Source organism: Schistocerca gregaria, chromosome 2 (genome assembly GCF_023897955.1).
Source record: "Schistocerca gregaria isolate iqSchGreg1 chromosome 2, iqSchGreg1.2, whole genome shotgun sequence".
Lineage (NCBI taxonomy): Eukaryota > Metazoa > Arthropoda > Insecta > Orthoptera > Acrididae > Schistocerca > Schistocerca gregaria.
This window is the reverse complement of record NC_064921.1, coordinates 1,053,653,955-1,053,765,099: the sequence shown is the minus strand read 5'-3', so window position 1 is coordinate 1,053,765,099 and position 111,145 is coordinate 1,053,653,955. Positions and strand designations below refer to the sequence as shown.

The 111,145-nt window shown below is 43.7% G+C and overlaps 1 protein-coding gene across 3 annotated transcripts; it reads right to left on the bottom strand.

Moving 5' to 3' along the window:
• Positions 1-35,632: 35,632 nt before the first annotated feature.
• Positions 35,633-92,145, bottom strand: LOC126335593 (uncharacterized). 3 transcript variants are annotated; one of them, XM_049999037.1, is made up of 5 exons: positions 91,986-92,111; positions 83,172-83,387; positions 63,971-64,351; positions 39,815-40,054; positions 35,633-35,975 (listed from the first exon to the last, which is right to left on the bottom strand). In XM_049999037.1, the coding sequence occupies exons 3-5, from the start codon at positions 64,349-64,351 to the stop codon at positions 35,853-35,855; spliced, it is 744 nt and encodes a 247-aa protein (XP_049854994.1). In that variant the 5' UTR covers positions 83,172-83,387; positions 91,986-92,111; the 3' UTR covers positions 35,633-35,852. The 3 variants fall into 3 exon arrangements, with proteins under 3 accessions (XP_049854994.1, XP_049854996.1, XP_049854995.1); XM_049999039.1 differs by lacking the exon at positions 91,986-92,111 and adding an exon at positions 83,493-83,663; XM_049999038.1 differs by lacking the exon at positions 83,172-83,387 and having other exon boundaries at positions 91,986-92,145.
• Between the last annotated feature and the right edge of the window lie 19,000 nt (positions 92,146-111,145).

Below are 111,145 nucleotides of genomic sequence, written 5' to 3'. Positions count from 1 at the left end.
GACATTCTTAGTGAATTTGTGGCGGTACAAACTGCCTTAGACGACACTGCGAACACCTCGTGATTTATGCAAGATGGTGCCCGGCCACATCGCACGGCCGACGTCTTTATTTTCCTGAATGAATATTTCGATGATTGTGTGATTGCTTTGGGCTATCCGAAACATACAGGAGGCGGCGTGGATTGGCCTCCCTATTCGCCAGACATGAACCCCTGTGACTTAACTTGAAAGACCAGGTGTACCGCCAGAATCCAGAAACAATTGAACAGCTGAAGCAGTACATCTCATCTGTCAGACACGTTGTCAAAGGTTTCGGGAAATTTCATTCAGAGACTACGCCATATTATTGTTACGCATGGTGGATATGTGGAAAATATCGTACTATAGAGTTTCCCAGACAGCAGCGCCATCTGTTGTTGACAATTGTAACTACTATAACTTCGAAAGGTTGTCTGGTTGAAAATGTACTGTTGTCCCAAGCATATTGCAACAAACGGGGTATTTCTAACGCTGTTCGTTTAGTTTGTATTGCCGTTTCAAATATACCGGTCATTTTTGAAACACCCTGTAACTACACTCCTGGAAATTGAAATAAGAACACCGTGAATTCATTGTCCCAGGAAGGGGAAACTTTATTGACAAATTCCTGGGGTCAGATACACCACATGATCACACTGACAGAACCACAGGCACATAGACACAGGCAACAGAGCATTCACAATGTCGGCACTAGTACAGTGTATATCCACCTATCGCAGCAATGCAGCCTGCTATTCTCCCATGGAGACGATCGTAGAGATGCTGGATGTAGTCCTGTGGAACGGCTTGCCATGCCATTTCCACCTGGCGCCTCAGTTGGACCAGCGTTAGTGCTGGACGTGCAGACCGCGTGAGACGACGCTTCATCCAGTCCCAAACATGCTCAATGGGGGACAGATCCGGAGATCTTGCTGGCCAGGGTAGTTGACTTACACCTTCTAGAGCACGCTGGGTGGCACGGAATACATGCAGACGTCCATTGTCCTGTTGGAACAGCAAGTTCCCTTGCCGGTCTAGGAATGGTATAACGATGGGTTCAATGACGGTTTGGATGTACCGTGCACTATTCAGTGTCCCCTTGACGATCACCAGAGGTGTACGGCCATTGTGGAAGATCGCTCCCCACACCATGATGCCGGGAATTGGCCCTGTGTGCCTCGGTCGTATGCAGTCCTGATTGTGGCGCTCACCTGCACGGCGCCAAACACGCATACGACCATCATTGGCACCAAGGCACAAGTGACTCTCATCGCTGAAGACGACACGTCGCCATTCGTCCCTCCATTCACGCCTGTCGCGACAGCACTGGAGGCGGGCTGCACGATGTTGGGGCGTGAGCGGAAGACGGCCTAACGGTGTGCGGGACCGTAGCCCAGCTTCATGGAGACGGTTGCGAATGGTCCCCGCCGATACCCCAGGAGCAACAGTGTCCCTAATTTGCTGGGAAGTGGCGGTGCGGTCTCCTACGGCACTGCGTAGGATCCTACGGTCTTGGCGTGCATCCGTGCGTCGCTGCGGTCCGGTCCCAGGTCGATGGGCACGTGCACCTTCCGCCAACCAGTGGCGACAACATCGATGTACTGTGGAGACCTCACGCCCCACGTGTTGAGCAATTCGGCGGTACGTCCACCCGGCCTCCCGCATGCCCACTATACGCCCTCGCTCAAAGTCCGTCAACTGCACATACGGTTCATGTCCACGCTGTCGCGGCATGCTACCAGTGTTAAAGACTGCGATGTAGCTCCGTATGCCACGGCAAACTGGCTGACACTGACGGCGGCGGTGCACAAATGCTGCGCAGCTAGCGCCTTTCGACGGCCACCACCGCGGTTCCTGGTGTGTCCGCTGTGCCGTGCGTATGATCATTGCTTGTACAGCCCTCTCGCAGTGTCCGGAGCAAGTATGGTGGGTCTGACACACCGGTGTCAATGTGTTCTTTTTTCCATTTCCAGGAGTGTATATACATATTCATCGACACTTCATCAATATTTCATCATAACAGATACGTAGCATAATCAAATAACTCATATAGCATCAGCTTATTGATCATAAACATACCGCAACAGCGTAATACACATCGTCATCATCAACATCATAAAACCTCAGCCAAATCTCAAAATCGTCGTAGCTTCCTTCAATAATTTCAAAACCTAAAAAAAATTCTCTGTTCATGTCAAAAGTGTCATCTGCCTCAAACGTACTTTAAAAATCATGATCCCATACCAAATACATCATTCAAAGTTCTCATAGTATCACGAAGTACAGACAAAATACAATTTCATAACATCTACATCTACATCTACATGACTACTCTGCAATTCACTTTTAAGTGCTTGGCAGAGGGTTCATCGAACCGCAATCATACTATCTCTCTACTATTCCACTCCCGAACAGTGAGCGGGAAAAACGAACACCTAAACCTTTCTGTTCGAGATCTGATTTCTCTTATTTTATTTTGATGATCATTCTTACCTATGTAGGTTGGGCTCAACAAAATATTTTCGCATTCGGAAGAGAAAGTTGGTGACTGAAATTTCGTAAAAAGGTCTCGCCGCGACGAAAAACGTCTATGCTGTAATGACTTCCATCCCAACTCGTGTATCATATCTGCCACACTCTCTCCCCTATAACGTGATAATACAAAACGAGCTGCCCTTTTTTGCACCCTTTCGATGTCCTCCGTCAATCCCACCTGGTAAGGATCCCACACCGTGCAGCAATATTCTAACAGAGGACGAACGAGTGTAGTGTAAGCTGTCTCTTTAGTGGACTTGTTGCATCTTCTAAGTGTCCTGCCAATGAAACGCAACCTTTGGCTCGCCTTCCCGACAATATTATCTATGTGGTCCTTCCAACTGAAGTTGTTCGTAATTTTAACACCCAGGTACTTAGTTGAATTGACAGCCTTGAGAATTGTACTATTTATCGAGTAATCGAATTCCAACGGATTTCTTTTGGAACTCATGTGGATCATCTCACACTTTTCGTTATTTAGTGTCAACTGCCACATGACACACCATATAGCAATCTTTTCTAAATCGCTTTGCAACTGATACTGGTCTTCGGATGACCTTACTAGACGGTAAATTACAGCATCATCTGCGAACAATCTAAGAGAACTGCTCAGATTGTCACCCAGGTCATTTATATAGATCAGGAACAGTAGAGGTCCCAGGACGCTTCCCTGGGGAACACCTGATATCACTTCAGTTTTACTCGATGATTTGCCGTCTATTACTACGAACTGCGACCTTCCTGACAAGAAGTTATCCAAGTGCGTAATTGCGTAAACATCTGTCACTGATGTAGTAAAATAAATATTTGTCTCTCTCAGTTAAATTCTCAGATAGCTGTGTAATTCTGTGTTAGAGAAATATGGTACTGATGTGTAAAGTTGTATAAGCAAATACCATATTGGCTAGGGCTCCTTGTGCTTGCCATACACATGGTACACAAAGTAAGCGTGTACCCCCCTGAGGATTAATGTAATTATACCCTCAGGTGTTACAGATTACAGCAATGGAATGAAATGTATCACGAAAAACTTTCATTGTAATTCAACAATCTTGAAAAATAAATGGTTTAAGTACCAAATTAGTCACTCAAGTGCGTGCCCTGTAGTGCTTAATGTGCGTTTTGCTGTAAGATAATTCTGTGGAACTGTTGTAGTTATCGTTCTCTGTAAGCAAAGTTCTGCTGAAGTCAATGTACTTACCTCATTATAAACGAAAGTGAAATGCTTTGCGTATAGATATCGTAGTTATTAACCTTATTCCCGTGATGAAGTAAGTACTGTACTGTAACGTATTGTTGTGCTACAGAAAAGGCTGTCTCATTGTAGCTATACCACAAAGTTACTACTAAAACATGTTTTCCTTCCAGAAGAATTCAGAAAAACTGTGCAGATATAAAACAGATACACCGCAAAAGCACAATGTAAATTGTGTCTCACATTAGCTGCGTTGTGATATAATCGTGTAGAAACCAAATACTAAGTCATCTTTAATCTCACAGAAACTACTTCAAATAAAGAATGTCTCTTCAAGTAAACCAAAATGTTGCATTAAAATCTCATTAGCAGTACTGGTAAATGTTCTAAGTATGTAAGACTTATAGTCGTTACGTAATCGTGCCACTAACAAGCAAGAATGTACACACACATTTTAACACTGTGTCGTCTGTTCACAATAACAATGCATTCGTAATTTCTGTTTAAAAATGTTCCCTAGGTTCTAGACTGGATAGTTAACTTCAAATCATTGTTGCATGTTAACAGTTTCTCAGTGTGACAAATTGTACTAGTGGCGTGAAGTGAAAAGTTTTATGGCAAAGACTAAGTTAAAAAGCACATTATCTTTCAATAAACGGTTTTACATGTGAATTGCGGTGTAAATCTTTACTCTTCCTAGTACGCAGCGTTTCAGCATGAACGCAATTATCATGCTGTATACTTCGGTAAAGAATGCTAAAATTTTTCTCAAGGTTAGCGTCTACGTTATTTTTCTCTCAGCCAGCCGGCGCACGTGCCTGCCTGCGGTGCGAGTCATTGTCTGTCTCTTTGTTGGCGCGCGTCGTTATTGGGATTAGGAGACCTAACTTCAACAAATTCACCTTGACGAGGAGGCCCTGCCCTGTTTGAAGCTCGCCAGTTCTGATGCAATTCAGGTCTGTCGTCATGTCTGTAGATTCCATAGTTTCTTTCTTGTCGGCCACGTGGTGGAGAATTTCTCCCTGAATCGTAACTGCGCGCTGGACCGTTGCGTCTGAAGTTATTCTGTCTCCCGTGATAATAATAGTTCTGTTTGCCATATTGTCTGTTCCTATGATTGTCTCTGTCATGTTCATTACTACGGAAATGCAATCTTTCTCTGTAACTATTACTCTGCCAGTGGTTGTCATACGGGTGGTGTCTGTTTTGGTCACGATTTGTGTTGTGGGAATAGCCTTGTCGTGTCCAGTTGTTATTTCTTTCATTGCGGAATTGCGACGGATATGACCTGTAATTGTTGTGCTTCTGTTTTTGCGTTCCGCGATTGTCAGTGTCAATTTCCAGTTCTTGTAAGAGTCGCTGAAAAGCTTCAGTGTCGTCTTTGCAACGTCCTACAAAAATGTGACGTAAATGTTCAGGCAATTTGATTAAGCACATGCGGATGAGTTCTAAGGGGCTGTATGGGTTTGAAAGATACTGATTCTTATGCAACATGTCTTCAAAATATTTCATAGGACTCGAAAATTCAGATTGTTCGAAATGTTTCATCGTAATGATAAAACTCGGTCTTGTGTAGTTTGAGACCAATATGCTGAGAGAAAGGCATGATAAAATTCTCCTTCACTGTGACAATCGTGAATGACCGATCGCATTCTTACAGCTGGTTCATTCTCTAAGTAGCCACACATAAATTCTAATCTGTGCTCCAGTGACCAGTTAGGAGGAAACCAATGAGAGAATTGATGGAGCCACGCTTGTGGATGAATGTCGTTGCCAGAATTCTTAAATGTTTTGAATTTACGTGTAGTAATGAACAGCTTATAGTCAAAATCATCGTGTCGGCGGGTAGCATATCGGTCATTGTTACGTCGTGACGGCGGTTCCATCTCAAAATTCGGTGCACCTTGCTAATTTCTTTCATAATTTCCGAAATGCCCTGTGTTATTATTTTGTGGCTTTTCCGTATTTCTAAGTCCCTCTTCCAGTGTCCTCTGAAATACGTAATTCTTGTATTACCTGTGTCAGCTGATCTTGTACTTCCCGGATTTCTCTTTGGTGTTGCGTATTAATTTGATTCTGATTTTGTTTGAATTTCCTAATTTGTCCGCACTCTTCTGTATCATTCAGATCATCATCTACCTTTGCAGATAAGTTAATGAACTGATCCGAAAGTTCGGCTACTTTCTCCGATAGTGTACTTATTTCCTCAGTGTGTTTTTCTGAACCAAATTTCAGAGTGTCCATTTGTGTTGAAATCGTATGTACTGTGTCCTTTAAGTTTTCCTGAGTTTTTGCAAGTTGCGTAACCGTATCGGTAGGTGCAACTGAGTCAATTTTAGCTTGCAACGTCTCATGATTTTCATGAACAATAGTTTGCAGTTCTTTTATGGATGATTCGTGATTCTGTAATGTATTTTCATGCCGCGAAAAAATAGGTTGGAAATGCTCACAAATTTGTGTTTTTACGTCATTACAGACTTTTTGACATTTCGATTCGATTTTATGCAACTCAGTAGTTAAATCTTCACGTGTTTGTTCAAGCGTATGTTCCACTGAGTCTAACTTTTGAAGATTTTGTTCCATTGTGTCTAACTGTTGCTGTGTTTGTCTCTGGTGTTGTTCCATTGTGTCTAACTTTTGAAGCTTTTGCTGTGTTTGTCTCTGGTGTTGTTCCATTGTGTCTAACTTTTGAAGATTCTGCTGTGTTTGTCTTTGATTTTGTTCCATTTGTTACATTAATTGCAATAATAATGTATTAGTGTCTGGAATCTGTTCCTCTATGCTTTTCGGCAGTGCATTTGCACCGGCAACATTCATATTTTGACAAGCAGAAAATGCGTCTTGACTTATTTGACAAAACGGTGAGGACGCAAAACCTGAATGTACAGTATTTGCAAGATTGTGTCCTGTCATTTCGGATTTCTGACGCGATCTGTTGCCGACCGATCGATCGATAATGCTTCCCTGTTCACTAACTGTTTCACAGTCTACACCATTGTTTGCAGCCCGCTCCATTTCCCTATGCACAATTACCAAATTACTACTTTGAACATTAGTTAATTCATAACACGGTGGCGCTAACACACTGCTTTCGTCTTCACTGTCATTTCTCAGTTTACTTTGTAGCCTAGTATTACGTTTTTCACACGCCATTATTGTCACAATATTTCACAAGACATCACAGAAAAACACCCGTCTTATGCGGGTTTTCTCAGAGGAAGCCCCCTCCATTGAGCATCTCCTGAAGGAGGGTGCCCTCCTGTTCCACGAGAGATACAAGGTCGACCCCTTCCATTCCCCCCCTCAATCCATCCGCTGCCAGAGGTGTCTGCACTACAACGTACACACAACAGCTGAGTGCCGCAAGGCCCCCACCTGCTGCTGTAAGCAAGCGCACTTCCTCTGGCAGTGGCCTAACCTTCAGTCCCTGCCCTACTGTAATACCTGAAATCTCCCCCAGCCCACCTACTCCCAAAAATATAAAGCCTAACCCCCTCTGACCACTCCTGAACTCACCGTCCCTGTCCGCCCTCTGGACGCCCCCACCCCTCCTGGCAATTCCCTTCGCCCCCCCCCCCCCCATAACCGCCGAGGATATCATCAGGTTCCTCACCATTGTTCTGCAAAATGTCCACCCTTTGCAGCGCCCTCACACCCTCCAACAGATATCCCTCACCACCCGTTCTATCTTTCACCTACTCCCACAACCAGGCCCATTTCACCTTCTCCCGTCTCGACACCCTCGTCGAAATCCCTGTCATGGCGCGACAGCACTGTATCCTGTTCAACAACATCCGTTCCCTTCCCGCCAACAAGAACCTCTTCATGCACATCCTTGCCACCCACTGCGTGGATGCCTTCCTCCTCAATGAAACCTTTATTCAACCCCTCCCCACCCTCCACCCTACCTCCTTCACCGCTCTGATAATCCCTCCCTGATAGCGTGTCGCAGAATTGCCATTGGTCACCACTGCCAGATCCCAATTCGGCTCCAACCTCTCCTTCCCGACCCCACCAAACACCTGATCATTAGTCTCTTCTTCCCTGGCCTTACCATCACCTGCGCCACCATCTATGTCTGCCATAACACCCCTATTCCTTTCGACTTCCTCTCCCACATTGACCATACCTTCTCCTCGTACGTGATCGCCGCCGACCTCAACATTCACAGTCCTTCCGCCACCCAGTTACGGTGGTGGCATCGGTTCGTCTTCTCCCTCCAAGGAGACATCGTCCCCATTCCCCAGCACATGCGTCCCAAATCCAACTCCACTCCTGATGTCGTCCTCTCCTCCCCTAACCTCCTTGGCTGTATAATGGTGGATGTCCTGGACCCTATTGGTAGTGACCATCTCTCTGTCCTCCTCACCATTTCAGACAGTCGTCGCCCCCACCCCAATCCCCATCATGTCTCTCCCCCAAAGTACGTTCATGATATTACCCGTGCCGATTGGAATGCCTACCAGGGTACCTTCTCCACCCAGGTCGATGGACACCCCTGCACCTACCACCACCCTGACGATATTACCCATGCCCCCTCCTTTCTCCAGCAGACCTTGTCGGAGGCCGTGGCGGCCCATGCCCCTTCAGTCGCCATCCACCCCCACCGTCCTACCTTACCCCCACAGGCCCTCCTCCTCCTCCGTGATTCCCGCCGTCCCTACCGTGCCTTCCACCGCACACATGAACTGGACACACTACAACGCCACCGGCAACTCCAGAGACACATCCTTAACTTGCTCGCTGCTAAGAAACGCCGGAACTGGCGACAGACATGCCCCTGCTTAAACGCTACCCTTCCTATCAACTCGTCGAAGTACTGGTCTGCCTTCCGCTGCCTTACTGGATCTAAACCCCTCCCACTATCCCCTCCTTCATGACAACAAACCCTTCCCAGACGCCATTAGTAAGGGCAATCACTTTTCCTCCTATCTCTCCGATGTCTTTACCATCCCTGATGATCCCCAGTTTGATTATTCCCTCTTCCCAGATGTCCATGATCGAACTGACACCTCTGTCCCTCCTCTCACACCTGGTTTCCAGTACTTGGACAACATTGCATTCACAGAACTCAATGCCCCTACCACTACACAGGATCTCATCGCTACAATCCGTACAAAATGCAACACCACTCCTGGTCATGATCATGTCACCTACTGCCACCTCCACGAAGCTCCTGCCTCTTTCCTCTCCACCCTGGCCAGGCTCTACAATGTAGTCCAGTCCACCGGCTACTACCCCAACCTGTGGAAAACCTCCCATATCCTGATATTCCTCAAACCTGGTAAACTGGCATCCGCTGTGTCCTCCTACCGTCCCATCAGCCTTACCTCGGTCTTCAGCAAGGTCCTGGAATCCATCCTTACCTGCCGCATCCATCAGCATCTCCACCAGCACCGCCTCCTTCCTGTTACCCACTGTGGCTTTCGGCCATCCTTCTCTTCTGATGACCTTCTCCTTCACCTCACTCATCTCCTTTCCGAACAGCTTAATTCCCATCGCTCTCCTATCTTCCTCTGCCTGGACCTCGAATGTGCCTATGACCGCACATGGCAATCCGGTCTCCTCTTCAATCTCCAAATCTTCACCCTTCCCATTAACTACGTCCGTCTGATTGCCTCATTTCTCTCCCAACGTCCTTCCTACGTCACCATCCATAACACGGATTCCTACACTTTCCCCCCTCTGCCGGTGTGCCCCAAGGCTCCGTCTCCCCCACCCCCCTTCTGTATCTTTTGTATACGGCGGACATGCCGCCGCCATCACTCCCCCCCCCCCCCCCCCGTCCACCTTCTCCAGTTTGCCAATGACACCGCCTTCCTTGCCCTTCCCCCACCCTGCAGCCTTCCCAACACCTTCTCCAATCCCATCCTGACCAGTTCACCGCTAGTTGCAACCAGCGGTTGCTTAAAGTCAATCCCTCCAAAACCCAGGCGATCATTGTAGGCAAAACCACCCCTTCATTCCTTGTCCTCGATTTCTATCTCACCATCTATGGCCGTCGTATCGCTCTCACCCCCACTCTTAAGTACCTCGAACGTCACCTCGAACGTCACCTCTCCTGGACCCCCATCTCCAGACAATCCAAGGCAAGGCACGCTCCCGACTCCGTCTCCTCTAGCTCCTTTCCGGCCCTAAATGGGGTTTGGACCCCTCCACCATACCCCACACCTTTAAATCCCTCATCTGCCTTATCCTCTGTTACGCCCATCCTGCCTGGATCTCCGGCCCCACTACCTTTTACAAATCCCTTCAGATCCTTGAACGCCATGCTCTCCGCCTTGCCTATCGGATCTGTCTCCCCCCCCCCCCCCCCCGCGCGGATCCAGTACTACCTCATTCCATTCCCCCACCTCCTCCCTCCTTTCTCTCTCCATTTCCCTCCATCCCCCCTTCCTCCACCACTCTTCCCCTGGGCTTTCCCTCCCCCCCTCCTCCCTTCCTTCCTCCCCCTATCTCCCCTGCCCTTGGCATCTCTGCTCTCCCCTCTCCCTCTCCTACGCCCTCCTCCTCTCTTGGCAGGTCCCCGGACTCGCTCAGTGGACATTCGCGCGCCGGAGATCACCACCATCAGTGTCTCGTGTGTGTGCCTTTGTGTTTGTGTTTAGTGTTCTTTCGCTGTCACGCCCCTCCGTTCACCTGTGCCGTCGCAGTCGTCAGTGTTTGTGCGCTGTGTTAACAGGTTTTAGTGTTTGTTCTTGTCCAGTGTGAACGGCTACGTGAATATTGTTTTCTGTGTCTACAGTTTTTTTGCCCGCCATTTGTATTGTAACTACTGTACCTCCATTATGTCTTGTATTGTACCACTCGAGGCTGAAGATCAGAGCACTATGCTCCTGACAGCCCAACTTTGTACAAAGTGTTTAAAATAAGAATACAGAAAAAATTGCGATGTTTATGAGTATTATCACAATGTGTTTACATAAAATTATTTTCCACATATATCCACCAGGATTGTGACCTCTGAAAAACTGGACAGCAGAAAAAGCGGGACACCCCTGAATTCCAGTGTGTAGGCCGCACATGACTGTAAGCAACTAACACAGCATAGCTGTGTCGCAGGTCCTCTAAATCTTCTGCAGTACAGTCGTTTGATTATACACGGTGCATAGCACAAGAGACTACTAGAGCACACTGCTCCTTATGGCAGTTAACCAATATTACAAAACACCTTAGAGGTGAGACAATCCTTAACGCTTGTAAATTAAACTTCATTACGATAAGTGACACGACATAACTCTTATCACACTGACTGAATGACATGGCGAGCTGTTGTTCGTGATCCGAATTTGTTAACCAAATAAAGCTTGAGCGTCTGATCAAGATTCGATCCGCCATAAACAGACGTAAAATAATGAAGTGTTCACCAATACCAGTGTACAAGGCAGACTGTCCGAACCTGAAAATAAATGATGATGCGTTTATCACAGCACCCTAAACCCAATGAAGCTTGTATTGTAACTGAGAAGTAACCACGAAAGGAATGTAGGAAATCGCAACCCTCGAGTGTGAAACGCCAGGAAGTGAAGTTGTGGTGGTGGATGGCAAGTCGAGCCCAGTATCTACACGGATTACTACTGAGCACAACCAGATGTCAGATATTAAATATGTTCGCAAATAGTGTCATATGTGAACCTAAACGACAATACGAATGATTTTTGTCTGGCGGGAATTCGAACCCAGCGCTTTTCACTATTGGCTTGTAGCTACAAAGAGACATGAAATATTTATTGTTTATTCACCAGTGGCATAATGTTCACATGTTCAGCTAAAGGTAACTCAACAAATAGTTCTGTGGTGCCTGGGACTCCAGTACCACGCATATCGTTGTTGTTGGCCCCACACGAAGAGGTGTCAACTATCGAATTCCGTTTCACTACGAGTTAGGATCGAGTCATTCCTAGAAACCTGTACGAGATTGGCATCGTGAGGCAACAACGAAATGATGAAACACTTTCCTCTTGAAGGGTTCAAATCCAGAGAAAAATTGTAATCGAAGCTCGAATCCCAGTCCAGGGCTAATATTTTCAAAATCTGAAGGTCGCTTAAAATAAGAAATAAGGCTCGAATGATCTTACATGATGACTGGACCATGAACTAAAATAACATTACTAGTATAATAAAGCTTACTAATGTGATGTGTGTGATATCTAATGGGACTTAACTGGTAAGGCCATCAGTCCCTCAGCTTACACACTACTTAACCTGAATTATCCTAAGGGCAAACACACACACACCCATGCCCGAGGGAGGAGTCGCACCTCCGTCGGGACCATCCGCACAGTTCATGACTGCAGCGCCTCAGACCGCTCGGCTAAACCCTCGCTGCAAAGCTTACTAGAAACTGTGTTTCTTCAAGCAACTTCCGCCTCTGACAGTCAAAACTAATACAACTCTGTTCCTGTCAATAGCGAATGGATTTTTTTAATGTTGATTTGGAGCTATGGCACAGTTCTGCGTTTCCCCGTTACCTATAATCCATTCTTCATTCTCAAAACACTACTTCCTTTTCTCTCAGCCCTAAGATAAAACGAACCGCTGCATACGTCTAAGTAAGGAATACTCTACAACCTTTGCTCTCTTTTATTTTGCATTTCAGCACTCCTATCCATTCCTAGATCCCTTTCTCCTTCTTGCTACCCCACCCTTGACACCTGCATCCACATCAACATGAATACTCTGCAATTCACGGTTAATTGGTTGGCAGGGGGTTCTTTGAACCACTGCGAAATTATTTCTCTACCGTTCCACTGTCAAAGAGCACGTGAAAGTAATGAACAACTAAACCTTATCGTGCAAACATTGATATCTCTTATCACAATGGGCGTGTCTCCTGTTTATATCAGGATAAAAATAATATCGTGGCATTCAGCGTAGCAGGTTGGCGATTCGAATATAGTGAATATAGTGAAAATACCTCGCCGCCTACCTTTCAATGATTTCCATCCTAAATCGTTTACAATATACGTGACACAGTATCACCCATTTTGTTATAATACGAAACGAACTTGCATTCTTTGAACTTTTTCGATGTCTTCCGTCAGTCCTACCTCATAGGAATCTCATAACGCACATCAATTTTCACGAAGAGGACGGACAAGTGTGTAGCAGGCGGTTACTTTAACTAATTTGTTGCATCTTCTACGTATTCTACCAATAAAACGCAGTCTTTGGGTTTCCTTCCCACAATATGTTCCATATGATAGTTCCAATTTAAGTTTTTCGTAATCGTAGCTCCAAGATATGTAGTTGAATAGAGAACCTTTAAACGCGACCGATCTATTATGTAAGCGAACTCAACGGAATTGTTTTAGTATCCATGTGGAGAACCTCACACATTTTATTGTTTATGGTCAATTATAACGAAGATTTGCACCACGAAGATGTATTTTCAACATTATTTTGCAATTCATTTTGCTCTTCCGAGAAGATCACTACACGCCAAGATTACCTACAGAAATATAAGAGAAATCTTCTGACTGGCTGCCAAATAGTTTACATAGACACAAATAGCAGAAGGTCTACATCATTTTACTTGCGGAATCACATTCATCACTTCCATTTCACTAGGTGATACAGGTATCCCGTTAATTACTGCAAATTATGACCTTTCAGACAGGAAATCACGAATCAGTTGCACAACTGAGATGACAGTTCATAGGAATGTAATGTGGTTGGAAGCCATTTATGAGAAATGACATAAAAGTCTTTTTGAACTCTATAAATACGAAATCAATTTGAGAGCTACTGTACGTAGTACATCGAGAGGATAAAGTGCTAGCTGTGTCTCAGAAGAGTAATGCTTTCAAAACCCACGCTAGTTTGACGTCAGTAGGTGATATATTTTGGGGTATTTGATAAAGTTGGAACAAATTATTTGTTCACATGTCTTGCTACATTCCGACGTCAATGGAATGGATCAGTAACACAGTAGATTACGCTTATTTTCTTTCGTGTGTATTCCTGTGTTCTGTGTAACTTCACATTCTTCTCAATCTCCATAAATACTAGAATACTCCGAATGATGCGGTAAGAAAAGTAATTAAGCCGCTGCATCATTGCTGGTGAGCCTCAAGCAGTTGCAGGTGCAGACAGGACACAACAAACTTTCAGCATCAAATTGAAAAGTAAGAATGTAGGGAAATCAGTAAAGAGAAAGAAAGTGTTGTTGTTAGTAGTTCACATGGAAGAGGTGTTGCCCAAATTTTTCAGGATGAACTAGGGGCACAATATCAGGTCACCAGTTTTTTTAAACCTAGTGCTGGTCTGGAGCAGGTGACAGAGGATTTAGGATCACTTTGCAAAGGTTTCTCTAATGAAGACACTGTGCTTATAATGGGTGGGGCAGGTAATAGTATTGACAGAGATCCTGGGTACTGTATAGAGTATGACCTGGCAAAGATTGCATCAGCATACTAGTGTTGAGTTTGTATCTGTTCTTGGGCGCCATGACCGACCTCATTTGAACTCTTCTGTCAAGAGAGTTAATTTGGAGTTGGAATTGCATGTGTCAGGTGCAGGGTCACACATTGGTGTGGTTCCTGTTGATTCTCTCAATAGGTGGGACTATACTAGGCATGGCCTTCACCTCGACAGGAAGGGGAAGGGTAAACTGGCTGGGAAAACAGCAGGAAAGTTAAAGGGGGAGGCACTGTCATGAGTGGTAAAATACCAGTGTTTATAGGGTTCAGAAAAGACCCTATTTTAGGGAAGCAAGGACAGAGAAATTTTAAGATAGGTTAGGACTGAGACAAACCTTCAGTTTGAGAAAGAAACCGAAAAACATAATTCTAGCTTATTACATCAGCATAAACAAATATTGGTTAAGAATTTTCAACAGTCAGCAGATATTTTAACTCTACCCAATGCTAACTCAGTCAATGTCAAATGTCAGCTATCTTTATTGCATCAAAATATTCGAGGACTGAGAAATAAAATAAATGAATTATCTGCATAGATCAATTAGAGTCTTCAAACCCATCTCACATAATCTGCCTCTCTGAACATCAAGTGACCACTGGTATAGAACTTTTAAGTGTAGATCAGAAATGGACAAAGGAGGAGTTGCCACATTCATCAGGAACTGTCATAAATTTAAGAACACAGACAGTCATAAATTTTGCCTAGAACAGTATATGGAAATATGTGCAACAGAAGTAGAATCTCACAAAAAATCCTTCATAATATTAAGTATATACCGAGCACCTGCAGGTAACTTTAATCTGTTCATAAACCACCTTGAAGCTGTACTGGCCCATTTAACAATAAAAAACCGAGAAATAGTGGTTGCTGGTGATTTCAATGTAGATTTCCTTAAAGACTCTCCCAATAAAAACGTATTTGAGTTAGTAACACTATCATTCAACTTAATTCCCACTGTAAAGTTCCCCACTATGGTAGCCAATTGCTCACAAATAGCCACTGATAATATCTTTATAGAAAAGTCCAATGAACCAAAGGAAAGAGACATGTATCAAGCTATCAGGCATCAGCCAACTGAGAACTAATTACATGTGGGGTCCCGCAAGGTTCCATTTTAGGGCCCTTACTTTTTCTTGTGTATATCAATGACCTTTCATCAGAAACATTACCAGAAACGAAGTTCGTTTTGTTTGCCGATGGTACATACATTGCAATAAATAGCAAATCAAGTGTAGTCTTAGAAAGAAAAAAATAGCACTCCGTCTTCAGGCCACAAGTGGCCCATCGGGACCATCCGACCGCCGTGTCATCCTCAGATAAGGATGCGCATAGGAGGGGCGTGGGGTAGGCACACTGCTCTCCCGGTCGTTATGATGGTTTTCTGTGACCAGAGCCGCTACTGTTCGGTCGAGTAGCTCCTCAATTGGCATCACGAGGCTGAGTGCACCCCGAAAAATGGCAACAATGTTTGGCGGTCTGGGTGGTCACCCATCCAAGTGCCGGCTACGCCCGACAGCGCTTAACCTCGGTGATCTGACGGGAACCGGTGTATCCTCTGCGGCAAGGCCGTTGCCAAGTCTTAGAAAGACCGACTAATAAAAATCACTGGTTCCTAGCCAATTCTTTGCCACTAAACTTTGAAAAAACACACTACATGCAGTTCAGAACTTGTAAGGGGTGTCTCACAAGTATATGCCGAACATACGATGACAAGCAGGTAGAAGAAGTGAACAGTGTTAAATTCTTGAGATTACAGCTTGATAAGAAATTCAACTGGGAGGAGCACAGCACAGAACTGCTGAAGCGTCTTAACAAATCTCTATTTGCAATGCGAATTGTGTCAGACATAGGGGATATAAAAATGAAAAAGCTGGCATACTATGCTTACTTTCATTCCATAATGTCATACGGGATTATTTTTTGGGGCAATTCATCAAGCCAAGCTAAAGTTTTCCGGGCAGAAAAACGAGCAGTAAGAGCTATGTGTAAACTCAAGAACATCCTGCAGAAACCTGTTTAGGGGACTAGGAATACTGCTTCCCAATATATTTATTCCTTAATGAAATTTGTCATTAAAAATATATATTTTTCAAACCTACAGCTCAATTCATGGAATCAATACTAGAAATAAGAATAATCTTCACAAGGATTTAAAATCACTTGTTGTTGTTTTTGTCGCCTCTAGTCCTGAGACTGGTTTGATGCAGCTCTCCAAGCTACTCTATCCTGTGCAAGCTTCTTCATCTCCCAGTACCTACTGCAACGTACATCCTTCGCCGGCCGCGGTGGTCTCGCGGTTCTAGGCCCGCAGTCCGGAACCGTGCGACTGCTACGGTCGCAGGTTCGAATCCTGCCTTGGGCATGGAGGTGTGTGATGTCCTTAGGTTACTTAGGTTTAAGTAGTTCTAAGTTCTAGGGGACTAATGACCACAGCAGTTGAGTCCCATAGTGCTCAGAGCCATTTTACATCCTTCTGAATCTGCTTAGTGTATTCATCTCTTGGTCTCCCTCTACGATTTTTACCCTGCACGCTGCACTCCAATACTAAATTGGTGATCCCTTGATGTCCTACCAACCGATCCCTTCTTCTGGTCAAGTTGTGCCACAAACTTCTCTTCTCCCCAATCCTATTCAATACTTCCTCATTAGTTATGTGAGCTAATCTTAAGCATTCTTCTGTAGCACCACATTTCGAAAGCTTCTATTCTCTTCTTGTCCAAACTATTTATCGTCCATGTTTCACTTCCATACATGGCTACACTCCATACAAATGCTTTCAGAAATGACTTGCTGACACTTAAATCTATACTCGATGTTAACAAATTTCTCTTCTTCAGAAACGCTTTCCTTGCCATTGCCAGTCTACATTTTATATCCTCTCTACTTGGACCATCATCAATTATTTTGCTCCCCAAATAGCAAAACTCCTTTACTACTTTAAGTGTCTCATTTCCTAATCTAATTCCTCAGAATCACCCGACTTAATTCGACTACATTCCATTATCCTCGTTTTGATTTTGTTGATGTTCATCTTATACCCCCCTTGCAAGACACTGTCAATTCCATTCAACTGCTTTTCCAAGTCCTTTGCTGTCTCTGACAGAATTACAATGTCATCGGCGAACCTCAAAGTTTTTATTTCTTCTCCATGGATTTTAATACCTACTCCGAATTTTTCTTTTGTTTCCTTTACTGCTTGCTCAAGATACAGATTGAATAACATCGGGGAGAGGCTACAACCCTGTCTTACTCTCTTCCCAACCACTGCTTCCCTTTCATGTCCCTCGACTCTTATAACTGCCATCTGGTTTCTGTACAAATTGTAAATATCCTTTCGCTCCCTGTATTTTATCCCTGCGACCTTTAGAATTTGATAGAGAGTATTCCAGTCAACATTGTCAAAAGCTTTCTCTAAGTCTACAAATGCTAGAAACGTAGGTTGGCCTTTCCTTAATCTTTCTTCTAAGATAAGTCGTAAGGTCAGTATTGCCTCACGTGTTCCAGTATTTCTACGGAATCCAAACTGATCTTCCCCCATGTCGGCTTCTACTACTTTTTCCATTCGTCACTTAGTCTTATGCAAAAAAGTGTGCATTATTCAGGAACACACATTTTCAATAACTTGCCAGCAGCCATAAGAAGCTTAACAACCAATGAAATTCAGTTTAAGAGAAGCCTAAAGGATTTGTTGGTGGCCAACTCCTTCTACTCCATTGATGAATTTCTCAGTAGAACCAACTGATTTGTATATATATATAACATCTGCACATTTTCAGCGCAGTAACGTGTTCATTGTAAATAAGTGTGTGTGTGTGTGTGTGTGTGTGTGTGTGTGTGTGTGTGTGTGTGTGTGTGTGTATGTATGTGTAAGTACAATGTAACTTCTGCTCCAGTTCAGTGCAGTAATGTGTTCATTGTAAATAAGTATTTAGTAGTTGTATTACACGTTTATTACCTTATAAATAAATAAAAATCTTTTTTATTTAAATTCAATGCATTATTATTTGTAGCATGATTCTTTCATATTGCGTTCAATAAAAAATGACGACCATGCCATTTGGGACCTGTGGAATGGTACATTAGCTTATTTGTTTTAGTTGTAAATATTTGCCATTTATTGTTGTTTTTCTGACATGTTCTGCATCCTGGAGGACCTCCTCACTACTGATCAATTGGAATGAAAGTAAATCTAATCTAATCTAATGTAATATACAACATGCACTCCTAAATTGTTAGCCCACTCAAGACAGATATTGCCTGTAAAGACATAATTGTCCTGCTATGACTATGAAAGGGTCATGACAAAATAGTGGACCACGTCTGGTGAGGATGTGATAGTTTTGTTACTTTATGGAATGACAGAGAATTGTCTTGCAAGATTCGCTTGATGTGTTTGTGGTATACTAATCAAAGATTTTAAGGAACTCCACTTTGGTGTTTCATCGAATTATCAAGTATATGTTTACAGACAGGGGAGATTACTTTCACACAGCAACTGCAACTAATCTCGTTGTCCACATTGCGAATTATCTATATCGAACATCACAAGGGACGTAAGGAGGATATGAACGCCGAAGTTGGTCACTTGCTCCATGAAAATGTCGACGCACTGTAAAGAGTAAGAGGCAGTAGCTCTCAGTTCCAAAATGGGGCGAGAGTAACATTTTACCTCCTCTGTGAAAGAGTTACAAACAGCTATATCGAATCCAGAACGACATCTTCAGAAACTTTATCATCATAAATCATCTCCTACATTCAGTAAACAGCAGATCTAGAGGTAAGAAACATAAAAGATTGCGGAACAGCTACAGAAAATTTATAAATCTATTAATGAAATCATATCACTGAAAACTCTGTTACTCGTGTTTCATCCAGCAACTACACTCACAACCACATTGTCGTATTTACGTTATACTCTGGTAAAGCTACGTGAGTTCGATAAAAGACGTCACATTTAATTAAGACAGCTATTCGTTGTGTGGTATTATGATGAGACACAAGTTGTATTAGCGTAGTGTATATTAATAGCGTTTCCCGTTAGGTCAGTGAACAAAATAGACACAAAAATCAGAGAGATTGTCAGCAAAGTATTCCGCCTCATTATCGAAAACAGTCTGATGTTGCGTAGGTAGTTATTCGATCCTACACGTGCAGAGGCCTGCTGCTTATGAGTTAAGCCACGTTTAAATCACAATCGCCAAAACAAAACAAACAAAAGAAAACGAAAACTGACATTCTTGGTGATTGATCGAAAGGGGCGAGAAGTGTAAACACATGCAGGTCCAAGATCGTAATACATGTGGTGGACATGTTTGCCAATCAATTTCCTTGGTGCTGTCTTCCAGGTCGCATTTGTTACTCTGTGGCTGCAGCGCATCTCATTTGTTGGCAACAAATGTCAACTGCAAAGGACATATCACAGTGAAACAGTTGGTAACACAAAACACCTTTAAAAGCCACCTTATGTATATCAATAACAATATCTTTGTGAAAGTATACAGGCTATCATTTGAGATACTGTTTGTTATGACTTACCCACCACATTCTACCTATGAAGTTACCATACGGTGCTTCAAATAGCCATAGGGTGATCTCCTTAAATCTATTACGGCAAATGCCAGTATCAATCCTTTGAAAGGGCACAGACAACTTCCTTTCCCATCCTTCCTAGTTCGAGACTCTGCTTCAGGTTTAATCGTGTTTTCCACGAGACGTTGCATCGTAATTGTGCCGTAATCCTCCTTCCTTTCTTTTAATCTCAGTATGAGTACTGAAGGTTGACTGGTTGTCGCACTTGCGTGTTATCGGGTACACTGTCATTGACCATAGTAGGAAATCGCAGAAACATCCTTCATCAACGCCTGTTTATCTTCCTGAATGTGGTGATTAACTTATTTCAAAATTATCGTACTTGAAACTATACAACTTGGCTTTCTTGACAGCACTGACCCCACACAGAGCATAAGTTTTTCGAATTGTATCCACTGCTTTTACCCTTTTATTAAACACGAACAGAACACATTGTCACGAATGTTAGACTTTACTCCTTTAGGTTCTAATGCATAAATGACGCTCCTCATAACGTAAAAAATGAGAAATATACAATTTCTCGTGGCATGAGCTACACCACAAACTTGAACAAAATAAGACAATAGTTAAATACACTTACAGGAACATCCCGTATAAAATCGCCTTGGAGCATGCTGAACAATAGTATCATTTCATACGCCACGTCACATAAGGTTACACTTGCTAATTAGAGCGCAGAGAAGTCAACTGGAGACCATAGGATCTGTGCGCAATGCGTCGCGATCACTCGGGCGGACGCTGGTCTGTACCAAGCAGCCTCTGGCTAACGGCGCTGAAATTGGTCTTACCATGAGAGACATACAACAGCCCTTTCACAAACATTTTTCTACAAGATTTTTCTATTGCTCGCTGATTAAAAAATGAACTAAACTGTATCTGACCTTTTGTCAGAGTGATGTTCTTAGTAGACAGACGGAATACCGCTTAAAAAAGAAAGGAAAAGGGTGGGTTTGCACTGCATGACATTGACTGCTGGACCACGAACAGATGACTGACAACAGCAGCTCACGTGGAAGTCAACACTTCTCGTACCATGTGCTGCACACCCCATTACGACAAGAACATGTTAACACAGAAGAAATTCGGTGGTTGGTTGGACTGAGGATAGATTGCAATAGCTAAGGTGCCTGTTCGATTCCCGCTGGGGGTACCAGTTTTTAACAGCCACAATCTTACCGTCTTCACCTCCAGTAACGTTAAGCAAAGAATCCAGGACTGTGTCGTGGCTCCAAATCAACATTAAAAATGTCCACACGCTGCTGACTGGAACAGAGTTGGATTAATTTTGGCTGTCAGATACGGAAGTCGCTGCTTGGAGGAAGTCTGTCTCTGGTAAGCTTTCTTACACTAGTAGCGTTATTTTAGTTTACAAACCATTCGCCATCTAAGGTCAAAGGATCTTCATCTCATATTTTAAGTGACCTTGATATTTTGAAAATATTGGCACTGGACTGGGATTCGAGCTCTCCGATTCCAATTTTTCTCTGAATTTGAACCCTTCGAGATGACACTGTTCCATCATTTCGTCGTTTCCTCAAGATGTCAAACTTCTTCAGGTCTCTATGAACGGCGTGATTCTAAGTACTGGTGAAAGAGAATTTGATAGTTGACACATCTTCGTGAGGGGTCTCAGTCGCGACAGAGCTATTAGACTGATTTTTCTCATTCTGCAGCCAAGATCACGTGATATATTTCTTTATTTAAGAGAGCCGGTTTGAACAGACTATACTGTCATCTTCAGGCCTTAAAATCTTTTGTTGTGATACAAGCTCGTTTTACTCTGAACTTCACGCACAAGATGTCAAGTAGGTGAACATTTTGTAAGTGATGATTTTTATCCAGTTGACATCTTGTGCGTGAGATTCAGAGTAAAATGAGCATAAATAATTTTAAGACCTGAAGATGACATTACAGTCTCTTGAAATTGGTTGTCTTAAAAGAAGAAATATTTTATGCGATCTTGGTTGTTCAATGGTTTTTTACAGAACTATTCGATGCGTTACCTGTGTGAGTTAACGGGTACTACGCTTTCATTTCAATATATCTCCAAAAGAGCCAGCCTACAGGAACTGTGAAACGAACGCTGTCGTTCAGGACCGGATGCCACAAAGGGCGCAGATTCACCACCAGGTGGGGAAACTCACAAGCGTCTGTTGTCTATCGAGGCCTAAGCGCTGTAGTGTGCGAGTGAGACAGACGAGAACGTCACAGGGAAACCCAGTAGAAGTCTTTTGTTGCCAGGGAGACGCAGCACTGTTAAATATGGCGGACCTAAGATCGGCAATAAAGGGAAACATTTATGAAAGCTATTTAATTCTCTAGTAATTCAGGGAATCAAGACACATTAATTTAAATCTACCACCCTGCATAAATTTTCATGGTGATCCCAATAAATTGATTATATCTGTAATAGTTTGGGATTTACTGTTAAAGTGGAATTAACAAGTTTTGTAACAAAGACCTGAATGCTAAAATGTGAACGCTTTGGTCGATCTTAATGATCCACATTTCATTTAGAAACGCATCACTAAAATGATAAATGTTGTAAATATCAACTCTGTAACTTTATTCATTTAAAAGATATAGTATTTTCAGTTAAGCATCAGATCATCATTTCCTCCACACAAAACACATTGAACGATGACAGCATGACACTTTATTGAATCATTGCCTAACAGATTATTTGTTGTAAAGTTTAGTGCATAATAGTTACTTTTGGTCTTTATTTGTTTATCAGAAAGCACACTGGTGCAAGGCTACTGGCCGTGATATTCGACTTTAAGAAGGACATTGTACTGGTTTTATCAAAAAGAATATAACGCAAATTATGTCTTGGATATTGTTGCTATTTTATTTAGAAAGTGAAAGTGGTGAAGCTTTGATTGAATATGTTAAGATGTGCAATACTGTAGAATAAGCTATAGCCAATCAGGAAGGGAACTGCGCTTGTCAGTTGAGCGAAGAGGTTCGGCGCGCGGGAAACGCGGTCGGAGACGGGCAGAGGGTAGTTCTGGTCGAGACACCAAAGGGTGCAGTTCGTATGCAGACGCGAAAGCAGCTAGGTAGCTAGGAAGTGAAACGACTTGGAAAATTTCGCGTTGTGTGGTATCGCGGGACCTAGTCTGAGCGGCGAGCAGCCGCGCGCCTGGTGTGAACTCTAACTCTTCGCATAGTTAACGAGGTGGAGTATTGGACTTCTAATTGGCGATGAGATTGCGAATGATCGATCCGCGATAAAATGGATGTACGCTCGAGTGTAACAGGAGCTCTAAACACGACCACTTTCGCTATTAGTTTGCTTTCTGAATAAACATTATTCTGGCTAAATCGCAACTGTGTGGCCTACGTCATTTGTGGGTCGTTAATTTAGTTCCCGATATTATTATTACTGTTGTTATATGTTATGTTAACTTTGTATTTCTTAAAATTTCCATAAGCCAGACAGTTTAACCAAAGGGTCACGAGTGTCTACTTTAGGGCGTGTAACGCGACACGTGCGGTTCAACTCCCAGGCGAGTTCGAGCAGAGACAGTTCGACGAAGAGGAACCGCATGTGAGCCCGGACATCTTTCGGATGTTAACTCGCACCTGTAGCCAAACATGTGCACATCTCGATATTGGTGGAGAAAGAATAATTCCTTTTGATATCTATAAGCCAATAGTGGAAGATGCCGGGTTCAAAATCCCGTTAGCCAAAAATCGTTTGTATCGTCTTTCAGGTTCCAATATCACGCTGTTTGTGAACAGATTTAACATCTAATATCTGCTTAGTTATCAATTAATATCGATGTTGGATTCTACTCCCCGTCCATCACCAGAAATTTACATCCTGCCGTTTCACTCTTGTGCACTGAACTTTATTACGTACCTTTCGTGGTTACTTCTCAGGAGCAATATAATTTTCATGGGGTTCCTGATGCAGTGCTAAATGTATCGTCATTTATTTCCATGTTCGGACATTCGACCTCGTAAACAGGTACATCTGAAAACTTCGATATTTTACCTTTCTTTATGCCTAGTCGAGTCTCGATCAGACACTCTAGCTTTGTTTGATAATGAACAAAAACTCGCCATGTCATGTAATTGGTGTGATAAGACTTTCATAGCGTCACTTAGTGTGATGAAGTTTAATTTACAAGCGTTAAGGACTGTCGCATCTCTAATATTGTGTTTTGTAATATTTTTTGCATTGCGGTATTAGTTTATACCTGGACTGGCTACTGTAATGAGCAGTATTCCCTAGTGGTCTCCTGCATAACCACTGTGTGTAGTCAAACTACTGCACGCCGCAGGGTTTCGGTGTTCAGAGGACCTGCGACCCAGCTACGTTATGTTGGTTGCATTCAGCAGTGGCCCACATTTGTTGATGCCAAGAGTACATGTGACGAGAGAGGGGAGAGTGAAGTTAATGTATTGAAACGTCCCTTAGAAAAATTAGTGAATTACTGTGCTGGTGAACCCTTTACGTTATGTGATTTTCAAACAGCTGGGCAAAACTGAACGTACTCAGAGATTTGTCTCTTTACTTATTCTGATCATCACTAAACTGACACACAATATTTTTTGCGCAACACAATCTGACTTTCAGTAATCCCTACAAAAGAATGGCCCTGACTAACAATAACGTATATCTTTCATGAATCACTTACCTCACAAAAGTCTTCATTACTTGAACTACTGCAATACAGCGAGCGCCAATACTGCCAGATAAATAAAAGATCCTAACTACTGAAGTCACTAACTACTGATAGGCGTAGTTAGCAAATGAAAGATTTTAATACAGAACAAACAATGTATTTACCTTAATAGTGTTCAAAAGTCATTATATATATATATATATATATATATATATATATATATATATATATATATATATATATATCAGTTCATGACATCCAGTTTTACAAATTTCCTTTTCCTGGCGGACATAAGTCCAGATCGTCCGTTCTCAAAACTGCGCCATCTCTCTCCCCACATTCACCACTGCTGGCGGCTCACCTCCAACTGCGCAACGCTACGCGCTGTTAACAGCCAACTGTCCAACACTACAATAGCGACTATTCCAACAATGCCACCCAGTCACAGACTGCACACAGCACAGTCAGTGATTTTCATACAGAGCGCTACGTGGCGTTACCAATATAAAAACCTAAACAGCTTACTTACATAGCCCCCATGCTCCCCACAAAAAAATTTGCAAATTGTTTTGGCAGTGGCCAATACATATTTGATTTTTTTTATAATTACAGTAACAAAGATATCAAATGCACACACTTATTGATGCACTGTTGGTCAAAAGCAAAGATTTACTCACAGTCCACAAAGACAGTCCTGATTGTTCATCACAGTAAAATTGCAGTGTTTTCCCAAAGTCTGAGCACTAAAAGAAAATGCACACGGAAGTAGTGGATTTACATGCAGTCGTGGAGAAGTAGTGTTGTCCTTCAAACTGAAAGACAGTGCTGACTCTTGGCATGCAGACAGGTAATGGTCCACAACAGCGCAAATCCACAGCAGAGTCAGTCGAATGTTTGAAGAAGATTGGTAGGTAGGTCGTCACAGAGCAGACCCACTGTAGTCCTGGTAGAGATTATAGTATTGGTGGGCCACCACAGGTGCAGATCCACGGCAGTCCTTGTAGAGACGGCCAGCAGCCATCTGTTGCGACTGTGCAGGTGCACAATCACCATCAAAGAGTCTTGCCGACAATATAGCAAGTCCAAGAACCACCACTTGCGCACTCACAAAAATTTTTTTTTTGAAATGTCCTTAGGACCAGCAATGCTGTTAACCAGTCCCTTGCTGAATTATTAACACACATGCAAGCACTAACAGTCCCAACTTCTCACATATTGTGCATATACTATGACCAACAGAAGTGTGTGCAGTGAAATGAAAGCTTACAAGTTACTTAATTTGATGAACTGGTGTCCATTACAATTTTGTAACATGAGAATACAATTACAAAGATACAGGAAACATCATTAAAACATAATAACACAGATAAGATTTGTTGTAATACAGGCTTTACAAAAGAATAGAAATAGACATATACATCAGTGTTACAGGAATTTTGACATAAGTAAATATATAAAATAATGAGATTAGTTTTCGAAACATTAATTTCACACATGAGCATTAAAACAGAACAGAATATAAAAAGGCCTAAACATCTTTACAAAGTAAAATTATATTTGAGGATAACAGTATTCCTCATCACAGTGAATGTAGCTTGCTATGAGAAGAGAAAAAAATGTTCTATGAAACAGTACACAAAAACAGGAAGAACACCAATACACAAGGGTACACAAACACATAGCAGAATAACCCAAAAGGAAAGGACAGGGTCTGGTACTGCAGTCCAACCCAAAACTTCATTCCATAGATCTTTTCTCTTATTTCAACATTTGTTTCCACCAAAAATAAATAAATAAATAAATAAATAAATCCTATCCAAGCATGCTTTCTGTATTCTATTCACATCCTCTTTGAAAATAGTTATTCTCCACTGTACACTACTTCTTTGGGAAAACCTTTTTTTTTATAGCTTCTCAATGCATTTGTTTCAATTCATCACAACTCGTTCTCTTATATGGACTACCGCTTCTTTGTTGTTGTTGTTGTGGTGTTCAAAAAATGGTTCAAATGGCTCTGAGCACTATGGGACTTTACATCTGAGGTCATCAGTCCCCTAGAACTTAGAACTACTTAAACCTAACTAACCTAAGGACATCACACACATCCATGCCCGAGGCAGGATTCAAACCTGCGACCGTAGCGGTCGCGCGGTTCCAGACTGAAGCGCCTAGCACCGCTCTGTCACTTTGACCGGCTGTGGTCTTGAGTCCACAGACTGGTTTGATGCAGCTCTGCATGCTAATCTATCCTGTGCAAGCTCCTTCATTTCCCAGTACCTACTGCAACCCACATCCTACTGAATCTGCTTAGTGTATTCATCTCTTAGTCTGCCTCTACGATTTTTACCCTCCACGCTGCCCTCCAATGCTAAATTTGTGATCCCTTGATGCCTCAAGACATGTCCTACCAATCGATACCTTCTTCTAGTCAAGTAGTGCCACAAACTTCTGTTCTCCCCAATCCTATTTAATACCCCATCTTAAGCTAACTTAAATCTACTGAACTCCGATATATATACTATGGGACGAACACTGAAGCAACACACAACAAATTAACACAAACAGCAATGACAAAAAAATGCAAACTGGCAAAGCAAGCATCAGTATATCTAAATTAGCAAAGCAAATGCAACATTACCACTAATATGAGCCAACGTGCAGCAAAAACAAAAATAAATCAGTAGTAAAACTGGCTTAATACAATCTTAAACTCAGTAGAACTATGCCTGGAAAACAACAGCAGCAAATGCTATAACTTATACCTAAACATGACAAAGCTCAAGCAAAAAAAATATTACAGTAAAGATAGGAAATGTCTGATACCTATGTCACATCTTAACACTAGAGTGATGCATCACCTTGGCTTACTCTACGAAACAAGTTACCCAGTCATTGACAAAAATTATGTATGCAATTCCTGTGAAGGGAAATGTCTATTTGTGCTCTCTTTTCTAAGAAAGTACATCATGAAATTATTCTTTACTGAGTCTGTAGACAGAAAATAGTGAAATTAGTACATCGTCTAAATTTTATTTTAGCTAATGCTGCAGTGCAACCATAAACTAGATATTAAACAAAATGAGCAAATAAATACATAAAGCAAGGCTTTAACGTCGTTCACTAGGCACATGGCGTCTCCAAAGACAGTAAAACAATCTCTCAACTAGAAAGACAATAGACGTAAAATGTTTCTCACCTAATGGGCGACTGTCGCTCAGATGGGCCTCTACAAAAACACTACGTCAAGGTCATCTACCATCTTTACTGAAATATTTATGGCAGCAGTTTCCACTACAGTGACAGTCTCATTCAAAGGTTAGAAATTTACATTAGAAGTGTGTAGAAACAAAATCTCTTATCTAACAGTGCCGAAAAAGTTTTGTCAGCATTGTGGTAACTAACATTCACGTATGTACACACATTTCGTAACTCTTGAAGTACGATTCTGGGTTTCCAACATCCTTTTCGTTCAGGGTCGCCATATGAAACGTCTCCTTAGAAAAATTAGTGAATTACTGTGCTGGTAAACCGATTACGTTATTTGCTTTTCTAACAGCTGAGCAAAACTGAACGTACTCAGACATTTCTCTCTTTACTTATTCTGATCATCACTAAACTGACACACAATATTTTTAGCGCAACGCAATCTGACTTTCAAAAATCCCTACAAAAGAATGGCCCTGACTATCATTAACCTATACCTTCCACAAATCACTTACCTCACAAAAATCTTCATTACTTGAACTACTGCAATACAGCGAGCGCCAATACTGCCAGCTAAATAAAAGATTCTAACTACTGATAGGCATAGTTAGCAAATGAAAGATTTCCATAAAGAAAAAACAATGTATTTACTTTAATAGTGTTCAAAAGTCATTTTATATATATATATCATCCGCTCTTGAAACTCCGCCATCTCTTTTCCCTCATCCACCACTGCTGGCGGCTCACCTCCAACTGCGCAACGCTACGCGCTGCTCACATCCAACTGCCCAACACTACAATAGTGACTATTCCAACAATGCCACCCAGCCACAGAATGCACACAGCACAGTCAGTGATTTTCATACAGAGCGCTACGTGGAGTTACCAATATAAAAATCTAAACAGCCTACTTACAGTATCACTAGAAAAATATAATCAATAGTAGCACTGCATATGAATGGGACCTAGTTGAAGACAAATACAGAAGAAAGTATGTAAGGCTCAAATTAACGCCTCAAAGAATGGAGTGGTTTCTCTGACGCTCTTTATGCCACCCTCTTACTCTGAGGGCGTTTCGCTTCGGTTCTGACAGCGGTGTGTCTGAAATCTTTTCCTCGCCCATATGAGAAAACCGCGTGATTTCAACTCTGGTCATCACCGTTCTGACCTCTATAGCAGAGGCGTCAAAAGAATGGGTGAAATGTGGGTAAGAGGGGCTGTGGCGACTTTACCATCGTGTAACACGTCCACCGTGGCTCTGGGCAGAACTGAGGTGCGGCTTGGTGACGTCATCAACCTACCTTACAAGTCACACGGAATTCTGAGCTGTGGCTCTTTTTCCGCATGCGCCAGCACGTTGCTGTCTGAAGCGCTGGCGAGCCCGAGTGCAACCTTGCCATGTCCTTACACCACTACAGGTGATGGTTGTATGCACCTTTGAGTCAAATTTCAAATTTCTGCGTCGCAGTAGAAGATAGTTACTAGGTCTCGGCAAAGTGATAGTTCAATCTTTTGCGTTCTGTAGTTTCAAGATGTCAATGAACTCAGTTGTCTGGGTAATTCAAATAACCGGATCAATTACGAATTTTAACTAGTGATAAAATGCTGGCAGTATGAAGGAATAGAAGATTTTTTTTTATTTAAAAGAAGCGAGTACGTTGTAGTGCTAAGGGCGTTTCAGGTGTGTTGTTTAAGTGCGAGCATCTATTACTTAAACAATATTCCATGTTCAATCATTGAGTCTTTTAGTCTACAGAACCTTTTTTCGGTCGTAATGTTCCAAAAATTCATTTCTTGAATTTATAAGATATGGTTTTCAGTAGGATAACTGTCCAAGATGTTACCTAATAATCAGTAGCTTGACCTAATGATTTCATAATAGCGTAGTGTTAATTAACATACGTAGCTAAGGCCGTAATGAGTGATTCATGAAATCTACAGTTGAAGAGGATAGGAGAAACAATGAAACAAACACACTAAAAAGATCCGGAAATTAAACAGCAAGGCTACACGTGCCGTCGATTCGTATCGCTGCACTGCAGGAACTGCCGTTTATCTCTGGTTGACGTAATAAGCTGTTACGAGAACGACTTGTTTCTGAATGCGAAATGTCTTGGAAAATGTCCACTCACCACGGAGTCTTACAGCACGCTACGTTACGGCGATTAATGCTCTGTGCCGTGAAAGCACAGAAAGTACCTGCAGACAAGAAAACAGCAACAAGAATGAAAGGCATATCACTAACGCAGAGCACGTGGCAGAAGAAGTTAACGGCGACACGTGCAGTATCACCGGCTTCAGGTCACAAGAGAGAATACATCGACATTCAACACACGAATGTATTACGACTGGTTTCATCTGCGCCACTCACCGAAAATTCCGCGTAATCCAAAGCTCTCCGTCTACACCAGTGGTTCACAGTCTGGGAGTGATTACCGACGGAGTGGCAAAACGTAATTTGCTGAGGGATGAACACAGAAGAGTTGAAATGTTTTCGAGTCACAAAATTATCGCTTGAAACACCGTAGTGGACATAGTGTTACTGTAAGTGATTGTCATGTGCTACGCCTTCCGTCGATACTATTATGCTCCGGTCATACTTCGCCTTCTTTTAAGTGTCCCAATGTGTGGTTTTTTGCGTGCACTACTTTTTACGGTTTTTATCTCCATTTTACAGTCTCCCCCTTTTTGTCTATTATCTTCCATAAAGTTCCCCCTTTTTATATCTACACTACTGGCCATTAAAACTGCTACACCACGAAGATGACGTGCTAAAGATGCGAAGTTTATCCCACAGGAAAGATGCTGTGATATGCAAATGATTAGCTTTTCAGAGCATTCACACAAGGTTGGTGCCGGTAGCGACACCTACAACGTGCTGACATGAGGATAGTTTCCAACCGATTTCTCATACACAAACAGCAGTTGTCCGACGTTGCCTGGTGAAACTTCGTTGTGATGCCTCGTGTAAGGAGGAGAAAAGCGTACCATCACGTTTCCGCCTTTGATAAAGGTCGGATTGTAGCCTATCCGATTGCGGTTTATCGTATCGTGACATTGCTGCTCGCATTGGTCGAGATCCAATGACTGTTAGCAGAATATGGAATCTGTGGGTTCAGGAGGGTAATACGGAACGCCATACTGGATCCCAATGGCCTCATACCACTAACAGTCGAGATGACAGGCATCTTATTCGCATGGCTGTAACGGATCGTGCAGCCATGTCTCGATCCCTGAGTCAGCAGATGGCGATGTTTGCAAGACAGCAACCACGAACAGTTCGACGACGTTTGCAGCAGCATGGATTATCAGCTAGGAGACCATGGCTACGGTTACCCTTGATGCTGCATCACAGACAGGAGCGCCTGCGATGGTGTACTCAACGATGAACCTGGGTGCACGAATGGCAAAACCTCATTTTTTGGGATGAATCCAGCTTTTGTTTACAGCATCACGATGGTCACATTTTGGCGACATTCGAAGCGTGTATTCGTCATCGCCATACTGGCGTATCACCCGGCATGATGGTATGGGGTGCAATTGGTTACATATGTCGGTCACCTCTTGTCACCACTTTGAACAGTGGACGTTACGTTTCAGATGTATTACGACCCGTGGCTCTTCCCTTCATTTGATCCCTGCGAAACCGTACGTTTCAGCAGGATAATGCACGTCCGCATGTTGCAGGTCCTGTACGGGCCTTTCTGGATACAGAAAATGTTCGACTGGTGCACTGGCCAGCACATTCTGCGGTTCTCGCACCAATTGAAAAGTCTGGTCAATGGTGACCGTGCAACTGGCTCGTCACAATACGCCAGTCACTACTCTGCATGAAATGTGGTATCGTATTGAAGGTGCATGGTCAGCTGTACCTGTACACGCCATCCAAGCTCTGTTCGACACAATGTCCAGGCGTATCAAGGCCGTTATTACGGCCAGAGGTAGTTGTTCTGGGTACTGATTTTTCAGGACCTATGCACACAAAGTGCGTGAAAATGTAATCACATGTCAGTTCTAGTATAATATATTTGTCCAATGAATACCCGTTTATCATCTGCATTCCTTCTTGGTGTAGCAATTGTAATGGCTAATAGTGTATGTACACCGTATTTTCTCCTTTATGTTATTTTTAGATGTCTTCTATTGTTTGTTCTTCGGCTGAAGAGCAGCGCATATGCTGCTGTCAGCCCGCCCCGATAAAGAAAAGAAAACTGTTGTGGACATTAACCCCTTGTGAAATGTATGTATGAGCTTCACCTTTCTCACATAGTGCGTCCATTACGCAGATATTTTATGCTTTGTACCCTTCATCTCTTAAGGTAAATTTGAGACGTATACATCTTTGTGAAATGTATGTATGAGCTTCACCTTTCTCACATAGTGCGTCCATTACGCAGATATTTTATGCTTTGTACCCTTCATCTCTTAAGGTAAATTTGAGACGTATACATCACATGTGCTTAAATACCTCACGAAAATGCCTTCTCCGAGTTGTAGCGAGTTCGTTCAATAGACAAGAAATTGCTTTACTGTTCACTTCGCAACAAAAAAGCGCTCTAATACACTGTACAATAGTAATTATGTAATGGACAGTATATTGCTGTAGGATCTACACTGTTTTGTTATTATTATTATTATTATAACTGGTACTGTTACTAGTGTCAGACACAGAGCAGTGGCAGTATAAAGTTTTCCAGTTACTTCCAGTTTAGAAGTGATTTACAAACAGTAGGCCTATGTATAGTTCTCGTATTTTAATTTGGTTGACTTATAACTGGAATGCAGGATGTGAATGAAGCAAGTGTCGCTTGGTAGAGGAGCAGTACAGGGGAAGCTGATACGTGCGTTCCGTGTACATATCGCCCCTATTCACTGGAAGCAGTTAATTCCATAAATTATCTGGGAGTACGCATTAGGAGTGATTTAAAGTGGAATGATCATATAAAGTTGATCGTCGGTAAAGTAGATGCCAGACTGATATTCATTGGAAGAATCCTAAGGAAATGCAATCCGAAAACAAAGAAAGTAGGTTACAGTACGCTTGTTCGCCCACTGCTTGAATACTGCTCAGCATTGTGGGATCCGTACCAGATAGGGTTGATAGAAGAGATAGAGAAGATCCAACGGAGAGCAGCACGCTTCGTTACAGCATCATTTAGTAATCGCGAAAGCGTTACGGAGATGATAGATAAACTCCAGTGGAAGACTCCGCAGGAGAAACGCTCAGTAGCTCGGTACGGACTTTTGTTAAAGTTTCGAGAACGTACCTTCACCGAAGAGTCAAGCAGTATATTGCTCCCTCCTACGTATATCTCGCGAAGAGACCATGAGGATAAAATCAGAGAGATTAGAGCCCACACAGAAGCATACCGACAATCCTTCTTTCCACGAACAATACGAGACCTGAATAGAAGAGAGAACCGATAGAAGAAGTCAGGGTACCCTCCGCCACACACCGTCAGGTGGCTTGCGGAGTATCGATGTAGATGTAGATGTAGATCGTTGGTCAGAGTGTTTACGTCGGGCTGTCATTGGCGAGTGGTCCATTTGGACTTTGGAGAGCGTCGCGGGCCCGAGTGGCAGCAGTGAGTTTAGTTTGGAGCGGCCAGTTGCGATCGGAACGTCTCACAGAAGCAGCGCGTCGTATTGCAGAACTGGTTGTCGCCTGGGCGTTTTGTGCCGTCTTACGGGATTATTTGCAGTATAGAGTCCGTCTGAGCTGCTGTGCTAGCCATTACCCTTCTTGACGAACCCTGTATTTGAACGTTACCGGCCTGGAAGTTGTTCTTCGGTTCTCCCCTTTAGTGGTTACCGTTAAATGATAACATCAAGTTCGTATTACTTGTGATCTGGTATTTTCCGAACTAGCCGCCTGCTAGATAATTATCTTGTCATTTGTTTACTTACCGTTGCTGCACACCGGGCTAAGTTGATTCTGCCTGTATATTTGGTCGGTTACTTCCACAACTTATCTTCCTGTGCCCTCTGAAATTAAGTGCTTGGCTCGCTTTGCTGGTTTACATGTCAACTGTAGATGATTTAATGCATCTGATTTTTTGTCTGTAAATCCAGTATGAGTAAATCTAAGTGACTGTCTAGAAGGGGACTTAAGTGTAATTTTAACCTTAATGTTTTGTTCGGCGTTGCGCTCTAAAGTTCTCTGTATTCAAACTTTAAATTCACCAACATAGTTCCTAATTTCTGTAAACCCTGAAGCACCTTTACTAATTGTGAAGTTTTCACTAACCACCTGTCATTAATTCTGTTACCCCCATATTTGTCGTATGCGGTACTCAAGTTCTGTGGGGCGTACTTCTGTCCACTCAGGTTTTGTAGGTGTTACCCGTGCTAATGGATAAGGCAACACGTTCCTTACTGACAACTGTACGTCAGGTCGTATTACTTGAAATGATTTCGACATGGTAGACACTTAAGCCATTGCAGCGGTTGTTAAATATAGTCAGTTGATGTAACGAGCAATGCCTCAGGCCGGTCAACAGTTTTGTAGCTGCTCAGACCTTGAATTACTTCGTTATTTCATTTTGCCCCTCCAACGTTCGGAGACGTCTGTTGTGTTTAATTATCACCTTACTCTCACGCATTTCAGCGATTGTTTTTAACTACATACCTTTTCATATTATAAAGTTTAGTTTTTTTCAATGACATTCTGATCCAGTACACTTTATTTTCTGGCAGCGTTACCTTTCCACTCCCAACCAGCTCCCTACATCTTCAAATATAATACTTGAAAATTTGTGTTTTATGGACACTTTAATGAAATGAAAGTCCTCTGAACAAAAAGATTCCTGTTAAATGTGTCTGAAGAAAGAAAATCTAAACTTTAAGTTGTGCTCACCAGTCTTCAGATATTTAACGAAAGGTATCTTGCCGCAGAACATTAACAAAGCCTGCTGTTTTAGGATAACGTTTATGTTAGGACTAGTTTAGGTAGACTGACTGACGTTCATCAGACAGATATCCTAATCTAGTGACTTTTTTTTATTTTGTTACTGACTGAAATATAAGATAGTTCTAAAATATCACCTGTGATCGTTTTTGCAGCAAGGAATCATTCATTGTTCTGAACTAATTGGTACCGTTAGACGTTACAGTTTTCAATCGCCGAGTGCTAGGGCACAAAAGTTGATTGCATCTCTCATAAAATGATGCTGTCCCCGTAGCTACAGTTCAGTGGCAGCCTCTTAATTTCTCCAGTTGCTGCTAAAACATAGTGCAGGCTATGAGTCTGATAAGCTTCATTAGTTCGATTTAGAGCCATATACTGCTAAATACCCTTAAAATCTGACCAATTAATTGTACTGAAATTAATAATGCTCATGACAAAGTTTTGGGCAATAGACTGCTGCATGCATTAATGCTACGAAATACGTTCCCAATTTATCGGCAATTGCGACTGTAACTGACAGTGTGACGTATTGAATGGTGCTGTCAAAGTTTTGCGTCAGCTAGAGAGGCCTCCCTGACCTTCCCAAAATTAGCTGTTAGTAATAGAATGTGACTTCTATTTGCTGCTAAACGTATGAATTTTCAGCATTACAGTGTTGCAATTACTAATCTGTGCGACAGTTTAAAGCAACGTTTTAACGATGACGACAATATTTAATATTATTTCAAGCAAACTTTAATATTATTATCTTCATTTTTTGTTGCAGTTGCCAATTTACGTGCTCTCATGTCACGAAGCCGTGGCATCACAATTTCGAGGGTTTGTCAGAAATTACATTCATTCAAGAACATTCTTTATCTTCTACTTGTAGATGACATTTGCCGGTTCAAATTGCAGTGACTCTTTAACACGGGACGCCAACGAACACTACTCGAGTTGTTAAGGAGCCAACTTTGACACACCTACTGGGTTAAAAATGTTGCTCTGGGACTGTAAGTGTATCTGTTCCAGCGAAATGTTTTTCCATCCACTTTTGTCGACAAATTTATGCGTTTCGGCAATATCTTAGCTTGTGATAATAGTTAGGAAAACTGGAGGCAGCAGCATATGTTATTTTTTTATATATACGAGAACAACTCATTTTCCATTTATTTAGACAGTTTCAAAATCTTTGTCAGTTTGTGTCTGACGTGCTTACGCATACAGACTTGAAAAAAAATCTAGAAATGGTATAACATAGCAAGCTACGTGTATGAATACACTGCCCTTGATGCTGTTTCTCAAGTCTCAGCTGTAGTAAGCTGTAAACGCCAGACGTAAACTGAGAACCCAGCCGAGTGTCACATTACGTTATGCGGGCAGCCATGATCTTCATGGTAGGTGTCGTGCTCTTCTTGAAGTCTGGCTCGCCGTACTCCTCGTAGGACACTTCAACCAGGGTCTCAAACCCCACGCGCTCCGCCAGGATCTGCGAGAAAAAAGAAAATTCTATCGTCACATTCTGGTCTAAGGTACTGATACAGCAAGCACTTGAGTAACTCCCTTCACTTGTCATATACAGCGCACTGCAACAAGGATGTACGTAGTACCAAGTACTATGTTGTCAAAATTATCGATCGCTGAGATCTGTTCGGTTATTGGAGGGGATGAATAAATCGACTAGTTTATATTCATTGCCACTAGACGTCGGTTATCTTCTTTTTGCTTTGTTATCGTCACATGTTGCAAAATGGCTACTCCGCAGCAGAAGTCATTTTGTGTTCTCGATTTTGTGTTCCGAAGGGATGGTTCAAGTGGCTCTCAGCACTATGGGACTTAACTTCTGAGGTCATCAGTCCCCTAGAACTTAGAACTACTTAAACCTAACTAACCTAAGGACATCACACACATCCATCCCCGAGGCAGGATTCGAACCTGCGACCGTAGCGGTGGCGCGGATCCAGACTGTCGCGCCTAGAACCGCTTGGCCACCCCGGCCGGCGTTCCGAAGGGATGAACCATTTTTTTTTCTGTATATATGGGGGAGCTCGCGCGCACGTTTGTGTGTGTGTGTGTGTGTGTGTGTGTGTGTGTGTGTGTGTCTGTCTGTCTGTATGTGTGTAAACAAAAGAGTCCTGATTTTCGTGTATCCAACGAAAATGTCACACTGATTCAAACCTTTTTCCAACGTGGGCCTACAAAATCAACTCGTCATGCCATTCGCGAGCTACATATGCCTAGAACAATAATTTGGCGTGGTTTGAGATATCGGTTGGTTATGAAGCATTACAAGCTCCACAACGCTTTCGCACAACGCATCACGTTAAATGTCGAAGCTACTTTTCACTTTAGTGGGAAATTAAACAAATACATTGTTCGAATTTGTGGTCTACAGAACGCATTTGCACACGTTGAACATGTACGAATTCCCCAAAGTCAAAGTGGTTTGTGGAATATTTCAGTCATCTGTTTACGCCTCACTCTTCTTTAATGGTAACACTGATACAGAACTCTTTTCCGAGACTGAACGGGGACGTCATTTTTCAACAAAAAGCCCCCCCCCCCCCCCACCATCTTCCAATCACTGGAGTTTCCAAGTGCGTGAATATCCAAATGAAACTGTACTGAGACGTTGAATTAATCCTGCGAGGCAGCACTTTTCAGCTGGTCTCCACGGTCATCGGATTTGACGTCCTGTGACCTTCCAGTGGGATTGTATTAAGCACACGTTCATGCACCAACGGTACAACAGGGCTTAGAAGATTTGACGAACCAGATTCGTACTGTCATAACGTCAGTGGCGATGGACATCCTCACACGAATATAGGAGGAATCCCAGTATCGATGTGATAATTTTTGTGTCGCTGGTGGAGGACGTATCGAACATGTGTAATCCAAACTTAGGAGATTCGTAAATGTGTGTCCCAAGTTTCATAGTTGTATACATCACAGTTTAATAATTGGAAATTTGTGGTAAGTTCCTATGGGACTAAACTGCTGAGGTCATCGGTCCCTAGGCTTACATTCTATTTAATCTAACTTAAACTAACTTACGCTAAGTACAACACACACACACACACACACACACATGCCCGAGGGAGAACTCGAACCTCCGACGGGGGAAGCTGCGCGGACCGTGGCAAGGGGCAGTTTAATGAATTAGACATTCAAACACTTATTTTCTTTTTCAAACACCCTGAATGATGCAAAAGACACTCATTTTACATATGAGACAGAGGGAAACCTAACTGTGAAACAGACGTATCGGTGCATAATGACCACTGGAAGACTAGCATGGGGACAAAGTGACCGTATAAAACGAATGGTCACTTCAGCATTTTCACAGAACTGATTACGAGATTAAACAGTGCTTAACTTATCTTATTTTACCCAGTGCAGTCGCTGATGAATACAGACTAGCCTCCAGTGAAAGATAATCGCTAAGGAAACCGCTATTGACATTAAGCTTCAAATGTTTTCTCCATCCAAACATTTTATATTAATCTTGCAGAAGGACTTAGTATAAAATTTGTGTGTTGTCTAGTCTCGTAAATTCGTTCATAAATTCTTGGTCAGCACGGAAAAAAATTAAAAAAAGGAAGGATGAAGAATATACACTGAAGAGTAATGTTGCAGTTAATATTAAACTATGGAAGTCACCTATGGAGACTGGACGGTACCCGTCAAAGGCAGCACATTATGGATAAAACCGCAGCAACTAAAGGATTCTGAAAATTTCCATCTATGAAATGATCCTTTCATTAAATAACGACACCGACACTTCAAGCACCTGTAATTGCAATAATACGCAGTCAATTCCGTGGAATTTCATCACTGTCACCAAGGAAATGACGCACATGCAGACTCTGTTGAAAGTCTGAAGCGTCTATTACACGGTATCAGCCGTAAGACAAAATTATATTAGTTCAAGGTTTAACATTTTAATAAGAAGCCCAGAAGAAGGTCACGTCAGGTAGTCATTCGTTACTATACAGAACAAATTGCTTTCACTGTTTACTTTACTGAGGTTGTGTCTTTTGTATTGCTGTTCTCATTTTCCGTAATATCGGCAGGCTTGTTTTAGATATGTTTCCTCACCTCGACTGACACTGTGAGTTAACGAGCATTGCGCTCTCACTTAAATATGTGGCCGGAAGAGTCAGCCTACAGGAACTGTGGAACGACCCTGTCGTCCAGGACTGGATGCCACAAAGGGCGAACATTCACCACGAGACGGGCAAACTCACAGGAGTCTATTGCCTCCTGAGACCTAAGCGCTGTATGTAATGTGCGAGTGAGACAGACGAGAAACTACTAACGCGCCCTTGCGCAGAATTTGTCATGATACCCCACAGGGGCACATTCAACGATTCAATGAATCAATACCTAGTGGAGTAGCTGCTTTTGTAAGCGGCGGGGATTGAACAACGCCTTGTTGACTTGCTCTGTTTCTGAATCTGTTTCTCTTGAAAAATCATGCAGTTTTTCTGAAATTGTCATTATTTGTTTCTCTGCAGATGTACATCACATCCAGCGATTTTCGTCCCTTTAAGGTAGTTCGCTCGTGGTGCGTCGTTTTTTTCTTTCCCTTGGCGTTTAAACAGAAACACTCACTGGAGTGAGAGCGTGCGTGCGGAACGATTTGAAGTGGAATGATCATATAAAATTAATTGTTGGTAAAGCGGGTGCCAGGTTGAGATTCATTGGGAGAGTCCTTAGAAAATGTAGTCCATCAACAAAGGAGGTGGCTTACAAAACACTCGTTCGACCTGTACTTGAGTATTGCTCATCAGTGTGGGGTCCGTACCGGGTCGGGTTGACGGAGGAGATAGAGACGATCCAAAGAAGAGCAGCGCGTTTCGTCACAGGGTTATTTGGCAAGCGTGATAACGTTACGGAGATGTTTAGCAAACTCAAGTGGCAGACCCTGCAAGAGAGGCGCTCTGCATCGCGGTGTAGCTTGCTGTCCAGGTTTCGAGAGGGTGCGTTTCTGGATGAGGTATCGAATATATTGCTTCCCCCTACTTATACCTCCAGAGGAGATCACGAATGTAAAATTAGAGAGATTAGAGCGCGCTCGGAGGCTTTCAGACTGTCGTTCTTCCCGCGAACAATACGCGACTGGAGCAGAAAAGGTAATGACTAAAGTGCCCTCCGCCACACACCATTGGGTTACTCGCGGAGTATAAATGTAGATGTAGATGTAGAGTGATCAAATGTACCTCGACACACAAATTACCTATCTGATACATTCGACAAAACATCCAAACCTAGACGTTTTCCCTTTTTCCTCTCGTCGACTCACACTGTGCACCTGTATGCACTTACCTGCGACGCCCTGGCGGAGAACCAGGTGACGGTGAGCGGTATGCCGAGGGCCCTGCACAGGTCCCAGCGGGCCCTCAGCAGCTGCTCGCCCACGCCCTGCCCCCTGTACTCGGGGTCCACGGAGAGGCCCAGCGCGGTCAGGTAGCAGTCCACGCCGTAGCGCGTGAACACGTCCGGCTGCACCCGCGACATCAGGTACGCGTAGGCATCGAACACTTTGTGGCAGGCCACGCCCTCAACCTGCAGGGAAAAGTACGCCAGGAGAGGCAAGTGTCAGTTGTGACGTCAAACTTTTACAGTTACCTGCTTGTACCCACTACAGGGACTGACGACCTCTGTTGAATATAAAAATTCTGTCTGTTGTTTGCTGTTTCTTAAAACTGAAAGCAAATAAAACTCACTGTGGAGTACTCAGCGTCAATATCTAAAACTCTAATGACTTATGGCTTAGTGCTACAAAAATGAAGCAACGAATAAAAAAATGTGAACTCGCGGAAAAAATTGACACTAAATGATTTGGAGGTCTGGACAAAGCGCTATGTGATTTGACATTAGCCTAACAGATGGAGCTGTAGACTCGGCCATAGACGAGCAAAGTACGGACTTCAGGAGGTAAGATACACATGCATCTGCTTCACATTACTCCACGATGGGGGCGATCTAGAAAATAGAAGGAACAAACTTCAAAATGCCACCATGCTTTTTGTTGAGATATTTATTCCGATAACTGGTTTCGGCAAACTACTTTGCTGTCTTCGGATTTTATGCACTACACTTCACGGAATGTGTACAATAAATTGAGTTACATAACAAAAAGATATTCCAACAACAGGCTGGGCATAATATATCGGCATCTCAGAGATAATAATTTAACTGTACGTGGCTTCTAAGTGAGTATGAGCATGTGTATTCGCTGCACTGTGTACGATATTTTATATAACGGTTGTTTTACTTTTGACACGCCGACGCACTATGCCGTGCATGTTCTTGCAATGTCTTCTTCTTATGTGACACAAATTATTCTACACGTGTACGAGATTCCTTGAAATGTAGTGCATAAAATTCGAAGATGGCAACGTAGTTTCCCGAAAGTTATTATCTGAATAAAAGCTCCAGAAAAGTGATAGTTGCGTTTTGAAGTTAGTTACTTATATTTTCGTAAGTTACACATGTCGTCCCACGGTAAGGCCAATGCGTAACAAGTGTCGCATAGTCAGAAGAGAGCACATGTTGCAGATTTCCTGCAGACACAGTTCCGCTGCGATACGGACAAGTGCGTTACAGTGTGGCAGTGAAAAGACCCAACAAAGTTGAAGTACACAAAAAGTCCGTACTGCGCATAGGTTCACCGTGAAATTCTGGTGGCGTGTGGACCAAAAGCAACGTCGTGCACAGCTGTCGCGAAATGATGCCAACAAACTGATCCGAAGCCGCACGGCCGTGATGTGGATGGTCCCGATCAGCAACACAATGCACACTCTGCGCCTTGCGACTTCCATCTTTTGGGAAAACTGAAGGGACGTCTGGTGAGAAAGAGATTTTCCAACGACGAGGACGTTCAGAAAGAGGATGCCGAATGGCTCCACGATCAACGAACAGATTTCTATCGCCGAGGAGACTCTTGATGATTATGCTGAAAAACTGTCACGTATATGGGTGTTTAGCGAAGGAATTCGTGATTTCAAAATCAAAAATCTCGAATACTAAGATCGATAGACGAGTGCAACAAACAATACGTTTATGTTGAAAGCCTTGAGAATTTTATACAGAAGCTATGTAGAAGTCTCTAAAAGCTGCTAACAGATGCCGCTGTAATCGCACTATGTTGAGTCTATAAACAGTGCATCGCAGTTCAGAGTGATCATTTCCGCTGTTGATACATGAAAGGAAGTTAGCGAATAGAAGGAAGTGCTTGAAATCATGTACTCCAGTCAACAACTCTTGATTTTCTGGTAGTGTAATACCATCACAGCCATACAGCAACAACGAACAATTGCCAAAATCCTGAAATTGACGCCACAGTTTTTCTAGAATTATTCCTCAATTCCAATCAAAAACAATTACCAAGATGAGAAACATACAAATAGATATCCTCGGTGTCGCAAAGCAGCTTACGTCACTTAATAATGGCAAAGCCGGTCCAGATTGTACACCGGTCAGGTTCCTCTCAGAGTATGCTGATACCATAGCTCCATATTTAGCAATTATATACAAACACTCGCTCACAGAAAGATCCGTACCTATAGACTGGAAAATTGAACAGGTCACACCAATACCTAAAAAGGGAAGTAGAAGCAATCCGTTGAATTATAGGCTGATATCACTAACGTCGATTTGCTGTAGGGTTTTACAACATACACTGTATTCGAACATTATGAAGTACCTAGAAGAAAACCCCCATGAAGCATGGATTTTGCCGTTGTTGGGGAGGCTTGCGTGCCTCAGCGATACAGATGGCCGTACCGTAGGTGCAACCACAACGGAGGGGTATCTGTTGAGAGGCCAGACAAACGTGTGGTTCCTGAAGAGGGGCAGCAGCCTCTTCATTATTTGTAGGGGCTACTGTCTGGCCTTGTAACACGAACCAAAATGGCCTTGATGTGCTAGTATCGCGAACGGCTGAAAGCAATGGGAAACTGCAGACGTAATTTTTCCCGAGGGCATGAAGCTTTACTGTATGGTTAAATGATGATGGCGTCTTCTTGGGTAAAATATTCTGGAGGTAAAATAGTCCCCCATTCGGATCTCCGGGCGGGGACTACACAAGAGGACGTCATTATCAGGAGAAAGAAAACTGGCGTTCGACGGATCGGAGCGTGGAATGTCAGATCCCTTAATCGGGCAAGTAGGTTAGAAAATTTAGAAAGGGAAATGGATAGGTTAAAGTTAGATGTATTGGGAATTAGTGACGTCCGGTGGCAGGAGGAACAAGACTTTTGGTCAGGTGACTACAGGGTTATAAATACAAAATCAAATAGGGGTAATGCAGGAGTAGGTTTAATAATGAATAAAAAATTAGGAGTGCGGGTAAGCTACTACAAAGAGCATACTGAACGCATTATTGTGGCCAAGATAGACACGAAGCCCATGCCTACTACGGTAGTTCAAGTTTATATGCCAACTGGATCTGCAGATGATGAAGAAATTGATGAAATGTATGATGAGATAAAAGAAATTGTTCAGGTAGTGAAGGGAGATGAAGATTTAATAGTCATGGGTGACTGGAATTCGAGAGTGGGGAAAGGGAGGGAAGGAAACATATGCGTGAATATGGATTTGGGGGAGAGAAATGAAAGAGGAAACCGTCTGGTAGAATTTTGCACAGAGCATAACTTATTCATAGCTAACACTTGGTTCAAGAATCATAAAAGAAGGCTGTATACATGGAAGAACCCTGGAGATAGTAGAAGGTTGTTGTTGTTGTTGTGGTCTTCAGTCCTGAGACTGGTTTGATGCAGCTCTCCGTGCTACTCTATCCTGTGCAAGCGTCTACACCTCCCAGTACCTACTGCAAACTACATCCTTCTGAATCTGCCTAGTCTAGAAGGTATCAGATAGATTATATAATGGTAAGGCAGAGATTTAGGAACCAGGTTTTAAATTGTAAGACATTTCCAGGGGCAGATTTGGACTCTGACCACAATCTATTGGTTATGAACTGTATTAAAACTGAAGAATCTGCAAAAAGGTGGGAATTTTACGAGATGGGACCTGGAAAAACTGAAGGAAACAGAGGTTGTACAGAGTTTCAGGGAGAGCATAAGGGAACAATTGACAGGAATGGGGGAAAGAAATACAGTAGAAGAAGAATCGGTAGCTCTCAGGGATGAAGTAGTGAAGAGAGCAGAGGATCAAGTAGGTAAAAAGACGAGGGCTAGTACAAATCCTTGGGTAACAAAAGAAATACCGAATTTCATTGATGAAAGCAGAAAATATAAAAATGCAGTAAATGAAGCAGGCAAAAAGGAATACAAACGTCTCAAAAATGAGATCGATAGGATAGTGCAAAATGGCTAAACAGGCATGGATAGAGGACAAATGTAAGGATGTAGAGGCTTATCTCACTAGGGGTAAGATAGATACTGCCTACAGGAAAATTAAAGAGACCTTTGGAGAAAAGAGGACCACTTGTATGAATATCAAGAGCTCAGATGGCAACCCAGTTCTAACCAAAGAAGGGAAAGCAGAAAGGTGAAAGGAGTATATAGAGGGTCTATACAAGGGCAATATACTTGAGGACAATATTATGGAAATGGTAGAGGATGTAGATGAAGATGAAATAGGAGATACTGCGTGAAGAGTTTGACCGAGCATTGAAAGACCTGAGTCGAAACAAGGCCCCGGGAGTAGACAACATTCCATTGGAACTGCTGACGGCCTTGGGAGAGCCAGTCCTGACAAAACTCTACCATCTCGTGAGCAAGATGTATGAGACAGGCGAAATACCCTCAGACTTCAAGAAGAATATAATAATTCCAATGCCAAAGAAAGTAAGTGTTGACAGATGTGAAAATTACCGAACTATCAGTTTAATAAGTCAGAGATCCAAAATACTAACGCGAATTCTTTACAAACGAATGGAAAAACTGGTAGAAGCCGACCTCGGGGAAGATCAGTTTGGATTCCGCAGAAATGTTGGAACACGTGAGGCAATACTGACCCTACGACTTATTTTAGAAGCTAGATTAAGGAAAGGCAAACCTACGTTTCTAGCATTTGTAGGCTTAGAGAAAGCTTTTGACAATGTTGATTGGAAAACTCTCTTTCAAATTCTAAAGATGGCAGGGGTAAAATACAGGGAGCGAAAGGCTATTTACGATTTGATGGCAGTTATAAGTGTCGAGGGGCATGAAAGGGAAGCAGCAGTTGGGAAGGGAGTGAGACAGTGTTGTAGCCTGTCCCCGATGTTATTCAATCTGTATATTGACAAGCAGTAAAGGAAACAAACGAAAAATTCGGAGTAGGTATTAAAACCCATGGAGAAGAAATAAAAACGTTGAAGTTCGCCGATAACATTGTAATTCTGTCAGAGACAGCAAAGGACTTGGAAGAGCAATTGAACATAATGGACACTGTCTTGAAAGGAGGGTATAATATGAACATGAACAAAAGCAAAACAAGGATAATGGAATGTAGTCGAATTAAGTCGTGTGATGCCGAGGGAATTAGATTAGGAAACGAGACACTTAAAGTGGTAAAGGAGTTTTGCTATTTGGGGAGCAAAATAACTGATGATGGTCGAAGTATAGAGGATATAAAATGTAGACTGGCAATGGTAAGGAAAGCGTTTCTGAAGAAGAGAAATTTGTTAACATCGAGTATAGATTTAAGTGTCAGGAAGTCGTTTCTGAAAGTTGATATGGAGTGTAGCCATGTATGGAAGGGAAAAATGGACGATTAATAGTTTAGACAAGTAGAGAATAGAAGCTTTCGAAATGTGGTGCTATAGAAGAATGCTGAAGATTAAATGCGTAGATCACATAACTAATGAGTAGGTATTGAACAGAACTGGGGAGAAGAGGAGGTTGTGGCACAACTTGACAAGAAGAAGGGACCGGTTGGTAGGACATGTTCTGAGGCATCAAGAGATCACAAATTTAGCATTGGAGGGCAGCGTGGAGGGTAAGAATCGTAGAGGGAGAGCAAGAGATGAATACACTAAGCAGATTCAGAAGGATGTAGGTTGTAGTAAGTACTGGGAGATGAAGAAGCTTGCACAGGATAGAGTAGCATGGAGAGCTGCATCAAACCAGTCTCAGGACTGAAGACAACAACAATAGAAGAAAACGATTTATTGACACGTAGCCAGCACGGATTCAGAAAACATCGTTCTTGCGAAATACAAATAGCTCTTTATACTCATCAAATGGTGAGTGCTATCGACAGAGGGTGTCAAATTGATACCATGTTTTTAGATTTCCAGAAGGCTTTCGACACAGTTTCTCACAAGCGACTCCTAACCAAGCTGTGCCTATGGAATATCGCCTCAATTGTGCGACTGCATTTGCGATTTCCTGTCACAAAGGTCACAGTTCGTAGTAATAGACGGAAAGTCAGCGAGTAAAACAGAAGTAATATCCGGCGTTCTCCAAGGAAGTGTTATAGGCCCTGTATCGTTCCTGATCTATATTAACTACGTAGGAGACAATTTCAGTAGCCGTGTTAGATTGGTTGCAGATGATGCTTTCATTTACCGTGTTGTAAAGTCATTAGATGATCAAAACGACATGAAAAATGATTTAAGTAAGATATCTGTATAGTGCGAAAAGTGGCAGTTGACCCTGAATAAAGAAAAGTGCGAAATTACTCACATCAGTATTAAAAGAAATCAACTAAATTTCGATTATGCGATAAGTCACAGAAATATGTGGGCTGTAAATTCAATTAAATACCTAGGGATTACAATTACAAATAACCTAAATTGGAACGATCACATATATAATGGTGTGGGTAGAGCAAACCAAAGACTGCGATTCATTGGCTGAACACTTAGAAGGTGGAACAGGTCTACCAAAGAGACTGCTTACACTACGTTTGTCCGCCCTATTCTGGAGTATTGTTTGCCGTGTGGGGTCCGCATCAGGTGGGACTGACGGATGAAATCGAAAAAGTTCAAAGAAGGCGGCTCGTTTTGTATTATCGCGAAAAAGTGGAGATGGTCCAAAGATATATTACGTGAACTGGAGTGGCAGTCGTTAAAACAAAGGCGTTTTTCGTTGCGACGGGGTCTTCTCATAAAATTGCAATCACCAGTTTTCTACTCCGATTGCGAAAACATTCTGTTGGCACCCACCTACATAGGTAGAAATAATCATCACGATACAATACAGGTATCGCACGGAAAAATTGAAGTGCTCGTTTTTCCCGCGCGCCGTTAGAGAGTGGAACGCTAGAGAGACAGCTTGAAGCTGGTTCATTGAACCCTCTGCCAGGCACTTTATTGTGAACAGCAGAGTAATCACGTAGATGTAGATGTAGATTCACCAAAATCCAAGGAAATCCGTCCCAAGAACTGAATCAAATTCCGGTTTGAAGCGATCCGGCACGGAGAAAACACCGCGACAGCCTACACATGTTTACATTCAAATCCAGAGCCATTACACTATACGTGTACAAACTGTGCGACGGAGGGCTGGCTTTGCGAATGAGATTCTCAAAATGATTGATAAAGAAAGATTTGCTGCTGGCAGCATCTAGTCCAAAAAACTTGCGGCTTTCGGCTACCAGAAGCCTTTATTTGTGCAAAGTGAACCTGTATTCTGCCGCAGTTACTGTTTGGGCTGCACAGAGGCACCACTGGTGCTAGTGGACGCCACGTGCGGAGCAATTTTTCGACGCATAGAGGCTCGACCAGGCACCGAGAGGTCCATGCAACATGGGCCCAGTCCGCATCGCATCGAACAGGTGTTTTGGAATATTGTGAATTTACTGGCAGAGGGATGGATTGGCCTCATATTCGCCAGATATGACTTCTTAAGACTATTTTTTGTGGAGCGCATTGAAAGACCCTGTCTTCCGGAACATTCCACCGCGATGGACGAGTTTGAGTCGGTGATCTGCGCGGTGTGCGACTCATTTTCCGCTGAGACACTAGAGGATGTGATGAAAAATTCCATTGCTCGTTGGTGACACAGCCGTACTGTAAGTGATGGACGTTTGGAGAAACCTGTGACGTGACTGTAAAGCTCGCTTACGGAGGGCGAGTTTAATTACAAATCCTTATACTACACGAGCTGCACAGCGACATTTGTTAGCAGCTTTTCCAACTATTTCGACACTTTTGCATCACTTCTGTAAAACAAAATTCTTACAGCTTCACAATCACACCTCTTGTTGCACTCGTTTATCGTTCTTAGCTTTCGAGATATTTATTTTGTAATCAGGAACTCCTTCGCTGGGCTCCCCGTATCTGTTGTTTACTTTGAAGCGTAGTGCTGCGTTCAATAAAATTTACTTCGGTTCCCATAATACTGTGTAAGTTACTTTTTAAGTTCGCTTGTAATTTGGTCATCTTGATAGCTACAGCCACGTGCCACTTCAAAGCACTGTGCCTTTTTATCTCGCTCAGTAAGCACGGAAAACGATAGCGGAAAATGGCTTCAGTAGCACCCGCGACAGGTTTCTTTTGGAGAGATGAAGGAAAAAGGGATGGCAGTGCTGGCGAAAAAGAATCCACAACGTGCAGGCAAAAAGAAGTTGGGTAAGTATGAAAGTGTAAATTACGGCAGGAAGGACAAGCTACTGAGCTGAGTGGAATAAAATATCTGCCCAAAAGAAGCAACAAAGGAGACACGATAAGTATTATTTCGGAGTTGTTGACAAACTGGCTGCTAGACAGACGTTTCTGTGATATTATATACCCTGCAAAGAAGTGCCAGGTTTGCGAAAACTTCACAGGATTATCTTACTGAACTGCATTTCAACTACAGCAACTAGACTCTGAAAAAAATCTGTTTGTGGGACTTGGTCTTAAACGATGTAAGAATAAACAAATCGGCATATGTAAAGTAGACGACAGGGCGTTAAAAAAGATGTATTACATTAGATTATGAAAGAATTCAGCAAAAGAGTTAAAGGGACAAACGGATTATTCACGGGAGACATAGATTAATACGCAGTTCACCGCGAAAGAATAACGATTTGATTCACGGGTCCAGTTAAATGGCTCCTTCCGTGTATAGCGGATTTACGACTATGACGTGTGAGGCCTGAAGATGGCATCAAGGTAATGCTTCAAATGGCTCTGAGCACTATGAGACTTAACATCTGAGGTCATCAGTCCCCTATAACTTACAACTACTTAAACCTAACTAACCTAAGGACATCACACACACCCATGCCCGAGGCAGGATTCGAACCTGCGACCGTAGCAGTCGCACGGTTCCGAACTGAAGCGCCTAGAACCGCTCGGCCACCGCGGCCGGCATCAATGTAATGCCGAAACTGGTAGCACATAAGAAGTTCATAAAATAAATTTCTATAATACATACGGATGTTGGTAAATTATTGCATCAAGTAGTACAGAGTTGGCCATTAACGGTGCTGTTACGCACATCTCACATTATGAACACATAGGAAATGTTGCGGGGAAGGCTAACCAAAGGCTGCGTTTTATTAGCAGGAGACTTACAAAATGTAACAGGCATACTAAGGTGACTGCCTACAATACGCTTGTCCGTCCTCTTTTAGAATACTGCTGCTTGGTGTGGGATTCTTACCACATAGTTAACGTCGATATGCAGCAGGATTTTAGAACATACATTGTGTTCGAACACTATGAATTACTTTCGAAGAAACAGTCAACATGGGTTTAGTAAACACCGTTCCTGTGAAACACAACTAGCTCTTTATTCACGTGAAGTGTTGAGTGCTATTGACAAGGGATTTCAGATCGATTCCGTATTTCCGGATTTCGGGAAGACTTTTGACGCTGTACCACAGAAGCGGCTCTTAGTGAAATTGCGTGCTTATGGAGTATCGTCTCAGTTATGTTACTGTATTTGTGATTTCCTGTCAGAGAGGTCACAGTTCGTAGTAACTTACGGAAAGTTATCGAGAAAAACAGAAGTGATTTCTGGCGTTCCCCAAGGTAGTGTTATAGGCCATTTGCTCTTCCTTATATAGATAAACGATTTGGGAGATAATCTGAGCAGCCCTCTTTGGTTGTTTGCAAATGACGCTGTCGTTTATCGGCTAATAAGGTCATCAGAAGATGAAAACAAACCGCAAAACGATTTAGAAAAGATATCTGAATGGTGCGAAAAGTGGCAGTTGACCGTAAATAACGAAAAGCGTGAGGTCATCCACATGACTCCCAAAAGGAAATTTTTGAACTTCGGTTACACGATAAATCAGTCTAATCTAAAAGCCGTAAATTCAACTAAATACCTAGGTATTAGAATTACGATAAACTTGAAACGGAAGGAACACATAGAAAATGTTGTGGGAAAGGCTAATCAAAGACTGCGGTTTATTGGCACGACACTTTTAAAATGCAGCGCACCTACCAAGTAGACTGCCTACACTACGCTTGTCCGTCCTCTTTTAGAATACTGCTGCACGGTGTGGGATCCTTATCAGACAGGCCTCACGGAGTACATCGAAAAAGTTCCAAGAAAGGCAGCACGTTTTGTATTATCGCGAAATATGGGAGAGAGTGTCACAAAAATGATACAGGATTTGTGTTGGAAATCATTAAAAGAAAGGCGTTTTTCGTTGCGACGGAATCTTCTCACGAAATTCCAATCACCAACTTTCTCCTCCGAATGCGAAAATATTTTTTTGATACCGACCTACATAGGGTAAAACGATCACCACGATAAAATAAGGGAAATCAGAGCTTGTACGGAAAGAAATAGGTGTTCGTTCTTTCCACGCGTTATGAGATTGGAATAATAGAGAATTGTGAAGGTGGTTGGATGAACCCTCTGCCACGCATTTAAATGTGATTTGCAGAGTATCCATGTAGAGGTAGGTGTAAAAATATTTCATTAGCGCAATTTGGTATTTTTTTAAATTTGTGCGAATGTGGCGTCATTGAAAAAGGTTATGGTTTGTGACATCGTTATGCTGACATGATTTATAAGGGGCATGACTTGTGACATCATGGGGTTGACACTGACCTGCTCACCTTATGTCGAAAATGTAAACAAAGGGTGCCAACAACTCTACAGCTATACTCCGCCCATTATGCGTGTGATCGCTGTAGAAAGCTGCCACTGCCCCGCAGATGTGCTACAGCACTACTTGTCGGGGACTACAAGCAGCAAACAGGGCCATGCCGACCAGGTGCGCCAGGTCTGTGGAAACTGCGCCAGCAGCCTGCCTAAGCCTGAACAAGTGGCACGCAGCCACAGTTAAGCCCGGCGCGCAGCCGGTTTCCAGAGCCCTCTAGCCTCCTCTCGAGCTGCCCTAAGGCCGTCGGCACACGGGCCGTGCATTCGGTAGTTGAGCGTGGAAAAAGCATATTGAGCGATCTTTCCAGACGCGAATAGCAATATGAAGACTGTCACACATTCCGAACGTACACACGAACGTGACCTAATGTGATGGAAGAACGCCACCTACTTCACAGGCAGGCCATTCGTCCATTCAGTGGTATGAGAAATTCAGAAGGAGAGATATGGCCGCTCGAACAGTCGACTAATTGTGCGTGTTGATAGACACGTTCAGAGAAGAGCAGTGTTGACACAACATGAAGGCTAAAAACTATCACGATAAACATTCCCGCTCGGAGGCTCTTTGTACAGTGTTTGAAGGGGTTAACAATGTTGGGCCGCAGTTATGGAACCCAAAGAAGAGCCAAACTAAAGTTTCAAACATGAAGAACATGTTTAACGTTGAGAACAACAAGAGAAGAGAGAGTATGAAAACTGGATTGTACGTATGTACTCTTTACTAGCGAAATAAATAAATCACTGCACATTGTTACTTTTGTATCATTTACAGAGAATTACGTAATTCGCCGAACGTTTCTTGTTTTTTGTTAATAGAATTTACTAGCGATCTAAATAAATCCATGCGTGTTGGTTTTTTTCACTTTTAAGCACCAAGTTTGTGGTATTTTAAGAAAGTGAAATTTTTGGAAGGTCATTATGTGCCACAGAAAACAAAGGCAGTAGAGTTGCCATTCATGGCAGTGGGCCACGATATCCAGGTTGGTGTAACTACTTGTATATGTAACATTTTGGGGTTGAGAAAGTGCTGTTAATTTATTGCAAACAAATTCCTCGTTTCAAAGAAGTTGCAAATATGGAGTAATGTCACCACGTGGAAAAAATTAGTTGCATTTAGAGTATGTATAATTATGCACCTCGCCACCTGCGTGTGGGGATGTGTTGGTTGGCATTAAATATATTATTAAAACTTTGTATGGATACAATTCAAGAATTGTGTGTTATGCCTGTAAGTGTAAAGGCATAGATGGGAATATCAACTATCAAAGAAGTTTCACCCACCCAGTTGTAATGTCTTTGTCTACTCAAGGAAGACTTGACACATGTGTGTAACATGTTTTACATCTAGCAGAGCAATGCGTGCCAATGCATCAGTATCTAGACTGTAAAGCACTACCACTACCACTACAACCACTACTACCTTCCAGTTATTGCATGTGGCGCCGCTGTATGGTACTGAATAAGAGTCCAGACGAAACTACAGTCGAGTTTGAGCAGACAGACATTTTATTCAAAACTTTGTTTTCTGTTTGAGGTAGATGATAGTGGCACATCAAAACATTGTGGTCCAGTTCCAACATACTGCGAACTGGAAGTGGAGCCTGTAAAAATTGATGTGGAGGACGTATATAAAAACAGTAGCAATATATCTATTGTTAATGAAAGTCCAGCAACCTCACAGACAGTTCATCAGTCAGCAGATATTCAGACATCAACTTCTAGGTCCTTCACAAGAAAGAAAAGGAAGGGAAATGAAGACTATGGGTCTACAATTCGTTATATTTTCGGCAGCACAAATCAAAAAATTAAGTACAACAACAAGACAAGAGAGGTAAAATTAGAATTGATGAAAGTATTGTATCTATCACAGGAGGAATAAATTTGATTTTGGGATATAATCTGCTTTTAAACTATGGAACTATATGTACCCACTATCTGTATTTTAATATTACCTTCTGGACGAGAGAAATATGGGGCATACATGTTTCAGGCCATTGTTCCCTCATATGATCAAACTGCCTGCATTTATTTACATGCAGTTGTAAATAATGAAGTGTGTGCAGCAAATATCTCTAAATCGGATCAAATGGAGAGCAGACGGGTTGAATGAGAGTTATATCAGTACTTCCGTGGATTATAACCACAGCTTATTCGGGAAAATGATTAATTATTGTATTCAACCATCTAATGAACCATTCCAGAGGAGTATGTGTAATTTTGCATTATGACATGTCTCACACTATAACCTGCTTTGTGCAGGATTACTAATTTCAATGTTAGTAATAAATACTGTTATCTCACAATTATGCACTTTGGTTTTGAGTTATTGCGTCTAGTATGTGAAGTGTTGTATTATTAAATAACATCTCACGGCACAATGTACTTTGTGTAGAACTGCTAAATTCATTGTTAATAGCAGCATGATATAATACTGTTACACCCCACCTTGATGTACTTTTGGTTTTGTATGATATGCTTTCAGTGAAGTCAAATTTGCCTGCTCTTTTTGAGTGCCTATTTAACTGAGAGACAGTGTGAAATAACCAGTTTGCTAACATGTAGAATTAAAGGATTGCATTTGATGTATTACCATTTAAAGAACATCATTGTCTACGTGAAAGAAAAATGCTGTGTAACTTAGACTGAGGAGCCAAAACGTCATGACCAGTGCCCACCGCGTGGTTCAGTGCGTCCTGGTGGTGTAGCGGGCACATGATACAGTGAGGAAAGAAGGTAAGAGGAAGAGAGACGAATGACCAGTCATTATAACGAAGGTATGGACCACAAATGCGGAAATCTACTGATACAAGTGGCTTTGACATAGAGTACATACTTGTGGTGCAAACGGGTGTAAACGAGAATCTCTGAAACGGCGAAGCTGGTCGCCTGTTGGCGTGCTGCTGTCGTGAGCGCCTACAGAAAGTGGCTGAAGGGTGGTGGAGCAACGAGCAGGCTGTGTGGTACTGGAAGATCGCAGATGTCGGAGGTTCCCTCAATGCAGGCAGCGGTCTGACAACACAGTACAATGCTGACACCGGCACAGTTGCTTCGGAACACACCGCTCAGACACCACTGTTGAACACGGAGCTCCACACCTTACAACCCTGTGTGTTTCTGTGTTGTCCCAACGGCGTCGTCATTTATGGCTGCAGTTGGCACACCATCTCTGAGTTTTCACAGTGGATCAATAGTAACGTGCCGCCTGTCGAATGAATCGCAATTCTTGTTACACCAGGTCGAAGGTTGGGTCCTTACAAGCCTTCATCCAGGCGAATTGCTGCACGAAACGTGAGCTGCACCACAGATGCAGGCCGGTGAGGACGGAATCGTACTATGGGGTAGAAAGAGTTGGTAATCGAAGGCATCACGACAGGAGTGAGCTACGTGAACATCATTGCGCACAAAATCCTTCGCATCACGCTTGATGAATCCCCATACAGCGATCACGCCTTCTATCAAGACTAGGTCATGTTCCTCCTACAGTGGTTTGGGAGGCATTATAGTGAATTCACATTAATGCCTTGGTCACCAAATGTGTCTGAGCTTTACCCGTTGGAACACATATCGGACGCCACCTGCTTGCCCTTAAACTACCATCCCGTAATTTGTGCGAGTTACTTGACGTGTGCGTAGGCACCTGGTGCCACACACTACTGGAACCCTGTCACACGTCAAATAGGATCTCTGTTGTACTGTATTTAAGAACTAGAGCAAGAAACTATTAAACAGGTGACCATAATTTTTGGGCTCATCAGTGTATTTTCGCAGATTTATGGGTTTCTACTCAGCTAAATAACAGGAAATGGCAGTTAGTACTACATACGTATTATATGCCCGAGTGTTGCAGCTTTTTTAAGTGGTAGTATCTCATTGAGCCCTTGTTGTTGTAAACCAGTGAGTAAGGCCACCTGTTGATACTGTATGCTCAAGCCGCGTAGTTTCTGAGCGTTCACCAGCCTGGTGAACTCAGCATGCTCAATGTTCGAAACACCGTCTGCGTGCTAACGGCTTAACCAAGCCCTTGGCCACGGCTCGGTAGTTGTGGTCGCTAACCACACAGATTCACTACCGAAAGATACATTTCAAATAGGAATAGGTAACCTCAGCAATCATCTTTTCTGCCCCATATCAATCGACCAACACACTACGAACATCATCAATAAGGAAATTTCCTTATCACGTTAAAACGAATTAATAAATGTGCTTAATCAGAATGAAACGTCTAACTGGCTACAGCAGGATGAGTTTGACACTCCCTGTCATATGAAACGCAAGTGCAAGCACTAATGGTGGACGCGCCCTTGTCTTCTCATACAGAAATGCAGACTTGACACAGCAGTCCACGAAAGCCTGCTGTTTGCACGACTTCGAAGATAAGATACCTCAACACTCTGGCTCTGATTATTTGAGCACCAGTAACCGCAGTGACAGTAAGTTCCTCCCACCGCACGTAAATCGCAGTGCTTGTTCGAGGCCGTGATAAGTATTGTGCCCCCGCTGATCTCCTACGTTGACACATTCTATACCAAAGCAAATAATTTCTTGTGACTCTCTCTAAGTATTAATGTGATGTTCGTGTTTTTCTGCAAAAGAAATAAACTACGATTATTCATCGGCAATACTGCTAACTAATCACGTAAAATTTACACACGATCAGTCCTTCGCAAGGAACTAATAACCTGTGACTTAAAACTGCTGAAAATTGATCACATGTCACGGAAAAGGTGAGAAACGAGCTTGGGATAGTCACTGTTCATGAATAATTAATAACTAAAGATGTAGTGTTGTACCACGGGTTCTCACAGTTTCCCTTTCTCTGTTAAAACTAACCTTTCCATTCTGTTCTGTCCACAGAACATTTAACAACCATTCACAGGAGAACACAGATTCTTATAGAATTTATGAATCCTAAGCCATTTTCGATGGTTAAAGCCTCTAACTCAGTTCACTGAAGTCTACGTACTTGAAGTTCGCAAGGGTATTAAATATGATCTCATATGGGTGAAAGTTATGAACAAACTATGACTTTCAATTTCAAATAAACTGCATTTCTCGGTTCAGCTTATGAACTGAGTCTACCATTCTGGCACTGCGACGCTAAGTGGTGCAGTCGAGTCGTTGAGGCTGTGGAAGGGTACTGGTTCAACTCACCATTCAGCTGCACAGCTATAAGTTTCTCTGTTCAAAACGCTTCAAATGGCTCTAAGCACTGTGGCACTTAACATCTGAGGTCATCAGTCCCCTAGACTTAAACCTAACTAACCAAAGGACATCACACACATCCATGCCCGAGGCAGTATTCGAACCTGCGACCGTAGCAGCAGCGCGGTTCAGGACTAAAGCGACTAGAACCTCTCGGCCAAAGCGGCCAGCTGTTTCTCCGTGGTTTCCCTGAATGGCTTAAGGCATATGCCAGAACGGTTCCTTTTGACAAAGATATGGTTGATTTTCTTCCTCATCCACCCGCAGTTCGAGACAATGTTCACCATCTCAGATGACATCATTTATGAGACGTTAAGCCTTAATCCTTCTTCGTCGTTTTTCTGATTTCTTATCTCAGTCAGTGAAAACGGAACCCTTATAGGATCATTTGTTACCCGTCTGTCTGTGGGTCCGACTGTTAAATGCCTTTTTCTCATGAACGGTTAGACGTATCAAATTGAAATTTGTCACCTATTGATGTCTATGGCCTCTTAGTGGTGTAATAAATATGAGGTTCTTAGTCAATCAAAAGATACGGCTAATTGTGTCATATATTTTGACACTCGCAAAGTTGCTCACCAAAACCTATAAGCCACTTCCCATTAGCCTAGAATTATGAAATTTTGAAGAAGCAAGGTTTCACTGAACAAGTAAAGGAAAAAATTAGAAAATTTTAATATGTTGTTACATGAAACGAGAAAAATAGTTCTTTTGTTGTGTGTTATCCGACTTCAAACTTGAAATTAAAACATTCTTGGAATTGGACAGATATCTTGCCAGTTACAATGTCAATAACAGGCAAAATCGTTGTAATTCTTGATTGCTGGGGTGGATGAACTACATACATGCAGAATTAAGCTTGTACGGAGCGCTATGAGCGCGAGTCCTACTGGCATCTGGTCACTTTTTACTTCTTTTGCGCGTTAATAAGCGGGAAATGAACTTTTTCTACAATGGTTTCCTATCTTACCGTTTTGAGCACCCCTATTTTCTCCACACGTTGATTAGCAGGACGTTTAAACCATACAAAGGTCGACCTAAAAGTAACTACGGTTCGTTTCCTGTTGACAAAAGTCAGGTAGTGAGTACTGTAGTACTCAGTCGTTTGAATAAGTTGACCCATCATCATCAGAGAAGAAGCGCCAGTTAAGTCTGATAGCTCGTTCTTGTCCAGAAGTAGCAACTGTGGCTCAAAGTCCACAGATCTGATAAACACAGTTTATGAAATATAAATGCGGTCCCACTCCGAAAACAACATGTTGGAACTTTACTGTTCCCCAGTCGCCCAATCTCCATATCGCGTGCGAAAGTGGTTAATTTCATAGGTTCAGTTGTTATTTGTTGTGTAAAGGTGAGTGAAATTTCATTGTAATCTTTGTTTAATTACAATATGGCATAATTTGCGAATAAAAGTGGTGTATAATTGAAGCTTGTACACGAACTGGATCATTTAAAAAAGAGCCAGAGTATTACTCACGCACAGTTCCCCTCACCGTGTTTACAAGTTGATAACAGTCCAGTTTCCCAACTTTTCGGGCCGTGACATTGCTTTCATAATTTACGTTTCTCAACAACACACATCAAAAAACAAAACAAATTTTCGGCATTACTTAATTATTTCTGGTGCGATAAGACATAATTTTTATCTAGTGCAAACTCTCGGCATACGGACAGAAGCACACAGTTTCACAGATTTTTCGCACTGAAGCTGGCACACAATCGTGATTTACATAGTTTCAAAATCGAGAAATACGTCATTTGGAATATTGTACGAGGTTCGCTCAAATGAAACCTGGTCAGTGAATCTACGCTCGAGTTACAAATAAGGTGACTCCACGTAACTGCCGGTATGGTGGCGCCATCTGTGGTAGACAGACTGACACCAGAGCCCCGTTTGTTGCTGTATAGTGCCAGTGTGGTTTCGCGCCTAAGAGAAGGCGGTCACACAAGTTATCGTTACTACCCAACATGCGGCAGGGTAAGCAGAAACATAGGGAGTGATTCGATTTTTGGCGGTGGAAGGAGTTGGAAGCCTTGAAACGTGTCGCCGGATGGAGCCTGTGCACGTCGACTGCAGTCCGAGTCGTTCAATGCTCGTCGTGCACAGGCTCATCGTCCGTGGGAAACGCTGGAACATCCACCGCACAGTCTCCACCTTTCACCGTTGACTTTCATGTATCCAGAATGAGATTTTCACTCTGCAGCGGAGTGTGCGCTGATATGAAACTTCCTGGCACATTAAATCTGTGTGCCCGACCGAGACTCGAACTCGGGACCTTTGCCTTTCGCGGGCAAGTGCTCTACCAACTGAGCTACCGAAGCACGACTCGCGCCCGGTACTCACAGCTTTACTTCTGTCAGTATCCGTCTCCTACCTTCCAAACTGTACAGAAGCTCTCCTGCGAACCTTGCACAACTAGCACTCCTGAAAGAAAGGATATTGCGGAGACATGGCTTAGCCACAGCCTGGGAGATATTTCCAGATTGTAAAGTTTGGAAGGTAGCAGACGGATACTGGCAGAAGTAGCGCTGTGAGTACCGGGCGTCAGTCGTGCTTGGGTAGCTCAGTTGGTAGAGCACTTGCCCGCGAAAGGCAAAGGTCCCGAGTTCGAGTCTCGGTCGGGCACACAGTTTTAATCTGCCAGGAAGTTTCGACTTTCATGTATTTGGACCACTAAAACAAGCTATTCGCGGACATCGATTCGCAACGGACGACGATTTGTGTGACTGGCTCCAGGCCTGGATCCGACAGCAGCCTACTGGCTTCTTCATGGATAGAAGCGACCGGCTAGTGTCGCAATGGGATAAATGTGCCAACAGTTTTGGCGACTATTTCTGGGTACGTGTACTGTGTATAACAGTTACGTTACACTAGTGACCGGATTTCATTTGAATGCTCCTCATAATACTTTTGGGCAACGTACTTGCCGCACTGGTAACACAGGTTCCCGTCAGACCACGGAAGTTAAGCGCTGTCGGGCTGGGTTAGCACTTGGATGGGTGACCTTCCGGTCTGCCGAGTGCTGTTGGCAAGCGGGGCGCACTCAGCCCTTGACAGGCAAACTGAGGAGCTACGTCATTGAGCAGCAGCGGCTCCGGTCTCGTAAACTGACACACGGCCGGGAGAGCTGTGTGCTGACCGCATACCCCTCCATATCCACATTCGGTGAAGCCTGTGGGCTGAGGATGACACGTTGGCTTTTCGGTACCGTTCGACATTACAAGGCCTGTTCGGCCAGAGTTTAGTTTTAGTTATTCCGATAGTCCTTACACCTGAAACCTTACGGATTTTCATCTGTTAATGGGTTATTTAAGAATAATTGACTTGACACCAAATTTATTGAATAACGGAGCTGCGTTTTATCTCTCTAGTGATTTTCATAGCCGCAGTAAGAGTTACTGGGACATCGAAAACACTAACACTGAGCAGCAAAGTTCTCTTCACAGTAAAAAATGAAGTACGGTGCAAGATTTCTTGCAGTCGAATTATTGGCACGATGTTCTTTGGAACCACTGTCAATATACACATATATCTTCAAATTTTCGCGAAGTTCTGCTCTCAATTGAAGGAACATGAAAAGAAGCGCCACTTTTCCCCAGCAATATGGAGGCACGTCCAACACCTCTCGTCATCCACCGTCTCTAATGCATGAATCCTTCTCAGAAGAAAGTACCCTGCTGGACATTAAAATTGCTACACTAAGAAGAAATCCAGATAATAAACGGGTATTCATTTGACAAATATATAAAACTAGAACTGACATGTGACTACATTTTCACGCAATTTGGGTGCATAGATAGTAAGTAATCAGTACCCAGAACAACCACCTCTGGCCGTAATAACGGCCTTGATACGCCTGGGCATTTAGTCAAACAGAGCTTGGATGGCCAATATTGACCAGACATTTTCAATTGGTGCGAGATCCGCAGAATGTGCTGGCCAGGGCAGCAGTCGAATATTTTCTGTACACAGAAAGGCCCGTACAGGACCTGCAACATGCGGTCGTGCATTATCCTGCTGAATTGTAGGGTTTCGCAGGGATCGAATGAAGGGTAGAGCCACGGGTCGTAACACATCTGAAATGTAACGTCCACTGTTCAAAGTGCCGTCAATACCAACAAGAGGTGGCCGAGACGTGTAATCAATGGCACCCCATACCATCAAGCCGGGTGATATGCCAGGATGGCGATGACGAATACACGCTTCCAATGTGCGTTCACCGCGATGTCGCCAGACATGGATACGACCATCGTGATGCTGTAAACAGAAGCTGGATTCATCCGAAAAATTGACGTTTTCCCATTCGTTCACCCAGGTTCGTCGTTGAGTACACCATCGCAGGCGCTCCTGTCTGTGATGCAGCGTCAAGGGTTACCGAAGCCATGGTCTCCGAGCTGATAGTCCATGCTGCTGCAAACGTCGTCGAACTGTTCGTGCAGATGGTTGTTGTCTTGCAAACATCCCCACCGGATGACTCAGGGATTGAGACGTGGCTGCACGATCCGTTACGGCAACGCGGATAAGATGCCTGTCATCTCGACTGCTAGTGATACGAGGCCGTTGGGATCCATATTACCCTCCTGAACCCACCGATTCCATATTCTGCTAACAGTCATTGGATTTCGACCAACGAGAGCAACAATGTCACGATATGATAAACCGCAATCGCGTAAGACTACACTCCGACCTTTATCAAAGTCTGAAACGTGATGGTATGCATTTCCCCTCGTTACACGAGGCATCACAACAACGTTTCGCCAGGCGACGACAGTCAACTGCTGTTTGTGTATGAGAAATCGGTTGGAAACTTTCCTCATGTCAGCACGTTGTAGGTGTCGCCACCGACGCCAACCTTGTGTGAATGCTCTGAAAAGGTAACCATTTGCATATCACAGCAACGTCTTCCTGTCGGTTTAATGGCGAGTAGTGTACAATAAGCAAAAGTCGGTGAGCGCCTCTTTCACCAGACGTTTGTCTTAAATGAAAAGTGTACGAAATAACATCAGAAAGGTAGACCAATTGAAGGAAAAAATACGACGCAGTATTGAAGCAATCGATCGTAGAGTCTTTGCGTAAAATGAGTTTTAATATCTCACTAGCAGTACAACGCCTAAGAGCGCGGGGCGATAATTTCCAGTATAAAAAAGAAAGAGAGATGCACTAAGAAGCGATTATCCGAATAGGACGGATATTGTCAGATGTGATGTACACGTACAGACGAACAAATGACTTCAATTTCAGAAAAACTGGAAGTTTTATTCAATAGAAACAGCTTCACAGTTATAGCAACGCAGTGGCACATTGGTCCACCTCTGGCCCTTATGCAAGTAGTTTTTCGACTTGGCATTGATTGATTGTTGGATGTCCTACTGAGGAATATCGTGCAAAATTGTATCTAATTGAAGAGTTAGATCGTCAGAAACACGAGATGAAGGGCCATAACTACACACATGAAAAAAGGTTTTGCATCACCCCAGTTCCTAAAACACCTGAAGATAGACGTTGACTGTGGATATTGTACACAGACACAGTCCCTTTGATTTTCAAAGATGATAAAGATGTAAACAACCATGTATGAGCAGCGCCTATTAGACGGAGGAGGTCCGACAATCTATCAGTTCCAGTCATTCCTCCAGGAAGGAGGTACATGGCTCGTGTTGTCTGTAGTTCAACCAGGCCTAGACGGACAATACAGGGATTGATAGCGTCCACATTGTTACTTTGTACCACGAAGGGCTGTCAACAAGGGAAGTGTCCAGGCATCTCGGAGTGAACCAAAGCGATGTTGTTTGGACACGAAGGAGATACAGAGAGACAGGAACTGTCGATGACATGCCTCTCTCAGGCCGCCCAAGGGCTACTACTGTAGTGGATGACCGCTACCTACGGATTATGGCTCAGAGGAACCCTGACAGCAACGACACCATGTTGAATAATGCTTTTAGTGCAGCCACAGGACGCCGTGTTACGACTCAAACTGTGCGCAATAGGCTGCACGATGCGCAACTTCACTCCCGACGTCGATGGCAGAGTCCATGCATCGCTGTACAGATGGACCCAACAGCATGCCGAAAGAACCGCTCAGGGTAGACATCAGGTTCTCTTCACCGATGAGTGTCGCATATGACTTCAACCAAACAATCGTCAAAGACGTGTTTAGAGGCAACCCGGTCAGGCTGAACGCCTTAGACACACTGTCCAGCGATTGCAGCAAGGTGGAGGTTCCCTGCTGTTTTGCGGTGGCATTATGTGGGGCCGAAGCACGCCGCTGGTCGTCACGGAAAGCGCGGTAACGGCTGTACGACACGTGAATGGCATCCTCCGACTGATAGTGCAACCATGTCGGCAGCATATTGGCGAGGCATTCCTCTTCATGGACGACATTTCGCGCCCCCTTCGTGCAAATCCTGTGAATGACTTCCATGAGGATAACGACATCGTTCGACTAGAGTGGCCAGCATGTTCTCCAGACACGAACCCTATCGACAATGCATGGGATAGACTGTAAAGTGCTGTTTATGGACAACGTGACCCACCAACCACTCTGAAGGATCAACGCTGAATCGCCGTTGAGGAGTGTGACGATCTGGACAAACAGTGCCTTGATGATCTTGTGGATTGTATGCCACGACGAATACAGGCATCGATCAATGCAAGACAACGTACTAGTAGATATTAGAGGTACCGGTGTGTACTGCAATCTGGATCACCACCTCTGAAGGTCTCGCTATGTGTTGGTACAACATGTAATGTGTGGCTTTAATGAGCAATAAAAAGGGCGGAAATGATGTTTATGTTGATCTCTATTCCAATTTTCTGTACAGTTTCCGGAACTTTCGGAACCGAGGTGATGCAAAACTTTTTTGATGTGTGTTTAATGCTGCGAACGTTCTCAATTGAGGAGAGATCCGGCGGCCATACTGAACAAGATATCGCTTCGCGAGCGCAAAGGGGAGCAGTGGAAGCTCTCGCTGTGTGAGGGCGCTTTACCTTGCTGAAATGTAAGCCCAGGTTGGCTTGCCATGAAGGGCAACAAAGCGGGACGTTTTTGTCGACTTACCGCTATCCTGTAACCGTGCCACGGATGACAACTAAAGGGATCCTGTTATGAAAAGAAGTAGCACCCCAGGTCGTTACTCCTTGCTGTCGGGTCGAGAGTTTGAACTAGCAGTCTTCATGCTTGCTTACCGCTATATTCGTCAGTGAGGTCGCCCGACGTCCCCGAAATCGGAAACGTTTGGAGTGTTATGGAAAGTATCTTCTAACCACCTCGGGGATTTGGTAATCTAGTGAGCCAATTGGACAAAATTTAGTATGGTATCCCTCAGGAGTCCACCCAAGAGCTCTGTCGATCAGTGCCGAATGAAATAACTGTTTGCATAATGGCCAGAAGTTGACAAAAGCATTATTGACTTGCTCAGTTCGTGAAGTTCTTTCTCTTGAATAAATCATGCAATTTTTCTGTAATTCTTATCACATGTAACTGTAATCACATGTACACTACATTTTACGATTTCCGTCTCAGTCGGATAATTCCTTCATCGTTGATTTTTCTTTTTGCCTTCGAGTGTATGCTGTAAGTTTGTTCTGAATTTAAGTAATACTATGTTTAACATAGGGTCTTAGAGCAACAAGGGGTATGCAGCCACTGGAAAAATGCACAGGTCATTCTCATTTGGAAGAAAGGTCGGCAGACAGATGTCGTACGTATCTCGCATCAATCTGTTACAGAGTTGTAGAACATATTGTACACTTGTGCATTATGACATAAGTAGGGACTGAAAATGTCTTCTATAAAAATGAACAAGGATCCTGCGAGCAGAGATCTTGCGGAACATAGTTCGCTATGTACATTCGTGATAGATTGGTGTAGAAGAAGACATGTAGGAACGTACACACCTTCAACAGGAAGAGGCTAAGAGGGCTTGCAGAGTGTAGATGCAGATTTCAGTGAAGCTTATTACAGTTGTTCTATCCACACACCATTCGCTAATAGAAGAGGAAAGATGTACGCCCTACGACACATCGTAAAGTGTTTTGGAAAGGCAAAGGGGAAGTGACACAGCTACATGAAGTACCCTCCGCCACACACCGTGAGGGGTGTTGCAGAGTGTAGATGTAGATGTCAATGACCTTTATCGGCAGTTTTCTACCTACAAACCATTGGTAATGGAACGGGAAAGACGTAGACTCCACCCCACGTTGTATTGCGTCTTGCGGATGTAGATTCAGAGACCCTAAAGACAGCGACCTCGGCTGCCGCCACCCGCTGCCCACCTGCTCCTTCTTGTCCTTGTCCACGAGGCACTCCGGCTTGGTGAGGTTGGCGCCGATGACGCGCCTGGCGACGCCGTCGTCGTCCTCGACGAGCGCGACCAGGGCGGCGCGCTGCCGCAGGTAACCCCGCCAGATGGCGGTGAAGCAGCGCAGCGAGTCTGGCTCGTCGCGCAGCCCAGACAGCGAGCAGACGGGCTCGTCGCGCAGGAAGTGCGTCACCATGTGCTCCATGACGGCGTCATCCAGCTCCGGCGGCACGTCCTGGACCACGAAGCGCGGCTTCTTCCCGTCCGCCATGGGCCTCCGGCCCTCGAAGCGCCGCCACACCGTCGGCACAGGCTTGTCGTCCGGACGCCTCCACGGCCTGCTCTCTGACGACATCTGCGGCAGTGGTGAGAGGGTGTGCAAAATTTCTAAGTTGTTGCCTTTTCTAACTCTGACCTACGGAACTATGTAACAAACTTCGAAGAGGCGTAAGGTGTACTACGAGGGGCATTCAGTACGTAATGCAACAAACGTATTTCTCAGCCAACTTCCGCTGAAAAAATGCGGAATTTGTTGTGGGGCTACAGTTACATCAACTTCCGATATGTAGTGGCGCTATGTGTTACCTTCAAAATTGTGTCTGTAACGGAGCTGAATTCCAAACAGAGAGCTGTCATTGAGTTCTTTTTATCGGAAAACCAGAGCATTAGAGACATTCACAGGAGTTTGCAGACTGTCTAAGGAGACTTGACCCAAACCCCGTCGAGCATACGTCGGACGTGATTACCAGCAACAGCTCTGAAACTGTTGAACAAAATCTGTCAGAAGCCCTCGAAAAGCTTGCCACCTACTTTAAGGGGAATCATCTCAAACCCAACCCAGGGAAAACCCAAACCTGCGCCTTCCACCTAAAGAACAGACAATCTGCAAGAAGACTGCAACTTAACTGGGAAGGAGTGCCCCTGGAACATTCCGAAACACCAAAATACTTAGGCGTCACCTTGGATAGAGCACTCACCTATGAAAAGCACTGCACGAACACTAAACACAAAGTAGCCGAGAGAAACAACATTGTGCGCAAACTAACGGGCACCACGTGGGGGGCACAGCCTGGAACAGTGAGAGCCACACCTCTTGCTATTGAACAGCGGAGTACACGTGCCCAGTGTGGTACAGTTCCAGCCACGCCAAGCAAGTGGGCAGGCCGCTTAATGAATCCTGCCCCTGTCACCACAGGCTGTCCGAGACCAACGCCGACTGATAAATTGTACCGCCTGGCAGGCGTGGCCCCACCAGATATTAGAAGGAAAGTAGCGGCCAGGAAGGAAAAGGCAAAGGCGTCGACCTGACCTGCCCACCCGCTGTACAAACACCAGCCAGCCCGCCGCCGACTAAAATCTAGAAAAAGCTTCCTGCACACAGCAGAAAACATCGTCGGGACACCGCAGCAAGTGAGGCTGGCAATGCGGCGAGAAGAAAACGCGAATCTCGGGGAATGGTTAGCCCCAAACGAAGAACTCCCTCCCGGCCATATGGAAGAATGGACGACATGGAAATCTCTTAATAGGCTGCGCTCTGGTGTCACACGATCCAAAGAGCATACGCGCAAATGGGGCCTCTCAAATGAACCGGCGCTGTGTCACTGTGGACACACTCAAACCACCACCCATCTCACGCAGTGAGCACCTCCACCATCAAGGATTTGATGAATGCCATCCCGGAAGCGCTGGACGTGGCCAGGTTCTGGTCCAAAACTTCATAAAATAAAAAAAAACTATTGGACCCTGCTTATATATCTGTATACTTTTATACTCTTTTTGTATTTGTTCTATACTTGATATGTATGTGTTAATCATTCTGGCTTTATGTACGATGCTTCTGACACGATTAAAGAAATACCAGGCAAGTTTGTGGTCGTCCTGTTCCTACAGACTAACCAACAAGACCCAAGGATGCGGTAGCACTTATCAGTATCGCCCTACCGGCGCCAAAATTGGCAACAGAACTGTGAGTCTCCATGAGACGCCGGCAGCGGCCGCGCGGAATCTGGCGGAGACAGTGCTGCACGCCCACTGAGCGAACCCTCCAGCGCAGCTGGACTACGGATCTCTGCCGCCACTACACAGCTCGGCCAGTGGCAACCAGTCAGCCACTCGCAATTGGAGCGTATTCCTTGTGGACATTGACAACTGGACTCTATTTCTTGCTGCATTATTTGTAACGACTTGTTGTACACTTGGAGAAATACAGGTTCAGTAAGCCTTCTGTGTGTTAATTTGTTCAGTAATCATTACTGCAGCTGCCCAGCTTTTCCCACAGTGACAGCTGCTTCACCACTCCGCCCCTCCTTACCACTGTGTACACAGCAGAGGGCTCTCACTGTAGAACGGGGGCGACTGCCGCGGGGCGGCCTCTGTAACCTTATGCAGAGCGTGCGCGTAGGTGTCAGGTAGACGGAGGGCCTGCACATTCCTGGAGCTCTCGAAGTCCACCTGGGGTGACACGATGAATGACTGCTTCCACTTTGTTTTCGACACGTGTCGGAGATTTCATTTCTTGTTATGTAGATGAATGAGCTCGTAATGACGCTTTCTTGTGTACTTCATTTTTAAAGATAGAGGTGTAACCTGTTAACATACTCAGGTCTCAGTTATTCTTCAGTGTAATATGGAACACACGCAGAGTCACGTTTCTATAATTATTTTGAACGGTGTATAAGGACCTATAACACAACAGATTTATCATCCAAATATAAGTGATATGCCACATGTAAGAAGTGGAAACGACTGCCAGCATTTGTTGTATTTCGACTGAGAGAGAATTATGACCTATCAGCACAGCAGTTATGGTCTGGCGATGTTGCTGCTTGAATCGGTCAGGGTCCCTGAACTATCATACCAAAATCGAATACATGGGTTCAGCAGGGCCATACTCAACACTGTACACATGAATGGAGAAACATATTCGTCTTTCTGGCGCGAAGGCTTAGACATACACACTGCCGGCTTTCACAATTAAATGATGTGGTATGGGGGCCGTTAACTACGTACCCTCTGACTCAACGTTGAAATATTAAAAGTTTTGGCTGGTTTCGTTGTCTAGGGGCTGGGGCACGCAGTTGCTGCACCACAGGGCACATGCTGCTGAGTCTACACTATACGACATGAATACACACATCAATCGAATGGTCGAAGGTTCCTATCACTCGGCAGTTGGGAATTTTGAATTTTATATAAGAATTGTGAATGAAAGATTGCAATGAATTAATTCTGCAGGTACTATTCTAACGACTTTAAATAATGGGTACGATAGCACATGTACCTTTAAGAATGCCCTTTATTACTGTAAAACACTTATTCGTGTCCATGGTCGAGCAATCAAATAAAATATAAGTTGAATAACAGGGAAACAATAGATTAGTTGCGCGCAGCAACACAGCTCGCAAGATACTCACTTCTAAACGCACACTACGTCTTCACTGCGGTACCCACGGAAATCCCACAAGCGCACAAGTCGGCCCTACGGACTACTTGTATCTCCCGCCACCACGCGCAAAATGCTCCACTCTCTCCTGTCCTCTCTCCTACTGTCCCTCCCGCCACTCTCCCATTCAGCCTCTCCACGTGTCCTTTTTGGAACGATTGCAGTGTTTGGCTAGAGCGCCCCCGCCCTGTCTCCAAGCCAACGATCACTCACAAACGTAACGAAAAGCATTCGAAATACTCGATTTGCATTTAAATAACTTGAAATTAAATAAATATTCATACGGATGGACCATAATCACGATCTGACGCACATTATTCAATACATAAACAAATTAAATAATCATATATCAAAGGAATAGAACAGAAGTAAGCCAGCTGCTTTCTAAAACACAATTAATAATTGACCAATTTCTTCATGAATACTATATATTGCATGTAAACAAAGATATAGATGAATAAATATATTTATAAGCATGCTGCTACCGTATTTTGTGTAACTGTGGAGTTCTTTTGGCCTGACGCGATCGATAGTAATGAGCCACTTTAACCCCCAATAACTCATGTACTATTCAAGTTACATGCATGTTATTTATACCAATTTAGGTTTACACTAATAGCTTTCTAAAGACACATTGATCGACAAAATCAGATGAACTGTTTACATTTTGGAAATTCGTTGCTGGTGTTACTTTTATAATTTACTTTAAACTAAGAAAGACATTTAATCGTCGTGCACATAATGGCAATGTACATGTTTTATTTTTTGAAGTATCATGATTCATGTGGCTACTATTAATTTCTACATGAACTGTGAAGTGTCTGCTACTAAGGTTGCACAAAGTCGGCCATCTTTGGCACTCCCGGCACGTCTCCTTCATCGACGCAGCGTCTCCACGGAATTCCCAGCCACGCGGTCCCTGGACGCAGGCTAACGGTCAGCACCCCGCAGCCGCCGACGAGCCGTCGCGCTGTCACGCCGACTTCGAACTTGGAACATTTTCAGGGCGCAACAACTCGACCGTTACCTCACAACACCATCTGCCTTGAGTCATCAAATGAGCTTATTTGGAGTCAGTCAAGTATCACCATATCTGGAACCCCATGTCCTAAGCATGGCGATCATCGTCACATCTCCTCTTGGCACAACAGCTAGAGCAACACTAGCAGTAGTGGACACCAGAAGATCCTGAGGAAGACCCCAGCAGAGGGGTCGAAACGTCGATCATTTCAGAAGAAACATGACGCTGCCTAATAACCCAGAAGAATTTAACTTCAGTTTCAACAGAGAGGTTGGTGCCACCTACAACAACACCGGACACTGGAGTGCCGCCACGTGGTGTTTTCAGACGGTCTGCATGCAGGATTACGACGGATGTATCCGTGTGTGCATACTCCTAGGGCAACAAGAAACTTGTCGGATTCTGTAATCGTTACCATACGGGCCTAGCACCTAGTGTCATTGTGTTGGCCGTCGTTGGGAGCAAACAAGACCACCTCCGGTTGGCATTGTCGGAAATCTGGACAACAACCTTCGCTTTTCTGGTCTGTTAAAGCTGGTACCAGTGCCCTGTTTCCTAGGCCTCTTTATCGTTATGCTGGGCACCTGTAATTAAACTTTCGCTACTTGGGAGGGCTCCCATGAGAAAAGGGTGATCGTAGGAAAATGAAACTTTGTGGAAACATTCGTAAGGACAAGCGGAAGAGAAATAACGAATAAACCATTGAAACAAGCACCTTTTGATTTCCACGTGAGAAGCCAATATTTGTTACCTGCTTGCAATATTTATGTTACAAGTTTCAAATGTTGCCCAATATGATGACAATCTGCACCCATTATGGCCTGGAACCAAACTAGAGGTTCTCTGCTGATGCCTGAAACTACGGTGGACCACGGAATGTGCAGACTTCGTGACAAAGCTCTTGCACAGCTTGACTATCGCATGTTCCATCCAGCATTCTCAACCACGGCAATAGTAACTTCAACAGTTTGTGACGCAATTGGCCGTCGACCTTTCCCAGGAGGAATTCACAAATCACCAATTAATTCCAAGTTCTGTATCATCTTCTTCAACCCCGATGTGGAAAGAGGGCCTCTCCGTATTCCTTTAGTTGGTGGGCACTCGTGAAGAGCAACAGCACTGTTGCAGCTGTGGTGATAAAACAGCTTTACGAACAAAACACCGCTCCCCTTGTCTGGGCCCATGTCGACAGTTTGCTACCGTAATGCGCACGGACGGTTGTGTTTGAGCCCTACTTCGCCGTACCAGTACCGGCACCTGGCGTCAAGTCATGACACGAACACCACTAACAACGAAAATCCAGCAACGAATTGTCTCAACATTATTCCTATAAAGTTTGGTTACCATACGGTAAGTAGTTTTCTGTCTACGCCGACTCAAGTAGAAAAAGTTTAATTACTTCTACATTATATTTCAACAAGATAATACAAGATCGCATGTTGCCAGTACTTTCCTGACATACCGCTGCACAAAGAATTTCGACTGCTTTTCTGGCCAGCATGTTCTTTAGATCTGCAAGCACTGAAAACATGTCATAAATTTTACAGGAAAAAAAAGCCTGTGGTACAAGTTTACTTCGTTCGATACCAAGCCGAGTTAGCGTCATTGTTGCTAGCACATGCTGCAGCTCTGAATACTAAATTTCGCAACCTGTACATTGTCAAATTATTTAGAAATTTAATTGTGTGCTTCTCCTACTTTACTGTTAGATAAGGTAAGTAAAATTTGCTTTCCAAGCTTCCTGGTGTCCCAATTTAAATGGCCGGCAGTGTACTTCTGATTTTAAAGGAAGAATTGTCGGCTTATGATGGCAGGAAATTAATACCAAGTTTGGGCCCTTTACGAAGTGGGTGTATTCAGAACATTAAGAACTTTTTTTATCGATAATCATACGTAACGATCGCATGAGTTGTGTTTGGTACCAGTGTCGGAAGGCTCGATGAAGAAGGACAAGGCCATTTTGGTTCTCCAGTCTTGTCTCCCTGCCTATTAAGCTAATTCCTGTTTTTCTCGTGTTGTCTAAGAACTTCACCCAACCTCACACAAACTGAGAAGGCTGCATGCTGATTCACGACCTCGTGTCTTGTCTGGCTGACCTCGAGCTGGTTGCTACAACGCTTTATTTTCTCTGCATAAACTTGTTCGTGTTGTGTTGTCTGTCGAAACTTGTTTCCTGATGAGCGTGAGACAGCTACAAACTAGTAACTCTTTTTGCAACGTGCGGTGCACGAGTTTGAGCAGCTCAACACTAATGAGTAATCTCTAAAGTAAGAGCCCCGTTCACTTCTCTGCCCACAAAAGCTCAGTGCTGCTGCCGAAATTAAGTTTTGCCGTCACCTGTGAAGCTTCTCATTATGCTAACACTGTTCTTGTTTAAAAATCTAGTGAAGCAATCCTTCAGCAAGCGTATTACCATTAACAGTTAGGCACCGAGTGTGGGGAATTTGCATGTTAGTCCCAAACATCTGTGTTTGGTTTCCTCCCAGTACAGGTCTCACCTGTGCCGACCGTAATTCTGATGCAAGAACAAGGAATCACTCACTCTCTCAGACAAAGGGCACGACAAAAATGAGTAAAGAGAGACTTACGCCCACTCATGTAGAAAGAAAAGTTTGGTATAGTAATGAGTTGTTCACAGACTTCGTATGAGAACAGATACACTGATGAATTTGATACTACATGAGAAGAAGCTAGTGGAGTCAAGTACTCCTCATTATTTAAGAATAAAGTTTATAAAAATATTCGTCTGTTCACTAGTCTCAGATGTTGTACTTGTACACTCTATGTGATACGTTCTTCATTGCCGTGGTAGACACAGAAGTTGTGGTTTAGCGTGCAGTGTTTGACACAAAACCTGGCCTGCTGCCATCCACTGCAGAGAATGTCAGAGTCGTTCACTTTAAAGTGCCAATAAAACCGGCCTCCTCTCAGAATTATTGTTTTGTCTTGCAGACAAAGGCAGAAGCAGATGAGAGAGAGAGAGAGAGAGAGAGAGAGAGAGAGAGAGAGAGAGAGAATGACTGGCTGACGTCCTGATGGCCAGCTGGTGTGTAGCACTGTGCAGATACGCTCTTGGTGGAAAAAACAAACGTGCAAACCTTCAATGAGAATGCTTTCAGCACATTGTTGTTAAGTACTATGAGTCCTGGTTGTAGCGCCTTGTTCTCCTATTGGAAGCCCCTCGACCTTCGCAGAGACGCAGATTCCATCATATGTACAGCATATCTCAGTACCTGCAATCCTGCACCCAGGCGTGAGGTACAGGTACGTGGTATTCAGACCCCATCATCCATGTGTACGCATTATACGGAAGTGTTGCATTAAAGCTAGGGAAGTCAGACGCTGATGAATGTGTGGCTCTAAATTAATTGCTGGAATTCCTTACTCAAAATTTGTTCAACACATACCTCATAAAAGGTGCGCTGAGAAATAAACATGTGCCCGCACCATGAGATGGAGGTGCTTGCCTGCACTACCATCACTTGGAAGGTGTTGGCAGTCGCCATTGCCGGCTGTCGCCGTGGTAAGGCCTGCCAATCGTTACAGCAACGTCTCTGCGGTTGGTGCGACCGTAATTGTTTATGCAGAACGCGGTCGCCATAGGACTGACGTACGCACATACGCTTGAGGTGACAGCACGCGGCATGCCGTAGAGCCGCGGCTGCCGCCGGAGAAGAGTGCACCCATATGCGGATCGTGCGATGAAATGCACTGTTCTGAACACTACTGTTGCTATTATTAGTAGCCGAGCAGCTGGACCCGGCTCTGGCCGGAGTGGCTCAGTGCTCCGAGCACTCCACTGCAAGAGCTGCGGCCAGAGCCGGGTCCAGCTGAACACCTCCTGCGGCCACGCTTCGGTCCCAGAACGTAAACGTCTGAGCAGTGACACCTGGCGATGCCGACTTGCCGCAAATAAAGGCTGGCGGTGAAGAGTAACTGTAATTATTAATCGGCATTGCAATCTAAGACAAAAAAGACGCATCATGAAGGAACTATTTGAATGTGACGGAAATCGGCAGATGTGACGTACATATACAAAGAAACGAATGGTTACAAGTTCAGAAAAAATGGATGATTTATTGAAGAGAAAGAGCTTCACAAACCGACCAGATCAGTGATGCCTTCGTCCGCCTCTGACCTTACGCAAGTAGTTATGCGCCTTATCACTGGTCGTTAGAGTTGTTGGATGCCCCCCTCGGGGACATCGTGCCAAATTCTGTCCAACTGGCGCGTTGGACCATCAAAATCTCGACACGATTGGAGGGCATTGCCCTCAACGCTTCGACCGTTCTCAGCTGGGGACATACACGGCGACTTTGCTGGCCAAGGTATGGTTCGGCAAGAACGAAGATGGTCGGTAGAACCTCTCGCCGGCATTATCTTGCTAAAATGTAAGCCCATGATGGCTTGCAGTGAAAAGAAGTGGCACCCTAGAACAGCACTCCTGGCCGCCACGCCATATGGCCGGCCTCAGCCACGTCGGTGTCCCACCGCCTTCCGAGGAGTCTCGAGCCACGTTTTCACATGTTACTCAGGTTCAGTTCGAAGCGGAACTAAAACCTAATAATATACCTCGATAAAATTGGAACTTTGGACGACGAACTAGCGATGAGACACGGAAAGTTATGTTTGGATGCTGGAATGTGCAAGGTATTTCCACTAAAATAAATTTACTGCCTGCAGAACTTGACATGTTCAACATGGATGTTGTCGTACTCTCTGAAACAAAGAAGAAAGGCCAAGGAGAAGAAGAACTGGATAATTATGTACATATCTGGAGTGGGGTATCAAAAGCAGTAAGAGCCAAAGCAGGAGTCTCCATTATGATAAAGAAATCATGGAAACAAAGAATCACAAATTGGACATTCATCAATCAACGTATTATAACTGTTGAAATGACATTATTTGCTAGGGAAGTTGTGATTATTGGTGTATGTGCACCCACGAACGACACAAAAGATAAGGGCCAACCTCAGGGATACTATTGAAAAAATCCCAAGAAGAAAGGAGCTGATTATCATGGGAGATCTGAATGGAAGGGTAGGAATTAGAGAATCTTGTAGAATAGTGGGAAAACATGGAGAGGACGAATATAATGACAATTGGGAACGATTGAATGCAATTTGTGAACAATTTGATCTAAAAATTACCAACACATTTTTCAAACATAAGGACATTCATAAATATACTTGGCAACAGAACACTAAAGAACTTCGTTCTATAATAGATTATATTATCATTAGGCAAACAAGTAGTTTCAAAGCAGTAGACGTCAGATCTTATAGAGGAGCCCAGTGTGGATCAGACCACTATCGAGTTAAAATGAAGCCTCTCTGGCCATGGAAGAATGCAAGGAGTGATACAAGTAACATAAATAAAACGAACCAGACTGAGAAAGTCGAAAATTTACCTTTTAATATTGACAGCCTGCAAGACGAAAGTATCACAACACTCTTTGCGGCCAGAATGGAAAGAAAACTAATTGAATCATTTGAAGGAAGTACAGAGGAAATATATGACTATATAAAAGCTAATGTAGAAATCATATCAACAGAGGTGTTGGGTAAAAAAGATAGCAACCACGACCGTGCAGCAGAGTGTTGGTCAGAGGAACTAGAGGTCCTCGTTAGAGAAAAACGAAATGCGTTCCTTCAGTTGTTGAATGATAAATCAGAAGAAACAAGATCAATATACAAGGAAAAGAAGAATGAAGTGATGAAAAAAAATTAGGATGGCAAAAAATGAAGCAAGGGAAAGAACATGTGTCAAGGTGAATAGCAAATTAGGATTTGGGAGAGCAAAAGAAGCATGGTCAGTATTGAAAGGGCTTCGACAGGATACAAAAAGCAAAACTAATCTCCAACTCATAACACAAAAGGAATGGGAAGATTATTTCCAAAAATTATTAAATTAAGACAGAGACGAATATCTAGAAGAAGGAAAGGGAAGATGATGAGATCCAGATTTTAGAAAGTGAAGTACTTCAGGCGTTGAGAACAGGAGAGAATGGTATATCACCAGGCAATATCAATCTGGAGTGTCTGAAATATGGTGGTGACAAAATTGTGAAACTGATAACGCAGCTCTTCAACAAAATGATACATGGAGATTCAGTACCCAAGGAGATGAAGCTAGGTTACATTAATACAATATTTAAGAAAGGGGATCGCAAAATGTGTTCAAACTATCGAGGAATTCGTGTTACAAACACATTAATGAGAATTTTTGCGAAATTAATTAAAAAGAAACTGTAAAAAATTTTAGAACCCAGGAAGAACAATGTGGATTCACGGCTGGGAGATCATGTGTAGACCATATTTTCACATTACGACAGATTTTGGAGAAACATAGGGAAAAATCAAAAAAGATAGGATTAATTTTCATAGATCTAGAAAAAGCGTTTGATACTGTTCCAAGAAAATTACTGTGGAGAGCACTGCATATGGCAAACATAAACCCTTCCTTGATTAAAATAATACAACAGATGTATAAAGATAACATTTGCCAAGTGAAAGTTGGTAATAAACTTTCACAGAAATTTAGAACAAGCAAAGGCCTTTTACAGGGCTGTCCCATGTCACCATCATTATTTAAAATCTATATAGATATCAGCCTTAGAACATGGTCTCGTAAATGTAATAGTATGGGATTAGAAATAAGATATGGAGTTTACCTACATCATTTATTGTTTGCTGATGATCAAGTAGTCGTAGCACATGATTGGGAGGATGCTAACTATATGTGCAATCAACTAGCAGTAGCATACAAAACTTGCGGTTTGAAGATTAACTACCAAAAAACAGAATACTTGACTAATGATTCAGATGAGCTATACATTGAAGGAAAGAAAATCAAAAAGATAAACACATTCTGTTATATGGGATCCATTTTAGAAATCGAGGGAAAATCAGAGTCAGAAATCAATAAAAGGATTAGTAGTGGATGGAGGGTCATTGGGATGCTTAACTCAGTCTCATGGAGCAGGAATGTAATGAGCAGAACTAAAAAATTAATATACAAATCCATATTAGAGAGTGTGGTTCTGTATGGAATGGAGACCTGGACAATTAAAATGAAGCACATTAAAAAATTACAAGCTCTAGCGATGGACTTTTGGAGAAGATCGGCAAGAATCTCCAGGAAAGAAAAGATAAGGAACACCGAAGTAATAAGGAGAATGGAAATAAAAGAAAGAATATATGACGTAATGGATAGGAAGAACTTACAGTGGTACGGGCATGTACGACGAATGGAGAAAAGCAGAATACCAAAATTGATACTGGAGTGGGAACCTGAGGGGAGAAGAAGAAGAGGACGCCCTATGACCACCTGGCTCCAAAACGTACAGCACACAATGAGGAGAATGGGCACACAGGAAGAGGACACACAAGATCGAAACACCTGGAGGAATATTTTGAGATTATAGTTTAAGAACGTTTATTGTTTGTATTGTAATTTCCAAGTAAATTATTATGTAGGAGATAAGCCTCTGTAATGAGGAAAAGCTCAAAATAATAATAATAAAAATTTTCACTCCCCTAGTGTGCAATTATCGTTAATTGGGAGTGTGGCAGCATATCCAGAAACCAGTTATTAGCTCTGTTTTATCCTTTCAGTCTCACAATGAGAAGTTGATGGGAGCGGGCATTCATCAATCATTCTTTTGTATTCGTATTCACCAACCAATAGGAAATTGCCCAGGTGGCCTAGAGTATCCAGGACGCAATTGAGATTAATGGCATTGAGGTAGGAGTGGGTGGGTGATAAATCCTTGTCTTATACTCATATCCGCAACCAAGAGGACAATGTATGGTGATACGTTGGAAGCGGGAGTAATATATCAAACTGCGCCAGAACCTGCAAAACCTTACATCCTAGACCAACAAATGTGGTGATGATGTTAACAGTTTCAGCACTCAGCGAGATAAATTAGCAGGAGTTCCCTGTGGTTTCCTTAATTCTCAAACAAGTTTCTTCATTATTTACGTTAATATAAATGGATTTTCCCTTCAAATCATATAGAAAACAGAACCTCACTACCTCTCAAAGCCGTTATATCATAACAGCAAATATCCCCGTCCAAAGCGTTAGGTCGTTCACTGTCAAAAAGAAACACGAATTTGAAGGTTATCTTTTTACCAAACTCATCCATTACAGAATTAGACAATTTACTCACAGTCTATCATCTATATCAGACTGGCAGCCGGCGTATTTTGCTGCAACGAGCAGCAAGCTGGTACTCACATCTACTCACCACCACATCCACGAAGGAAAAGTCACTCCACCATGAGCAGTTTCAGCACTGCAATAGGTCGGGCACAAGGCAACACTTTTTGGCAGCCTACAGTGTTGCAGATTGGGCAGATCGCCTGACTTAGAATTCTGAGGAGCGGCTAGTTTTATTGTCATCCTAAATGAACGCCTTGGATTTAGTGTGGATGTCGAATACGGTTCTTTAATATTGTTACAGACTGAAAATTAGTTCGGATTGAATGAAAGAAATGGACAGGGGTCCTGAACACTCTCCCCCTTCCCCCCGCTCCCAAAATGAAGTCTCTCAGTGTGGCAGAAGCTCATCATTGTGTTGGTCTTTAGAACTTCTCGTGTACACGTATAATATCTTATCTTGCATTACTGCAGGAAGATATTATATGCAATATAATGCTTACATGTGTAACAAATATGAGCAGTCGACTGCAGAGCACAATGTGACCACACTATGCGAGACATTATTTGCAAGGCCATCATGGTAAAACCTTTGAATCCATAGAAATATCATTGTGCTTAAATTCAGATAATCAGTCCTTATGTGCGAGCAACAGAGAAAAATAGCAAATTATTGAGATGTGAAACAATAGCGTGAAGAAACATTTTCGAAAAATTACGCAAAATTAATATTATTCGTCGCGCAACTTCACAATTTTATTTCTTGCTGAAGAGCAGATCCTCTAGGAGAACCATGAATATCAAGTCAAGATAGTAGTGCGCGAATTAAGTCAAAGTGCTTTTAAAACGTGACATGAAAATTTCCGTTGATGAAATCGGACAGTAAAGCCTAAGAATCCAAATTTACAACGTCATATAGCCAAGGTAATTAAACTGTCTGCAGTATCAGAATTTCACGGATCCGGAGGCTTATGGAAATTCTAGTTTTCTACGTTTTTGCAGCATGGGTGAATGAGAATCTAAACGAAGCCATATATTCAGTCTGTGACCTGTCCTTATTTCGCTAAAAATAAGTAACATTTTACTGTTTCTCATTCATTGGAAGATTATCAGAGGAGCTAAAGAAAACAGCTTTCATATGTTGTAAGATACACAGTAAAGTGCAGTGATTTTTAACGATTCTATGCAGCCTCTACTTTGCTCACAATTCGCCATACACGGTGTTTGAGAATTTTATGGTTTTGTGCAGATTAATCTGACTTTCTGTCTAGTGGACTGCAAACCGTTTCGTAGGCTGATTATTATCTTTAAATGCTGATATTTTTTTATAAATTTTAAGTTGGTTACTTTATAGAGCTTTTAACAACGCCCAATTGCTTCCTAACCACATTTGTGCTATTTTCACACTGTAAGCTTTCTTTTCAAAAGAGGCTGAAGCTGTCGCTAAACTCTGGTCATGATTTGTGCAGCTGTTGTGCTTCCCTCATTTATTCGTGCATGCGTTCGTTTCTCAGGGTTAGCAGTACTAGCAAAGGGTCAAATTAAGCTTTATAGAACCACAAAATTCTCTAACATCGTGTGTGGTGTACTATAGAGAACAACAGCCTGTGTAGGTAGCTGATTCAGCACTTATTACCCTCTAGTATTGACATGCTTTCTTTGAATCACAAATGGACAGCCGGCCGATGTGGCCGAGCGGTTCTAGGCGCTTCAGTCTGGAACCGCGAGACCGCTACGGTCGCAGTTTCCAATCCTGCCTCGGGCATGGATGTGTGTGATGTCGTTAGGTTAGTTACGCTTAAGTAGTTCTAAGTTCTAGGGGACTGATGACCTCAGACGTTAAGCCCGACAGTGCTGAGAGCCATTTGAACCATTTGAACAAATGGACACTGACTGTAGTCCTCAAACACTGAATGCACGTAATGTAACAGGATGATAAAACTGAGTTACAATGAATAAATCCCTGCGTTGCGACAAAACTGCTAATGCTATGCAAAGTGACAATTAATCTTTGCAATGTAGCTTCAAAGAAAAGCGATGCATATATACAAAGATGTAATCAATGATAATTTTTGGGCGTGAAATACTTAATGTGGGTAAGTTATATGGACATTAGTTGGTTATGTTAGATTTGCTATAGTCAGTTTTAGTTATTTATTTGCTTTTAGTAAGATTTAGGTACTTAGTTTTTTTCAGCTAGTTTCAGTTAGTTGCATGTTCCAGGACCCATAAATCATCTGTATCTACATTGTGGAACTTAACAGTCCACAAATATATGGCATTTTCTTGTAACTGTCTTTTTATTTCATCTAGATTTAATTTTACCAATCCCACGTCCGGCCATCCTGATTTAGGTTTCCCGTCATTTCCGTAAATCAATGTAGGCAAAAGCCGGGACGGTTCCTTTGAAAGGGCACGCCCGACTTCCTTCCCCGTCGTTTCCTAATCCGCTGAGACCCATGACCTCGCTGCCTGGTCTCCTCCCCCAAACTATCCAACCCTCAATACAGTCAGCTGTCACTCGCATAAAAAGTCCTCTCAGGAAAGAATCCTTCTGATATATAAAAATAAGGCGCTTCAGACTGCTTTCAACCAGCCAAAAATAAATTGGAGGAGAAATTACTAAGAAAAAGTCTGAATAATACATCTTACAATTAGAGAACAACCAGTGGGAAGGTGTATTTGACTTGAGATTAGTTACGATTTCCCTTATTCCCTTCCAGGACTGCTACATAATTTTAATTATATTTTGCTTGCCTGAGAGATGATATTTATGTATTCGGCCAACTGTCTGCGCATACGCTGCATATCTGACCTGGCTGTATCATCATCAAAAGAATGAGGTACTTCCCTCAGAAGTGGATTGCGTAGGGGTAAGAAACAGCCTGTACGTGCCACATGCAGTCGTAGACTTCAACAGCGTTCGGCAGCTCTGGAATGCGTGCCCCGTCACTACCAACTACTGCCCTCAACTGATCCCACTGACGGCAAAGTTCTAAAACAGAAACGGCAAAGTGGAGTGTCACAGTTAACCTAAAATTATCGTAACTGTAGCCATCAAAATTTAAGTTCGAATAAACCAAGAAATATGTCATTACACTAATTTACAGAAGATTACCCCAAATCGAATTTCAAGATGCTGAAGGTTGATTTAGAAACAAGCGTGAAAAGAATGAAATCGGTGTTTCAGTCAATGTGTTCTACTAACAAAATCAGGACTGTATGCTTCTATGGTGGCTGCATTTATATCTCACACAGCCATATAGATACATGGGTAAATACAAGAAAACGTGAGTCCACGCTCTTAGGTCAAGTGATGCACTGAAAATGTTTTAGACAAGACTTTTCAAAGTGATTCTCTCTTCTGACGAGAAAGGAAACAATTTTTGTTTTACATAAGACTGAAGGCTTCCGTGGCCGTTGTCACTGATGATAAAATCTTCCGAGTCATGTTATGACACGACCTAACCACTCAGATTTTATCATCAACCTTCGTGTCTTTTATCTCCGTTTCTCGTGACAGGCGCTGTCCCGGCCAAGAAGGTCAATCGGTGACAATACTTTCTGAAGATATGGAGCAAGGTGAGCGGGTGCCTGTAGTAGATCTCGACGTTGCGAAAGCATTTGACTCGGTACCACGTTAACGCTTCCTAACGAAAGCACGATCGCATGAGGGATCAGATAAAATTTGTGACTGGGTTGACGATTACTTGGTAGGGAAGGCGCTGTATGTTGTCTTGGAGGAGAGTTATTAACGTGCTGTATAGAAATAACTTCAAGAATGGCCGATGGAAATTAATTGGTTCTTTGCCGTTTATGTTATACAACAATGTAATATGTTATTAATGGCAACCTTCTACTTTTTGCAAACTATGGAGTTATCTGTAAAGATGTATATCTGGAGAAAACAGCTCAAATTTTCATTCAGTTATTGATTAAGTTTCAAAGTGGTGCAAAGACTGGACACCTACCTTCAATTTTCGCAAATGCAAAATAGTGAGTGTAACAAAACGGCAATGAAATGGAACGATGACATAGGCTGATATATAGATACAGTACACTGACCGATAAAAAATGTGAAGCACACGATGGAGGAGGAGGAAATTTAAAGAAAATTTCTTGAATTGAGAGAGTATTTGACGATATTTCAGTGATTGCAATAGCGAGTCAAATTTGCCAATAACTTTTGAGTATGAGCTCAGTTATCAGTATGACGTTGCAACCGTTCTGGCCTGCATCCATGCACTGATTTGGTTGGCGAGGCCAGTGAATGCACTCCTGAGCCGAACTGGCCCACAGCTGTTCTGACTGGTCCTTGAGATTCCGGACACTTGCACTTGCTGGTCCCACAGGTGTTCTCTCGGAGACACATCTGTGATCTTTCTGGCCTGAGAGCATCAACATCACGCAGACAGTTTACAGAGACCGATACAAGTGTAGATGGGCGTTATCCTGTTGAAAAATTGCATCACTACACTGCCTCATGAGAGGTAAAACATAAGGAAGCAGGATGCCTGTGATTTTTGTGCCACCACAGTTCCTTCGTTTGATCTCAGTCATTGCCCGAAGTCAAATTCGATGGCTTCCCACACCATGAACCCTCAGTGCGGCTCCAAAACACTGGAAGGCAGCCGCCACACTCGCCGACGGTGGTCATCCAGGGTGGCACAGAACCGTAATCCATCTCTGAGCACATTGGACCCGCTCCACCAGCAGCCGACGCTTCCTCGTCACGGCATCCCTCCTGGCGCAGCCACTGGTGTTCTGGCGTTGACAGCAGAGCCTACACGTGCGACGGTGGTCCCCTAGTTAGGTTGATGCTAGTCTCCGACCAATAGTCCGGGATGACACACACTACTGCAGGGAGTCCCTCACTTACTCTCAGTTGAAACGCACAGTTTTGAAGGGGCTACGGTGTGCCTGGTACAAAATTGGGCGATTCTCCTTTGTGGTGGTCAGACATAGTCGACCAGACTCTTGATGACGAATATATCTGCCTTCATCTTCCCATGCAGTCCAACATCCGGCCATTGCCACATCCAAATGTCCCAAAAATTTGGACGGCACAGTTCAACGAGCTGACCAAATGGAGGCCCAAAATGAAATCCCGGTTCTAATGACAGATGTTGGTGACGCTGTCTCCGAGGAGCATGGGGCATCTTCGTGCTCTTCACAGGGATTACCCAACATTTGAGCACTCACACTGCTCGTATACCTTATCAGCGCTTGTAACGACGACAGACGTCAGCTGCACTAATGGACTGTGTTGGTCATTATACCTGTCACAGAGAACTGTCACTCTGATCATATAGATAGCCACCGATATGTACATTTACGGAGTTACATCGACGTCTGAGCAAGTCAGGTTGATGCTTCACCTTTTTGTTTTGTCAGGCATTGAAGGTGACAGGGTTTGATTCACTGCTAGAATAGAGAGAAAATGTTATGTCTGCATAAGGAGACTCCATACAAAATACCCTTTAGAACCATCCCAGATTGTCGCTCGAATGTATGGGACCAACACCACTGGAAGGAGAGACCTGTGAGAGGGGAGGGGGCAGCTGGAGACTGCGTGATTTGAATAAGCCAGTATTCGAAGCGAGCCACCACACCCAAGTGACAGCACACAAAAGTGTTACACAGAGATTTGCAAACGCGAATTTATTTTTTGGCCCTTATGGAAGGCTACTTGTTCAAATGTGTGTGATCGAATGGGAGTTAACTGCTAAGGTCATCAGTCCCTAAGCTTAGACACTACTTAATCTAAATTATGCTAAGGACAAACACACACACACCCATGCCCGAGGCAGGACTCGAACCTCCGCCGGGAGTGTGGCCGAGCGGTTCTAGGCGCTTCAGTCTGGAACCGCGCGACAGCTACGGTCGCAGATTCGAATCCTGCCTCGGGCATGGATGTGTGTGATGTCCTTAGGATAGTTAGGCTTAAGTAGTTCTACGTTCTAGGGGATTGATGACCTCAGATGTTAAGTCCCATGGTGCTCAGAGCCGTTTTGAACCTCCGCCGCTATCAGCCGCACAGTCCAGCAAAGGCCACTTGAGTTGAGTCAACTTGACATAAATAATTTTTAGAAAAGTTAATTGACATCCCTAAGACTTCTGATCAAGGAACAGGTATGGAATCTACGTATGTTTCACTACCGAAATTGCTTAAGGTCTTGATGTCATAATATTTGAAATAAACACGTCCATGTGAATAGTGATTAAGTACGATTATTAGATGAACATTAGTCATAAACATCAATTACAAGTGAAATCTTAGACTGTATGGTCGGAAACATTGGCCACGGATCCTAATTGGTCTCCTTGAAGCTATTTGGAAGGTAGTGTGTAGCGGAGCGGAACGTGATCAGACATGAATCGGAATACTGTGCACCCGTGATTGATGACTCGGGAAAGACGGATATGTAGCATGCACAACTGATTCGTACTGCGCCGTCTGTACCGTAGAGTCTAATAGACAGGAGCGTTTGGACAATTGCCTAAATACTGGATCTGCATATACTACCACTACTGCTGTCGCCATACCTGAGGGTCACAGCTGCGTCGGGTTGTCCATCGTCGGTGCTGTGATCAGGGCGGAGTGCACCAGGTCGATGGAAGGAATCCGGAGCGAAGTCCACGAAAAAATTTGTGAAATTTCTAAGATTTGCGCCCGTCGCTCCGGATAATGGCCGGTCCGGGGAAGGAGTGCCCCTCGTACCCCGCGGCAACCACCAAAACCCAGGGCGTTGAGTCCGCCCGCTGAAAGCACATAGTTGTCAGCCCGGCTGCGTCGCAAGCTCCGCACCAGTTACCTCCAAAAGTAGTGGTTTGGACTCGCACCACACATTTAGTTGATCATCTTACAATGGGTCAGATTGCTGCCAGAGTAAGCGGCGCCTGCAATCAAGAACTGCGATGACGGCCAGGCCAGCAACCACCGAGCTCGCAGATTACACGTGGGCCCAGAGGCTCCAGGGAGACCAGCAGACAGAGCCTGCCGTACGTCCGTCAGACACCCCGCCACCCCGCTCTAAGGATGTCGGCGGCCATCAGCTGCAGCCGCCGCTCCTCCGACCGTCGACCGGCCCAGTCCCTCCCCCACCCCGCCCGCTGCTGTCCGGTCCTCCCATGGAGGTAAAAGTAAGGCCAGTTGTCATGACGTCACAAACTTGAAGCCGACCCAAGTCAAGATCTGCCGTGTTAGCTATCCCAAAACATTCACTTCTGGTGCTTTGATTCCGTGTAGCCGTCAAATGTTTTGGTAAAAAATGCCAGCTTGTGTCGCTTACGGGTGTACTACTCGTTCTGATTGTAGCCTAAAGTTTAAACAAGTCACATTTCATTCGTAAGTGGATTCCTTTAAGCGCTATGTCCTTATATATACTTGAAATTCTGATGCGCTGTAAAATTTTGCAGTATGGTTTTATTTCTGTGATTCGACTTTACATTTCCAAGCAATCCAACGTGAAGAGCTCTCTGGAGGTGAACAATACACTTGGTTTTCATTGTTTGGTTATTCCCAAGTAACTGAAAAGTCATGGCAAGAAATATCGTGTAAATGGGGACTAATATTTTAAAATGCCATAATTTAATATAAAACTAATATAACTACATGTAGACAATTAAATCTTCAGCAAAATGTGTGGAACACCTGTTACAGTGGTTAAATTACAAGTACTTAATTTTTGTAAAAGCAGAGTTCCCTATGTAAGTCCAGGCTATTTAGATCATTACATTAATCGCTGTGTTGTTGTGTTACCCTGTAAATTGCTTTTATTTGCCACACTAAATGTCATTTGGTAGGTACAATTTAAAAACAAAACAGATGAGTAAACTACAATTGGCCTGACAATCTTAAATTCCGTTCTTTTGCTTCGTAATTTAACGAGTCTTTCGCTTTGTTGACAGGACAGCTGGCTTGTCTATATCGTCCCTGCACACATCGATCGGACACCAAACGCAATAAGGAAAGTTTCTTGCGAACCTGAACATTTAAAATTTGCATCTCACTTGAAAATGCAATCAATACAAATCGGTGCCTCTAAACTATCAATAATTTTGGAGTTCTGGCTTTATCAATTACCGACGCAAACACAAGTCAATGAAAGTGAATAGGAATGGATTACGGAAGCACGCTTTTCATAACAAATATTTGTCTTCTCGGTTATTCGAAGTGTATAAACAAAAAGGAATTACAGTACTGAGGCCAGAAGCGCCATATTTTCGTGTCGTATTACTGTATCGAATACGCATTTAAGACAGAAAAACGTTTAAAGTTGCGTTCCTTATGCTGTGCTGTTCACTAAAATAGTGTAACATTTACTATATAAAATAACTATCGCGTGCACACGACAGAAATAACGAACAAGAAGCAATTGTAAACACTGGTCTGCTAATGTTTTGGGGGATCCAAGATCGCGGCAGGCCCCTCACACTGGCTTCAAAACAAGCTTCAGCGTAAGTCTGTAGCGCCATCTCCCCTTATTCTACCTCCGTGGTTCCTTCCGCACTTCCAAGAACTCTTCCGATGGCCTCAAGTCTCTAACGCACCCCCCAGCTGCACCAAGTGGCCACGAAACAGAAGTCAGAAAAAAACAGGGGGGGGGGGGGGGGGGGAACAGAGGTCCACAGCGCAAAGTAATTGAAATATCACGTCACTGGAGTACACAGTGCTCAATCCCTGCATCTTCATATAAAAAGTTGGCACACAGACGTTAAACAAACTTTGTGTAATCATTGAAATGAGCGTGAGGAGCCATCCATCGGAGACATGGACGGGTCAGAAGGGTCTGCCGTCTTTCGCTATCAACGACTAACACAGGGTATTGAACGCATACAAACAAGGGCAGCGCAAATAGTAACTAGTTCGTTTCACTCGTGGGAGGTATAATAGAAATGCTGAAAGTATCTGAAATCCTACACGCTTCAAGTTAGACAACTACTCTGCCAAAGTCCAGTTTCAGGAACCAGAAATCTAGGAACGTACTACAACCTCCTAGTATGTCTCCTGTAGGACCAACAACACAACATTAGACGTACTTTAGCGCGCACGGAAGCATTGAAACAGGCAATAGCCCCGTAATGCCTACGCCACTGCAACGGAATGGAAGCCTAACACGTGATACAATTCGAAGCACCTTCCTCGAATCACACCATAGTACCTTTCAGGGTAAATATGTAGATATAGGTTCAGAGCTCTGTGGTCACAGCTCAGAAACAGGGGATTGTTTCGCAGGAATCTTTGCGTACAGTAAGCCTTCCTTTTCTACAATTTTTCACATGAGCAGCCATTTTTACGCAGCTTAACTTTTATTTTGACGACACATGCATATAAAATGAGAACACGCATAATGGTTTATGTGATTGATTCAGACACCTTTGAAGTATCGGCACAAGGCAATGACACATTTAAAACTACGGCCACACCTCACGCAGGATTAGACCGAGCTCTCTGTCACATGAGTCACGCACCCGAGAAAGGGAGAACGACACGTAGTCAACGAAGAGCATACGGGACCAAAAATTGCCCAACGACAACCCAAATGACTTTCTGAACTAGAGCGCAGAAGATGGGAGAAAGGAAATGAAAGAGAATAGCCTCGTGTGCGCATTTTATTTGAAAGTAAAATTGCCAGAAGGTGCACTCAGTTTGGAAGGAAACATTGGCAGTGTCCGCGTCTGCATGACGTTCATAGTTGCTGCACTTTGAGCGAGAGCGAGTTAACTGTTGACGGTTTCTATATCCCACATCAAACCAAAACGACGCACTACGTAACACATCGGAGTTCACAAGTTTCATCGAAGGGCATGCCGACGTGTGAATTTTGGGGTTTAGCTTAGTTCAGATGAATAACCTGAACACCCATTAATATGGCGGCACACTGAAAAGAAAATCTCACAATTTATGTGAAACTCTTAAAGCTCTTTTCATGAAACACACTTTATTAACATTCTACCTCTTTATTCTTCATGTCTACTTATTTATCTGTCGACACATTTCTGAACACATTTCTGCCAATGCGGGACCACTTCGTTATAACGGCATTGCAGAGAGCTTGACTCTGTTGAAGGAACCACAGCCTCACCATTGTTTGAACCGCTTCATCACTAGAAAAGTGTAGTCACCGATGGTATCCTTTAAGTTCTGGAAAAGGATGAAAATCGGATGAGGCCATATCGGTACTACATGGAGGATAAATCGATGACAGTGAACCGAAGGCGTCAGATTGTTGCAGACGTATGGTTTGGTATTGTCATGCTGAAGGAAAGGATACTTGAGGGTTCTCTGTGTGGGGGAACTCTTCTGCGCTTACAAACTAGGTTACAAGTCTCTTGTTCCTCACGCATCTACACGGTTACGTTAGACACCGGCATGTTATGCGCTACAATTCGGAGTCCCCGAGCGACAGAGTATTCAACATGTCTCAGCGAAGGGAGAAAGTCGACCGATTAATGTGCATGGCATGTGATGCCTCAACAGGTACTGAAAACAGGATAAAAATGCGAAGGTATTACTTTTCGGCACGCCTTCGTACTTACATGACTGAAGGTATCCAAGATACCTAACAAGTACGCGTCGTGTAAAGTATTCTGTTGAATGATTAATTTACAACCTCAATGTCTCTGGAGAGTTTGAAGGAGCTCTTAAATAAACTATTCATACTTTCAAATGTTATCCAGTACCTCTCAAGGAATGTGATGATAATTTTCTACGTCTGGAGTGAAATATGGCATAGAAATAGCCAGCAGCTGTATTAAAACCTAATGGTAATTCTGTCGCTACAGTGCAGTTTCACTCCCATGGCCACGAACATCACGAAAAGTGTCGACGTTTTGTGTAGCACTTTTACTGGCATTGCTTACAACACCGCTTCAGTGTCGGAGTTAAAAGTCCTTAACACCTGAGCACCCATCACAAGGGCAATGGGATGCAATTCACAAAGAACAAGTCGTCGCTCCCCATCTAAACTTTATGGTTGTTTCAGTACTTCGCATAAGCTTCGATAGTTAACCACATTCAATTTTTTTTTCTTTTGCCACAGTTGCAAAATACACTGTGCTGATGATCAATTTCAAACGTTGTTCATCCGCTTACAAGTGGCAGCAGATGAAATTATTACAAGAAGAGTTCTTCACTTTCACTTATTCGTATGTCGTTTTCCTTTAAACTCATCATGAAGGATAAACTATAGGGAGGTAGACCGAGTCAAATAGTAAAGTGACTGCTGTGAACAGCCATTCCAGGCTATTTCTGTAAAATATACTAATAACTAATTGAATTAGAACTAATTTGCTCGCATTGATAATTTACGTTTTTTTCTATATTATTAACATAATTAACAGTAGAAAAGCTGCTGCTTTGAATAAAGGCACTGCTTTAACGATTTTAATTCTCAACTAATGTTTCCATCTAGTACCTCACATTGAGCATTTGTGTATTGGTAGATGTTCCCAGGCACGTTTTGCTGTGGTTCAGTCTGGTTAAATGGGAAACAAAGAAAGGAGAAAGAACACGTTTATAATATGTATATGGGAACTGGGTATACTTCCTGATCTCATTCTCCCCCTGTCTCTGTCTGTGTCCTCCTCCTTCTCTCTGTGCTCATCTTCTTCTACCCCCTCTGTGCCTTCATCACCTCCTGCGTTCTCTCTTCCTCTCTGTCACCTCCTCCCCCTTTCTATGTTCTTCTTATCCTCCCACCTCTCTCTGTTTCCTCCTGTGTAAGTACTACGGTTTTAATAAACGGTTTTTTAAATCTCCTTCTACATCTACATCTTCATGGATACTCTGCAAATGGCATTTAAGTGCGTGCCAGAGGATTCATCGAACCACCTTTACAATTCTCTACTATTCCGATCTCGTATAGCGCGCGGAAAGAATGAACAGCTGTATCTTTCCGCAAAAGCTCTGATTTCCCGTATTTTATCGTGATGATCGTTCCTCCCATTGTAGTTCGGTGTCAACAAAATATTTTCGCATTCAGAGGAGAAAGTTGGTGATTGAAATATCGTGAGAACAATCCGTCGCAACGAAAAATGCCTTTCTTTTAATAATTTCCAGCCCAAATCCTGTATCATTTCTGTGACACTCTCTCCCATATTTTGGGATAATACAAAACTTGCTGCCTTTCTTTGAACATTTTAGATGTACTGCGTCAGGCCTGTCTGGTAAGGATCCCACACCGAGCAACAGTATTCTAAAAGTGGCCGGACAAGCGTAGTGTAGGTAGTTTACTTGGTTGGTCTGTTACGTTTTATGTGTCGTGCCACTAAAACGCAGTCTTTGGTTAGCCTTTCCCACAACATTTTCTATGTGTTCCTTCCGATTTAAGTTGATCGTAATTCTAATACCTTGGTATTTCGTTGAATTTACGGCTTTTAGATTAGAATGGTTTATCGTGTAACGGAAGTTTAACGAGTTCCTTTTACCACTCAAGTCTATGACCTCACACTTTTCGTTATTTAGGGTCAACTGCCACTTTTCGCATCATTCAGATATCTATTCTAAACGGTTTTGCCAGTTTGTTTTGATCTTCTGATTACTTTATTAGTCGATAAACGACAGCGTCTTTTGCAAACAACCAAAGACGGCTACTCAGATTGTCTCCTAGATCGTTTATTTAGTTAAGGAACAGCAATGGGCCTATAACACTACCTTGAGGAACGCCAGAAATCTCTTCTGTTTTTCTCGATGACCTTCCGTCAATTACTACGAACTGTGACCTCTCTGACAGGAAATCACAAATACAATCAATAGTGACACGATATTCCACAAGTATGCAATTTCACTACGAGCCGCTTGTGTGGTACAGTGTCAAAAGCCTTCCGGAAATCCAGACATACCGAATAGATCTGAAACCCCTTTTCGTGTGAACAAAGAACTAATTGTGTTTCACAGGAACGATGTTTTGTAAGCCCATGTTGACTGTGTGTCAATAGACCGTTTTCTTTGAGGTAATTCATAATGTTCGAACACAGTATATGTTCCAAAATCCTGCTGAATATCGAAATTAACGACGCGGGCCCCCCGTTCTATATTTTGCCTGTATAAATTTACATTCGTCTTTTTTTCGTACCTTATAGTTTTCCCCTCTGAAGATGGCAGTTATAACTGAAGCCGGTAGATAATACACAGTTGTACAGTTAATGATGCAGCTATACATTTTTCAAAATGTGTAACAGCCGTAGACGGTCTCCTAAGAAAACTTTTTCTTAAAATGTGTATTTGTAAAATAAAGGTTCAAACTGGTTTCCGTGAACCAGTTTTAAACTCGTTCCATTATTCTCCTCCCTTTGTTTGTTACGGATGTCTTTGGATTCTTTATCGGATTACCTGTGTCTCAATTAACACAATAGGATATCAGGTATTCTGCAATGTGCCCGATGAATTATGAACGTTGGTCAAGAACAGGAATCGGCAAAGTGCTGAACCTTGCTGGGCACCATGTCTAATGTTTCTACTCCGAATTTAGTTTTATTTCTGTAGTATAATTTTTTAATGTGACCCTGCGCTTTCTAGTGTTAAGTTATGAATGTGTCTGTGCAAGGGAAAGGGTTTGATGCCTTATTTTCATATTTTTACTACAAAGAAGTACATAAAGTCCAGTGCTGGTAAACACGTCACACAGTACTGCCTCATTAAATAGCGGTTTTAAATTTTACTGCCTCTTTAGATTGACGTACTGTCTTGTGATTTATGGTACTATGATTGGCTGTGAAAGCATCCGAAACTAACTGTCAGCCAAAAGTATACTGTCACTGTAAGATGAACGAAAACTATGTATTTTGTACGACTGACTCTTACTCAGCTAAAGAAAAAAATAAACAAGGAAAAACTGTTGGCCTATGTACCTTAAAAATACGTCTCTTCGCCCGTTCTCTTCATAGTGGCCTTGTTCAGTAGCTTGAGAAGCGTTAGGGGTGTTCAAAGGCAAAGAACGCCACATTTAAATACGGTGTAGTTAATGCTGTGTCATATTAACTTCTTACCCTAAGCTTTGAAACGTGTGGTCTGGAAGACAACGACATGTTAATCTGTTTAAATATTTCGTTAATGCAGTTATCGGCTTGTAAATACTTCATAAAATGCATTACGCACAATTGCTGATTTTACCTATGTTTCATTTTGACCGGTTTCAGCCATAAACCATATTCACGGTCGTGTAGGAAATACAAAACAAGTATCATATCAGAATACAGAAAAGAACTCACCTGCAGGGGCACAAAGATTGCTTAGAATGTAACAATCATGTCATGGGATGGCTCCCTAATGGGCCCTAGCTGTTCTTATCATGGCTGTGATAATTTTTGGCTGACTTTACTAAATATGTTTCAGATATTGGAGTTTTTTATAGTTATTGCTTTACTGGACGGCACTTTTTCCTAAAAAAACTGTAAATTGATTTAATACCTTTTTGCTATGTATGTTAGTATGAACTGGATATTTTCTGCATGGTATTTACCCCATGCTGATAACTTGTTATATTTTACTTTAAAGATGTCATTCTTTAGTCTTTATGACGACAAAGGAAATTGTTAGCGTAGTGTAATTAAGCGTATGTAAAAAAAAACTTATGGAATTTTGTTTTAATTGTTTATTTCTTTTTTGAAAATGTTAGCTTGGAATATCTTTGGTTAGGAGACATATGATTAATGTTATCTTCATCTTGACTACGAATATAATATCTCTGAATTGTTTACTGTGAGTTATGCCCGTGTGATGCCATTGTATGTCTCGTGCTGCTTCTGTTCAGTTACTTGTTCTTCACACAATTGGCATACTTGCAATGATTCGGAATGAACGATACTCCTAGTTCTGGTATGTAATATTGGTTGCAGACTAAATTTACGGCGTACATGATTTTTGTGTTCTTACTTTCGAAATAATCTTGTGATCTTGTAGATCATAGCTTTTCTGCATTTTGACGTGATTTTTGTTTTGTATTTCGTATAGGACCGTGAACATGTTTTATGACCGAAATCGGTCGAAATAAAATACAAATTAAGTCAGCAACTGTGTGTCACGCATTTTATAAAATGTTTTTCTGTTGTTTGTAGAGACACATAAGGAACAACGCCTCAAAAATCAAGTCTCGCACTCTGGCACTACACCCGCGACGAAACAGCGCCTAATAGCGAAGCACCACTGCAGTGTCCTCCTAGCGTTATTGAACAAAATCGGAAGTACGCCATACAATTATGAATCACCGTCAGCTGACATAGTAACTGAAACAGTGAACACTGCTCTCTGACGCCATAAGGTTCAAGTCTCTGCACAGGTCGTGACCTGACTCTTTTCCTCCTCGTAACTAATTCGTAACCAACATGAAACTCAGCCGGCTTGCGCTGAGGACTCACTTTTGACGAGGATGGCAGAAGTGTAGGACGCCGGCGCTGAACCCGCGGCCGCTCTTCGCTGGAGGCTCCGGCTTCACTTCTGGCCACGACGTCAGCCGAGGCCGCCGTCCCAGCGCTGAACGTTGGCGGGCGATCACGTGGTCCGCCGCCCCACCGCCGCAGCCGTCTACCTCCGTGGGCGCGGTGCGAATTGTCCTTGGTGCGAATCTCCGCCAATCCGAGGCTGCCTCCTCCCGTCGCCTACCGCGTCGTTTGTTGGTCAGCTGGCTGCTGCGGCAAACCGGTACGACGAGAGGAACGAACGAGTCATCGCTCGAGTAGAGTTCAGCTGACAGCTGCACGAAACGTGTATACCTACTGAGCCTCGTTTATACGCCTCCACTTACCTCTCCCGTGCTGCTGCCGTGTGAAATACGTAACATACAGGAAGCAGCGGAAAAAATTTCCTATCAGAGCACAGAAAATACGAATATGTTCCTGTTTGTTTAAAAGACTGACTGAAAAGTGGGCTACCAGTTGTCCCATTCTACCTTCCTCAGTATCTTTTTAAAAAGCGCGAATATTTCGCATCCGAAAATTTTTAGGGAAATTTTTAAAGTACATCTCACCTCATGCTCTCACGAGCTCCGCCAACCGTACCTCACTCACACCCACGAGTCCATCGCCGTAAGTCGCTCATACCCATCGACTCCTTGTCGCCCATTCTCACTCTCTCATTCACCCCAGCTCATTGTCATTCTCTCTTTTTGTCGCTCTGTCATGTTTTCCCGTGCCACATTCACGATCTCCTTCGTTGTGTCCTAATAGTGCCGTCTCTCCCTTGCTCTCTTTTACTGCTACTATCTCATTCACTAATTCCCACTGTTGCTATATCTTCCCACTGTCACTGCCCCTCTCTTCCTTGTTGCCAATGTCATAGACACTCTGTTTATCACTATCTCTCACCCACTCCCAGCTTCTCTTTCTCTTCATCCCCTCCCCATCACTGTCTCCTTCGCTCTTTTCCTAGCACACTTCTGTCACTGTCAAGTATGTTCCAGTGCCACTATGTCCTTCTCTTTGCCGGTCAGTGTGGCCACACGGTTCTAGGCGCTTCAGTCTGGAACCGCGCGACCACTACGGTCACAGGTTCGAATCTTGCCTCGGGCATGGATGTGTGTGATGTCCTTAGGTTAGTTAGGTTTAAGTAGCTCTAAGCTCTAGGGGACTGATGACCTCATATGTTAAGTCGCATAGTGCTCAGAGCCATTTTGAACCTTCTCTTTCTCTCACACTGCAGTTGTTTCCTTCACTCTTTCTATAACACAACCACTATCCACTACCTTCCAGCATTTATTACATTTCCGTTTCTTTTCCGCTACCGCTGTCTTCTTCTCTCTCAGCATAAAAAAAGCACAAATACCATAATAATTGGGAAAAATTTTAAAGCCGCTGCGGAAGTTAGAATGACGTTCCTGGTACCCTATTTTTCAGAGTCTTTTAAATGAACCGAAACATATCCCCTTTCTTGTGCTCCATTGGAGCATCTTTCCGCTGGTTTTCTTCTTTTCCGTGCTGCAGCAGGGCTTGTAACTCATTTGAAATGATATTTCTTGGTCAGTGAAACGTAGACAGTTCACTTATGTGCAAATGAAATAACGCAAAACTAATTTAAAGTGCAAGAAATTTTGTATGTGCTTTATCGAAGCAGATGAAGTTCCTACGTAACGACGTAGCCACTATACAGCGTATTTGTCCGTGCTATGCCACTTTATAAACTACGTTTTCGCCTCACATCGGATTTTACGTGTACAAGTAACGTAACTTTAACCTCTGTAGCTCGGTAATGGATAAAGGTAAGAAGAAAATTGTCTATGTTGTTAGAGATCGGTATCTTAGGAATGCACTGTAAAAAATACAGCCTTTGCCATGCATAGGTGTCTCGAAATCCGCGGCTGAGTTTTGGTAACCGAAAAACAAGCTCTTGCTGTGTTTCTCGGTAACGGATAAAGATCTTTGAAAACGAGGAGATGGGTCTTTTAGTCAAATGCCTAGAGAATACACCGTTAAAATTTGAGAACTTTATGCGTTTATTGGTCATTTAGATTTCGCCACATATTGGATTTTACTTGTAGAAGTAGAGTAACTTTGAATTTCTGTGTCTTGGAAAAGGATAAATATATCAAGAAAATTTTGAAGGTTGTTCAAAATCCATTTGCTGTGCGGAGCCGCCTTGGAATCCTCTAATGGGTTTTGGTGTAGTAAAAACCCATTTTGTGGCACTTTCCGAGGAACAGCCCATAAATTAATGGCGTCTGCACAAGCCCCGTCAAGGTCACTATAGACCACATAAAATGTAAAGACAACCAGCCGATTTAGTCCTAAGTAGGAGGAAGTGTGTAATATTCATATTTTGACCCTGTACGGTATGGTAGTAACAGTAAGATGATCCTTCCTAGCCGGGGGACTATACAAAACACTTGAGATTATCTTCATATCGCCCACAGAAGAGGATGTATGATCACTAGGAACTCCTGCTTTTATGCGCAGTGTTTTGGGACACATTAGGTTCGCACGCTGTCGCAACCGAGCGAGGTGGCGCAGTGGCTAGCACACTGGTCTCGCATTCGGACGACGGTTCCATACCGCGTCCGGCCATCCTGATTTAGGTTTTCCGTGATTTCCCTAAATCGCTGCAGGCAAATGCCGGGATGGTTCCTTTGAAAGGGCACGGCCGACTTCCCTCCGCGTCCTTCCCTAATCCGATGACCTCGCTGTTTGGTCTCTTCCCCCAACCAACCCATACAACTACATACCAAGTGTATCCGAGTCATTTAAGCAATAGCCGCCGCTGGACAATGGGCCCGCCAATGTTTGGTTACGCCCTGACGTTCGACTGTAGGATAGTTGGTTTAAACGTTGGTAGTGCGAGAAAGTTTGCATCGCTGTTACTGAAGGAGAGATGATGGAGTTCCGCCCCCGGTCAGCAGCCTAGACGATATCTCGTGTGGTGTGGGCATGGTGACTGCCAACGGGGACGCAAAGCTAATCCCACTGTCAGGGAGTTTCAGCGAGTAACACGTGTCGTGTAAGCAGCAGCGGGAGCGGGCTCGCCGCCGGTGGCTCACAGTACGGCGAGAGCTCTGACAGCGTGCCCTGCGCCCTGCCAGTTCAGACCTCTCGCGTGCGCGGCGGTCTCCGTCTCTCGAGAGCTACTCGGAGTAGCTGTAAGACAAAAACCACTACACCGGCACTGTCTGAAGATGCTGAGAGGACTCGGGCAGTGCTGAGCGACCATACTGCGTCCAGGATTTATGTCGTTGTTCACAGATTGTATACTACAACATATTTGTAATATATTGTCATGAACAGTCTCCAGGCTTCAAGACTTTGGAGCTAAAAGTCAAAGAAGCCGACCTTGCCTAGGGTATTGCATGTGGCTCACAGGTGGCGGATAGGGAGCGTTCCATCAGATATGGCGGACAGCTGTGAATACAGAATAAGCAGTCCCGGATCAAGGCAAAACAAAACGAAATCCACTTTGGGTCTGTCTTGTAGCAAGTGGAAAAGTGGTCAGTGTCTGTTCACCAGTTTTGTGTGTGTGTGTTTGAGGTATACGGGCGCTAAACAGCGTGGTCATCAGCGCAAAACGCATAGAAACAGGAACACATGCGGTGAAGGGACGAAGACGGACACCGAACAAGGAGAACGGCTAAAAGACACAGGCCTGACGCAGTTCCAAATGCTCACATACAGAGGCAAAACAAGAGGAGAAGAAACACACTAAAAAAGGAAAGGAAACACAAGGAAAAGAGAACAGAAACCGAAGGGAAACAAGGAGGTAATCGTGACTGGCGGACCTCTTACCTAAAACCTGGGTGAGCCAGTCACCCAGCAGCACATTAAAACCCTCTACCTAAAATCCGAGGCAACAGACTGGACAGGACACAAAACCGTAAGACCTTAACCACAGTCGCTGCGTCGTCTTGCAAAATGGAGGGCAAATCCGGAGGCAAAGAAACCACCACCCCCTGGTCAGAGAATAAAAGACAGTCATGTAAAATGTGGCGGACAGTAATCTGGACGCCACAAGCACTGCAGATTGGGGGGTCCTCCCGCCGGAGTAAAAAACCATGCGTTAAGGGACTGTGCCCAATGCGGAGGCGAGTGAGGAGAACCTCATCCCGCCTGCATGACTGGTAGGACGTACGCCATGGTTGCGTAGTGGCCTTTACCAGACGCAGCTTATTGTCAGAAACTGCCAGCCACTCCTCTTCCCATTGATACATAACACGAAAACGCAAAAGGGAGGTTACAGCATGGAGGGGGCGTAACATTCAACAACGTGAGGGAGGGAACATGCATCTTTGGCAGCCACATCCGCCAGTTCGTTTCCCCTAATACCCACGTGCCCCGGCACCCAGCAGAAAGAAAGCCGTTGCAGGTGGAGTAGGGCATCATAGATGTTCTGGACGACCGTATCCGCTGGGTACAAGTGTTGCATGGTCTGAAGGGCACTCAGGGAGTCAGAACAGAGGAGGAACTTAAGACTGGGAGCACATCTCATCTGCTCCAATGCCCGTAAGATTGCAAACAATTCGGCATCGAGGATGGTAAACGCCGCAGGAAGCCGTAACTTGACGACTCGATCAGGGAAAACAACAGCACAACCAACAGAGTCCCCCTGTTTAGAGCCATCTGTGAATACAGGTACATGGTCCGGATCCTGGTTTAAAATATCGTAAAATAAGGAGGTAAAAACATACGCTGGAGTGCAGTTCCTCCGGTTCTCCGACAAGTTTAGAAGGATGCTGGGCCTCTGCAGCAACCAGGGAGGCAGGCGAGTAAAACCTTGTCGTTGGGGGGCCACACGCTCCACACCAAGGGACTCAAGCAAATGCTTGGCACGAATCCCAAATGGTCTCGTTGCCCTGGCACGACTGGAAAAGAGACGTTCCATAGGCGGTCGGGCAACGGTAGGGTACGCAGGGGAGGTAGGACAGGCAAGGAAATGACACACCCGTCGCACCATGAGGAGTTTCCGCCGGATGGCGAGCGGCGGTTCCCCTGCCTCAGCACACAGGCTGGGGATGGGACTGGTACGGAAGGCACCAGTGGCCAGCCTGATACCCTCATGGTGTACTGCGTCAAGGATCTTCAGATACGAAGGCCTTGCTGACCCATACACGGTGCAAGCATAATCAAGACGCGATCGGACGAAAGCCCAATAAAACTGCAGCAGACGCTCCCGATCTGCCCCCCAGGACCGATGGCTCGGACACTTCAAAATATTCAGTGCCTTCAGGGCCCGCACCTTGAGGTCTTTAAGGTGAGGCAACCACGACAACTTGGGATCAAAACTGAGGCCCAGGAACCTCACAGTGTCTCTAAAAGGAAGAACGGTGTCCCTCAGACGCAATTCAGGGGAGGTAAAAGGACGCCGAGAACGATTAAAATGAACACACACAGATTTGCCTGCAGAAAAGGTAAAACCCGTCTTTGCAGTCCATGCCCCTAAGCGCTTTATCGTAAGCTGCAACTGCCGACTAGCAGTGACAAGACTGGAGGAAGAACAGAAAACAGCAAAATCGTCCACAAACAAGGAGCATTGGGCAGGACTCCGGATAGTGGACGTGATACTGTTAATAGCGACGGCAAAGAGGGTGACACTTAAAACGCTGCCCTGAGGAACACCATTCTCTTGCACGTACAAATCAGATAGCACATTACCAACCCGATACCGAAAGAGGCGGTGAGAAAGAAAGGACCGAATGAAGATGGGGAGACGGCCACGAAAGCCCCACTCATGGAGTTGATTGAGGATAAGGCGGCGCCAAGTAGTGTCATACGCCTTATTAATGTCAAAGAAGACCCCTAGACAATGCTGGTTACGTAGAAAGGCCTGCTGGATGGCGGCCTCAAGCAGGGTCAAGTTGTCTATAGTGGAACAACATCTCCGAAAGCCACACTGAGAGGGACTAAGGAGCTGCCTGGTCTCGAGCAGCCAAACCAGGCGCCGGTTGACCATGCGTTCCAACGTCTTCCCAACACAGCTCGTCAAGGCAATACTCCGATAACTACTGGGATGCGTTCGGTCCTTCCCTGGTTTGAGGAGGGGAATCAAAATTGCCTCCCTCCACGAGTCAGGGTACGTGCCAGATAACCATATCATATTGAAACTGTTCAGGAGAACTTCTTTGGATGGCAGCAACAGGTGCCGCACCTTGCTGTACCGGATTTGATCATGAGCCACAGACAGCGCAGAATCCAGTTCCCACATTGTGAAGGGGCAGTTATAGGGTTCAGAATTTAGAGACCGGAAGTCCAAGTGACCCCTTTCGATGGCAGTGCAGTAGTGACAGAAATCTGGATCACAGTTAATAGTGGCGGTAAAGTCCGCAAAATGCATGGCCAGTGTCTGGGCAATGTCTCTCGGCGCCGTGAGGAGACATCCCTGATGCAGCAATGCCGTGACAAGTAGCTGGCTGAGTTTCCCGGAAATCCTCCTGATGGCTTCCCATACTTTCGTAGAACCAGTGGATCGAGAGATGGAGTTCAAGAACGATTGCCATGACCGTCGTTTGCTCTCTTTAATCACTCGCCGAGCTCTGGCCCTTGCCACCCGAAAGGCCATAAGATTGTCAGCTGAGGGACGGCAGTTGAAGCGGCGCAGAGCTGCACGGCGGGCTCGGATGGCTGAGCGGCACTCAGTGGTCCACCAAGGGACAGGACGCCTCTTGGGATGACCAGATGACCGTGGGATTGACAATTCAGCAGCATGGGAGATCACGGCTGTAACATGGTCTACCCATTCGTGGACGCTGGCACGGTGTTCCAAAACAGCCAGTTGGCTGAAGAGTGTCCAGTCAGCTCTGCAGAGGTGCCACTGGGGCAGCACTGGTAATGCCACAGCCTCATCCAGGAGGCGAATCCAAAGCGGGAAGTGGTCACTAGAATGGAGGTCAGCTGCAGCCTCCCACAGAGCAGAATCCGCGAGTGCTGGAGAGCAAAAGGAAAGGTCAATAGCCGATGACGACCCGGAAGCAGTACAGAAATGAGTGGGAGCACCAGAGTTGAGGAGGCACAGTTCTTCAGACATCATGAGGCTTTCCAGAATGCGACCCCTGGGGCAAGTAGTCGGAGAGCCCCATAAGACATTATGAGCGTTGACGTCCCCCAGAAGAAGAAATGGGCGGGGGAGTTGGCTAATAAGGTCCGTGAGAGCCTCAGAGTCTATCGCATACTGAGGCGGTAAATAAACTGAACAGACTGTGAGCCTCCGACCCACAAGAATGTCAACTGCAACTGCTTGCAAGTCGGTGACGAGAGGGAGCTCAGATGAGGGGTGCATGTCACGGACAAAAACCGCAACACCACCCTTTGCCCTTTCCCCCGTCAGATCATCTTTTCGATATACGGTATAGCCCCGTAAAGAAGGAGCATCAGTGGCCCGAAAATGTGTCTCTTGGAGACATAAGCACAAGGGGCACTCTCATATAAGGAGTTGTAATTCGGCCACATGCATCCTGAACCCATTCAGGTTCCACTGTAATATGGTAGCCAGTGATCAGTGTGGCTGAACTTTCACCCTGCCTCTGTGCTTTGGAGGAGAGACCGTACTGGCCGGAGATTTATTCCTAGGGGGAGAAGATCGCCCCCGGTCGACATCAATGTCCATAAGCTCTGATGACGACCCACGGGAGATGTCAGACAGTACGATGGTCTCGTCATCGGACCGCCGCTGACGAGTCTCCTCAGGTGGCAGAACCTTCACCTTCTGAGGCTTTGTCTTGGGGGGCTTGGAATGCAGAGCCTGGTCAACAGTTGGAGGTTTACTCGCCTGGGCAGAAGGCGCCATATGGGGAGAGGCAGGAAGTACCTCAATGTCAGCAACCACGGCCTTGTCCGATGTAGCGGGGAGAGCCGCAGATTGCAAAACAATCGCAGCAGCACAAGTGCACTGGCAAGCGCAGGTAGTTTGCGTAGCAACAGTGGCCAGTTGTACCGGTTTTTTGAGAGCGGAAGCGAAAGATGTTGAAAACACAGGAGGTTGCATAGCCTTAAAGAGCTTCTTGGCCTCACCATAGGGGATGCGCTTAGATGTTTTAATCTCCTGTATCTTCCGTTCTTCGAGATAGATGGGGCAGATCCGGCTCCAGACAGGGTGACTCCCAGAGCAATTCACGCACTTCACAGGCGATGAACAATCGGCTCCGTCATGGGCAGGCTGACCACATTTACCACAAGTGGCTATCCCATTGCACCCCAACGTAGTATGCCCAAAGCGCTGACACTTAAAACAGCGCATTGGGTTGGGGAACATGGCCGTACTGGCAAACGTAAGAACCCCGCTTTAACAAGCTCTGGGAGTCTCGGGCAACTGAACGTGAGAATAAACGAGTCAGATTTGACGAGGTCCCCATCGACTCGTTTCATAATATGCTGCTCGTCTATGGGGATATCCACCAAGTCCCTACACGTCACAACACCCTTACTATAATTCAAAGTGGAGTGGAGCTCGGTCTCAACAGCATACTCTCCTAGACAGGTTGCTTTCTGAAGGGCAGCGACTTGACAGGAACTAGAAGTCTCAACTAACAGAGTCCCATTGCGCAGTCGCTTTACAGATTTCAGTTTTCCTGCAATTCCCTCAAGACCCTTGTGGATGTAAAAGGGAGAAACCCTCTCAAAGCTACCCTCCTTCCTTTTAATAATCAAAAACACATTCTGCTTATCAGCACGTGCTCCGTTACGACAGTCTGTTAAATCTCTAGCAACACCAGGCGCTGGAGGACTCGCAGCGCGTAGCCGCTTTTTCGATGGGGTGTGTTTTTCTACCAGCGGCCCACCCAAGCCACTGGTAGGGTGAAATGTGGAGGTCGAAGGGTCCATTGTGGTCCCATGAGCAGCTAGGGAACCAAAAGTCCGCTCAGACAGAGCCCCGCGTGCCTGAGTAAGCCTTATACAACTGGGGTGAGGCAGGTGCCCCAGAGGTTGCCCGCTTGCGACTGTTGCACCCCAACAGCCATGCATCTTCTAGGCGCGGAGCACACTGAGAGATTGAGGGGTTTTTATAGAGGTTGGCCTTCCTCGCAATCCAGGCGGTCTAGCCAAGATTACCATTCCCCGCAGCACACAACATTTCACCGCCGCGCCGTACGGTGGTCGCTGAAGTAGGTCCGGGGTTACGGTGACAGGAGACTGGCGGCGCAGACCAGTCCCCAGCTCAGGACCCCGGGGTCGCCAAGCCCGTACTCAGCAAGTGAATGCTGAGCCCCTGGGGGATTCGCCAGTTTTGCCGCTGCAATCCATACACTGGAACCAGCCCTTCCAGTTTTAATACTCAGTCAATGAGCTTACTCAACCCCACATGATTCCAGATACAATCATCATGGTGCATTTTGATAATCAAAGTTTTACCCCAGGTGGTCAATCCACCGCCAGTATTACTGCAGACCCCTTGTCTTCAACATAATCTCCTTCAAGGCGCGACTTTACTCCACCTTAGGGGGAGAGCCTGTACGGTCGCATGGTACCACTCTACTGGTCAACGACGCAACCGACGTCTTGCCGCTTCGGTAACCTCCTCATCGTACACGCACTGTTTCCCGTGGAGTGCCGACTCCATTGGACCAAACAGATGGTGGTCGGAAGGTGCGGGATCTGGGCTGTAGGGTGGACGAGGGAGGGCAGTCCAGTGGAATTTTGCGAACTCCTCTCGGGTGCGCAGACGTGTGTGAGGCTTTGAGTGATCATGGAAAAGGAGAAGTTCGTTTGAGTTCTTTGGGTGACGAACACGTTAAAGTCTTTTCTCCAGTTTCTTGAGGGTGGCACGATACAGACTTGATCGTTGTAGATGAGAGAGGACATCAGACAGAATAAACCCATTAGAGTCCCAGAAGACCATCTTCATGACCCTACAGGCTGAGCACGCAGGTCTGAACTTTTTCTTCGGAGGAGACGTGGTGCAGTCACTCCATGGACTGCCATTTTGTTTCCGGTTCGAAGTGATGAACCTATGACTGACCGCCTGTGATTATGTCCGACAAAAAGTTGTCTCGATCAGCCTCGCAGCGAGGAAGCAATTCCTCTTGGTCTTGTGTTAGGCGACGAGCAACATACCTCTGAGTAGGATAACTGGTGGACGAGAGTTTCAGCACTACCATCGGAGATGTCCAGTTCAGCAGCGTTGTGTTTTATTGTGATTCGTCGATCACCTCGAAATAGAGTTCGGGCACATTCCAACATCTCAGGATTCACAGCTGTGTGCGGCCAGCCGGTATGCCGGAGGTCGGACACACCTGCGAAACCCTGTTGCGATGTCGACAGACGCCTCACCCAACGACTCACCGTACTTTTGTTCACATTCAGGTCTCCGCAAACACTTTGCAAGCGCCTATGAATGTCTGCGATGCTCTGGCTTTCAGCCAAAAGAGACTCAGTGACAGCCCTCTGTATGGAACACACCTCCGTTACTGGCGCCATTTTGGAGGCTTGGTCTAGTGCCGCCAACTATCGGAACTTTACGAAACTACAGGGGTTGAGGCGGAAATATTCCATGATGCCGCACAACAAATTTCGCTTTTTTCAACGAAAATTGGGCGAGCAAAACCTGTAGCGTTACATATTGAACGCCCCCCGCTGTTGTCTAATTAAAACTACAGCCGTAGTAAAGTCAGTGGTCCACGCCGTCGTTCAGTGATTCATTCGCTTATTACCAGCCTAAATTAGACCAGTTTCATCCCACTACAAAACGTGCAGTAGCTCGGCACCAGTGCAGAAGTTAGGGAAAGCGGAGATCCCGCACTACAAAAGTTCGCAAATGCACATTCATGAACACACGCCGATGACTAACATCTCATCAGAGTTCCACGAAATCGTACCGCGCTTATTGGTGTGTGTTTCTACGCAGAGGTTTCATTATTTTTCTTTCTGTGCTCTACTGAACGAGATTACCAAGATTTTTTATTTTCATTTTTTCACTCATAATTCACAAAATTTATTCGATTTCCTTGTTAGCATTACAGAATTCTTGAGAAGTGGATTAAAGTGATACAACGCATATAAAAGTATGTGGAGACCATTATTTGCTGTTTGCAGTCTGACGCAGATGAAGCTGTCTCGTTTCTCACATTTATAATGTTTTGTGGAGAGTCACTGAAGACATTAAGAAACACGATATTGTTCTGAATATCCTTTCAATAAATTTGAAACTCTGTTATTAAATTGTATGTTCTATTTAAGTATAGTATGGTTGTTTCAATACCCCAGTGGCTAAACAGGCAATCATTATTAATGTACTCCAATACACAGAGTTATAATAAATGATTCAATTGTTTTCAAAGTTATGTATTTTCCGAAGTATTACATGTACAAGTGTGATTGAAGCGTGAACAGAACCTAGTTTGTATCACGCCCACCAGTTGATGTTACGAGTGAAGTGCCTAAACAAAATGGCGACAAGGTAAGGGGATGAACATTTCACCTCCAGTCTGATGTTCAGCGATGAACTAACATTCCAATTATCTGAAAAGCTTAACAGCAACAACGTGAGAGTCTGTGGCTCTGAAAATCTTCATAACATTATGGCACATGAACGAGTTTCGCTGAATGTTAATCTTTTCCGTGTAATGTCATACACGAACCTCTGTGAGCCGTTTTTATTGCGTCGGAAGACGGTGACGAGTACGTCTTACCTTGATACGTTGCAGTTGTTGTTGTTTCCACAACTTACTACTGATTCCGACAATTTCATCTTCCGACAAGACGAGACACTCGTTCCTGCATTGGAGTTGGGGATTCGGCGCAGTGGTGCAGATGATGTGGCACTGTTCCCTTGTGCCTCCCCGGTCCCCCCATCTGTCGCCTAATGCCCTGTGACTTTTTCCCAGTGTTCACCTACCTGCCGCGCCAAGAACACGGAAACAGCCGCGCGGAGTGGCCACGCGGTTTGAGGCGCCATGTTACGGACTGCGCGGCCCCTTCCGCCGGAGGCTCGAGTCCTTCCTCGGTCATGTGTGTGTGTGTGTTGTTCTGAGCATAAGTTAGTTTAAATAATGTGTAAGTGTAGGGACCGATGACCTCAGCGGTTTGATCCCTTAGGAAATCACACACATTTGACATTTGACAACACAGAAACGGCTCCGAGAAAGGCATCAGTACTGCTGTGGTCACCATTGACAAGATGTTGCTACGTAAGGTATGCAACGAATTATACTAGCGTTTGGATATGTGTGATGTGTCCAGAGGAACAGTCATAGAACATCTGTAGGGTGCCAGATGCGGACTTGGTGAGTTTGCGTTCCGTTCATGCATCAGTCTTCCTTGTGCTTGTAATACTTTGGAAAATACACACTTTGGTGACAAAAATCGTGGAATACGAATACATCTACATCTACATACGTACTCCGCAATCCACCATACGGTGCGTGGCGGAGGGTACCTCGTACCACAACTAGCATCCTCTCCCCCTATTCCACTCACAAACAGAACGAGGGAAAAATGACTGCCTATATGCCTCTGTACGAGCCCTAATCTCTCTTATCTTATCTTTGTGGTCTTTCCGCGAAATTTAAGTTGGCGGCAGTAAAACTGTACTGCAGTCAGCTTCAAACGCTGGTTCTCTAAATTTCCTCAGTAGCGATTCACGAAAAGAACACCTCCTTTCCTCTAGAGACTCCCACCCGAGTTTCCGAAGCATTTCAGTAACACTCGCGTTTTGATCAAACCTACCAGTAACAAATCTAGCAGCCCACCTCTGAATTGCTTCTATGTCCTCCCTCAATCCGACCCGATAGGGATCCCAAACGCTCGAGCAGTACTCAAGAATAGGTCGTATTAGTGTCTTATAAGCGGTCTCTTTTACAGATGAACCACATCTTCCCAAAATTCTACCAATGAACCGAAGACGACTATCCGCCTTCCCCATTACATGCTTGTCCCACTTCATATCGCTCTGCAATGTTACGCTCAAATATTTAATCGACGTGACTGTGTCAAGCGCTACGCTACTAATGGAGTATTCGAACATTACAGGTGCCGGCCGCGGTGGTCTAGCGGTTCTAGGCGCTCAGTCAGCAACCGCGCGACTGCTACGGTCGCAGGTTCGAATCCTGCCTCGGGCGTGGATGTGTGTGATGTCCTTAGGTTAGTTAGGTTCAAGTACTTCTAAGTTCTAGGGGCCTGATGACCACAGATGTTAAGCCTCATAGTGCTTTGAACCATTTTGAACATTACGGGAATCTTTTTCCTATTCATCTGCATTAATTTACATTTATGTATATTTAGAGTTAGCTGCCATTCTTTACACCAATCACAAATCCTGTCCAAGTCATCTTGTACAGACGTATACAGATGGCGGTAGTATCGCGTAGCAGTACATTGGCGGAGTCGTCATTTGTACTCAGGTGAATCACGTGAAAATGTTTGCGAAGGTACAATGGGCGCATGACGGAAAGTCACAGATTTTGAACGGGAAATGGTACTTGGAGCTAGACGCATGGCACATTCCATTCCGGAAATTGTTAGGGAATTCATTATTTCGAAATCCAAGGTATCAAGATGTGTCAAAATACAAAATTTCAGGCATTACCTCTCACCATAGACAACTCAGTGGCCGACGATCTTCACTTAACGACCGAGAGCAGCGGCGTCTGCGTAGAGTTGTCAGTGCCAACAGACAAACAATACTGAGTGAGATAACTGTAAGAATCAATGTTGGACGTACGACGAACGTATCCGTTGGTACCTGGCGTTACCGGACTGTTGCAGCAAACGAACAACATGACTGCCTTTGCTAACAGCGCATCTCCTGCAGCAACCTTCCAGGGCTCGAGATCATATCAGTTGGACCCTAGACGATTGGAAAACCGTGGCCCGGTCAGATGAGTCCCGATTTCAGTTGGTGAGACCTGATGAAAGTTTTCGAGTGTGGCGCAGACCCCAGAAAGCCACGAACCCAGGTTGTCAACGAGGAACTGAGCAAGCTGCTGGTGGCTCCATGACTCTGTGGGCTGTGTTTACGTGGAGTAAACTGGCTCTCGGTCAGCTGAGCCGATCATTGACTGGAAATGCCTACGTCTGGCTGCCTGGAGACCGTTAGTAGGCATTCGTTGACTTGATCTTCCCAGACATGTCACCTGGCCACAGTTGTTCGCCATTGGTTTGAAGAACATTCTGGAAAATTCGAGCGATTGATTTAACCACCAAGGTCACCGGACATGAATGTCGTCGAACATCTATGGAACATAATCGAGAGGTCAGATCGTGCGCCCGCATCTCGTGGTCGTGCGGTAGCGTTCTCGCTTCCCACGCCCGGGTTCCCGGGTTCGTTTCCCGGTGTGGTCAGGGATTTTCTCTGCCTCGTGATGGCTGGGTGTTGTGTGTTGTCCTTAGGTTAGTTAGGTTTAAGTAGTTCCAAGTTCTAGGGGACTGATGACAATAGATGTTAAGTCCCATAGTGCTCAGAGCCATTTGAACCATTTTGAATCAGATCGTGCACAAAATCCTGTTCGTCAACTCTTTCGCAGTTCTAGACGGCTTAGAGGCAGCGTGGCGCAGTATTTCTGCAGGGGACTTGCAGTAACTTGTTTTACTCCGTGCCACTTCGAACTGCTGCAGTATACGGGGAAAAAGGACGTATCCAGTGAACTCTGCCACCTTAGCGTACAGCTTGGAAAACGAATGAATCATTTATAGTAACTCCGTATTTATCCCTTTTTGCACCCAGTCACACAGAAAAGCCTTATGCCGGTGTGTTAAACCTTTCGTCAAACAATCGGAGAGCCTGCGTTATGTCCGATCCTCTATACATGTATTTCCCAAAATGTTATCGATAGTGTCCATTTTATTGGAGATGAAAAAGTTCATAGGGATATCCTCATGTATAGACACGTGGACGATTCATCTAGCGTGAGACTAGGAACAGTCATGTTATCTGGTCTTGCAATATGAGGTTAAGAGCAAATAAAATAAAACGGTAATTTTTTTCGTTATCTGGACACTGACTTCACATGTCGCTTTTGTGATAGCAGAGCCAAGGTCGAAAAGTTATCTCCTGTGATAAGGAAGGTTACAGTGTACCTTCAGAAGGCAGTCACCGCCGATAAGACGTTGTACGCTATTAGATAATGAAACATCTGGTGGACAGCTGTAATTGTGAACCAGGAGGTAGCTCGTTCGAGCTAGCATGCCACAGTAGTTTGCGGTCAGGGAGGTGTGTATGCGCCAGTGTCATGGAATAAGACGTAATGTTTCCTCTGCTCCCCACCCCCAACTGTGCCGCGTGGAATGAAAAAGCCCTGTAGATGAATTTCTCTCCGACAGCTTTCTTCATACTTTTCGGTGATAGAACGGCGCGTCACTTGTTTGGGTTTCCCACTTGAATTCTCTACCCTACATACAAGTCCGCCATAGCATTGTAAACTAGCAGTGCTTGTAAATGCTCACCTAAAGCGCTGACAGGACAGATTCACACAGCTCTCCTTAGAACGTTCAAAGATACTGCTTTCAAGGAATTATGCAGCTTACTTATTTCATTTCATTTTACATGTCGAAGGCTTAGATGCGCAACTAATTAAAGTGCATCATGATAATTAAAATTACAGTACGGTAACAGAAGGTGTTGAAAGTAATAACATAATACAGCAACACACACATGTTTCTCTATAAAGTGGATCGCAAGCTCCCGAATTCCGCGGTTTTGATGGCCTCACCACTTACTGCATAAAGATCTTCTGTGGTGTAAGGATCGGGCAGGTTTCTGCAGACCAGGAGATGTTGTGTGTCCTGTAGGTCGCCACCGACTCGTAATTCCTGCTCAGTGGCGTAGCCCCATTTCCTGAGGTTCGCCTTGCATCTCGATACTCCTGTCCTCAGTTGGTTCGAGCCTTTCATGTCGCTTATGGCAGGTGAAAGCCTGGGGCATGTCCCTCTTTCCCTTTCAGTTAATGAATCTCGCCATAGCTTTGCTCGTCGAGTTCCTGGTGCTGACGGAATTGCTAATGTTGTGTGCATGGAGCTCCTTCTTGACTTCAGCCTATGTCTTAGTCCTTCAAGTCCGAACATGGGGTGCCTAGGATCAGTTTCCTGCTGCTTTTTCTTAATTTCTGCTGCTGTTCTCCGCGAGTGCCAGGTGGCGCTATACCAATAGTTTCACAGGTTTTGGTGATAGGAGCTGTCGTAAGCAACCAGCCACGATACCTCCACTCACATTCATTGCCGTGTCCAGCTGTTGTGTGGAGTTGCAGTAGCCTGGTGATACACATTATGCTGCAGAGAAGCATAACGGCAGATGCACGGGGCACTTTAGGCTGTGATCTCCAGCTGGTTCAAGTAATTCACGTATGTTGTTGTTACGACCAGATACTTTCAGCTTTGTTTCCTGAGAGTGATCTTGGAATGTGGGACTACCATCCAGCTTTACTCCCAGGTGTTTTGGAGTATCGCAGTGGCATAGTTGCTGTCCTCTCCAAGTAATATTTAACTTCCTCCTTTCTCAGATGAAAGGCACTGACCTGTGCTTTCTGGAATTTGGCTTCATGTGGATATCATCATAACACTTGCCGAGATCCTCGAGGAGTGCTGTCAGCTTCGTCTCCACGTCCTCCAAGGTATTGTCTTCTGCTGCAATTTCTGTGTCATGTTGTAACGTTCCCGCATATTAAATAATTTCCTTTACTAAACTGACTGTGAATTGGAACTGATAAATTTTGGACGTAGGCAGCGCTACGTCTGGCCCTGTGAAATCAACCTGAATAAACTGAAAAATTCTTACCTCATAATGGTGTCGCCGGATAACGCTGTCTATATTTCTGCTCCTAAATGGCACAGCTTAGTGCAATGTTCTATGTACTGCTACTGAACAATACTTGTCTGAGATTTGCATTACTAAAAAAAAAAGCTGACATTGCTTGTTGGCACAGCTGTATAGTTGGTCCTCTGATTATTAAACAACACATGACTATGATCTGGGAAAATTTAAGTACGCGCATGGCGATGAAGAATAATAAAGTAGAATCTATAATCTTATGTAAATGCAGAATTACTGCAAAAACCAAATAGTGTGTTCCATGACCATGAGGATGGGCAGGATATAGGAATGTCTCATTAAGTGCTGATAATTGGATCAGAGGTTGAAGGATACATTCAGTCTTATAACATCTTGTAAACATTACGTTATTGGCATCAGTCCAAAGTTACAAAGTATAACCCGAGCTTCTGCCGCATTACATATGTGAGTTAAAATCACATGAGCGTTTCATTGGCGGCTTTAGATTGATATATACTTGATGTGAGATAACAAGTAGATCAAGAAAAAAAATTTATGTTACTCATTTATGTGGCTTTAGGGAACCTTTACGTGACAATTTTACAAAATTTTGTGGCGTTCAAAGGTCAAACCATGAAATTAAAACATTAAATAAGTGTAACATATAAATTATCATTAGTAATCTTACATTCTTAGCTGGATAAATGTTGGCGCTCAGTGTCCCGTCAATATTTCATTACGTGAAACAGGTGATATAATGAGCATTGTTCAGAAATAGGAGCTATTACATCATTAATGGGGATCATTACTGGTAATTTTACAATCTTAGCTGAAGAAGTGTCGGCACTCAGTGGCCTGTCAATATTTCATTAAATGATAAAGATGATATACAAATCATTATTCAGAAATAGGAGTCATTACATATAGCATTTCACCGTTAGTAAGTACATATAATATGTGCAAGTGACATAAGAGATATGTAAAATGTATGACATTTAACTTGATGATCAAGGTGCTTAGCCTAATGATACATACAGGTAATGGAATCGATACATAAGGCAAAAATGGAACATTGTAGTATATATTAGACTAACAATGCATTACTTTAGAAGTAATGGTTAATTGCTGGGGCATAGGAATATTTACTTTTGATTTATTGCTGGAAATAAAATGATTAATGTCATTTGCCATTCGTCATGAGTCAGCTGCAGCAAGGTTATCAGATAAGTAAAGTATAAGTGATCACACTCATGAATGATAGAAAGAAGTAGGTAAAATACAAGTAGTGAATCAGGCTTAATAACTAAGTGTCTATAGCATATAACATAAAAAATATATTTCAAAATGATTCTGATGACATGAAATGTTATTCCTGGAAAAAATACAAAGTGGATTATTAAGCTGAAAGAATAAATGTATGCATATTATGCTAAAAAGTAATAAACTTTGAATTAACAGGTAATGAAAAAATTGTGTTTAATGTGAACGTATTCCAGATGTCTTTTCCAAAGACATTCAGTCATTATACTATGCGATATCTGACATACTGTCAAAAAGAACTACAACAAATACTTAAACAACTACATAGCATCTCATAATTAAAAGGAAAACTTCATCATTATTATGATATGCAAAAAATAAATTCAGTATTCATCATCATCATTTGTTTGTGTCAGCTCAAGGCATGACTTTTCTAGCATCATTTCCTTCATATAACATCATCATTTCACATAGTATAGAGTTGGTACATGTAACATACCTCATCACTCAAATTAATGTAAATAGTTTTACATGATAGTCTGCCATAATCGCCTCATACTCTGAAAGAAAAATAATTAGTCAAGACTGCTATCATACAGTGTGTATAGTATATTCTTGTTAATGCTTCTTAATTCTGGTCCATTTACTTTTCATGACAAAGTGTTGTATTTTCTTTCTTTCGTTCTGATGGTGAAATATCCGCGTCAGTTTACAGTAAACACTGTGGTTGTTTAATTTATTTCTTTTACAGGGTATTGCTTTCTGAAAATGATGAATATGGATCAATATCTAGCATTTACAGTATATACACAATAAGGGAAAACTTATTTCTAGAGATATGATCAAATACTACATAGCAAATAAAATTATTTGTTTCATTTTATAACATATGTCAAGGTATGTGCATATAGCATAGCATAATAGTAAAATGTGGTAGGTACAAATCCATAGACAAGAGTGTATTCAAGTGTGGAAATGCATACTCAATAACACAATAAAATGTCATAAAGAAATATGGAATAAACAAGATAGTGGGATATCATAAAGCAAAATGTCAAAGTGAACTGGTGTTTGTTATATCTTAAAAACTGCATAGTATATACACAGAATATTCTACTTTCTATAGGAAAACCATCATATAGGGATCATAACG

What these genes read in the sequence shown, in the direction of transcription:
- LOC126335593 (XM_049999038.1), bottom strand. Translation starts at nt 64,351, where the DNA reads ATGTCGTCAGAGAGCAGGCCGTGGAGGCGTCCGGACGACAAGCCTGTG. An exon ending in ACAAGGACAAGAAGGAGCAG is followed by an intron (nt 40,055 to 63,970) that starts GTGGGCAGCGGG and finishes TTTTCCCTGCAG; the next exon opens with GTTGAGGGCGTGGCCTGCCA. An exon ending in TCTCCGCCAGGGCGTCGCAG is followed by an intron (nt 35,976 to 39,814) that starts GTAAGTGCATAC and finishes TTTTTCTCGCAG; the next exon opens with ATCCTGGCGGAGCGCGTGGG.